General features: G+C 42.9%; 1 protein-coding gene across 1 annotated transcript; it reads right to left on the bottom strand.

Annotated features, from left to right (window-relative positions):
• Positions 1-80013: 80013 nt before the first annotated feature.
• On the bottom strand, positions 80014-141408 carry hao1 (hydroxyacid oxidase (glycolate oxidase) 1). The gene is made up of 8 exons (XM_072265529.1): positions 141272-141408; positions 136762-136913; positions 112512-112767; positions 105843-106015; positions 104801-104892; positions 93438-93596; positions 91746-91815; positions 80014-80319 (listed from the first exon to the last, which is right to left on the bottom strand). Exons 1-8 carry the CDS (start codon positions 141406-141408, stop codon positions 80249-80251), a joined length of 1110 nt encoding a protein of 369 aa, XP_072121630.1. The 3' UTR covers positions 80014-80248.
• Between the last annotated feature and the right edge of the window lie 2771 nt (positions 141409-144179).

The following is a 144179-nucleotide window of genomic DNA, read 5'->3' as shown; positions in this document are numbered from 1 at the left end:
GTACATCTTCAGTAGCTCCAATGACAACAATTACTGCAATATTTTGATTCTGCAAATGGTTCCATGGAATTATACACTTACAAAGTTAGCACAAGTAATATGACACCTCTGAATGTTCAAATACCTTTGCTATGACAAAGTAATTCACATGAGGACAGAGAACACAGCAAACATTGGTACTGTGAAGGCAGACTCTTCAATTACATAATTATCTTAATTATTGATTAGAGCAAATGTGCCTGTGACTACACTTGATGTGCAAAATGACAGTATCACTCCACTCTGAAAGCTCATTTGAACTCTATCACACTAGCGTGAAACAATTCCGCTGAAGGTGTCTGATGCTTGGTTTGATGTCAGTCAATTAACATACCACCATTGTCTTACATTTGGCTGATTTTATGTGAATGTTTCATTGCCACACCACTTTGCAAATGTTAATTGTTGGGCAGTCTCCTGTTCTGGACCAGTAACCTGTGCTCTGAGAGCACTGCTGGTTTACAAAGCTGCCCTTTTATTTTCAAACTGATTACTGCTTGATATTTACATTAGAATAGGTTTTCCTGAAGACTTGCTCTTGATTGAATTAAAGTCTGCCTTATCCATATAATTCTATAACTCCTGAATACCAAACAATATCTCTAATATGGCAAAATATCCATAGAACCTTTAACTTAGTGAAACAAAACTCCAAAGTATAGATTATTTAATAAGGGCAGATGATTCCCACTTTAATGCTCTCCTGACATGGCCTTTACTTCCACTATGTTTGTTATCCTAAGAAGATGTGCGCTGAGTATCACTCTTCAGGAAGTTCCTTCACCCCAACTCAATTCTGTAAGAACAGCCTTTATAGATAGCTGCCAAAATGGTACCTGCCCAAGGTCAAAATGGTAAAGAGGCGGAGGGAAAAGGGAAAAGTAACATTGTGTCAGCAATCAGATTGCAGTATTGTAATTTTTTTTTTGGTAATCAGATAGAAAAACAGAAGGTTATGTACAAGCAGCAGACATCAAAGTTGCTGGTGAATGCAGCAGGCCAGGCAGCATCTCTAGGAAGAGGTACAGTCGAAGTTTCAGGCCGAGACCCTTCGTCAGGACTAACTGAAGGAAGAGCTCTTCCTGAAACGTCGACTGTACCTCTTCCTAGAGATGCTGCCTGACCTGCTGCGTTCACCAGCAACTTTGATGTGTGTTGCTTGAATTTCCAGCATCTGCAGAATTCCTCGTGTTTGCGAGGTTATGTACAAGAGAAGGACTGATCATAGGGTAGATTAAAAGTCACCAAAACGTTGTGGGCTGAAGGGCCTGTACTATCTTCTGTGTTGAATATTCTCTTCCAATCCTTTGTCAGAGTTGATGAACAATCAGCTTTAATTTGATTACTGTTACATTCTGAATAGAGATCAGCCAGGAAAGACATTGGAGCTACAACTGTTGAAAATGCAACAGATGTGCTTCCTGACAGCTGTCATTATTTATAATGGTGTGGGCAATATTGACTGTGCAGGTCCTTGCCCAGGAACTACATGGGAAGAAACTCGAAATAAGATTGAACTCTACTGATAATTGTGTCCCAATGGCAAAGCCATCAATCACAATTAGGATAGACTGTTGAAGCAATTGGAAGAGTTGTGAAAGTTAGTAGAGGATAAGGGATCCTACAATTCACAAGAAGGGGTGTAGTTTACAAAGTTAAATTGCTAATTATGACACAACTTACTGTGTACATCCAGTTCTGATTACCACTTTAAGAGGGTGTAGAAAAGTTTATTAGAATTGATTCGGAATGAGAGATTTCAGCTACAAGAGGAACACTGAAAATTGAGAAGCTATCTGATAGCGGTATACAGGATCAAGTCTGGAAAAGGATCTCATGCTTTCCTGGCGTATGTAACAAATAAACTCTTCTCGGGCTTCCAGCCAGTACAGGTATTGATTATAACTGACATTTTGATGACAAACTCCATCACCTTCATCACCGTGTATAATGGTCAGACGGGACACATGATGAAAACCCGCATCAAGGAGCACAGGAAGTGTATCCATTTAGGTTACCCGGAGATATCGGCAGTAGCAGAACATTGAATTTGCAATGGCCATAGGATTGACTTCGACGGCACAAAACTGTGCCGTGCCAATGGGTTTTGGGACCACCTGGCGATGGAAATCATTGAAATAAAACTAAAGGAAAAGAACTTCAACAAAGTCGAAGGTCTTGCTCTTAGCAATAACTGGAATTTGAATGTAAACAACGTGTGAGAGGGGAAACCTGATTGGATGAGGATGAACCAATCAAGAAGGATGGACTACGGGGCGGTGGTGGGTATAGATACTACTGGACTAAGCATGCCCAGGCATCATCCCTGAAACATCGATTATAATCAATACCTGTGCCCAGCTGGAAGCCCGGGAAGAGTTTAAGATCCAGTCTGGTTTCCATTCTGCAGATGAGTCAAGAACCAGAAGACAAATGTTTAAAATTCAGAGCCAAGGTTACAAGAGATGTAAGGAGAGGCTTTGTTTTACTCAGTCTATGTGAAATTCACTGTCTGAAGGGTGGCAGGAATGAGATGAATTAGTGCCTTCCCAAGGGGTATTGGACTGATTTAAGCATGAATAATCTACAGGATTATGATGGAAGAGGAGAGAAATGGGACAAGACATTGTCCTACCGGGATCTCACATAATCTTGGTCTCCTTCCATGCCATAACATTTCAAAGCGCAATGAATCCTCGTCTACCCGGTGATTTGAAAGGCCTCACCACAATTGCTTGTGTGGCTGATGGCTAAATCATTGGGCACCTGGATTATTTACTGTACTGATTGTGTTGGAGAGTTCAACTTGATGGCATGGACCAGGATGAGGAAACGACAAACTTTACTGCTCACTCTGGACACATAACGCAACAAATAAAACTGCAATTCAACCGCTCAATCTTATATGATTGAGAAGTGTGAGTTACAAGTGCACTTCCTACACTGATCAGTTCTGAGAGAGTAAATCCACAGAAGCATTAATCACGGCACCTTCATCTAAAAAATCTTAAGGACGCTGGTTGATTGCCTTAACAGTTTTCTGGAGTTGAGAAGAAATCCTGAGCAGAAGTGCTGCTGATAAATCTTAAATACAGTCAAAACCACAAATCATAGTTTGGCTACTTAATGCAGAGAATCCTTTCCAAGGTAAAGAAATGTTACCTCCACTGGCACATTTACAGACATCCAGAGATGTTTGCAGAATGGTTTGTCCTTTAATGTAAATGATCGCCTGTCATCATTCTTTATATAGGGTGTGGCAGATGTGTGGTACGCATGGGTGGAGGATGAGGCAGATACATTAGGGATATTTAAGAAACTCTTAGATAGGCACATGGATGATAGAAAAGTGGAGGGCTATGTAGTAAGGAAGGGTTAGATTGATATTAGAGCAGGTTAAATGGTCAGCATGATATTATAGACTGAAGGGCCTTCTGTGTGCTGTACTGTCCTATGTCCTGAGTGCTATAATCAGATTGATACAGACCTACCACAGTTCTTGTCCAGAGCAAGAGATTGTGCTGCTACCCTTATTATGTTCTCTGAAGTAAAATGTGTTAATCTGTAAAGACCTGAAGAAATAATAGAAATTCCAGCGGTATTGAGAGGGCAATAGTAGTGAGCAGAAAGCCATATGTTGATCTTAAGCAGGCAAAATTCCCTGAGTTTTGAATAGAAAATGCTTTTTTCAGCAACCTTTATTGATATCCCAATTGCCTGATTAATGAAGCAAACATCCTGTGTGATTACAAACTATAGAGACTGAGTTTCCAGTAACAGATGAAATTTATTTCCATTATTCCTGACGAAGAAAAGAATGGATCGCAAAATATCTCACCAAATCCCCTGTTCCTCTCCCTTCCTCCAAAAGAGCATGGATTTGCATAATAATGATTTTAAATAACGTGTGTTTAAACAGCACCACACTTGGTGGCCACTTTATCAGGTACACCTGTACATCTGTTAGGTAATGCAAACATCTAATCAGCATAACATGAGGCAGCAACTCAGTGCATAAAAACACACAGACAGGGTCAAGAGGTTCAGTTGTTGTTCAGACCAAACATCAGAATGGGGATGACATGGATCTAAGTGGCTTTGACTGTGGAATGATTGCTGCTGCCAGACAGGGTGGTTTGATTATCTCAGAAACTGCTGATCTCCTGGGATTTCAAACACAACAGTCTCTAGAGTTTACAAAGAATGGTGCAAAAAAAACCAAAAAGACATTCAGACCAAACATCAGAATTGGGATGACATGGATCTAAGTGGCTTTGACTGGGGAATGATTGCTGGTGCCAGATGGGGTGGTTTGAGTATCTCAGAAACTGCTGATCTCTTGGCATTTCAAACACAACAGTCTCTAGAGTTTACAGAGAATGGTGCAGAAAAAAACAAAAAGACATTCAGAGAGCAATGGCCAGACTGGTTCAAGCTGACGGGAAGGTGACAATAACTCAAATAAACATGTGTTACAACAGTGGTGTGCAGATGAGGATTTCTCAATGCATAGCATTTTGAACTTTGAAGTGGGTGGACTGCAGCAGCAGAATACCATGAACAGACACTTAATCTCCACTTTATTAGGTACAGGAGGTACCTTTTTTAAAAAGTGTATTTATAATCGTTTGAGGTCAAAAATTAAGAATTGCATTTTCCAGGATTGCAGTTTCTAGATATACATTCCAACCTCAACAAGATTCAATGGATTTTGCATCAATCTTTTAAAGTTGTTTCACTCCTGTTACGAAAGCAAACAACAATCATTTTTAACACAACAATGAATGAAATAAATGGACTGTAAACACTTTTTGGCTGTTAGTTCTGGGAGAATATTGATTAAGACACTAGATTTTTTTGAGCCAGCTAAAACTTTCAAATGACATTGACTTGAAACAGAAAGTTTACTTTCCTCCATAGAAAGTGCTTGATTGTTGACTATCTGCGGCATTCTGTTTTTATTTCTGATTTCTAGCATCTGCACTGCTTTGCTGTTGGGTATAATGTTAACGTAGCACAGAGGCCATTCAAGGGGAATGTCAACAAGAATTTCTTAATGCAAAGTCTGGTGAAAACTTCACTCTTCCCTTGAGACTGGAGGTCAATTCAAATTTTTTGGAACTAAAATTGATAAATCTTCTTTTTGCTAAGGATACCAAGAGGTATTAACTCAAATCAGATAAATGGAATCATAAAAACAAGTCAACCATGACCTAATTGAGTGGGAAAATAAGCACTCGGGCAATATGACCTTTTCCTGAATCCATTATAAATTCCAAAATAATTACCGTGGACAAAATTAAAATAGCCACAAAATATAGTCAGTTCAGGAATTTCTCCAAAGTTGCTCGGATATTTTCCACTCTGATGAAGAAATGGCATTGAGTAGCTGTGGCACTGAAAAAGTTCCGTAACGCACACTGGGTCAGAGACTGCAGCAGGCTGACTTATGTTCAGCTATTCCAAGTAAATGCAAATAATGAGAACTTGTATTTAAATGGCCCCTTTCAATCGCACTGAAAAATCACATTTCACAAGGATATTAACTTATTTCAAGATAAATCCAAACTTCTGAACATTTAAGCTCTGGCACAAGTTAACTTCAAAATAGATCACACACTTTAAGAAATTTGCTTTCCGTTTTTTAACTGATTTAACATTTTCATGGAAGATACTTTATACTGTGTGTCTACTACCGACAATCCAAAACATTCAAAGACTTAAAATTTTTAATATTGATATAAGTAATTTTAGCAAAAATATAAAATGATTGTTAACTAAAAGTAATAATATGTAATTAAACAAATTAATGTTAATAAAAGGACTTTTAAAAATCTTTATCCTTTATCTTTTCACCTGGAGTCCACACTGAAAGCAATGGGATCCTATTCTGGGGCTGATCTCTGATTTGATTTGATAGGGAATTTCCACAACGTAATGCTAGGAAATCCGAATAAATACTGATGTTGGTGGGGCTCCAATTGTGAATTGAGTTGACAAGATTAGGCCCTCCAAATTTCTCACAATGTCCTGGAAATCAATGTTTGACAGCCCACGTGCAGAATTTCAGAAGTTACTGCCACAAAGGAGCTAAGCACCTACTGTTCCATTTGCACAGTGCTGTATGGTAGGTAGTCAGAGGTTCCATCTCGTAAAAGCTGAGAAAGAACAGGGACAGGTATTAGGATATTGTTAGAGAGGGGTTAAAATCAGTCAAAGAGCCTGGAGAGTCTATTTCCTTCAGTCTATCAGGTCTGCACCAGCAACCAAGAATCTATTTGAACTAATCCTACACTCCTATCATACTGTTCTCTCTCCCAGATTCTACTACACCAGCGTCAATTAACTTAACGTGTCTCTGGCATGTGTGAGTGAACCAGAGTCCCCAGGAAAACCACTGCAGACAGATGGAGAGCATATGAACTCCACACAAGTGGTATCTGAGATCTCATTTGAACGTGAGGAGCAGCAGCTCCACTAGTTGCGCCACTGTGTTGTCCCAACGTTGGATAGTTTTAATCAAGCTCAAAAGAGAAGGTTCCGCTCCTCCCCCCCCCCATTCCATAGTCCTCTCTTATCAAGACTCCTTCTTCCTCAGCCCTTTATCTCTTCCACTTATCACCTCACAGCTTCTCACATCATCCCCCTGTCCCACCCAGCTAGCCCACCCCCCCAACTCATGTGGTCTCACCTATCACCTACACACTAGAGATTCTGCAGATGCTGGAAATCTTGAGTAGCACACACAAAATGCTGACATTTCGGGCTGACACCCTTCACCAGATGCTGTCTGACTTGCTGAGTCCCTCCAGCATTTTGCTTGCATCACCCTTCACCTGCCAGTTTGTACTCCTCCCCCTCTCCCATCTTCTCATTCTGGTATCTGGTCCCTTCCTTTCCAGACCTGATGAAGGGTCTTGGCCAGAAACATTGTTTGTTTATTTTCCTCCATAGACACTGCCTGATTTGTTGAGTTTCTCCAGCATTCTGTGTGTTACTCAAAATTTCCCGCACCTGATGAAACTCTTGTGTCCAAAGAGGCCTATGCCCTCCTGGTGAAATCTGCACACCCAGTCTGAAATCTTCTGGCCTACATGAAAATCTGAAAAATGGAATTTAAACACCTGTAGGTCCCATTTGCACACTGAAGGGTGGACCCGACTTCCATCATATAGATCACCATCGCCTCTTCCAATGGGTGGTTAATATGGAAGGCTTGGCTCTAGGTAGACAAGTCATAGATGAAATGATTCGTGCTAATCCCCAGCAGCAACTTGAAACACACTGTATCTTAGCTGTATGGTAGTTAATAGAAATGAATTTTGGAGTAAGAATCCACAGATTGCATCCACTAATATTGCACTTAGCAACAATGAATTTTTAACTTCTTCCTCAGCCAGCCCAATTGACAGGTGAGGTTAGTTTAAAAAAAATCAAAGTGCTGAAATTTGCACTTGAATTTGGCCATTTGGAAAATATGCCAGCCAGCGGATGTGCTATCAATAGCAGGATGACAAGTTTCTGTCCTGACCACAAAGAAGGAAATATTTTCAGTGAAATTAGTGTGAAATCCTAGATCAGTTTATAAAAGACGCATTACACCAAGTTCAAAACGAAAATCTTCACCTTATATGCTAAAAATTACTATTTATTTTGAATGAGTTTTAATACCTCTGTTAAATTAGCAGACAGTTGAGTGACATAGGAATGTGTTGAATTCTTGTCCGCTAACATTGCCAGGGGCATTTTCTAGCTGTAGTCTTTTCATGCAAAGGAAATAGATATACGTGCATGAAAATACGCAGGAGTATAATAATGTATAAGGAAATAATTACAGTTCTAAGGAACTCAGGGGAGAAAACATTATTCCCAAGAAAGAAATTTCTTCTGATTTGGCTTCAACGGTTTAACTTTGCAATTAGACAGTCATTAAACAATAGTACAAATACTGCAACAGGTATCTAACTTTGGCTTAGTGGTTAATTGTCTAATTTACCAATGAGTCACGATAATCCCATGATGGTGTTTGCAGAACAAACACATTACTCAGATCTGTCAATAAAGCCAGAGGAGCAACTCCTGAAACAGGGAATTCTCAAGAGGCCGATGTGGCTGGCAGGATGCTGTGCAATGAATCAGTGGTTCATGGAGTGATTCTACAAATGAGAGCTTGTAATACAAAGCTTTGATTCATGCATTGGGGAAAAACTGCAATGCAATGTCATCTTCTTTATTACTTTTACAGCATCCATGTCCAAAACTCACTTCCAAACACACTTGCTGATTCATTGTCAAAGAGAGGTTTCCAGCTGATGCTATTTTGGATGCTGAATCAGTGCTGATGACTACAGCCATGACCCCATGCCCTTGGGTGACTGGACAACTGTGTTTAGTATCCCAGTGCTAACAATCAACATTGGATGATTTACTAATCAGTCAGCATGTGCACTATTTTTAGCTACAGATGTCAGACCAATTAAATAAGTTAATCATATTTGCCTTCTTAATCAGCCCAGACTCCACATCCTCTGGAATACTGCAAAACCTCAATTAATCAAAGTACATTTAAAAAAGGGCAAGGAAACTTCTATTTCGTGTTACCATCATTGGGAGAATCATCAACCTATTGATCACATGCAGCTGTAAATAGAATAATGGCTATTTGTGCTCAAAGCTGGACTGCCGATTCAAGCCCCGATGACCCAGTTACACAGTGTTTATTTGTGTTAATGTGGCGTCAAAACTGTTTAACTTGCCAAGCATCCATATTTTATGTGTGCAGTCACTACCCTTTTACTCAAGTCTATGGAAGAAGTTCACCATGTATTCAATATTTATTGGATTGGATAGGCTTGGTTAATTGTCGCAGAAGCCGAGATACAGTAAAAAAAAGCTTATTTGTGTATCCATACAGATCATTTCAAACATAAGTATATTTATACAAAATGAGTGCTGATGAAGCGTCTTGGGTCAAAACATCAACTGTTTATTCCCCTCCATAGATGCTGCCTCACTCCTTGAGTTCCTTCAGCATTTTGTGCGTGCTCCACAACTAGCAATAAGGAAGCAGAATGCAGGATAGGGTGTTGAAGTTGCAGACAAGGTGCAGGGAAACAACTAAACTGCAACGATCACGACAAGGTACATTGGGAGATCAAGAACTCTTCTTTAGTGCACAAGAGGTTCATTCAAGAGTCTGATAACAGTGGAACAGAGCCGGTCCTTGAGTACCGTAATATATGCTTTCAGGCTTTTCTACATTCTCCCCAATGGAAGAGGAAAGAAGAGAGAATGAACGGGATGGGCAACGTTGTTGATTACGTTGGCTGCTTTCCCAAGGAAGTTGGAAGTGAAGACGGAGTCAATGGAGAGGAGACTGGTTTGCATGATGCCTTGGAGAACTCTGAAATAGTTTCCTCACTGAGCGAGAACAATAAACCACTTTGGGGTTTACTTCAATCCAATGACTCCCAGGTAACATTATTGACGAAAGTTTTCCACACTTGGTAAATGCAAGAGCTTCTGCAGATGCTGGAAATCTTGAGCAACACACACTGGAGGAACTTAGCAAGTCAGATAGCAGCTATGGAGGACAATAAATAGTCAATGTTTCAGGCTGAGACCCTTCCACAGGACTGGAAAAGAATGGGAAGAAGCCAGAATAAGAAAGTGAGGTGGAGTGGAAAGAGTTCAAGCTGGCTGAAGACAGCTGAGCCAGGTGAGGAGGAATTTGGGTGGGTGGGAAAGGGGCGATGAAGCTGGGAAGTGATAGATGAAAGAAGGGCTGAAGAAGAAGGACTCTAATAGGAGAGGACTGTGGACCACGGCAGAAAGTGGAGGATGTAAGGAACCAGCAGGATGTGATGGGCAGGTGAAGAGAAGATAAGAGGTAAGAGGGTAACCAAAATGCGGAATAGAAAAAAGAAGTGAAAGGGGTTGGGGGACGAATTACTGGAAGTTAGAGAAATCGATGTTCACGGCATCAGTTTAGAAGCTACCTCAGGCAGAATGTGAAGTTGTGCTCTGCCAATTTGAGTTTGGCCAAATCATGGCCTCTTCCCACCATATCACATTTAAAAGTTCTACTCCCTTCTTTTAGTTCCTCCATTTCCGCCGCATCTGTTCTCAGGATGAGGTTTTTAGTTCCAGAATATCTGAGCTGTCTTCCTTTTCCAAAGAGCAAGGTTTTCCTTCCGCCACCATAATGCTGCCCTAACCAACATCTCCTCCATTTCTCGCACATTGGCTCTCACCTCATCCAATACCAACATTAACAAGGAAAGGGTTCTTCTTGTCCTTAATTACCACTCCACAAGTCTCCATATCCGGCACACCATTCTCTGTTACTTCCGCTATCTCCAATGGGCTCCTACTACATCTTCCCCTCCCAACCATCTCTCCGCTTTCCATAGGGATCACTCCCTACATGACTCCCTTGTCCACTCATCCCTCCCCACTGATCTCTCCAAACAATTCTTCCAGGTAACATGACACTTCACTTGGAAATCTGTTGGGTTCATCTAGTCTATCTGGTGCTTCCAATGCTCCTGGTGAGACCTCTTCTACATCGGTGAAACCTGACCCAGATTGGGGAACTGCTTCAAGAAACACCTTCACTAAGTCCACCACAAAAGGCAGGATCCCAAGATGGTCAGTCATTTCATTTCAACTTCCCATTCCCATTCTGACATGTCAGCCTATGGCCTCCTATACTGCCTCGATTAAGCCACTCAGGTTGAAGGAGCAACGCCTCATGTTCTGTCTGGATGGCTTCCAAACTGACGATATGAACATTGATTTCTCTAAATTCTGGTAATTACTCTCCCATCCTCCTCTCTTTTTCTATTCACCATTCAGCTTACCCTCATACCACTTCTTTTCTCCTCACCTCCCTCTGGTTCCCCTCCTCATTCCTTTTTTCCCATCCATTGTCCTCTCCAATGAGATCCCTTCTTCGGCCCTTTACCTCTTCTACCTATCACCTCTCAGCTTCTTACTTCATCCTCCCCCCGCTCACCAATTTTCTCCCTTACCTATCACCTGCTAGCTTGCGCTCTTTCTCCATCCCCCCACCCTCCTGTTCTAGTTTCTGCCTCCTTCCTTTCCAAACCTGATGAGGTGTTTAGGCCCGAAACATTGACTGTTCATTCTCTTCCATAGATGATGCCTAATTTGTTGAGTTTCTCCAGCATTTAATGTGTGTTCCACACTGGTAAATTTGTTTGTTATTGTCACATGTACCACGAAAAACTTTCTTTTGAATGCCATCCATACAGATTAATTCAAAACATCTTGTCATTCAGGTAGTATAAGGAAGAAGCAAATGTAGACTAAATTATTGCAGTTGCAGAAAAAGTGCAAAACAACCAGAAGATAAGGTGCAGACCATAACAATGTAGATTGTGAGGTCCAGAATCCAAGTTATCATTCAAGGAACACACATAAAAATTGCTGGTGAACGCAGCAGGCCAGGCAGCATCTATAGGAAGAGGTACAGTCGACGCACTGAGACGGCCCGAAACATCAACTGTACCTCTTCCTGTAGATGCTGCCTGGCCCTCTGCGTTCACCAGCAATTTTTATGTGTGTTTCTTGAAATTCCAGCATCTGCAGATTTCCTCGTGTTATCGTTCAAGGAGACTGTTTATAATCTTTTAACAGCGGGCTAGAAGCCATCCCTGAGCCGGCTGAAATGTGCTTTCACGCTTTTGTTTATTCATTATTAAATTTTAAATTTGTCATTGCCGTGTGGATCTTCAATTCACCTCACTAAATCATACTTCCAGAACTCTGGATTACTAGTCCGCATCCAGCCAAATTAAAGAGCCCATCTCATTTATAATAAGAGGCATGAAAGACGCAAAAACTATCAGATCCCGCCAAAATCCTGCAGGTATTTTAGAGTTCTGAAACAAATCCAAAATCTTAATACTGTATATTGAAACAATTAACACTGCCTATTGCCCAACTAAAAGATAAGTGCCCAGCAGTTCAGTTGTTTCCTGACATTATACATGCTGAAAATATTTCAGACCTATTATAATAGTTCCAAATTGTGAACATCATCCTAAACTACGTCAAGATGTTAGCAAAACACAGACTGAATGCTAATCAAGACATTTGTGGATCCAATCTTTAAATTAGCACAATGTTCCCTCCCTTTTGGTTCCACTGATTTGTACACAACTGAAGTAAATTGTGGGCAAGCCCAAAACTTGGAGTCAGTTGCAGAAGAGAGTGCCCAGGTAGTCTAATCGGGAGAAACAACTGTGCCCATAGAGTGATAGGAGTATGGAAAGCACCATCACAAGACATGAGGAAATATCCAGGAAGAGAAGCAAATAAGTATATGTTGGAGAAAGGAGACACAATAAACTGCAGATGCTAGAACCCAGAACAAAACCTGCTTGACTCACTGAGTTCCTACACCATTTTTTTTTCTGCAAAGGAAGGGTTTGCCAATAAGTTTGAGAGTTAAGGGCGCAAGGCTTGTGTGGACCATAAACCCCTGCATAAACCATTAGGACCCATCATGCTGCAATCTTGACATAACTGAACGCTAAATTACTTGGGCTTCTTGAGAAAAGCAGGCAATACCGTTAAACTTTTCCATTGAAATTCCTCTGATTGTGTTGATTCACCAGTAAGAACTTCCCAAACAAAACCAGCTCAAACCTTATATGTAAGGCCCCATGTGAAGCAGAACATAACAGTTATGATCCCAGGTAGACAATTAAGCCATGATTCAAAGTTCAAACATCTGTGCAAACTGTTCATAAAAGCAGTGAATGCTGGAAACATTCAGCAGTTCAGGCAATATCCATGAGAAGAGAAATAAATATTTCAACTCCCAATGCTTTCATTAAAACTTTGTTTCACTTTGAGTATGCCTACAAGAAAATGAACCTCAGGGTGACACATCTGTACTTTGATAATAAATTCACTTCAAACTTTTTCAGATGCTGCCTGACAGGCTGAATGTCTTTATTTTAGGTTTTCTGCATCAGCATATATTTTGATCATTGTGCGAATCTCTCTGACATTCTTAAAAATACAAAAAAAAGATTAAACCAGTTTACATTAAATTTGTTTTAAAATGATTAATACACTGAAAATAAAAATAAAACAAGCAGAAAATTCCATAAACAAATAAGAGTTCTCAATTAAATCAAAAAGCTACTATCATTCTGAAATCTATCTTTCTCCCACGCAGCCATTTCACTCCATTGGATCAAGTGGAATTACCAAATCTAACCAGTCACAGTTTCAGTGGACAGGTTTCGCAGTAATAGTGTTTCACCATTGAACTCCATTGACACCAGAAGAAAGCAAGGTCCTGTAAGGAGGTTGTGACTTCTGCCAGCAAGGACAGTTTAGCAGGAGTCTTAAACATCCTGATAGTTACACGGGGGAATGCCAAGGGCTGAATGAGGAATTGTTGGCAATTCTCAGGAAAATCTCAGCAATATCTTTTCTTATGTTTGTACAATCATATGGTTTGCATGTGTGCAGCGTGGTCACAGATCCTGTGTTTGAAAATGAAATTGCAGAAATGTAACTAATATCATCAACTTAAGCAACCCAAAGTTTCAAGTCTCACAACTGGATTTGCAGTTCTACTGGAACCAGAAGTCAGAGCGAAGAGTTATTTGCTCTTACCTCCATTGTTATAACTTTCAATATTCCAGGCTTTCAATACTCCTCTCTTCCTCTGAGAGGCTCTGCCTTTCTTCAGTTATTTTACTTATAAACTTAATGAGTTTTGCTACACAAGAAGAAAGATTTTAAAAAATCATGCTGCGACACTATAATAAGGTTACAATCACATAACCTGACAGGAGAGAAAAGTTTTAATTTTTTAAAATAACTTTTACACCAAGATTTAGCGCTTTTGCATATATCATGAGGAGAATAATGGATACCTGGGGAGTGATTATCAGGTCTGCAATTTGACTGGGGGAGTTCAGATGGTGTCAAAAGGCATTAAAATGAAATTTAAGTAACTGCTAACTGCCATTTGTACTCCCCAAATTGAGACTACAGATCTGAACCTATGCTTTTGACCTGTGATACATTGTGGGCTATTTATCAGCTGGTTTTCCATCGTTTTCCGTTCGGGCGTTATGCAAGTGAGAAAATGCTAGGCAGGGAATAATAATACACTCAAAAAATGAAAAAAAGCAACTGCAAATATTTTACAAGATCCTTCTTCATGAGACTTAAATCACTTCACAGATGTCAAAGGGAAATGACGTAAATCCTGATTAAGGGTCCTGACCTAAAACGTCGACACTTTATTCATTTCCATAGATGCTGTCTGACCTGTTGAGTTCCTCCAGCATTTTGTGTGTGTTACTTGGGATTTCCAGCATCTGCAGAATCTCTTGTACTTATAAGATAAATCTCAAAAGATCCAAATCCAACCTTTAAAGCCTCCATTTGTCCATTCTTCCTTCCAATAATTTTAAAATCAGTAACAGAAAAATCAGTGTTCTTTTAGGAGGAGAGTTTCATTTATTACTTTCTGTCTGGAAATTTTATTGCTATTACCATTCACAATGAGAAAATTAGGCTGTTCCTTCATCAAATTTACTATGACTTTAATGGGACTGGGAAACAATGAGTATGTGCAACTATATTGCATATTTGGAGGAAGATTGAGGATGAACTTCAGTTTTGCACTGATGTATTTACAAAACTTGGATGAATATGCTATCCAGCTTCTGACTAAGAGATGAGAATACTGTCCCAAGTTAAGGCTAAAGCCCCAGGATTAGAGTTGTACCATATAGTGCCTGTAAGATGTTATTTTAATTATAATTGATCAGAATCATGTATCTTGCACATAACCTTGAGAATATATCATAGGAATATTTAGATACATCCTGATTGCTCAGCAGATAAATGCTTCTCAAACTGCAATTCAATTGCACAACAGGTTGTTCGATTTTGCAACACTAACCAAGATTGGTAACCAGCCAGTGCTACTTTCTTCCTGATGTTCTTGGTGACCAATTTCACTGAAACCTGTCTCTTTATCTGAGGTTGCAAAGTACAGCTACAGAAGTACTTGGATGGGCATCATTGATTGAAGGCTAGGAAAGAGGAAAAGGTCCATCAGCCAAGGTTTGATGATAAGCCTCCAGTGAAGATTTCTGCAATAAAAACAAAGAATGCTGGAAATAATCAGATGGGTCTTTGGAGAGGGAGTCAAAGGCAATGCTTCAAGTAGAAGTCCTTACATTAGAACAGAGAAAAATTAGAAATTAAATATATTTCAAGTTGCAACAAAGGAAGAGAGGAGAAAGAACTCAGGAAGTTACTGAGACAGGTTGGAGACCAGGAGAAACCGAATGACACAGGAGCTGGTGGTGCTGCTGAGAGCAGATTTCCAGCATCTGCAGTATTTTGCTTCTCCAGTGTTCACTTCACCACCCTCTCCCCCAGCACCACCACTGTATGAATCATTGTGTTACTCTTGGTTTTTAACCTTTCATACACATTTCTATTGTTCTTTTAACCCCTCAGGAATTAAAACATGACGGATTCTGAGCGTTCTCAGGGTTGTTGAAAGATTATTGACCTAAAATGCTGACTTGGTTCCTCTCTCCAAACAGTTAACATCTTCTGCTTTTATTCTAGATTTTCAATATCTACATTATTTTTTCAACATGTTGGTAAAGTTTATTGTCATGGACAGAAGAGGACTTTTGTTCAATTGCACAATTAACTGATCCACTGCCACTTATTACCTGGACTAATAAAGAGATGAATACAAATATTATCTTTATCAAAGTAGTTATTTTTTCTATCACCTGTAATGGAGGTAATTTTTTCAAAATAATCTCAAACAATAGTTGACCCAGAATCAAATAATGAGGAGGACATTGGGGGAGGGAGGGTTCAGGGAACATCTAAAAGGAGAAATAAAGATAGGAAGGTGGTGAGATTTGGAGAGTGAATTGCAGAGTTCAGGCTTTGGGCCGCTGAGGATGACCAATAATTGAGATATTAAATTTAGGGAATGAGTTAGACAAAAGAAATCTCAGAAATTTACATAACTGCAGAGAATTACGTAAGTAGAAAGGGGCAACATATAGAAGGATTTGATGTCAAGAATGGAAATTTAAACATCACAGCACTATGGACATTGATTCACAGTGTAAAGAATCTGCACCTTATCCTGAACAGAATCAAAAACAAGGTTTAATATCACTGGCGTATTTTGTGAAATTTATTGTTTTGCCGCAGTGGTACTTTGCAATACATAATAAACAGCAACGATAAATTAAAACAGGAACTATTTTAAAAATTAAGTTAAATATATAGTGCAAAAAGAGGGCAAAAGAGAAAATCTGATTGTGGACAGGAAGAAGCTGTTCTTGAAATGTTGAGTGTGTGTCTTCAGGCTCCTGTACCTCCTCTTTCATGGTAGCAATGTCCTGGTTGATGGGGGCCCTTAATGATGGATGCCGTCTTTTTGAGGCATTGCCCATTGAAGGTATCAAATGGGTGTCTTTTTTAATCATATGTCTGAGGAAGTTCTCCTGTTTTTGCAGGCCGGGTCTTCTTAAAATCTACTACCATATTCCAGATGTCTCCTTCCCAGCTTCTTGGTTTAAAGAACAGTTCCTTCATCCACCTGCACAACCATTACTTTGTAATTGCTATTTACAAATCCCAGAAAAACACAGGCACCATGAACTCATGAACAGCTGCTGAATTCTGTTTCTGTTTAGACCTCTTTGGTGAAAGCTTTGCTCTTTGTTGGAGCGTGTGCTCAAACTTCTCACTGGACATTCTCAGGAAGTAACATTTCCATCATGTCAAATTTACACCACTTAAGAACATCTGGATTGTGGAATCAAAACCACTACTTATACCGCTGCTAATGTCCAAGCAAAAAAATAAAATAAAATAAAATAAAGGGGCATATTTTTTAACAAAGGGTGGTGCATATGTGGAAAGAGTTGCCAGAGGAATTTTAGAGGCAGATACATTTACAACATTGCCAAAACAAATACATAGGTAGGAAAGTTTTAGGGGGATGTAGGCAAATGAGACTAGGTCAGGTAGACAAAGTCCAAAAGTTCAAAGTAAATTTATTATCAATGTATATGACACCTATAAAACCCTATGATTCTTTATCTTGTGAGCATTCACAGTAAATACAAGAAATACAATAGCATCAGTGAAAGATTGTACCCAACAGGACAGACAAAGAACCAATATGCAAAAGACAAAAAACTCTGCAAATACAAAAAAAAGATTTAAAAAAAAGAATGAATAGGTAGGTAGGTAGGTAGGTAGATAGATAGATAGATAGATAAGCAAGCAATAAATACCAAGAACGTGACATGAAGAGTCATTGAAAGTGAGTTCATAGTTTGTGGGAACAGTTCAGTGATAGGGTGAGTGAAATTGGGTGAAGTTACCTCTCCTAGAGATTGTTGAAGAGTAATAACTGTTGCTGAGGCTCCTGTACTTCCTTTCTGATGGCAGCAGTGAGGGGACAACTTGGCCTGGATGGTGGATGCTGCTTTCCTACGATAGCGCTCCATGCAGATCAGCTCAGTGGTGGGGATGGCTTTACCTGTGATGGATTGGGCTGTATCAACTGCTTTTTGTAGGCTTTCCCATTCTCAGGCATCGGTGTTTCAATACCAGGCCATGATGCAAGCAGTCAGTTTACTCTGCACCATATATCTATAGAAGCTTGTCAAAGTTTTAGATGACAAGTCAAATCTTTGCAAACTTCTAAGAAAGTAGAGGCACTGCCATGTTCTCTTTGTAACAGCACTTGCTGTGCAAGTTGGACCCAGGACAGATCGGCAACGATTGATGATCAGTTGTAGACGAGTAAGTTCCCACAAAATCATTCAGCCTTCACCAACCAGAAGCGCTAGATGAACTATGAGATCCGTAATTTATTGAGGGCCAGAACACTGGTATTCAGTTCTGGCGACCAAGTAAGATACAAAGGCCATTATGTCACTGGCGAAGTGGCAGTTCTGGACTACACTTGAATCACTGAAGGATGCTTGACAGCAGTGATTAGCAACAACATCTTCTCCACAATCTCCATCAGCACAGGTTCATCATAAGACTATGTGCTTAGCCCCTTGCTTTAATTGGTTTATACTTGTGATGGTGTGGCTAAGTACAGCTCCAATGCCATAGTTAGGTTTACTAACTACAACACTGTTGTTGGCCGAATCAAAGGTTGTAACGAATCAGTATACAGGAGGGAGATTGAAAATCTGGCCAACTGATGCCACAACAACAACCTCTCACTCAATGTTAACAAGACCAGGGAGTGGATTATTAACTTCAGGAGGAGGAAACCGGAAATCCTTGAGCCAGTCCTCAGCAGGGGATCAGAGGAGAAGAGGGTCAGCAACTTTAACTCCCTTGGTAGCATCATTTTAGAGGATCTGTCCTCGGCACAGCGTGTAAGTGCAATTACAAAGGAAGCACAACAGTACTCCTACTTCCTTAGGTGTTTATGAAGCAACAGCGCCTCTTTCACTTCAGATGGTTGAGGAAGTTCCTAAGGACTTCCTCCAGATCCTAAGGACTTTCTACAGGGGCACAGTTGAGAGCATCCTGACTGGCTGCATCAGTACTTAGTATAGGAACTGCACTTCCCTCAATCGCAGGACTCTACAGAGAGTGGTGCGTCAGCCCAGCACATCTGTAGATGTGAACTTCCTACTATTCAGGACATTTACAAAGACAAATGTGTAAAGAATGCCCAAAGGATCATTGGGGACCTGAGCCACCCCAACCACAAACTGTTCTAGCTGCTACCATCCAGGAAGCGGTACTGCAGCATAAAAGCCAGAACCAACAGTCTCCGAGACAGCTTCTTCCACCAGGCCATCAGACTGATCAACTCATGCTGACGCAACTGTATTTCTATGTTATATTGTTGTACATACTATTTATTATAAATTATTGTAAATTGCACATTGCACATTTAGACAAAAATGTAACGTAAAGATTTTTACTCCTCAGGTATATGAAAGATGTAAGTAATAAAGTCAATTCAATTCAGATTCATCCAAGACTTTGACAAACTTCTGCAGGCGTGTGGTGGAGAGTATATTGACTGGCTACATCATAGTCTGTTATAGAAACACCAATGCCCTTGAACTGAAAATCCTACAAAATGTGGTGGATATGGCCAAGTCCTTCATGGGTAAAGCTCACCCCACCATAGAGCACATCTACATGAGTCCCCTACCGAGATGGATGCTGACTTCCTGCATCAGCACTTGTGTAAATGCGCTCAGTGGTGGGGAGAGCTTTACCAGTGATGGACTGGGCCAAATCTTGCTGCTGCCATCAGAAACAAGGTGCAGGATATCAGGACCCACACCTCCAGGTTCAGGAACAGTTATTATCCCGCAACCATCAGGCTCTTGAACCAGTGGGGATAACTTCACTCACCCCATCACTGAACTGATACCACAATCTATGGACTCACTTTCAAGTACTCTTCATCTCATGTTCTCGATATTTATTGCTTATTTATTATTATTATTATTATTCCCTTTGTATTTGCACTGTTACTCGTTTTTTGTCCATTGGTTGTTTGTCCACCTTGTTGGGTGCATTCTTTCATTGATTCTATTATGGTTCTTGGATTTAATGAGTATACCCACAAGCAAACAAATCTCAGGGCTTTATGTGATGACACTTATCTTCTTTGATAATAAATTTACTTCGAAATTATAACACCAAGGAATTTAAAGTTGCTGACCCCTTCCACCTTGGATCCCCCGAGGACTGGCTCATGGCCCTCCAATTTCCTCCTCCTGAAGTCAATAATCTGCTCCTTGGTCTTGCTGACATTAAGTGAGAGGTTGTTGTTGTGGCACCACTCAGTCAGATATTCAATCTCCCTCCTATATGCTGATTCGTCACCACTTCTGATTCGGCCAACAACAGTGGTGTCGCCAGCAAACTTAAATAAAGCATTGGAGCTGTGCTTAGCCTTGCAGTCATAACTATAAAGCAAGAAGAGCAGGCAGGGAGCTAAGCACAAGGCCTTGTTGTGCCCCTGTGCTGATGGTGGTTGTGAAGCAGATGTTGTTGCCAATCGAAACTGACTGGGGTTGTAAGTGATGAAGTTGAGGATCTAGTTGCACGAAGAGGTAGTGAGAGCTAGGTCTTGAAGCTTATTGATTAGTTTTGAAGGGATGTTAGTATCCAAAGTTCAAAGCTCAAAGTAAAATTTATTATCAGAGTACATACATGTCACCACATACAACCCTGAGATTCTTTTTCTACAGGCATACTTAGCAGGTCTATAGAACAGTAACTGTAAACAGGATCAATGGACAACAGGCTGTCTAACTGCAGATATAAGTAAATAGCAGTAAATAATGAGCATGAAATAACAAGATAAACAGTCCTTAAGTGAGACTTTCAGTTGTGGGAACACCAGAAATAGAATGAGTATAATTATCCCCTTTTGCTCAAAAGCCTGATGAGTGAGAGGTAGTAATTGTTTTTGAACATGGTGGTGCGAGTCCTGAGGTACCTATACCTTCTACCTGATGGCAGCAGCGAGAAAGAGCGTGGTCTGTGTGGTGAAGGTCTTTGACAATGGACATTGCTTTTCTACGGCAATGTTTCATGGTGATGTGCTCAGTGGTTGGAGGGCTTTGCCAAATCCACTACCTTTTGCAGGATTTTCCACAAAAGCATTAGTTTTCCCATACCAAGCCATAATGCAGCCAGTCTACAGATTTTCCACCACACAGCTAAGTTTGCCAAGGTTTTCAATGACATGCTGAATCTTCGCAGACTCCTGAGGAAGTAGAGGAGCTGTTATGCTTTCTTTGCAATTACATTTATATGATGGGTCCCGAACAGGTCCTCTGAGACAGTGACATCCAGGAATTTAAAGTTACTGACCCTCTCCACCGCTGATCCTCCAGTGATCACTGGCTCATGGACTTCTGGTTTCCCTCTCTTGAAGTCTACAATCAGTTCCTTGTTCTTATTGACATTGAGTGAGAGGTTGTTATAATTATATCACTCAGCCAAATTTTCACTATCTGTCCTGTAAGCTGATTCATCATCATCTGTATGACTGTTGGAGGCGGGAGGAGAAGATGGCCGTGCGACGTAGCACATGCGGCATCTCCGGTAATGATGTCTGTTATCTGTCAAGTAGGATGCCGTGCACAATTCTGATTTGATGGAGACAGACGGGAGAAGCACAGAGGAACATCTTGAGAAACTTCTGAAATGCCTGCTTCGCTGTTGCTGCTACTGTGCGATCAAGAATCTCCAGAGGGGAAGGCCCCAAATCCTCAGCTTTGCCTGTTGCTGGTGCTCGGTGCTCGGTGTCGGAAGGCTGGTCGGAGGATCAAAGTTTTCGGATGGACTCAGAGTCAGACTGTGGTCGGGTGCTTCCAGATGTTGCATCAAGTTTGCGGTGCTGGAAGCTCATGGCAGGAAGAGTTTTCTTCCTTCTACCGTCTGCGTGAGATGTTGGGGCTATCGGGACTTTGAGACTTTTTTTTACCATGCCCATGGTCTGTTCTTTATCAAATTACGGTATTGTTTGCACTGTTGTAACTATATGTTATAATTATGTGGTTTTTGTCAGTTTTTCAGTCTTGGTCTGTCCTGTGTTTCTGTGATATCACACCGGAGGAACATTGTATCATTTCTTAATGCATGCATTCCTAAATGACAATAAAAGAGGACTGCGTGTCCTCACAATCTAATCTAATCTAATCTTTGATACAGCCCACAAAAGTGGTGTCATCAGTAACCTTGTATATGATGTTGGAGCTGTACCTAACCACACAGTCATAGGTGTAAAGCGAGTAGAACAGGGGGCTAAGTACACATCCCTGCGGTGCTCCTGTGCTGATGGAGATTGTGGAGGAGATATTTTTGCCAATCCAAACTGACTGGAGTCTGCAAGTGAGGAAATCCAGGATCCAACTGCACAAGGGGGTGTTGAGGTCCAGGTCTTGGAGTTTACTGATTCATTTTGAGGGGATAATGGTATTGAATGCTGAGCTGCAATCACTAAAGAGCATCCTGATGTATGCATCTTCATTATCCAGATTTACCATGGTTGAGTGAAGATCCAGTGAAATGGGATCTGCTGTTGACGTGCTGTGACGGTGGGCAAATTGAAATTGGAGAGGATCCAAGTTGCTTCTCAGGCAGGAGTTGATATGTTTCATCACCAACCTCTCAAAACAATTCATCACTATGGATGTAAGTGCTACTGCATAATAATCATTGAGGGAGATTAACCTGTTCTTCTGAGGCAGTGGTTAAATTGAAGCCTGCTTGAAGCAGGTGGATACCTCAGACTACTAAAGTGAGAGGTTAAATATATCGATGAGCACTCCAACCAGTTGTTCAGCACAGGTATTTATTTACTACTTGGCCAGGCACACCGTCTGGACCAGAAGCTTTCCGTAGGTGCACCCCACTGAAGGATGCTCTCGTGTTGGCCACAGGGACAGAAATCACAGTGTCATTAGGGGCTTTGGGAGTTTGTGAATGTGCCTCCATGTTTTGATGGTCACAGCAAGTATAAAAGGCATTGAGCACATCTGCGAGTGAAACTTTGTCGTCACCCATGTCATTTGGTTTCACTTTGTAGGAGGTGATAGCATTTAAGCCCTCCTACAGCTGTCAAGGTTGGTCTAGATTGCCACTTCACTTGTGAGAAGGCTTTCCAGGGATCATACCTGAACCTCTTGTATTTTACTTGGTCACCCCAGACCCAAAGGCCGCTGATCTAGCCCTCAGGAGGTTACAAATATCATGGTTCTTCCAGGGCTTCTGGCTGAGGACATACTCATCTACAACTGTTTAAATAAAATCCAAGACAAATGCAGTGTATTCATTCAGATCCTCTGATGAGTTCTTGAATATGGCCCAGCAATCCCATAGCCGCTCCTCTGCCACCCATGACCACCTCTTCATTGTCCATCTTTCCAGAGCCTTGCTCTTTAGCCTTCGCCTGTATGCAAGTAGGAGAGGAACAGCCAAGTGATCAGATTTCCCAAAATGCGGTCTTGGGATTGAATGGTAGACATTCCTTATGGTAGTATAGCAGTGGGATCCCTGGTGCTACAGGTGATACGTTGATGATAATGGGGCACAGATTTCTTCAAACAAGCCTGATTGAAATCCCCCGACAATTATTTGAAAGACATTGGGGTAGGCTGTTTCTTGTTTGCTGAAGGTGGCACTCAGTACCTTGAGTGCTTGCTTAACATCAGCTTTTAGCAATATCTAAACTGTGGACAGGATCATGGAGGAGAACTCCCTTGGTAAATAGATCAGTCAGTACTTAATCATTGGATGTTCCGGGTTGGGGAAATAAGTGTGTGACAAAATTGCTGTGCCCAAGCAACACAAAGAAGCATAGACCCTCAGCTTTTGCCTTCTCCGAATCTGTAGTGCGGTCCATTCGCTATATCGAGAAGCCATGAAACACAGAACGCAGCAATCTTTCATTTCCCTCCGATACAGCAGTCTTGCCCTTGGTCCTCAGACTTGTTCTCCAGTGATTGTACATTCGCTAACAAGATACTGGGTAGAGGAAGTTTCATACCCCATCATTTTAGTCTGCCTTGGAGTCCTCCCTTCCTCTCTCTCTTTCAGCCACAGCAAAGTACCCTCCTTCACTCAAACGTGCTGTAACTGCATTCTGGAGAGTTAATACTATTGAGTCTTTCAGAAGGTCATGAAATCACTAGTTCATCCAGACTGTTCAAAAGTACGTTATTTACAGGTAAATTACAGGCTGCAGATTGCAGTGAGAGTAGTTCAGAAGAAATATACTCAACTTGAGGCAAAGACGACTATGTATTTCTGTACTGCATAATGTCATGACTCAAGGACTAATTCAGGAAAACACTGCAGGTACTGAGGTCGGAAGCAAGAGTAGAATTAATTTGATTTTGTAGATCATTTCTGTTACAATGCTTTATATACATCTCAAGTAATATCAAGCACTTCATATATGTCAAAATCCAGTCAAGGGAATTTGGCCTTCAAGAGCATCAATTCATGCTTCAAAGCTCCCAAACAGAACAAATGAACATTGAAATTGTGTGTGCAATTTTGCAATGTTAAATGATCAAAGATTTTTAGTAATCAAGTGTATTAGCGCAGGCACCTCAGATCAACAGTGGTTCAGTCTTCTCTAACTTCATAGGTTATGAGTTCAAATCCCACTCTGGAGAATTGAACAGAGAAATTCAGATGGAAAAAATTAAAAAATTACATATAACTTATGCTTAACTTGTTTTTTTTTCGTGTGAATGCTGCTTTTCTGATGCTATGCGCCTGTGATGCTGCTACAAGTAAATTTTTCATTGCACCTGCTTATTTTCACATACTTGTACACATGACAATAAACCCAAGAGTTGATACTCAACTACTGAAAGATTGCCAACACTTAAGTGTTATATTAAACTAAGGTAAAGTTTACTTCCTCAAGTGAATATAAGAGATTTTACAGTGCTATTGCTAGAAGAGCTATCTCTGGTGCCCTCCTAAATTAATCCCTTAATCAACATCATTAAAACATAGGCCTTATAGTCACTATTACACTGCCATTTGTGGAACTTTGCTGTGCCTAAAAATGTCAATATGTTTCTTTCATTACAAGTAATTATAGTTCAAAATGTATTTCATTGCTGCAAATTATCTTGAGAGTTTGAAGTTGTGAAGGACGTTATATAAAAGCAAGTCTTTCTTTAACTCTGGCATTGGTACCTGTTTGCATGCCATGGAAATATGATTTTCATGCAGCTTATTTTAATGTAAACCAGGCAACTAACCTTTGTTCTTTTGGGATTTTTACCATTTCTTTTGCAGATGTTTTATATGCAGTGTTACGTGATTGATGGGGAAGTACTACTAACAATTCAGCAGCTGAAATGTAGCCCCAGAAATGATCAGGGAGTCAGGAGCTGTGGAGTGTGCAGTTTTCAGCAGCAACAAATGCCCACAGTGCGACTTGCAAGGGGTGTTTGAGTAAATTCAGGGTCACTATGGGAAGCAACACTAACAATTAGCAACACTACTAGAATCCACAACCCTGGTATGAGTTAGTCTCAGAATGGCCAGAGTGTTTTGGCTCCTCCAAAGAAAAAGTTACCTTTTCTTAACACAACCAGCTCAGTTTAACCTATTCATTCATTTGTTATGTGCTGTGTCTTATGAGTTGGACAATCATGGTCTTTCCATGACCATGATTGTTCTTGGCTAATTTTTTGACAGAAGTGCTATTCTGTTGCCTTCTTCTGGGCAGTGTCTTTACGAGACAGGTGACCCAGTCATCCTCAGAGATTGTCTACCTTGAGTCAATGGTCACATGACTAGCTGCTCATATGATCATCCACCACCTGCTCCCATGCCTTCACGTGATCATGACTGGGTCGGGGGGGGGGGATAAGCAGGTGCTACACCTTGCCCAAGGGTGACATTCAGACTAGCGGAGGGAAGGAGCACCATACACCTCCTTTGGTAGAGGCATGTCTCCACCCGGCCACACCTTAACCCTATTAACATGACAGGAACTGGGAGCTTGATCTATTCTTTACTGGTACAGTACATTCACCTCAGAACACTTGGGTAAACATATTGATGAGTGACTTTTTTCCTGGGTTCACTTGAGTGAAGGTCATGGGCCCCCTGTCACTCATCAAAAAGAATGATTTGCATCCATACAAGTGCCTTTTATGACCTCAGGAGGTCCCAGAGAGCTTTACTGCCAATTAAATACTTTGGAACAGTAGATGCTGTTGTAAGGTAGGAGCCAAATGAAAGCTATGCATTGTAGTGCACAGCGCTTGAGTTTCACACAAAGCAGCATGGTTGGAATAACACCACCACTTCCAATGCCTTCATTCCTTATTCTACCTCAGAGCTGCCAAATGCCCAGGCTACCAAGCCAGTCTTTGACAGCTGCTCCTAATATCGGGCTGAGCGTCAACCACTACGATAAGTTCAGATCACCGAGGAGAAGTTCAACTAACTTTTAAGTGTGAAGGAGGACATGGTAATTGTGAAAATTGAGTTTGGGGATGGGGTGGTTGGTGGTGGTGGAGATGGAATGTTTTCACCTCGCTGTAGAGAGCACTGAAATACTTTTCCTTGCACCCTTAACTCCAGGTGGAGTCGTCAGGGCGCCATCATGTCAAGCTTTGTACCAGTCTGTTCCATCTGTCCTGGGTCACCACAAATTTTTCTTTAATGTTGTCCGTCCACCTTTTCCTCTATCTACCTCTCCTTCTTTTCCCCTCCACAGTTCCTTGTAGAACGGTCTTTGCAAGGCCACTAGATCTTGTTACGTGGCCATACCATCTCAGCTTTCTTTTGGTTTACATTGCCTACTGTACAGAGGAAAGCCACAAGGCAGATTGCCAAGCAGAGATCCGCTGAGGCCGCTGCAGTGTATTGGCCCATAATAGGCCATGCAAAGTCAAACACAGACAGTTTGACAGATGGTAGTGGGATGGGGTGGACCGTAGTGTAGGATTTTTCCACTACTGGACAGAGGGAGGCCAGGTTGAATAAAAAAATTCCTGAATTATTGTAGAGTATAGCACCCCAGTGGCTACACCGCTATTGGTACTAAGAAATGTAATTGAACACAACGTAATATATCTGGTCCATGAATGTAAGAACAAAAAGACATTGCACGCTTTATTCTTGCAAGTAATTTCTTTAAATTGTGATTAAAGTTTACGTTGGTTAAAAAAAGGTCAAACACAGACTTCTGGATTTTCCCTCAAACTTCCTGCACACATTATATCAAGCTTACCTCCCACCAGCACCTCAAGGATCAGTTTATATTGTATCTGTGAATCCAGAATAAAAGTTATCATAACAACACGATTCAGCATGAGTTCAACAACACACATAAGTAAGCACCTTGTAATGCCTCTGTTGTCATCCGATGGTAGTCATGGCAACTCTAAAAGTCTCTTAAATGCTCCTTAAATAAAGTCATAGAGTTATGCAGCATCGAAACAGCCCCTTCAGCCCAACTCAGCCATGCCAACCAAGATGCCCATCAAAGCTGGTTCCAGGTCCCTCTGAACTCAACAATCAATATCCAGGTATCATTCTATATAACCAGCGCAAACTGACCAACTACTCTACAGGCGGCCCAACTAGACCTTAATAAAAGTTAAACATAAAAGAGTCAACGACCCTAAATGTTCATTTGATTTCTCTCACCAGAGTTGCTGCTCGACCTAATGTGCTATTTCCTACATTTTGTGCTCTACATTCAATATCTCTTTTAAAGGAGCTCAAGATGCCAACTACTCTAATATGTCTTGCCAGGATCATTTATTAATTTATTTCGAGATACAGCATGGAACAGACCTTTCCGGTCCAATTGGCCATACGGCCCACCTATTTAACCCTAGCCTAATCACGGGACAAGCAACAATGACCAATTAACCTGCTAACCAGTACATGCTTGGAACGTGGGAGGGAGATAGAGCACCTGGAGGAAACCTATGAGTTCATGGGGAGGAATATAGAAACTCTTTACAGATGATGGAATTGAACCACCAGTTCTGATACCAAGAGCTGTAATATCATCACACTAAACACTCCCCATTCTTCCTGTAAAATTGCATCACGTCGCTGTGAAACGCCATCTGCTACCTGTTAGGTTGGGGAACCAATGAACCGATCAAAGGGAATCGACAATTCAACAGCCCATCGTGGCTCTGGCTGAGGGAGGAGTAATTGTTGAGAATTGGCTTGATTGTTGGTTATGGGATGAGGAGAAGTGGTGGTTACTTGTTGAGTCAAAGAGTTATCTCCACAAAAACAGACTCAATGGTCCAACATTTTTGTCCACACTTGGCTCACTTCCATCCAATGTCTTACTTATTCATGCCTTGCTAAATCCCTCTTAAGCAGTGTTTGTAACTGATTCCACCATGGTGTGTTTCAGTTATCAAGCACTTTATGTATAAAACTACTTTCTCCTCAAGTCCTATTTAAAATTCCTTCTTCTCACCTTAAACCTGTGCTTACTGTCTGTTGACCCCACAACCATGGCAAAAAGATTCTGGTTATCCACACTAACTTATAATTTTATATATCTCTGTCAGATCATCCCTCATCCTCCTTCATTCCAATCACAGCACAGACACAGCCTAACTAATCTCTCCCAGTAGCTCAAGTGCTCCAATCCGAGCAACCACACCCTTCCTATCATGTGGCATTCAATATGACAAGTGTGGGTGTTCACTCTCTGGGAACAGGGCTGTGGGTGAAGACTCATCGAATCAGAAATTGGTGGACTGGGGTCATGGCAAGAGAATGTATCAGGGATACTGGACTTCAGGGATTACAGTGGACATTACGGGTCAAGGCCATTCAACTTGACTGGATGTGTTCATCAGCTGGTGAGAGGTTCAAGTGACACTGCAGGTGATGCAATCTGAGCAACACACAGAGAGCTAGAGGAATAGCAGGTCATCTGTGGGTACAAATGGACAGTGGACATTCATCTGGACTGGATGATGTCAGAGGAGGAGGCTGTGAAACTGGGATGGAGGTAAGCATCATGCATTACGTTGTCAGGCCTACCCATGCAGGCTCCTCCCAGTCTCCACCCAGCTAACAGCAGTCACCTGCCACTCGTTTCCAGCTCATCACTTGCAGCCTATTTAAACCCACCTCTCTTCCACAATCCTTGCTCACTTATACAAACCAGCCAGCTTCAAGCAGTTGCTCCTAGTCTTCAGTTATGTTGTTGCCTTGTCATGTTAAGTATTGCTTTTCTCTTCTTTTTTGGCCCCTCATAGCTTCTTATTTTGAGGTTTGTTAGTGAAGTTATTGCTCACCACTATATTGTCTCCACTGCTCTGTATTTGGGTCATGCTTCCTCTACATTTCCTGACAGACAGGAGAATAGTTTAGTAAATAGATTATAGTGTACTGTTCTCAGTTGAATTTCACCACTGACCTTGAAGTGATTGGGCTAACAATGCCTAACGGCGAGTGTACTTGGAAGCACACGAACAGCCTTCACCTAGAAACAAGAGCTACAGAATGAATGGCGTCACTGAATGCACGTTCCAATGTGGAAAATGTGTCATCGATGCAAGTGTCCAATTCGCAATCTGAAGCATTCAGTCAGATTTCTGATGTGGCGCATTTTAACCTGGTAATGATTGTAATCATTTCCACTCTTGGAAACATTAATCAACTTTTAAATATGTGGTGCTGATTAAAAAATGGAGCTGCACGATTGAATGTCTTGGCTCCAAGGGACTTTAGGTTAAATGAGTTGATAGTTTCCATGATGTAGATTGCACAGGGGCTCTCGGACTGAACTGAATCATAGCTTGGTACTCTAATCTTCATTCTGGAAATCTCCCTTGGAAATTTCAGTACTTAATAGCTATAGTCAGCTTCCTTATCAGCCTTGTATTTATGACACTTTGATTCAATATATGGCATACAAATGCCCTAAAGCACGTTTTTCTCTTCCTCTACTAATGCTACCTTGCAGACGTTTATCCATGGTGTAAGCCAACTGGATTCATAAAAGTCTTATTTCTGGTTAGCATAAAGGGATTATAATAGAATGTGTATAATAATATCCAGAACAAAATGAGAAAAGAATAGAATCTATCAACAACTAATTTTAAAAAAGAAAGAAAAAAGATCACTGCAATATTCAAAGAGTTTAACCAAAACTGTTCTTGCTAAAGTAGCATTGGTTGAAATTTCATCAAATTCAGAAGTCGAGGCAATGTGGAGTTTGATCTCGCTCTCTCGCTCTCTCTCTTGCTATATTGTAGCTCCATCTGCTGGATGTAGGTGGCAGCTCAGTGCTCAGCTAGAAAGCAACTTGTGCCTATATGATTTTTAATGTAATAGGTGATTAATAGGGCTCTATCAATGGACTGCATTCATATTCACCCTTTTAAAGAAAGGTGTAGGAATGTCTGCAGTGCATAACCATCCCAGGTTTGCTCCTGGAAACTCATGCAAAGCAATTTGGTATGTAGTGGGACTGCAAGAATTTCCACTCAATGTATTATTTCCACAGTTTTTAAATCCTCCTTTCACAAGAGAACTAGAGAAAACAGGTCTGAGACTCTCAATGACTGCATTGCCATTAGGAGACACATTGGTTGATTACACTTTAATTAGTTTCTCTGTCCATTCGATATTTCAACAATTGGGTTTGATGGGACTTTAGACAGTCCAGTCAAAAATGCTGCCCAAGTTCTTGAGAACCCAAGGTCAAGTTAATTTACATGTAAGTTGCTTTTGTCCAAGATCACAACCCCAAGCTGCTTCATTGGCTGTGCTGCTTTTCTGTCCGAATTCTAGGCAAGGAATACCATCAATCAGTAAGTGGATAATATCGATGTGTATTCTAAAAGAAAAGCAGCCCAGCTCCTAAAGGAGACTGTTAATACAGGTTTCCATGGATCATTCCAAGCCTGTCAGCATAGGAGCTGAGCTCCAGGGACTTGGTTTCACTTGATTCCTGCCCCTGTTCTAAATGAGTCCATTCTCTGGTTGTGAGAAACAGCTGCATGTGGCAAAGGAAACAGTTGGTTCAGTTCCTACAATAACCAAACAGGTCTGAACATAATGCATCTCCCAACAATTGAATTTGAGGCACTGTAAAGTGTTTCTGGATATCCAAAGATCATGAACGGCAATAAAAATGCAAATCCATTTTCTTTTAACCTGTTGGTTTTTCCGTTATGAAAAGTTGACTGCTTTTTTTCCTAATTTCTCTTGAAAGAGAACAGCCCTTGAATTAATTTTGCCTCCAGCTTTCCCAGCATATTATTACCTTAACTTTGCCAAAATGGCCAATTCTCACCTCTATTGCTCTTAACTAAAATCGGTGAAATCTTCACATCCCCTGAACCTCCGTTTCACTGGCCATTTCAGAAGTTTTGTGCAGCACATTCACCTTGTTAGCATAGTTCAGAGATATTTCAGGGCAATGTGTCAGCCTGTGAGCAAAGGATTGCAGGAAAGGCAGAAGAAAAGCCATTAATAAGTATTTCCAATGAAAGAACCAAAGTAGCTTCAAACAATTCCCAGGCTACGTCCACACTACACCGGATAATTTTGAAAACGAAGCTTTTTCTCTTTGTTTTGACCTTCTGTCCACATTAAAACGGCATTTTCATCCTCCGAAAACGGAGATTTTCAGAAACGGTCTCCAGAGTGAATAAATCTGAAAACGCCTAATATCTGTTGTAGTGTATACGGGGTAAACGGAGAGATTTAAAAATGTTGTCATGCCAACACCACAACAACAATGTTTTTTCTGCTTCTGCTTGGTACTGCGCAAGCACTGCCGGACGGCTGTTATAATGCGCAGTCGGTGTGAACGGTGTGAGAGTTAAATCGTAAAGTGAGCTTTTTTGACTATTTTAAAAATGTTTTATACATTTAACAAGGTGCTTTATTAATGCGACAGAGTTAGTCAGTATTTCAAAGTTCATCATCAGCTGGGTCATATTGTCCGTGAACTCCCTGTCGGTTGCCTCCATACGCTCCAGTATTTGTTTTTTTTTAGTTTTAAGTCCTCCTGCGCGAGAGCCAAGAGCAATTCCTTTAAAGTTTTTCTAGACTGTAACTGGACAAACGCGCACCAAGTATACCGTTTCCTCTTCGCTTGTTTTCTGTGTGTCCTGCACATGCCCAGTAGGAGGAGATTCGCCCAAATATCTGCCTAATGTGGACAGAGATATTTTGAAAAACGCTTAGTGTGGACGCCTATCGTTTTTACTCAAAACCGACGTTTTCAAAATTATCCGGCGTAGTGTAGACGTAGCCCCAGTCTCCGTGACCAGACAAATTTCAGGGAATTCAAAAAACTAATAAGGTCAGACTGACCCACCTGAGACAGTACTACTGATTTCTAGCAGTCCTTAACTCCGGCACCATAGTACATACTAGATCGAGATTTCTAATTCTACACAGGGAAAATTAGAGAGAAGTATTTTCAGATCACAATGTTTTCCCTATTTTTAATGGATAATTATGTTACAAAATTGGAACTCCAACCTCCATTACCCATTGTAGCTGATTGATAATGGAATTCACTTAACTTACAATTCAGTTACGTAGTGAATCTGGTCTAAAAAGCTCATATCATTAATGGTAACCACTACTGGATTTTCTAATAATCCATTTGGTTGACCTTTATCCATCAGGGAATAAAATCTGGCATTCTTATTTAATCTGATTTTTAACTGATTCCAGACTCTCTGCAATGTGTCTGACTCAGGCACATAATTACTTTGGGAACTCCTTCATTGAATTATGGTGACTCTAGAAGGTTGCTTACCCTCTAGCAGTTTTCAAAGTCAATAAATTCCCGCTGTGCCAATGTCCACATCTATAAATGAATAAAAGAAATATTACCCTTGTCTATTTACCTAGAGAGGGAGGATTCCTACATTTGGCAGTTAACTGTTTAAAACACTTTACACTTCACTCCGTCTAGAAGTCTATTCTGTGTATGGCCTATCAGAATTTTCTGATAACTGAAAACATTGGTGAACCATGGTGACGTCCCGCAGGCTGTATGCAATACTTCTAAATATACCTCCTTTGAATTACTCTCATGGCAATCTACCACATGTAATTTCTCTTTAAGCAACATACTTTTAAATCGACTTAATGAACTATGGATTTCATGATCTTTTGAAGAAATTGTGGACTTAACTCTCAAGTATGCAGATGAAGGTACATCATAATGGCTAGAAACAAGGCAGGAGCGGGGATCTCCATGCCAGGCTGAAAAGCAGAGGAATGAGACCCCCTTTACCCAGTATCTTATTAGCAAATGTGCAGTCCAGAGAGCAATATTGGTGTATCGAAGGGAAATGAAAAATTGTTGTCTTCTGTGTTTTACTAAGACATGGCTTACTCAGAGTACATCAGATATGGCAATCAGACCTGAAGGCTTCTCAATACACAGGATGGACTGAACTGCTGTTTCGGAAAAGGTAAAAGGTGGAAGTGTGTGTTTCTGATAAACTCTGTGGTGCTTCAATATGGCAGTTTAGTGTACTCTTGTTTCCCGACCTTGAACACTGAATGATTAAATGCTGACCGAACAGTTTACGAAGAGAGTTCTCCTCCATAATCCTGACCACAGTTTACATACCACCAGTGGCCAACTATAATCAAACCCTTGAGATACCATCACCAAACAAGAAACAGTCCACCCAGGCACACTTCATATAGTTGGCGGTTTCAGTCAGGCTTGTTTGAAGAAATCTTTGCCAAACTTCCAGCAGTATATAACCTGTAACATCAGAGGTCCCAATACTCTAGATCATTTCTATACTAAGATAAAGGTTGCCTACCATTTCAGGCCCAAACTGCATTTCCAGAAATCTGATCACTTCACTGTCCTTCTCCTACCTGAACATAGGCAGAGTCTAAAAAGCAGGGTTCCAGAGATTAGGACAACAAAGATGTGATCATAGGAGGCAGAGCAATGGCTATGGGATTGCTTTGAGTGGGCCATGTTCAAGGACTCATCTGTGATCAGAAGGAATACACTATGGTTATCATGGGCTTTATGAAAACAGCCAAAGATGAGAGTGTCCCCACAGAATCATTCAGAGTCCTCCCCAGTCAGAAGATCTGGATGAACCATGAGATTCACAATCTGCTGAGGGCCAGATCAGAGGCATTCAAGTCTGGTGACCAAGAAAGTTACAAGAGGTCCAGGTACAATCTCTGGTAAGCCATCTCGTGGGTGAAGTGGCAATTCCGGACTGAACTTTGAATGAACAGCTGTGGCAAGTCTTGAATTCTATCACTTCTTCCAAAACAAGATCAAGCAACATAGGTGGTAACAGCGCTTCGCTTCCAGACGAGCTCAATGTCCTACATGCTCACTTTGAAAAATCACGAATTCCCACAGCCCCTGATGACCCTGTGATTTCAATCTTCGAGGCTGACGTGCAAGCAGCCTTCAGGAGGGTGAGTCCAGATGAGGTACCAGGGTGAGTACTAAAAACCTGAGCTGGAGTGTTCACTGAGATCTTTAACCTTTCTCTTTGGCAGTCTGAGGTAACCACCTGCTTCAAGCAGGGTTCAATTATAACTGATGCCAAAGAAGAACGTGGTGACCTGCCTCAATGACTATCGTCCAGTAGCGCTTACATCCACAGTGATGAAGTGTTTTGAGAGGTTGGTGATGAAACATATCAAATTCTGCCTGAGAAGTGAATTGGATCCACTCCAATTTGCCAAACTTCGTAACAGGTCCACAGCAGATGTCATCTCAATGGCTCTTCACTCAACCCTGGACAGCAAAGATGCATACATCAGGATGTCCTTTATCAACTACAGCTCAGCATTCAACACCATCATCCCCTCAAAACAAATCAATTGGATCCTCAATTTCCTCACTTGCAGGCAACATCTCCTCCGTGATCTCCATCAGCACAGGTGTTCAACTTGCTTTATACTTATGACTGTGTGGCTAAGCACAGCTCTAATGCCATATTTAAGTTTGCTAATGACACTACTGTTGTAGGCCAAATCAAAGGTGGTGATGAATCAGCACATAGGAGGAAGATTGAAAATCTGTTCGAGCGGTGCAGAACAACCTCTTACTCAATGTCATCAAGACCGAGGAGCTGAATATTGACTTCAGGAAGGGGAAACCAGAGGTCTATGAGCCAGTTCACCTTGGGGTATCAGAGTCGGAGAGGGTCAGCTACTTTAAATTGCTTGGTATTTTCATTTCACTGGACCTGTTCTGGACCCAGCACATAAATGCAATTATAAGAAAGCAAAGCAGCATCTCTACTTCCTTGGGTATTCGTGAAGATTTGGCATGACATCTAAAATTTTGACCTAACTTCTATAGATGTGTGGTGCAGAGTATATTAACTGACTGCATCACAGCCTGGTATGAAAACACTAATGCCCTATAACAGAAAATCCTACAAAAATTACTGGATATGACCCAGTCCATCACGGGTAAAGCCCTCCACACCACTGAGCACATCAATATAGAGCATTTCGCAGGAAAGCAACATCAATCATTAGGAAGCCCCACCACCCAGAACATGCTCTCTTCTCACTGCTGCCATCAGGAAGAAGGTACAGGAGCCTCAGGACTCTCACCAACAGGATCCAAAACTCTTATTACCCCTCAAGCATTAGGCTATGAACCAAAGAGGATAATCTCACTCAACTTTACTTGCACCATCACTGAAATATTTCTACAACCTATGGCCTCAACTGCAAGGACTTTTCATTTCATGTTCTCAATATTTATTACTTATTTTTTTTTCTTTCTTTCTTTTTGCATTTGCACACTAGTTGTCTGCCATGTTGGTGTGGACTTTCATTGATTCTGTTATGGTTTTTGCATTTATTGAGTATGCCTGCAAGAAATGATATTAAATCATTAGAAAGAGGTGATATAGGTTCGGAAGGTGCAGAATCTTTGTGGGTTGAGCTAAGAAACCGCAGGGGTAAAAGGACCCTGATGGCAGTTATTTATAGGCCTCCAAACAGCTGCAGTGATGTGGACTACAAATTACAACAGGAAATAGAAAAGGCTTGTCATTGTGGGGGATTTTAACGTGCGAGTGGATTGGGAAAATCAGGTCGGCACTGGATCTCAAGAGAGAGAATTTGTAGAATGTCTGCGAGATGTCTTTTTAGAACAGCTTGTTGTTGAGCCCTCTAGGGGATCGGCTGTACTGGATTGGGTATTGTGTAATGAACCGGAGGTGATTAGAGAGATTGAGGTGAAGGAACCCTTAGGAGGCAGTGATCATAACATGATTGAATTCACTGTGAAATTTGAAAAAGAGAAGCCAAAATCTGATGTGTCAGTATTTCAGTGGAGTAAAGGAAATTACAGTGGCATGACAGAGGAACTGGCCAAAGTTGACTGGAAAGAGACACTGGCGGGAAAGACGGCAGAGCAGCAGTGGCTGGAGTTTATGCAAGAAGTGAGGAAGGTGCAAGACAGGTATATTCCAAAAATGAAGAAATTTTTGAATGGAAAAAGGATGCATCCGTGGTTGATAAGAGAAGTCAAAGTCAAAGTTAAAGCAAAGGAGAGGGCATACAAGGAAGCAAAAATTAGTGGGAAGACAGAGGACTGGGAAGTTTTTTAAACCTTACAAAAGGAAACTAAGAAGGTCATTAAGAGGGAAAAGATTCACTATGAAAGGAAGCTGGCAAATAATATCAAAGAGGATACTAAAAACTTTTTCAAGTATATAAAGACTAAAAGACAGGTGATAGTAGACATAGGACCGATAGAAAATGATGCTGGAGAAATTGTAGTGGAAGATAAGAAGATGGCAGAGGAACTGAACGAGTATTTTGCATCAGTCTTCACTGAGAAAGACATCAGTAGTATACCGGACACTCAAGGGTGGCAGGGAAGAGAAGTGTGCGCAGTCACAATTACGACAGAGAAAGTACTCAGGAAACTGAATAGTCTAAAGGTAGATAAATCTTCCGGACCAGATGGAATGCACCCTCGTGCTCTGAAGGAAGTAGCTGTGGAGATTGCAGAGGCATTAGCAATGATCTTTCAAAAGTCGATAGATTCTGACATGGTTCCAGAGGACTGGAAGATTGCAAATATCACTCCGCTATTTAAGAAGGGGGCAAGGAAGCAAAAAGGAAATTATAGACCTGTTAACTTGACATCGGTGGTTGGAAAGTTGTTGGAGTCGATTGTCAAGAATGAGGTTACAGAGTACCTGGAGGCATATGACAAGATAGGCAGAACTCAGCATGGATTCCTTAAAGGAAAATCCTGCCTGACAAGCCTATTACAATTTTTTGAGGAAATTACCAGTAGGCTAGACAAGGGAGATGCTGTGGATGTCGTATATTTGGATTTTCAGAAGGCCTTTGACAAGGTGCCACACATACATGAGGCTACTTAACAAGATAAGAGCCCATGGAATTATGGGAAAGTTACATACGTGGATAGAGCGTTGGCTGATTGGCAGAAAACGGAGAGTGGGAATAAAGGGATCCTATTCTGGTTGGCTGCTGGTTCACAGTGGTGTTCCACAGGGGTCCGTGTTGGTGCCGCTTCTTTTTACATTGTACATCAACGATTTGGATTATGGAATAGATGGCTTTGTGGCTAAGTTTGCTGACGATACGAAGATAGGTGGAGGGGCCAGTAGTGCTGAGGAAACAGAGAGTCTGCAGAGAGACTTGGATAGATTGGAAGAATGGGCAAAGAAATGGCAAATGAAATACAATGTTGGAAAGTGTATGGTTATGCACTTTGGCAGAAGAAATAAACGGGCAGACTATTATTTAAATGGAGAAAGAATTCAAAGTTCTGAGATGCAACGGGGCTTGGGAGTCCTCATACAGGATTCCCTTAAAGTTAACCTCCAGGTTGAATCAGTAGTGAAGAAGGCGAATGCAATGTTGGCATTCATTTCTAGAGGAATAGAGTATAGGAGCAGGGATGTGATGTTGAGGCACTGGTGAGACCACACTTGGAGTACTGTGGGCAGTTTTGGTCTTATTTAAGAAAAGATGTGCTGACGTTGGAGAGGGTACAGAGAAGATTCACTAGAATGATTCCGGGAATGAGAGGGTTAACATATGAGGAACGTTTGTCTGCTCTTGGACTGTATTCCTTGGAGTTTAGAAGAATAAGGGAAGACCTCATCGAAACATTTCGAATGTTGAAAGGCATGGACAGAGTGGATGTGGCAAAATTGTTTCCCATGATGGGGGAGTGTAGTACGAGAGGGCATGACTTAAGGATTGAAGGGCGCCCATTCAGAACAGAAATGCAAAGAAATTTTTTTAGTCAGAGGGTGGTGAATCTATGGAATTTGTTGCCATGGGCAGCAGTGAAGGCCAAGTCATTGGGTGTATTTAAGGCAGAGATTGATAGGTAGCTGAGTAGCCAGGGCATCAAAGGTTATGGTGAGAAGGCGGGGAGTGGGACTAAAAGGGAGAATGGATCAGCTCATGATAAAATGATGGAGCAGACTCAATGGGCTGAATGACCGACTTCTGCTCCTTTGTCTTATGGTCTAAAATGAATCTCAGGGTTGTATATATGCACATATATATTGTGACATATATGGACTTTGATAATAAATTTACTTTGAATTATGAACTAATTCCAGCCCTGTCTAGTAAAGTTGTGAGGTGATGAAATACATGGATTAAAAGTTAAGGCAAATACTCTGCCAATAGTTTAAGGCTCGATTGTGAGTGATGGAGATAATTTGTGTTTGGATTCAGAACTGAGATACTAAATGAGCACTTTGTGTTGGTATTTACCACAGAGAAGGATTTGGTGGATAGTGAAGGCTTGTTAATATGCATGGACATTTTGAAGTTAATGAGGAGGTTTATATGAAAACCATTAAGGTGGGTAAGTGCTCAGGGCCTGAGGCATATAACCTTTTCCTCAGTGTCAGCAAAACAAGAGAACTGGTCATTGACTTCAGGAAGGGGGTGGTGTGCATGCTCCTGTCTATGTCAACAGTGTGGAGGTTGAGAGGGTTGAGAACTTCAAGTTCCTAAAAGTAAACATCACCAGAAGCCTGTCCACACCCAACCACATAGATGTCAAGGCCAAGAAAGTTCACCAACACCACTACTTTCTCAGGAGCTTAAAAAAAAATGGCATGGCCCTGCTGACTATTATCAATTTCTTTTTGATGCCCTATCTGGACGCTTAAAAACTTGGTATAACAACTGCTCTGCTCGTGACTGCAAGAAACAGGCTATTTCTGTGCTGAAGTTCTCTCTAAGTGCATTGAAGAGGTGAGAAAGGAGCTTGATGTGAGTAAGGCAGTGGACGTTACCTGCATGGACTTAAGGTTAAGCTGTTAAGGTTAGAGAAGGGGGTAGTTAAAGACCATATGAACGTCAAATTACTTAATTTTTACATAGAGCGTGGTAGGTGCCAGGAATATGCTACCAGGTGCAGTAATGCAAACAGGCAGTTTGGTGGCACTTCAGAAGCTTCTAGTTATTCATACAAATATAAAGAGAATAGAGGGATGTAAATGATACAAAGGAAGAGGATATTTAGTATATATTGGCATTAGGATAGACACAATATTGTGGGCCAAATGGCCTGTACAGTGCTGAACTACTCCATGTTCATCATTTCCCCAGCCCTACGATACTCTGAAATATCTGTTCTCCTTCAACATTAGTTTTTTTGTACTAATAAGATGGTAAAAACTCCACTACTTTCCCTGCCCAGGCTCTGGCATAATTTTCCAAAAGCTACCCAGCTCTCTGCTTGTCTCTGATTTTTCAACATAAGCCCTAAACCCATGTCTTTGTTCAAGCTTATTGCCACCTTTCCTCATACTTCCATGCAAATTTTCATGTAAAAGTTTGAATAACCATCAACAGCAGGTTGTGAATTGCAGCTGAAAGGACGATTCCTACCACCTGATGTACATTGGATCATTCACAACTGAGACGCTGCTTTTGAGAAGGATACCAGATTATTAAAAGCTGAGGTACCAGCTCACAGAAGCTATACAAGAATGCACGTTATAGCAGCATCAACAAATCATCTCTCGTGGTTTTTATTATTCCAAGAACACAGGAAAATGAGAAGATGAGTAGACATTTAACTTCTTAAACTCATCCTACCATTCATCAATATGGCTGCTAAATGGTGACCCAAATCCATTTCCCTAATGTTTTTGGTTAAAAAAAAATCTGCTAATCCTAGATTTAACACTAATGATTGAATTGGCATCAAATGTCATTTGCAGAAAAATTGCTGAAAAATGGTTTCTAACTTATAACCTTGGCATATAGAAACGTTTCTTAACTTCTCTCCTGCATGACCTAGCTCACGTTTTCAAACACTGTGCCCTCATCCTGAACACCCCTACTGACAGAAATGGTTCCACTCTACATACCTCTTCACTTCTTATTTATTTATTCAGTGGACACCACTGACAATGTCCGCAAATTTTTCTCTCTCTAACTGCCCAAGAAGTGAGAAGGCAGTGGTAAGTCTGGAGTCACCCATCAACAAAAGATTTTCATTACTGGAGACCATTACTAAACAAGATACATTTTTTTACATTAATTCTTTGTCTTAGGGATCTGAAAGGCCAACATTTGTTGCCTATCCCTGAGTGCCTTTGAGAAGGTAAATGTTGGTACTGTACTTCTGATGAAAATGCTTCCCTGTGTGTTTGGATCAGAAGTTCCAGGATTTAGACCCAGTGACAATGAAACAGCAACTCACCCCCAGCACGCTCGACATGGGACCTGAGGATTTCACCATTTACTGCACAGTCCAGCTGGTGGCATCAGCTAAGGGCAGAGGCACTTGCTTCATGATAACTCACTGCAGTGCACAGGCGTGGCAGTTCCATCTCAGTCCTTCTCCCCCAACCTAGACTATTTGGCAGTCAAACATCACCTGTTCTACCTGTCAAGGGAGTTCTCTGCCATAATCATGGTAGATGGCATGCATTTCACCCTGGTGGGGATCAGGTTGGCACTGGAGGAGCTGAGCACAGTGACCACGTCACAACACAGTGCACCCTGAAGTTTTCCCGATTGTTGCAGGGACTTCATCCAGGCTGGCTTGAAGAAGCCTCCGGCCTACATGTCACCTGCAGAACCCAAGGAGCTAGCACGCTCGATCAATGTTACACCATTCTCTTACCATGCCATCCTGCACCTGCACATTGGCAAGTTCGAACACCTGGCTGTACTTCTGCCTCTGGCGTACAGGTAGAGCCTAAGGACAGCAGCACCAGTGGTGAAGACCACAAAGGTATGGTCAAGGGAGGTGGAGCAGCATTTACAGAACTGCTTTGTATTGGTGGGCTGGACTACACTGTATACATGGATATATCGTCAGAACCAAATGAATATACCATGCTATCACCAGCTTCATTAAGAATAGTGTGGATGAGTATGTGCCATTGAGAACATACCTAATCTTCCCAAAACCAGGAGATTCACTGTCACTGTCTCCTGAGGACTAGATCTGAGGCGTTCATGACCAGCAGACCAGAATCCTACAAGTAGTCCAGGTACAACCTATGGATGGTCATCATGAGAGCAAAAAGGCAAGTGCATGTGAAGTTAGAGACACAATTGAATGCATGACAGCTATGGTGTGTTTGCTTCCTATAAGGCAAAACCTTGGTGGAAAAATGGTAAGAGGCATTGACTGAGCGGACATTCAGTGACTTGTTCCCAGGGCAGAAATGGCTAATGCAAGAGGGCATAACTTTAAGGTGATTAGAGGAATGTATTGGGGGGGGGGAGGGGCGGGGGGGTAGTTGTCAGGGGTATATTTTTTTACACACAGAGTAGAGTGGTGGGTGCATGGAATGCTCTGCTAGGGATGGTGACAGAGGCAGATACATTAGAGAATTTAAGAGACTTTTAGATAGGCATATGGATGAAAGTAAATTGGAGGACTCTGCAGGACGGAAGAATTAGATTGAGCTTGGAATAGATTAAAAAGTTAGCACAGCATTGTGGACCAAGGAGCTTGTATTCTGCTGTAATGTTCTATGTTTTAACAGTATAACTGGCAGTGATGCTTCATTCCTCAATGAGCTCAATATCTTTTATGCACGTGTTGAAAGGAAGAACAGCACCACACCTGTGTGAATCCACACAGTGTCGAAAGACCCTGTGATTTCTGTAACAGAGGCCAATGTCGGAACATCCTTCAAAAGGGTGAACCCTCACAAGGCAACAGCCTCTAGTGGTGTACTTGGGTGGGTAATGAGCTCGCAGCAGTTTGGACCTTTGACCAGTGGTCAATCGGCATTCGGGATTGATTGACAAGAACAAATTAAAGTAAGGCAGGGGCAAATGGCCATCATTGGAGTGGAGAATTTGAAGCTTTAACCCATCAAGGCTCTGGTGAGGAGAGGCTTGAATGAGAGAAAGCAAAAAAGCTGCAAGTAGAGTCTATTTCTCCCCCACAGTTTATTGTTCTTCCTTCTTTATATTTGCTCTGCTGGGAACAGTAGAGATGCCGGGCAGGATAGTAGAATGCTCCTCTTGTGGGATATAGGAAGGCAGGGAGACCTCTAGTGTCCCTAATGACTACTCCGGCAAGAAGTACATCTAGCTGCAGCTTCTAATACTACATGTTAAAGTGTTGGGGCTGAAACTTGGTGAACTCCCTATCATTAGGGATGATAGATAGGACACATAGACAGGTAGTACCCCCAAGGTTACACACAAGTACAGAAAACTAGGTGACAGTCAAAAAAGGGAAAGGGGTTAAACAGCCAGTGAGAGTACTTTTGTGGCAACTCCCCTCAACAACAGGTATACCACTTTGGATACTGTTGGGGGTGTATGACCTAACAGAGGAAAGCCATAGCAGTCAGGTCTCTGGCACTGAGTCTGGCTCTGTGACTCAAAAGGAAGGAGGGAGAAGAAGTGAGCTGTGGTGATAGCGGGTCATTAGTTAGGGGAACAGAAAGAGGGTTCTGTGGACAAGAGCGAAATTCCTGGATGGTACGTTGACTCCTGAGTGCTAGAGTCCAGGATATCCTGAATCAAGTCCTTTGTGTTCTTAAGTGGGAGGGTCAACAGCCAAACGTCATGGTCCACGTAGGTACCAATGACATGGGTAGGACAAGTGACAAAGTTCTGTAAAGTGAGTTGAAGGAGTTAGGTGCTAAGTTAAAGGGCAGGACCCCCGGGGTTGTGATCTCAGGATTGCTACTCGTACCATGTGCTAGTGAGGCCAGAACTAGGAAGATTATATGATTTAACATGCGGCTAAGGGTTTGCTGTTGGAGGGAGGGCATAAGATTTTTGGATCATTGGGCTTTCTTCCAGGGAAGGTGGGACGTGTACAGAGGAGAGAGTTTGCACCTGAAATGGAAGCAGGTTAATATCCTAGCAGGAAGGTTTGTTCATGCCGCATGGGTGGGGGGGGGGGGGGCGGTAGGGGGAGGCACATTAAACTAGAGTTCCAGGGAACCAGAGCGTCAGAACAAATAGTGGAGAGGTTGTGGAGACAGATGTTGTTAAGACCTCAGACAAAGTCAGGAATAAAAAAGGTTGAGCATGGTGCAACTAGTGTCCTGAGCTATATATAATTCAATGCAGGAAGTATCATATGTAGGAAAGGTAGATGAGCTCAGGGCGTGGATCAACACCTGGAATTGCGATATTGTAGCCATTAGTGAGACCTGGTTGCAGGAGGGGCAGGACTGGCAGCTCAGTATTCTGGGGTTCCGTTGTTTTAGACACGACAGAGCAGGAGGGATTAAAGGAGGGGTGGGGCGGCGTTACTAGTCAGGGAAATGTTACGGCCGTGCTCAGTTGGGACAGACTGGACAACTTGTCAGGTGAGGTGTTATGGGTGGAACTGAGTAATAAGAAAGGTATGACCACATTAATAGGATTATACTGTAGACCACTTAACAGTCTGCAGAATGATTTTAACTTTCCACATAATGACTCGGACAGCCATACTGTAAAAGGACTAGATGGGACAGAATTTGTCAAATGTGTTCAGGAAAGTTTTCTTAATCAGCACACAGAAGTCCCGATGAGAGATTGTGTGATATTTGATCTGCTGTGAGGGAATGCGACAGGACAGTTGACAGAAGTTTGTGTAGGTGAACACATTGAATCTAGTGATCACGATACCATTAGTTTCAAAGTAAATGTGGAAAAAGATAGGTCTGGTCCACGGATTGCGATCCTAAATTGGAGAAAGGCCAATTTTGATGGTATCGGAAAGGATCTGGTAAGTGTGGACTGGGACAGGCTGTTTTCTGGCAAAGGTGTACTTGCTAAGTGGGAGGCCTTCAAAAATGAAATTTTGAGAGTACAAAGCTTGTATGTGCCTGTCAGAATAAAAAGTGTTCCCTTGGATCCTGTGGGAGGCAAGTACAAGAATTGTTGGGGCCCTAGCAGAGATATTTAAATCATCCTTAGCAACAGGTATTGTGCCGTAGTATTGGAGGCTAGCCAATGTTGTTCCACTGTTTAAGAAAGGCTCTAAAAATAAATCAGAAAACTATAGCCTGAAGAGCCTGACATCAGTAGTGGGAAAGTTTTTGGAAGATACTTTAAAGGACCAGATTCATGAGAATTTGGATAGATACGGACTGATAAAGGATAGTCAGCATGACCTTGTGCATGATGGTAAGGACTAACCAATCTTATAGAGTTTATCAAGGAAGTTATCAGGAAAGCTGATGAAGCCAAGTCAGTGGATGTTGTCTACATGAATTTTAGCAAAGCACTTGACAAGGTCCTGCAGGAGTTTGGTCAGGAATGTTCAGTTGCTCAGCATCCAAGATGAGGTAGTAAATTGGATTAGACGTTACTTTTGTGGGAGGAGCCAGAGAGTAATAGTAGATGGTTGCCTCTCTGACTGGAGGCCTGTGGCTAGTGGAGTGCCTCGGGGATCAGCACTGGGTCCATTGTTGTTTGTCAAAGTAGACGGCAAATTTGCAGATGACACCAGGATCAGTGGTGTAATAGACAGTGAGGAAGACTATCATGGCTTGCAGTGAGGTCTTGATCAACTGGGAAAATGGGCTGAAAAATGGCAATGGAATTTAATGCAGACAAGTGTGAGGAGTTGCACTTCAGTAGAACCAACCGGGGTGGGTCTTGCACAGTAAATAGTCAGGCATTGAGGATTGCGGTAGAACAAAGGGATCTGGGAATACAGGTTTATATTTCATTGAAACTGGTGGCACATGTTGATAGGCTCATAAAGGCAACTTTTGGCTCATTGGCCTTCATAAATCAAAGTATTGAGTGCAGGAGATGGGATGTTAGGTGAGGCCTATTGGAGTATTATGTACAGTCTGGTCAGAGAAAAGATGTTAATAAGATAGAAAGAGTACAGAGAAAATTTACAAGGATATGCCAGGTCTGGAGGACCTGAGTTATATGGAAAGATTGAATATGTTACCTCATTCCTTGGAACACAGAAGGTTGATAGGATTTCTGATAGAGATGTATAAAATTATGAGGGGTATAGATAGATCAAATGTAAGCAGGCTTTGTCCACTGAGGTTGCAAAGGGCCTGTTTCCATGCTGTATTGCCCCAACTGAAAATACAACTAGAGATCATGGGTTAAGGGTGAAAGGTGAAAAGTTTAAGGGTAACATGAGGAGAAACTTCTTCACTTAGAGAGTGCCTTCATCAAATCTCCCATCATGTAGTCAATACTTTGATTTATGAAGGCCAATGTGCCAAAGGCTCTCTTTCCAACCCTCTCTACCTTTGATGCTACTTTCAAGGATTATGGATCTGTATTCCCAGATCCCACTGTTGTAACGTACTCCTCAGTGCCCAACAGTTCACCATCTACTACCACTCTTTGGCTTCTCCCATGAAGTCAATGTCTAATCCAATTTACTGCTTCAACCTGAATGCCAAATGACTCAACCTTCTTCAGCAACTTTCCATGGAAGACCTTGTCAAAGGCTTTGCTAAAATCCATGTAGACAACATCCACTACCAGATCTTCATCAACTTTCCTGATAACTTCATTGAAAAACTAAATAAGATTGGTTGGACATGATCTACTGTATGCAAAGCCATGTTGACTATCCCTAGTCAGTTCCTGTCTATCCAAATACTTATATATCCAGTCCCTTAAAATACCTTTCTATAATGTACGCACTATGTCAGACTTACTGGTTTTATGTTTTCAAACTCCAAAAAATTAAATGGATTGAAAAGAAAAGATAGGAGTCCAAAAAGTGAGTCTTACTTTATGTTACTTTAAGCATGGCATGCACGTAGCATGATAAATTGTCCCATTCATGCCTAAAGATTAAATCGCTGTGGAGGATTTCTTACACTTGTGGAAAACATTTTTCCTAACATGGGAGGTCACTCTGCTTCACAGATGGGACTTGTGGCAGTCAAAACAATCTCAGGTTCTGGGGCCTCTTCCATGGCAGCTGTAGGAGTTGACTCTGAGCCTGCAGGAAGTGGTTCTGACAGCTCTGGACACCTTTAGAAACATAGAAACATAGAAATCCTACAGCACCATACAGGCCCTTCTGCCCACAAAGTTGTGCCAAACATTCCCCTACCTTAGAAAATACTAGGCTTACCTAAAGCCCTCTATTGTTCTAAACTCCATGTACCTTTCTTCTCCCTTTTTCGGCTCTTCTCTCTGGGTCTATTTTGATTTTTACTTCTTTCTCTCTCATTCACAGATTTTTTCTTCTTTCTAGAATGTACATCTTGATCTTAGGAAGGTGTACTTAATTCAATGGAGTATTCCCTTATTAGTTCTTCCATTGCTCCCTTTACGATCTGATCTCTCCTCTTGGTTTCCTCAACCAGATTGTCTAACAAGCCCTCTGTATCGGTGTCTCCGTTGACTCCTTTATTTTTGGTCTTCCATTCATCCAGCTGGCTTTTGGTCTCTGCATCTACTTTTACAAACAGTTTTTCATCTCCCACTTGAAGATCATATGATAACATTAATGCACGCAGTGTAGATTCTGGTTCTTTATACTCACAAAAGCTGAATGCTTGCAACTTTCATGAAGCTCTGTGCCAGCTTGAAACCAAGCCACACTTTGCAAGTAACTGCCTTATTAACATATCAGAAGCTTTCTCAGGTATGTTGCCTACAAAAGCTCTTGTAGTTAGACCACTACTTTCACTGTCCCACTAGGCAGCATGGTCCTTTCTTGGTCCAATATGCCTTCCAACCAGAGGTACAGAGGTTGGCACCAACACAAGGTTGCCCTCTGGGCAACAGTTCATGGTGTACAGCATGGAGACCATTGTGGCATCATCCAGAATCTTTCTTAATTCACTTTTAGTCGACTCTATTATAGGAAAGTGGCATGCAACTGGTGGATGGATCTCCAATAAAGTTGTAGTTGTCTCAGCCAATCACACCCCGACAATGCTGGTCCTCCTGTTTTTTACCACACACAAGCCCAAAGTAGCTTGTTAGTTGTGGTATTTCACAGTTACAAATGTCATTCCCATAGGAGCTATCTTTTCTGCCGTATAAGTTCTTAGTTGGATATCTGCAGGATTCTATTTATTATCTCTAAAATGCCTTTCAAACTCATTTTATAGAATGACTGAAACAGCTGAGCCAGTGTCCAATTCCAGTTGAATAAATTTGCTGTTCAATTCTGGTGTAAGCCATATTGCTTGTCTATTGCTAGTTTTCACACTGTAAATCTAAATGACTAAGCAGTCCTGTGCCTTTCTCATTATCACATTTTTCATCAACATCATGCATATTAGTGCTCTTTTGGAAATTTCGACTTGACTTTTTACATCTATCCCTTCCCGCTGCAGTCCATATATTTTTGCACTAACCTCCCACAGAGTCCAAAGGAATACATAATAAGGTCTTGGGAATTTATCCACCCAAATGTAATCCTTGCCTTTTATTCTGACAGAAGCATACAAACTCTGTACTCTCAAAATTTTACTTTTGAAGGCCTCCCATTTACCAAGTACACCTTTGCCAGAAAACAACTTGTCAGCAAGACCAAGGAATTGACTGTGGACTTCGGGACGTGGAAGTCAGGAGAACACACACCTGAGCTCATTGAGAAGTCAACAGTGGAAAGGATGAGCAGCTTCGAGTTCCTAGAATTGAACATTTTAGAGATCTACACTGGGCCCAGCACTTTAATGCAATCTTGAAGAAGGCATGCCGGCTACTCTATTTGAATGAGTATGTTACCCGGTTTCTGTGCATTTATGGTGAAGAGCATTCTGGCCAGTTGTATCACAGCCTTGTATGCAGGCTCCAATGCACAGGATTGCAAGAGTCCGCAGAGGGTTGCTGACACTCATTAGGTTCCATCACAGCCTTCCCCATCTTTGAGGATACCTTCAAAAGGCAGTGCCCCAAGAATGCAGCAACCACCACTAAGAACCCTCACCCTTCAGAACATTCCCACTTCCTGTTATAACTGTTGGAGAGAAGGTACAGGAGCATGAAGATCTACACTCAACATTTTCAGAAATAGCTCTCCTCTTCTACCATCAGATTTCTGAACAATCCATGAACCCATGAATGCTATTTCTGTAATGTATATGTCTCTGCACTGTACTGCAGCCACAAACTACAAATTTCACATTATCTAAATCAATGATAACAAACCTGATTCTGATTAATAGTCCAAATTAACAAGTCTTTGGCTCAGAATCAAAATCATGTTTATTATTACTGACAACAAATTTCATGACACTCTGTACGTCAATGATAATAAACCTTATTCTGATTTCATTCTTCCAGTTTTCAAATATTAGTCCAGCTGGTTAACCACAAAGGCTTTGTTAATACCCAGAAAAAAAAATTCCCTTTATATCCTAATTATAATCAAACTGTTTTCTTTTTCAAACTTCTGAATTACAAGGAACATAAACTTAGTTTCCAGCTTAGTATAAGCTGGCAATTCTCAGAGAGAGAGAAACAGAGTTAACAATTCACATTGAAGACCCTTCATTAGAGTTGTAAACACAAAATACTCTGCAGATGCTGGGGTCAAAGCAACACTCACAACACACTGGAGGAATTAAGCAGGTCGGGCAGCATTTGTGGAAATGATCAGTCAACGTTTCGGGCCAGAGCCCTTCGTCAGGACTGTAGAGGGAAGGGGCAGAGGCCCTATAAAGAAGGTGGGGGGAGGGTGGGAAGGAGAAGGCTGGTAGGTTCCAGGTGAAAACCAATGAGGGGAAAGATAAAGGAGTGGGGGAGGGGAAGCAGGGAGGTGATAGGCAGGAAAGGTGAAGAAGGAATAGGGGAAAACACAATGGGTAGTAGAAGGAGGCGGAACCATGAGGGAGGTGATAGGCAGCTGGGGGAGGGGGCAGAGTGAAATAAGGATAGGGGAATGGAGGGGGGAGGGAATTATCAAAAGTTGGAGAATTCTATGTTCATGCCAAGGGGCTGGAGACTACCTAGATGGTATATGAGGTGTTGCTCCTCAAACCTGAGTTTAGCCTCATTATGGCAGTAGAGGAGGCCATGTATGGACATATCCAAATGGGAATATGAAGCAGAGTTGAAGTGCGTGGCAACCGGGAGATCCTGTCTGTTGTGGCGGACAGAGCGGAGGTGCTTGACCAAGCAGTCCCCCAATCTGCGTGGGGTTTCACCGATGTAGAGGAGGCACTGGGAGCACCGGATGCAATAGATGACCCCAACAGACTCACAAGTGAAGTGTTGCCTCAACTGGAAGGACAGTTTGGGGCCCTGAATGGTGGCAAGAGAGGAGGTGTAGGGACAGGTGTAGCACTTACGCTTACAGGGATAAGTGCCAGGTGGGAGATCCGTGGGGAGGGACGTGTGGACCAGGAAGTCGCGGAGGGACCAATCCCTGCGGAAGGCGGAAAGGGGTGGAGAGGGAAAGATGTGCTTAGTGGTGGGGTCCTGTTGAAAGTGGCGGAAGTTGCAGAGGATAATGTGCTGGATCCGGAGGCTGGTGGGATGGTAGGTGAGGATAAGGGAAACTCTGTCCCTGTTGTGGTGGCGGGAGGATGGGGTGAGGGCCGAAGTGCGGGATATGAAGGAGATGTGTAGGGACAGGTGTAGCACTTATGCTTACAGGGACAAGTGCCGGGTGGGAGATCCATGGGGAGAGACATGTGGATCAGGGAGTCACCGAGGGACCAATCCCTACGGAAAGCATTCTGGTACTGCTCCCCAACTTTTCCTTTGGTACATTGACGACTACATTGGTGCTGCTTCCTGCACCCATGCTGAGCTCATCAATTTCATCGATTTTACTTCAAACTTCCACCCAGCCCTCAAATTCACTTGGTCTATCTCAGACACTTCTCTCCCCTTTCTCGATCTCTCGGTCTCCATCTCTGGAGACAGACTGCCCACTGACATCTTCTACAAGCCCACTGACTCTCATAACTACCTCAACTATACCTCTTCCCACCCCTCCACATGCAAAAATGCCATTCCCTATTCCCAGTTCATCCGTCTCCACTGCATCTGCTCCAAGGATGAGGCTTTCCATTCCAGGACATCTCAAATGTCCTCTTTCTTTAAGGATCATGGTTTCCCTTCTGCTGTCATCAATGATGCCCTCACCTGCATCGACTCCATTTCCCGCACTTCGGCCCTCACCCCATCTTCCTGCCACCACAACAGGGACAGAGTTCCCATTGTCCTCACCTACCACCCCACCAGCCTCCAGATCCAGCACATTATCCTCCGCAACTTCCACCACCTTCAACAGGACCCCACCACTAAGCACATCTTTCCCTCTCCACCTCTCTCCACTTTCTGCAGGGATTGGTCCCTCCGCGACTCTCTGATCCACACGTCCCTCCCCACAGATCTCCCACCTGGCACTTATCCCTGTAAGCATAAGTGTTACAATTGTCCCTCCACCTCCTCTCTTGCCACCATTCAGGGCCCCAAACAGTCCTTCCAGATGAAGTAACACGTGAGTCTGTTGGGGTCATCTACTGCATCCGGAGTTCCCGGTGCGGCCTCCTCTACATCGGTGAAACCCGACGCAGATTGGGGGACCGTTTCATCAAGCACCTCCGCTTCATCCGCCACAACAGACAGGATCTCCCGGTTGCCACCCACTTCAATTCTGCTTCACACTCCCATTCGGATATGTCCATACATGGCCTCCTCTACTGCCAAGATGAGGCTAAACTCAGGTTGGAGGAGCAACACCTCATATACCGACTAGGTAGTCTCCAGCCCCTTGGTATGAACTTCCAGTAGCTCCCTCCCCCCTCCATTCCCCTATCCCTATTTCACTCTGCCCCCTCCTCCAGCTGCCTATCACCTCCCTCATGGTTCCACCTCCTTCTACTACCCATTGTGTTTTCCTCCATTGCTTCTTCACCTTCCCTGCCTATCACCTCCCTGCTTCCCCTCCCCCACCCCACCTCTTTATCTTTCCCCTTACTGGTTTTTCACCTGGCATCTACCAGCCTTCTCCTTCCCACCCTCCCTCCACCTTCTTTATAGGGCCTCTGCCCCTTCCCCCTACAGTCCTGATGAAGGGTTCCGGCCCGAAACGTTGACTGATTGTTTCCACAGATGCTGCCCGACCTGCTGAGTTCCTCCAGCGTGTTGTGAGTGTTCCTTCATTAGAGTTGACTTTTCTTCAATTTAATTCTTAAATCCCAGATGCATTTCTGATGGATCCAAACTGCATGTCCTTTGATTTGATTAGTATATCAATTCCTTCCGTTCCCTGTGGATAGAGGAGCCACGTAGTATCCCGCGTGTAATAGCATCGTGATATAGTAGCCGAGAGGAGACTGAGCTAAAAGGCACAAGCATCAGGAAATGTTGTTTCATGTGGCATGGCTCAGGAGAGGCAGACGCGACTCTGTCTGTTCGGGAGCCAGGATAGGATCAAGAAGTGCAGCAAAGCAACTCTTCAGCACAGCACTGAGCAGCCTCAAAATTCTGAGATGCTCCAAAAGATGTGCAGCCTCAGTAGTAGTGACTTGAAGGACAAAGTTAATTGTAAGAGTTCCCACATATCGGAACCAAGGAGAAGAACGTTGGAAGAAGCCATAGTCAAGCACACATGTGCAAAAGTGCAAGCAAGCTGGATGCCTGAGGGTCAGCAAGTAAAAATGAAATGCCACTGGTTACCGTTCCACCAATATTTTGCATAGACACCTCTGATGAGGGTGCTTTGCACGGAATTGACCTCTAACTGTAATGCAAGTTTTTGCAAATAAATTGGCAGAGGTGTTTTAAGTTTAAGGAAAACTGTAACACTCCTTTATTGTCCACCAAACACAAAACACAAAGTAAAAAAAAATTCACATCATTAAGAGACCAGCCTCTTGAAATGAATTCCAGCTCAATGTCAGTGTTTCTGAATTATGCATATATCTATATCCACCCATTACATTACCTTACACAGCTCCATCCACCCCACAAGAATTCACCAAAACCAGGTGAACCTGTCCAGAGCTTGGACAAACCATCCGGTTTGGGTTCTATGATCCACGGGTGGAGTGACAGCAGCTGCCTCTGGCTCATCCAGAGGTGTGTTGACACGCTCATGGTCATGTTGTGACTCCATCTTGGTGGACCAGTTTCAGGCGACCAACTGATTCAGGCTTACTCCTCCTATCTATGATAAGAGTCTTTTCTCTCCACTCCAAAACACGGAACAAGCATGCCATCACTCATCCACCAAGGAAGCCCTCAGCGCAGCCTTTAAGGAGTGAAATCGCTCGCATAGGCCATGGGACTGCAGGTGATACACTGTGGTGTGATGTAGCCTAACACCAAGGTTCTGGGCCATCGCAGCCCAGAGGTCTGATGTGAACTAGAGACCGCAGTCAGAGGAAATGTCAAGTGGGGTGCCAAGCTGAGCAACCTAGATGCCGATGAACGCCCGGGCTATGTCCGTGGCCATCGTCAATTTGAGAGGGACAACCTCTGGCCTCCTGACGGTGTGCTCCACCATGGTAATGAGGTGAGAGAAACTGCGTGGGGGGGAAGAGAAACTACCAGCTCCGCATTGACATAGTCAAGCTGTCGCTCAGGGATCTCAAAAGGTGCCAATGGTGCCCGAACTTGACAGCCAATTTTTGCCCACTAGCACTCAACATAGGTTGCACTCCAATCGCATCCCTTCTAAGGCCATGCCACACAAACTTCAGTGCAACCAGTTTCTGTGAGGCCTCCTAGCCTGGATACAACTGACCATGAATGGAGTTAAAAACAGTCTGCCCCCAGTTTGCTAAGGAGTGAGGACAACCGGTTGAGACACCACACAGGAGAGAAACTCCAGCTTCCCTGAACTTAATGTCAGCCCACCACAGGCCCGTGAATGCTATTCCTCTGGGTCAGTAGCTTCGTGGGCTGCCATGCCAGCATTGTCAACCCCTCTGTGTATGGGCTCAATGGCTGGCCATGAGAGGCAATCAGCCAAGGCATTATATGTGTTGATGTGCTGTATGTCAGTTGTGAACACTGATATGTAGGCCAGGCGCCTCAAGAAGGCAACATCTGTCATCAAAGATCCGCTCATCTGCACCATGTCATCTTCTCACAGCTACCATTGGGCAGGAGGTACAGAAGCATAAAATTCCAGACTACCACCATGTTCGAAAACAGTTACTTCCCTTCAACCACTTGGTTCTTGACCAACCTGCGTAATTCTAATCACAACCTCATTATAGTAACACTATGATCACTCTGTATTACAATGGACCTTGGTGTTTTTTCATGTTCTAAATGTGTTTTCTTGTAAAAATTGTGTATAGTTTATATTTATGTTTTTTGTTGACTGTTGCTTATCTGATGCTATGTGCCTGAGATGCTGCTGCAAGCAAGATTTTCAGTGCACCTGTGCATACATCTACTTGAGCGTATGACAATAAGCTAGACTTTATTTTACATATTGCCTGACTTACAACATCAAAGACACTTCAGCCATACACTTCTTGATCTAACTATTGTCTTCCTCTTCACCACATATATATCTATTGACCTTTCAGCATTTTAATTCTGGCTTTAGATCACTCTGCAGCTTTGTACCTCTGCTTATACTTCTCCCAAGTAAACTCTGTCTCACATAGTAACCAGTCCCTCAGTTTGGATTCCTGATTCAACAAACAACTTTACCTCTATTGAAATCATCCTTCAAGTCAATGAAACTGCAATAAAAACAGAAATTGCTGGAAATACTCAGCAAGTAAGGCAGCATCAAAAGGAAGGGGAATAGAGATAGTATTTGATGCCTGCAACCCTTTGTCAGATTAATATTTTAATAAAGGGTTTCCCAAATGAAAGTTAACTCAGTTTCTGTTTCCACAGATGTTGGCTGACCTACTGAGTAGGTATTTTCTGTTTTTTATTCCAGATTTCCTGCAAACGAAGTCTGTTTTTCAAATTTCAGTTGACCAAGGAGTTGCAATTGCCTGCAGCTAGTGTGTTTAAAAAAGCTGGTAATAGTTAGCTGTTACATTTTTATTCTTGCAATTCATCCAATACATTAGCCATGGTCTCATTTGAAGGCTCTCCCCTTGTGACTGTGAGATACAATACCATCCTTATTTCATTTGCTTTGGTTTAGTGAGGTCAGCATAGAGAGTGAACCCTTTCTTTCACCACCACCTTTCTTCAGAGAAGTTACCTTCCTGGAAGTAGCTTTATTTGTTCCATTGAATCACACAGTTTGACACCTCTGGGCTTATCTTCTTGTGATCTCAGCTGGAAGAAATCGCGTTCAACATCCACCCTTCTGATTCAGGGACAGGATCTAAATTTCACCAACCAGCACATCTGACACTATGCCTCAGTGTTCCCCTAAGATGCTGAAAAATATTTGTAATTCAATTGAAGAGCACTATTTAACTGAACAAAATGAAAGTTTCTGCTGAGGGAATGTATTCTTGTTATGGGTCCCTACACAGACAGGCAAACTCTCCAACCAGTTGTACACAAAGCACTGTTGCAACAACAGAGGAACCCTTTAGCCACGTGACCTATTTTCATAAAGTGGTGCCAATGACTAGCACACCATCATTTAGTGTAGCCCACCCTGCAAAGGTAGAAAGAGCTGAGAGTTTCACTAAATCTTCTCAGATTGGCTATGAATTATTGCAAAAATGTTATATTTTACAGCCAATAATTTAATACTGGCTAAAAATATAATTTTCAATTAAGACAGAGATATCAAATGTCCATGTTAATGTTTATTTCATTCAAAGAGCTGACAACAAGTGACATCTCAGTGATAACTAGCAATTGCATTGCTTGATATTACTGACAGAAGTCATGGAATATATATAAAAAATAAACAAGTCATGCAAAAAGGGAGCAAAAAATAGTGAAGAGTTCAGGGGCTCATTGTCCATTCAGAAATCTGGTGGTGGAGGGGAAGAAGCTGGTCCTGAAATGGTGAGTGTGTGTCTTCAAGCTCCTATACCTCTTCTCTGATGGTAGTAATGAGAAGAGGGCATGTTCTGGGCGGTGGGGGTTATTAATGATGGATTTTTGATGGTCCTTTTTCAGGCATAGGCTTTTGAAGATGTCTTTAGTGTTGGGGAGTCTACTGCACATGCTGATTATCCCATACTCCGGCAAAGCTAGAGTGCTAATAACTACTAGTATTGAAATCTACAGTTCTTTCAACTATCTTCAATATTATTTTTCCATTTCTAAGATTATGGAACTGAAACTTCTCAGACGGGTGATTCATAGAAATAATAAAAAGAAGTTAAGGATTGCCTGCCTTGCCTAGAGAGTGAAGCCTAGCCTTGGCTCACTTGGTAGCACTCTCACCTATAAAGAAGGAGGTTGTTTCTTTGAACACTACTCAATAAGGCTTCAGTACATAATCTTGGCTGGCACTTCAGTGGAGCTCTGGACTGTCAAAGGTGCAGTCTTCCTGATGAAGCCCCATCTGCCTTCACAAGTCGATGGAAAACATCCCACTGCGGAGTTCATAGAAGGAGAGGCAAATGTCCTGGCCAATCTATCCCTCAATCTGAAAAACAGATGCTCTAATCATTTATCTCATTGCTGTGTGTGGCACCTTGCTGTGCGCATTTCTTATATTACAACTGTGATTACTCTAAATTGGCTGTGGTCCACTAAGAGGTGTTCTGAGGTCACCCCACCTCCTTATTTTCTTTCTCTCATCTCCTCTGATTTTCACTCCAGTGAGCAAATTGCACAATAAGCAGATGTCCTGCACTGGTACACCATCCACCAGACAGTGAAGGAGCAAAAGATTCTCTCCTCCCCACTTCACCATTCTCCTACCATAGTTCTATGGCATTCTCCCACCATGGCTACCATGTAACACATGATGAAACATATGAAAATTAATTCAGTGCATAGAGAGTCGTCTGGCTGCAGAATCAATAAGCAAACCAGGCAACATTTGTATTCCATCAGAGGAGGCTGCATTTGCATCCATTATTACTCTGTGGAATTGAGGGCCTTTCGTCCTTCATGGAGAGTGTCAAATTGTGACTACTGGCCAAGTCACTACTCTCAACTATCATGCACCTTACAGCAGTGGCTACAATTAGAAGTGTTTGATTGGCTGTAAAACATTTTGACATGGTTTGAAAGGTGCAAAATGAGATCATGCCTTTATTGAATCTGTTGAATCATCATACAGGTCGATCTTTGCTAATCCGACTACCTGTAATCTGCTTCCTTCGATAATCCGGCACTGATTATGCTTAATGTGATCCTTCTGTAATTCGACATTTTCACTAATCCGGCACTTCTCAGGTCCCAATGGTGCCGGATTAGTGAAGGTCGACCAGTACTTGAACTCCGTGTATGGGTGGGGAAATGATATTTGAAGGATATCTGCATTCTGTACCAAATTGAATTGTTAGTCTAGCCAGGATGTTCCCTTTATGAGTAGTAAATATGGAATTCTGCACTCTAAGGCAGCTCAAAGTAACACTAAAGCTTTCAGCTCCAGCCATTTTACCATTCACTGCCAGCACTTAACTCTCAAGGGGCATCAGTAAAGCAGCTCTGGAAATGGTCATTACATGCTTGCAATGATAAGCAGCCCTAGGATTATTAGGCTGAGCCAAAGGATCACAGTAATTGGTATTCTTGGTACCAAGGTGACTCTGTGAAATGGGGGGGGGGGGGGCATGTAACACGGTTATTTCAAAGTGAATGCAGCTGCTGTGGGGGAAAAGCTCTCAACATAAGAGGAGCCATTCCCTCAGCTGTGGCATTGGTGCAGGAACCTGCAATATTGCCTCGAGTGGCTGGCTCCGGTGCCTTTCGAGGCGGGGAGCACGTTGTCCCTCCATTTAGAGCCAGTGAACTGGCAAGGATTCAAGAACAACGAGGCACTAATGACCAGCGACTGACAAAGTCTGTTTCCCTCTGCTGCCTCTCAGCACATAATGACTTCATTCAGCAGCCACCGCTCATGCATGGAAAGTGTTGGTAAAGAAATCCCACAGAGTTCAGACAACCTTTCCTACCTTTGAATCAGCACAGAGCGCTCTCTCTCTCTCTCTCTCTCTCTCACCCCCTCTCTCTCCCTCTCTCATTTCTCCCACCCCTAAGCATCTGCCTCACCCTCACCCAGCACCCCCTCTGCCACCCCTGTTTGCATTGCACATTATATCAGCGATGGTATAAATATTCATCAGCTGATATTTGCAGCTGCTATAAGCAGGCTCAATTACCTTACTGCATCCATCAGTTCCATCTGCGACATGACAGCTTCTGGTCTTTGCCTTAAGCCAGATGACGTTTTCCAAAACCCCCAAAGTACTCCCCAAGGCTTTTAAAGTCAGCCAGGCTTTAATGTGCTAAGCAGAAATACTGTCTGCCTTTTATTTGTCTTGGGATTACAGCAAAATATATATTACTTCTCAAGCCTTTAAACTTATTCCTGCCTTGACATAATAGGCAGAAGTGTTGGCAGGTTCTACTCTGTGCATCTCAGCACTCTTTCTCTCATGGCCTGTTGCAATATTTGCTCCTTATAAGTAAAACTAAACATTGACGGTAAGAAAAAAAAGTAACAACAGAAAAGGGGTTTGAACCTGCAGTCTCCAGTCCATTTAAACATCCATGCACTGAATTTAAAAAAATAAACTTTTCTAAGGATACATCAGAAGGGCTTATAAAAGCCAATTCAGTGTGTGCCATGGGCTATTATGCCATTGGGATATCCCATGCGCATAAAGGGTTCTATCAATAAATAAGTAAATGCAAATCTTTTCTATTGCCAACATATGACATAACAGCATCAGCAAAATACTGGGCATTTAAGAATTTTATCCACAAGCACTGAGAAAATTATGTTTTCCTCAGAAACATGCAATTTATTCTAATCTCTTTCTAAAGGTATTATTGCAATGATGTATTATTTGTCAGTGCATGTTCAACTCATTAAGTTGACAATGAAATTCACAGAAAATCCATGTCATGTGTTTGACTGCTTCAGTTCTGCTCTTAATAAATCTGCAACCTTAATTTAGCACTTAAGTGGCCATTGAGTGGCTGGTAGAGAGAATGCTTGCATTGTACTGACATTGTCCTGAGATAAATAGCTGGGGTGCTAACACCATACCTGATCTAGGTCCACATACTTGATACTGGTTTTCAAAGTCCTACAAGAAAAGGCTTTCCATCCCCTCACTAGAAACCCAGACTGCTGAGTAATAAATTTAAAGAAACAGTTCTTAAAACTGTGACATTGAGTATTAGACAAAAAGAGAACTGAATGTTAAACTGAATGCATTCTAAGCGATAGATTAATAAAAATTACTTTGTACCAATCATGCTAATTAGCCTAAATGCACTATATATCGACTCCTTGCAGTTTAATAAGAAACATATCTGACCTGCTGAGTACCAGAGGAACTCAATGGGGTAGATTGCACTTGTTGAGAGAAACAGTCAGTTAATGTTTTGGCTCGAAGCCCTTCACCTGGACTCAGTTCAAATGCTTGATTGGCCATTTGCCTTCGTAGATGCTGCTTGATCCATGGAGTTCCTCCATTAGTTTGTTAATTTGTTCCACCTTCTAGCATCTGCAGTCTCCTGTGTCTCTTCTTAACTGTATTTATATTAGTCAGTGTTCAAAGGCACAGTAAATATTAATGACTAAAACATTGTATATCATGAAACTTTCAGTGTAATTTTTCAATGCCTGTGTTAAGTAATACTCAATGAGCCAGGGACTCTGGGAAGAACCTAATAGTGCATTCTAGTTCAACCAATGAATGGAGCAAACCTGTCAACAAAGAGATACTGAAGTCTGGACTGTACTTGATATTTATCCTTGACATGGCCATTCGCTTACATTGTATTTCTTGAAATAGCATGGAAACAAACTTGTTGAAATCCTCACTGGAATCCTGACTATAGAAATGTGAACAAGTTTTCTATACATTAATTTTTAATGCTAAAAGTGCTAAGAGCTGCATATTTTTGTTAAAATGTGCATATTGATCAAAATATAATTAGAAAATTTGTTGCACGATTCAGGTCAATTTTATTCTATTCTCTCAGGATTCAGCCAAGCTCTTTTTGTGAACAAACCTCTCCCTTCTTCAAGGTACTCTACAAGTAGAATCTCAGGCTTTACACTATCTTGCTTCCTTAGACTGGCAAACAAAGAAACATGGAATCGTGTATTCCTGCAGATGACTGGGAAAGTTTACAGATAAAAATGTGACAATTAAATTGCAGGATATAGCTTATTGAGATCACGCTATTTATTTAATAGCATTGGTCAAGCATCTTCGCTCAGTTTAGATGGACTGTTCCTGCCTGCTCTAGGAATTAAAGTGTGCTTGGAAATGTCCTAATAATATAATGCTTTAAGTACAGTTTAGCAGAAAGTGGAGGTTTTTTCAGATTAAGATTTGTGAAGGTGTTAACAGCAAGACAGCTCAGACTCAAAACCTTGTTTCTTCAAATCCCACTCCAGTAGTACGGAATGAGAGAGACAAATGACTATTGTTACGTACCCCGTAACTGGGTTGCCAAACCAGCAGAAATGGAACACTCGTTGGAGTCTGAATTACTAGGAACTAATAAAGTTTTATTAAAGAACTAAGCAATACAGTACTCTAATCGTAAGGATATAAATGTGACAGGTTAGCAATGATAATACATATATATGCACAGAACTAGGGTAATAGGAATCAACCAAGCTCTATCACAGTCTAGGGGTAAAATAATCAGTCTTAAGTGATGCAGAGTTCAGTTCAGTTTAGCGCAGTTCGCAGTAATCGCTGTTGTACCGTTGGAGAGAGGGGAGGGGGATGCAATTTGGTTCAGGCAGACCTTTGATGTTTTCTATCCCGCTGTGGTCACCGACTGTGACCCCTCCGTTCCGGATACGATCGTTCTTCCGCAGTGAACCCGGCACCCAGGCAAGGGCGGACAGACACACCAGGTTCCCACCGATCGTACCTTTACACCCTGTGAGCCTATGGTCGGTTCCCACGAACTGGACCTCCAAACTCCCACCACTTGTGGGGGCACACTGCTCTTTCCAGTGTCTCGTTGTCTCGTGGTCTCGTGGTGTCCCGTGCCTTAGCGAACCTGCTCTTTTTATCCCCCTGCTGGGGTATCACCTGTCCATCAAACTTCAAATGGTTCAGGTTCAAAGCAACCAGTCTGTCAATATTCTGAATTGTGTTTCTTTTCCGTTAATCCCTCTCTCTTCTCTTATTAGCATTTTGAATGTTTCTCCATCGTCTCTCTTATCTCTCTCATTAGCATCAATCGTCTGATAGCTTGGTTTGGCGTCACACTATCAAAAAACAAAACTGCAGATGCTGGAAATACTCAGAAGTTCAGGCTGCATCTGTAGGAAGAGATAGAATCAATATTTCAGACAGAGACCTCTGTCCGAACTAGGAAGGTGACAGATGAAGCTTGTTAAGCTGCAGGGAGGGTGGAGGATTGGGAAATCTCTGAAAGGAAGAAGCTGGGATGACTGTGCAGTAAACTGTAAACAAGATTATTGAACCACATTGGATCACTTGTGAGCATGGACAAGTGCGCATGTGGACGATTGATCACGTAGTGAATACATTGGGCCTCCTATGAAGAAGGATAGAATAGAAGGCTCTCTCTTTCTGTGCAGGCTTTTGAGTGTGCTTGTTTTTGTCTCAATGAGCCCAGATCGTCGCTCTCAAACTGTAAATTGTCCAGCATGTACCATGGCTAACATGAATCAGTAAAAACACTTAATGCTGCTGTTCCATCGTTATTCTTGCTCAACACATATGAACAATTACCTGGTCAATGAGTGAATGGGCCAGTTAGAGAGTGACAACACAGACAAAAATAATGAAGGATTTGGAAAATGCATAGCAAGGAGAACTGGCCAGCAGAGCAGGCAATGCATGTTCCCACTCCCAGAGAGAAAAGGAAAGGATGAAAAAGAACAAATTGAGCTAATATCACAGATGGATGAGATATTAAGTTACCTAAAGTTGCAAAGTTCAGTATTAAGTCCAGAAGGCTGCAACACGCCCAGTCAGATGGTAAGGTGATGTTCCGCAACCTTACTTTTGGCTTCACTGTGAAAGTACAGGAGGGTCACAACTCAAGGGGTCAGAACGTGTGGGGGATGGAGAATTAAAGTGGCAGGCTACAGGAAATTTAGGATTGCCCCTGTGGACCAAAACCAAGTATTTCACAAACTGATTGCCCAATCTGAAGGAGATAACGATGCTTTCTTTCAGATGAGATGTTAAACTGAGTTTCTGTCAATACAAAAGATCCTGTGCCACTGCCAGAGATTTGGTTGGTAATTTCATTGTAATTTATGGAATGAGCTATGTGTAAATTGACTGCCATGTTACAACAGTGACCATATTTTACTGAAGTAACACAATCGTTGTAAAATTTCTGGAACGTTGTGAAAGATAATCTTCACATACAATGAGCCAGAATTTAATTTTTGTGGAATTTTATAAAGGTTGAGATCTTCAATTGCAGGGTTCACAGAATGGTGTTGCCATGTTTTCATATGTAACACTATACTGGAACTGACATAATTGGTTTCAATAGTGTTCCCAACAGATGTGTTAGAAATTCTTGCAGCAAAATGACATTTCAGCCCACAGGTGTACTACCTGCTGCCACCTCTTAAGGGATGGCACAGTTAGTGGAGCTGTTACCTCACAGGCCCAGAGAGCTGGATTTAAACCTGACATCAGATGTGTGGACAAAGTTAACAAATTTCACGACAAATGCCGGTATATTCAACCTGATTCTGATTTCTGATTCCAGTTCTGGAGCTTATACATTTTACCTGTGACCTTGTGGATTTTCTCTGGATGGTCCTGTCTCAGACCTCTTCTCCCCACCCCACCCCAACCTGTGCAGATTGATTTAATTGGTGACTGTGGGTGAGTGGTAGGACCTGACAGCCACAGAGATTCTGCAGATGCTGGAGATCTTGAGCAGCGCAAACAGAAAGCTGGAGGAAATCAGCAAGTCAGGCAGCAGCTATAGAGAGAAAGGAACAGTAGCGTCCTGGGCTGAGTCCTTAATTCCCTCCAGAGATGCTGCCTGACCTGTAGAGTTCTTCCAGCAATTTGTGTGCGCTGCTGATTGGCTGAGTCTGCAGGGAGTTGCTGAGAACAAAAATCAGGTTTAATGTAGGATTTGTGCAAATGCCGGTTCATTGTTAGCATGGACTCAGGAGGCCAAAAGGCATATTTCATGTTGTATGACTTGATGACCTTAGGAGCATACGGCCATCATAGAAGCCTTCATTCATCCATATGGAGATACATGAATGGATGGTGCAATGAGGACTGGGAATGGGAAGTCTCCTCACCCTCAGGATGGAAATTGAACTATCCACACACAGCTGTGAACAGTAACTGTAAGATGTGTCAAGGATTACTTCACACAAGTTTACTTGCCCCATCATTGATATATTCCCACAACCAATGGACTCACTTTCAAAGACTCTCCATGTGTTCTTGATACTTATTGCTTATTATTTATTATTATTTCTTCTTTTTCTATTTGTACAGTTTCGTTGCCTCCTTCACTCCAGTTGAACACCCTCGTGGGGTTGTGTTTCATTGATTCTGTTATGGATATTATTCTATAGATTTGAGTATGCACACAAGAAAATGGATCTCACGGTTGTATATGGTGAGATATATGTACTTTAATAATAAATTTACTTTGAACCTTGAACTTTGAGATTAGCGGCAGCAGCAGCGACCCGTCTATGTCAGACTATGAAGCTGAGAGTGATTGTGACTTTGAACTCCACTGGCAGGAGGTTAAAGAAGAGCATGATTCAGTTGAAGAGAGAGCTTTCTTTGGGGCTCTAGATTCAAAGAGACAACTAGTGTACCACGGTTCAGTTCCAAATTGCGGCAGTGACATTCAAAATGGACACTGGGGCAGATGTCACAGCCATCCCTAATATCTGTTCACAAAACTGAAGAAGGAAACAGACATGATGCTAAACCCAGCAAAGAAAGAGCTCGTGGAGCCAGGGAAACATAAGCTCAGTGTGAAAGGAATGTTTACTACTTGCATCTGTAAAAATGAGGAACAGTTAAAGGAGGATGTCTATGTTCAGAACAACTTCACACCACTACTGGGATAACTTGCCTTTGAGAAGCTGAACCTCATGGCAAGGTTAGATTCACTAAATAATGTTCAGTGACAGGAAAAGTACCTGGAGTTATTCACAGGCCTGGGGGTACTGAAAGAAGAGTACCCTATCCAACTGAGGCCAGGAGTGATGCCCTACTCTCTGTCCACAGGGAGGCGTATCCCTGTCCCATTGAAGAACAAAGTCAAAGCTGAACTTGAGAGAATGGAGGCACTTGACATCATAACTAGAGTGAATGCACCTATTGACTGGTGTACAGGCATTGTTCCTGTTCCCAAACTGCAAGGCACAGTGAAGATCTGTGTTGATCTAACAAACTTGAATAATGCAGTGGGGTGGGAGAAGTTTATTCTGCCCTCTGTTGAGCACACAGTGAGTATGCTGGGTGGAGCAAAGTTCTTCACCAAACTAGATGCAAATTCTGGCAGATCCATTTAGCACCTGAGTCACAGAAGCTCACAACCTTTATCACACTATATGGACGCTATATCTTAAAGTAGCTCCCTTTTGGCATCTCATCAACCCCTGAACTCTTTCAGATGAGGATGAACCAGATTTTGGTGGGACTGGTAGGAGTAGTCTGCTTCATGAATGATATATTCATCTCTGGAGGCTCAAGTGAGCAACATGACAAAAGAGTGGAACTGCCTTGGAGAAACTGAAAGAGGCTGAAATCACCCTCAGCAAAAAGAAATGCGAATTTGCCAAGTTGAAGGTGAAGTTCACAAGCCAGCAACTGTCCTCAGAGGGAGTGCATCCAGATTTAGACAAATTGGCGGGAGTTCGGAACAGGGAACAACCTATGAATGTATCGGAAATCCGCAGTTTCTCTGGCATGGTAAACCAGCTGGGAAAATTCACCCTAGATTTGGCAGAGAAACTAAAGCCACTACGTCACCTCCTGTCTCAGAGAAATGTTTGGATCAGAGACAACCATAGAAGGAGTCAATCACATAATTTAAAGTAGAGATTATCTCTCCCCAACATCAGCATTTTTTGATCTGTACAAAGCAAACAATGTCTCAGTATATACTTCTTCCTTTTGGCCTAGGGGGAGTGCTGATGCAAAACTGCAGTGGTGTATGGAAACCAGTGGCATATGCATCAAGAGCACTGAGTCCTATTGAACAGTGTTATGCCCAAATCGAAAAGGAGATGCCAACTCTCATGTGGGCTTTTGAACACTTCAGCTGCTACTTGATAGACATTAAGTTCCTACTTGAAACAGACCACAAGCCACTTGTCAGCCTTCTCTGGACACTTGGATGACTTACCTCCATATCTGCAAAGATTCAGAATGAGGCTTATGTGATACTGTTTTGACATTGAACATGTCCCCGGCAAATCTTTTACAACACCAAACATTCTGTTGAGGATGCCATGCAAAAGTGAGTGGATGTAAGCTGACTCTGCCTTGATGTGCCGAGTTGTAAAAGGACCATATCTGCAGCAAGGTCATGCAAGTTGAGCATGGATGGCCAGCTGTTCCAAAAAGAGCTCACAAACTCAGACCTTACTGGCTTGAAAGAGACACACTCGCCAATCCTGATGGTTTGCCACTAAAGGGCTCCAGACTCGTCATTCCTGCCGCTATGCACACCAAAATCATCAGTCAAATCTTCCAAGGTCATCAAGGAATCAAAAGATGTCACTTAAGATCAAGTCAATTCATGTGGTGGCCTGGTCTGAGCTCATAGCTGGAGATTATGTGAAGTAATGTAAAGCTTGCAGAAAACTGCACAAAAATCATGCTGAATCTCTCTGTCCCACAGAGTTTCCAGATTTTCCATGGCAAATTGCAGGCACAGACATCTGAGCTGAAAAGAGACAAATATCTTCTCACAAGATGTTGGAGGAACTCAGCAGGCCAGGCTGCATCTATAAAAAAAGAGTACAGTGGTGTACTCTTTTCCATAGATGCCACCTACCCTACTGAGTTCCTTCAGCATCTTGTGTGTGTTGTTTGGAGTTCCAGCATCTGCAGATTTTCTCTTGTTTGTGATGTTGGCAATTATTTTTAATGTTTATATAAGGAGCATGGATAAAGTGCACTGAATCACTGGATTTCAGTGACTATAACTTTAATACAATTTTATGAACAAGAAGTGCGTACTTTTTTTGGCAAACAACAGGAATTCTGCAGATGCTGGAAATTCAAGCAACACACATCAAAGTTGCTGGTGAACGCAGCAGGCCAAGCAGCATCTGTAGGAAGAGGTGCAGTCGACGTTTCAGGCCGAGGCCCTTCGTCAGGACCGGTGATTGGCAAAAGGGATATGAGAGGATCATGGGACAGGAGGCCCAGGGAGAAGGAAAAGGGGGAGGGGGGCTTCCTGGGCTCCCTGGGCCTCCTGTCCCATGATCCTCTCATATCCCTTTTGCCAATCACCTGTCCAGCTCTTGGCTCCATCCCTCCCCCTCCTGTCTTCTCCTATCATTTTGGATCTCCCCCTCCCCCTCCCACTTTCAAATCTCTTACTAGCTCTTCCTTCAGTTAGTCCTGACGAAGGGTCTCGGCCCGAAATGTCGACTGTACCTCTTCCTAGAGATGCTGCCTGGCCTGCTGCGTTCACCAGCAACTTTGATGTGTGTTGCTTGAATTTCCAGTATCTGCAGAATTCCTCGTGTTTGGAATAGAAGGTGTTGTTCCACTAACCTGAGTGTGACTTCTTCTTGACAGTAGAGGAGGCCGTGGACTTCAGAATGGGAATGGGACGTGGAATTAAAATGTGTGGCCACTGGGAGATCCTGTATTCTCTGGCGGACAGAGAGTAGGTGTTCAGCGAAACGGTCTCCCAGCCTGCGTTGGGTCTTGCCAATATATAGAAGGCCGCATCGGGAGCACTGGATGCAGTATATCACCCAGCTGACTCACAGGTGAAGTGGTCGCATCAGGAGAACCGGACACAGTATAGCACCCCAACTGACTCACCAGAGAAAGCAGGATCTCCCAGTGGCTACACATTTTAATTCCTCATCCCATTCCCATTCTGACATGTCTATCCACAGCCTCCTCTACTGTAAAGATGAAGCCACACTCAGGTTGGAGGAACACCACCTTATATTCCGCCTGGGTAGCCTCCAACCTGATGGCATGAACATTGACCTCTCTAACTTCCGTTAATGCCCCACATCCCCTTCGTACCCCATCCCTTATTTATTTCTCTCTCTCTCTCTCTCTCTCTCTCTCCCCCCCCCCTCTCTCTCTTTTTTCTCCCTCTGTCCCTCTCACTATAACTCCTTCCCCATCCTCTGGGGTCTCCTCCCACTTTCTTTCTCCCTAAGCCCATCCCATGATCCTCTCTCTTCTCCAGCCTCGTATCCCTTTTGCCAATCAACTTTCCAGCTCTTAGCTCCATCCCTCCCCCTCCTGTCTTCTCCTTTCATTTCGGATCTCCCCTTCCCTCTCCCACTTTCAAATCTCTTTCTATCTCTTCTTTCAGTTAGTCCTGACGAAGGGTCTCGGCCCAAAACATCGACTGTACCTCTTTCTATCTCTTCTTTCAGTTAGTCCTGACGAAGGGTCTCGGCCCAAAACATCGACTGTACCTCTTCCTATAGATCCTGCCTGGCCTGCTGTGTTCACCAGCATTTTTTATGAGTGTTGCTTGAATTTCCAGCATCTGCAGATTTCTTCGTGTTTGCATTGCTAAAATGACTGATAGTCTACACTCAGCCACGCAGCAGTGTATAATTCCTCCACCTTTCTCAACACCAATAAGCCCAGTCAACAAGGCCCAAATATAAGGATGCCCACGACTGCCAAACAAACGGCAGGCCGGAGCTTTTATCAGGCGCGCTTTGGTAGGAAGGCTAGGAAGTGCCAACCGCCTTGCAGCTTCGCCAGTACCAGTGCATCAGGACATCAGAGGTCTGTGAACACAGTGGGTTCCAGCTGCCAGGGTCATCTATGGACACCATTCAGGGTGATGTTTCCTGTATGACACAAGTACTCAAGGAAGTGTACTGCCAGCGTTGCCTATTGTTGAGAAGGCAAAGAGCGACGAAACCTCTTTGGCGGTCGCCAACGGCAGCAAGATCCAGACTTACAGGACATGATGGGTGACGTTCTCCTTCAGTGTGGGACTTCATCCTGGCTAGACCTCTGCTCGGTGCAGAGTTCCTGTGTGCCCAAGGACTGTTAGTCGATCTTAAGAATTGCTGGTTTCTGGATGTCAAAGACTTTGGTCGTTACCCTGCTCCCCAGTAAGTTCCCCACAATGACTCAATCAAGTGTATGCACCACCATGTGTGAGCTTACTCGACTGCTGGGTGAATTCCCAGACCCCACCAAACCCACATTCTCCACTACAGTCACAAAACATGGTGTCGATCACCACATTCCCACAACTGGCCTGCCAGTCCATGCCCGCGCAGGTAGACTGGTCCCAGATGAGCTGGCAACTGCAAAGGCTGAGTTTGCCAACATGGAAAGATGGTTGAATAGCCCCTCACCCCTCTATATGGTCCCCAAGTGCAATGGTGGTTGCTGCCCTTATGGTGATTACTAACGCCTTTACAAGGCCCCCATCCCTGATTGTTACCCAGTCCCACATATTCAAGACTTTTCAGCACATTTAGCCAGAAATTTAATTTTTTCCAATATCATTCTGGTTAGGGGCTACCATCAGGTGCCTTGTGCTTGGAGGACATTCCCAAACCAGCTATGATAATCCCATTTGGACTTTTTGAGTTTCTGCACATGCCATTTGGACTGAAAAAGGAAAGAGGAAAGAGAAACAGAATAAAGGGTGTAAAGGTAGTAAGGTAGAAGGGCTAAAGTGCGTGTACTTCAATGCAAGAAGCATCAGGAACAAAGGTGATGAACTGAGAGCTTGGATACATACATGGAATTATGATGTAGTGGCCATTACAGAGACTTGGCTGGCACCAGGGCAGGAATGGATTCTCAATATCCCTGGATTTCAGTGCTTTAAAAGGGATAGAGAGAGGGGGAAAGGGGAGGAGGGGTGACATTACTGGTCAGGGATACTATTACAGCTACAGAAAAGGTGGGTAATGTAGCAGGATCCTCTTTTGAGTCAGTATGGGTAGAAGTCAGGAACAGGAAGGGAGCAGTTACTCTATTGGGAGTATTCTATAGGCCCCCTGGTAGCAGCAGAGATACCGAGCAGCAGATTGGGAGGCAGATTTTGGAAAGATACAAAAATAACAGGGTTGTTATCATGGGTGACTTTAACTTCCCAAATATTGACTGGCACCTGATTAGTTCCGATAGTTTAGATGGGGCAGAGTTTGTTAACTGTGTCCAGGATGGATTCCTGTCACAGTATGTGGACAGGCCGACCGGGGGAATGCCAAACTAAATCTCGTATTAGGTAATGAATCTGGTCAGGTCACAGATCTCTCAGTGGGTGAGCATCTGGGGGACAGTGACCACCGCTCCCTGGCTTTTAACATTATCATGGAAAAGGATAGAATCAGAGGGGACAGGAAAATTTTTAATTGGGGAAAGGCAAATTATGAGTCTATAAGGCTAGAACTTGCTGGTGTGAATTAGGATGATGTTCTTGCAGGGAAATGTACTATGGACATGTGGTCGATGTTTAGGGATCTCTTGCAGAATGTTAGGGATAAATTTGCCCTGGTGGGGAAGATAAAGAATGGTAGGGTGAAGGAACTATGGGTGACAAGTGAGGTGGAGAATCTAGTCAGGTGGAAGAAGGCAGCATACATGAGGTTTCGGAAGCAAGGATCAGATGGGTCTATTGAGGAATATAAGATAGCAAGAAAGGAGCTGAAGAAGGGGCTGAGGAGAGCAAGAAGGGGGCATGAGAAGGCCTTGGCAAGTAGGGTAAAGGAAAACCCCAAGGCATTCTTCAATTATGTGAAGAACAAAAGGATGACAGGAGTGAAGGTAGGACCGATTAGAGATAAAGGTGGGAAGATGTGCCTGGAGGCTGTGGAAGTGAGCGAGGTCCTCAATGAATACTTCTCTTCGGTATTCACCAATAAGCTGGAACTTGATGATGGTGAGGACAATATGAGTGAGGTTGATGGTCTAGAGCATGTTGATATTAAGGGAGAGGAGGTGTTGGAGTTGTTAAAATACATTAGGACAGATAAGTCCCCGGGGCCTGACGGAATATTCCCCAGGCTGCTCCACGAGGCAAGGGAAGAGATTGCTGAACCTCTGGCTAGGATCTTTATGTCCTTATTGTCCATGGGAATGGTACCGGAGGGTTGGAGGGAGGTGAATGTTGTCCCCTTGTTCAAAAAAGCTGGTGGGGATAGTCCAGGTAATTATAGACCAGTGAGCCTTACATCTGTGATGGGAAAGCTGTTGGGAAAGATTCTTAGAGATAGGATCTATGGGCATTTAGAGAATCATGGTCTGATCAGGGACAGTCAGTATGGCTTTGTGAAGGGCAGATCGTGTCTAACAAGCCTGATAGAATTCCTTGAGAAGGTGACCAGGCATATAGATGAGGGTAGTGTAGTGGATGTGATCTACATGGATTTTAGTAAGGTATTTGACAAAGTTCCACGCGGTAGGCTTATTCAGAAAGTCAGAAGGCATGGGATCCAGGGAAGTTTGGCCAGGTGGATTCAGAATTGGCTTGCTTGCAGAAAGCAGAGGGTCGTGGTGGAGGGAGTACATTCGGATTGGAGGGTTGTGATTAGTGGTGTCCCACAAGAATCAGTTCTGGGACCTCTACTTTTCATGATTTTTATTAACGACCTGGATGTGGGGGTAGAAGGGTGTGTTGGCAAGTTGCCAGATGACACAAAGTGGGTGGTGTTGTGGATAGTGTAGAGGATTGTCAAAGATTGCAGAGAGACATTGATAGGATGCAGAAGTGGGCTGAGAAGTGGCAGATGGAGTTCAACCCAGAGAAGTGTGAGATGGTACACTTTGGAAGGACAAATTCTAAGGCAGGGTACAAAGTAAATAGCAGGATAATTGGAAGTTTGGAGGAGCAGAGAGATTTGGGGGTACATGTCCACAGATCCCTGAAAGCTGCCTCACAGGTAGATAGGGTAGTTAAGAAAGCTTATGGAGTGTTAACTTTCATAAGTCGAGGGATAGAGTTTAAGAGTCACGATGTAATGATGCAGCTCTATAAAACTCTGGTTAGGCCACACTTGGAGTACTGTGTCCAGTTCTGGTCACCTCACTATAGGAAGGATGTGGAAGCATTGGAAAGGGTACAGAGGAGATTTACCGGGATGCTGCCTAGTTTAGAGAGTATGGATTATGATCAGAGATTAAGGGAGCTAGGGCTTTACTCTCTGGAGAGAAGGAGGATGAGAGGAGACATGATAGAGGTATACAAGATATTAAGAGGAATAGATAGAGTGGACAGCCAGCGCCTCTTCCCCAGGGCACCACTGCTCAATACAAGAGGACATGGCTTTAAGGTAAGGGGTGGGAAGTTCAAGGGGGATATTAGAGGAAAGTTTTTTACTCAGAGAGTGGTTGGTGCATGGAATGCACTGCCCGAGTCATTGGTGGAGGCAGATACACCAGTGAAATTTGAGTGACTACTAGACAGGTATATGGAAGAATTTAAGGTGGGGGGGTTATATGGGAGGCAGGGTTTAAGGGTCGGCACAGCACTGTGGGCCGAAGGGCCTGTACCCTGCTGTACTGTTCTATGTTCTATGAACAGACTTTCCAACGGCTGATGGATTCTGTATTAAAAGACTTAGACTTTCTTTTTGTTTACCTGGATGATATGGTTATCACTAGTGCATCCAAATCCGAACACATATCTCATCTCTACACACATTTCCAGTGCTTAAGCCAGCATGGGTTGATTATAAACCCTGATAAATGCCAATTTGGGTTGTCAACCATTGACTTCCTTGGCCATCGCATCTCTGTAGAAGGTGTGAAACCCCTCCCATCAAAGATAGCCACTATTATTGATTTACAACGCCTTGTACTATTGAAAGCCCACGGGCTTTTTGGCATGGTGAATTTCTATCACCGCTTCATTCCCTGAACTGCTGAACTTATGCTCCCCCTGTATAGTGCACTAAATGCAATACCCCTAATCAAGTGCTTGACTGGGCAGCGAACATGACCAGGGCATTTGATGATACCAAATAAACTCTTTCTAACTTGACCCTACCGGCACACCTGCTCCCCAATGCATCCATAGCCACTTCTATCGACACTTCAGACTATGCCGTGGGTGCTGTGCACAAACAGTTAATTGAAGGCGTGTGGCAGCCGCTCGCCTTCTTCAGTCAGCTGTTCAGTCCTTCGAAAGGAAGTACGTTTGACTGTGATCTTCTGGGACTCTGTCTGGCTGTCCGCCATTTTCATTTCATTTAGAGGATCGCCATTTCATAGCTTATGTCGAACACAAAACCCTTGTGCACGGAATAGCCAAAATATCAGATCCTTGGTCTGCACGGCAGCAACATCACCTGGCCTATATATCCAAGTTGACAACGGATATACAATTTATCAAAGAGAAAAATAATGCCGTAGCTGATTGCCTCTCACAGCCAGCCGTTCAGGCCATGTACATAGGGATTGACTATACTGGCATGGCAGCCGACCAAGCTACAGACCTGGAGGTCCAGGCTTTCTGAACAGCTGACATGGGCCTGCAGTTGGCTGACATGAAGTTCAGGGAAGCTGGGGTTTCTCTCCTGTGCGATGTCTCAACCAGTCACCCTCACCCCATCGTCCCCGCAAACTGGAGATTGACTCCATACATAGCCTCAAACATCTGGGCCAGAATACCTCACAGAAACCGGTTGCACTAAATTTTGTTTGGTACAGCCTCAGAAAGAACGTGCGTGATTGGAATGCAGCTTGTGTGGAGTGTCAGTGGGCAAAAATTAAGCATCATTTTCAGGTGCAATTGGCACCTTCTGAGGTCTCTGAACAACAGTTTGACCATGTCTTCTTCCCCCTCCTCCCATGGTTTCACTCACCTTCATACCATGGTGGACCATACCACCAGGTGGTGAGAGGTCATCACTCTCGTATCGACAATGGCCGCAGACATGGCGAGGGCATTCATTAGCACCTGAGTTACTCATTTTGGCACCCCATCTGATATTTCCTCTGACTACGGTCCCCATTCATTCCAGACCTCTGGGCTGTGATGGCGCAGAACCTTGGCTTGGGATACATCACACCACAGTGTATCACCTGCAGTCCGATGGCCTGTGCAAGTGGTTTCACCACTCCTTAAAGGCTGCTCTGAAGGCTTCCCCGATGGATGAGTGTTGGAATGATCAGATCCCATGGGTACTGCTGGGGCTCAGAACTGCTCCAAAGGAGGACCTGCAGTCATCCGTAGCTGAGTTAGTATGTGGGCAGCCATTACAAGGGCTAAGTGTTTTCATTCCTGATGCCACAACCGCCTGGTCAGCCTCTCAACAGCATTCCACCCTCCTCAGTAAATTCAATTCCTTTTAACCTATTCCTATCTCCCATATAGCACTCCTGGGTTCCTGTGTGACCTACATTCCTCCTCATTTGTTTTCATCCGCCATGACGCACACCAACAACCCCTCAGGCCCCTTTAGGATGGTCTGTTCCACGTTTTGGAATGGGGAGAAAAGACTTTCATGATAGATAAGAGGGGTAAACCCGAACGTATTTTGGTAGATGGCCTTAAAGTGGTCCAACAAGATTTGGAGCATTCCGCTACCATGCCCCTGTCATAACAACATGACCATGAGCATGTCAATGAACCAGAGGCACCTGCAGTTCCTCCTCCGATGGAACACAGGACCCGAGCCAGGTAACTCATCCGAGCTCCAGACAGATTCACAATGCTGCTTTTAGTGAATTCTCGGGGGGTGGAGGTGGGAGGTGCTGTGTAGGGTAATGTAATTTGGGGAAATGCACATAATTCACAAGCACCGACATTAAACTAGGGTTTCTACTTAAGAGGTTGGTCTGACGTGATCACGTTATTACATAAAAGGAGTTGTAGCGCACTTTTGGAGTTCAATAAGATGCGTTATGATTTTGTTAAACATAAAATGCCTCACTTTGTTTTGTTTGCAGAAACCTACTCCATGTCACTCAGTTAGCCACTCCCACATGAGAGGAGTGTACAAGGAGTGTTATTAATAAAGTTCAGTTGGGTATCTTGCCTGCTGGCCTCCGGGTGTCTCTCTGCACTATTCCTCAGTATCGAACACAGAAGGTAGATGTCAGGGCCAGTGAAAACAGGCAGAAGCAAAGTAATGGGTACAATGGGACAGACAGATTAAAGTGTGTGTATTTTAATGCTGGGAGTATTGTGGGAAAAGGTGATGAACTTACAGTACATGGAACTATGATGTTGTCTTTACAGGAACTTGCTTGAGAGAGGAACAGGAGTGGTAGAACTCAAAAATAAGAATGGTGCAATCACTCTGATGGGATTATACTACGGACCTCTCCCCCAATATCCACTGGGACATTGAGGAACAGATATACCGGCAGATTAAGAAAAGATGTTAAAACAATACGGTCATTGTCACGGAGGGGGCTTCAATTTCCCTAATATAAACTGAAACCTTCAGAGTACAAGAGGTTTTGATGGGACAAAGTTTGATTGGTGCATCCAGGATTTCTCAATTCAATATGTTGATTGTCCAAAAAGATGAAAGTCTCTGCTGGACCTGGCGTCAGGTAATGAGCTTAGTGAGGTTATTGACCCTTCAATGTGTGAACAGTTAAGAGTAAGTATGGATCTTGTGGGAGTAGTTTAAATTGGAACAGGGTATATTATGAGAGCATTAGGCAGGAACTAGGGAGAGTTAATTAGGAACAACTGCTCTTGGGCAAGCCAACATCTGACATGTGGAGTGTGTTTAAAGACCAACTGCACAGAGCACAAGACAGAAAGAAGCCAGAAAAGAGCTCAAGAAAGGATTTGGAAAGCCAGGAGAGGCCATGAAAAGTCCTTGGCACATGGGATTAAAGAGAATCCCAAAGCATTCCAGACACACAACAAGAGCAAGAAGGTAACTAGGGAGAGGGTAGGGTAAACTCTCTTTCCTATATTTGCACGGTTTCTGGAAGGATCACTAGGATCTTGAAGATATACCAAATTAATACCATCCACAGACCTGTAACGAAGCTCAAGTCATAGCTAATGCGGGTGAAAGATGTCCTGGGACTCAGGTTGGCTGGTGTTTACGGGGTTCCCCATGAATGCGGAGTGGTATATATTGGCCAGACAGGACACACAGTGAAAACCCACATCAAGGAGCACAGGAGGTCTATCTGTATGGGTTACCTAGAGAAATCGGCAGTAACAGAACACTGCATTTGCAATGGCCATAGGATTGACTTCAATGGCACAAAACTACTGTGCCATGCCAATGGCTTTAGGGACCACCTGGTAATTGAAATAAAGCTAAACAAAAATAATTTAAATGAAGATGAAGGTCTCGCTCTAAGTAAGAACTGGAATTCATTGTAAACAAGGTGGGAGGGTTAGAATACAGGGGTATAAATACCACCGGACTGGACTTGCCCAGGTATCATCACTGAAGAAGATGGCAGAGTTTATCATCAAAACATCAGTTATAATTAATACCTGTACCCAGATGGAAGCCCAAGAAGAGTTTATTCATCATATAAGCTGGGAAAGCAGTAGAAACTTATTAGTTTCAAAGCAGTTGTGAGGTGCAAGTTCTTTTACACAGAGAGTGGTGGGTGCCTGGGATGGTGATGGAGGCAGATACATTAGAGACTTTTAAGAGACATTTAGACAGACAAATGAATGTGAGGAATATGGAAGGATATGGACATCATGTAGGCAGAAGAGTTTAGGGGGTAGAGGATGAGAGAAGAGATTAAATGAGCCATCCCTGCCTTATCCTCTGAAATTCCTTCCACTGCTACCAGACCCAGCTCTGGCCTCATGCTCTTCTCCTGATCTTTTTGTGCCTCCTTTGCTGGCCTTGTGCAGCTGTGTGCACACAAATCACAAGAATTCCTTCCTCTTTTTCCTTGACTCTCTCTTGATTTAAGACATATTAAACACTACCATCTGAAAGAAGCTTCTAACATCTCTTCTTCTAACATCTCCATCTTTGTGACAACAGATTTTGTCTGCAAAATGTTTTACCACATTAAAGGCATTGTCAAACGTAAGCTGCTGATCTGTTTTCCCTTTATATTTCAGGAGAACAAAAAGAATGATTTGGGTCTATTGTGGTAGTAGAGCTTTTCTTCTAAGATGAACACGGCACCTTCAATTATATTATGCACATTATTTCTGATGGTATTATCTTATTGTCCTTGCAATATGATGCTCTGTAAAATCTCCCATACCCTTTGATCTGAAAATTGGCCACATTTCCTTCTCTTCACCAGCAGCAGGTGAGATTTTTACTGGTACACATCTAATTCCTCAAAATTCTCTCCAGAAACGATCAGCCCTCTCCCTCTTCACTTTCAGAAGTCTTCCAGTGTCAATCACCACTCAATTGGTGGTGCACTTACCTGTGAGATAACAGGAGTAAATTCAGAGACCTAAAAATGGGTTAGTCTTACACTTTAATACAGTATTGAGAAGGTACTGCATTGTCAGACAACCCCTTTAATAGTAAGGCTCTAAGCTGTTTCTCAGACCCTATTTCAATGACAAACAAGACGTGTTGTGGCCAATAGTTATCCCTCATTCAATATTACTCGAATATATTATCTGTTCATTGACAAATTGAAGTTTGTGAAAGTTTATTGTGTATAAAATGGCTGCCAAAATTTCCTAAATTGCATCAGCAACTTCAGTAGTTGAATTAGCTGCAAAATGCCTTCATACAAGCTGATCATGAAGTGCACTGCTACACTGCATCACATCATTCCTTCTTCTTCCTTTATTTTAGTGAATCACATCATTCATTCCTTGTCCCTCACAGCTTTACATTCATTCTTTATTAGATACCACTGACATTACTAAAAATATAATTCAGAAATCTGACAGATAGCAAATAATCAGTCAAAAATGGATGACTTTAAGCAAGCCCTGTTAATCCAACAAATATGTAGAATTCCTCAGAAGCTAGAGAATATTGTAGACATTCTGTTTGAACGTTCACTGCTTTTTCTTTCTTTCCAAAGACAGATTGACAGATTCAATTACCTGGAGTGCAGATTTATTCATCCAGGTTTTTTTTTACATTATTGTTGCCATGATTAAACATGATTAAAGTTTTTGTTTTCATTTTTTTCTGGCCTTCTTTCCCAATGTATTTCATTCTTGCTTCAGCTGTTAGGTGCTCAAAGCAATGGGTTCCTTATCCAGCTCAGTATTACTGATAGGAAGTAGATTTACCAAGGCCGTAAGGGAAGTCTCCTTGAGATGGAACAGGGGCATCATGAAGTGTGAAATGCTTCAATTGTGGGATCACCAGAGGCCAGCAATAGAATAAAACTAACCTCACTGACCCACTGAAAGTACTTTCTCATTTTATTGCTGAGCCCACAAGGACACAAAAATTAGAAATAGGATTAAGCCACCCAACTTCTGAAGACTTCTCCACCATTCATGATAATGACTGATCTGTCCCAGTTCTCAACGTTTCTTCTGTACCAGTTCCCCATAACACTCAATTTCACCATCTTGCAACAATTTACTTCCCTCCTCTTGAACAGTTCTAGTAATCTAGTCTCCACACCCCTCTGGATACAGAATTCCAGGTCACCATCTTCTGCAGAAAGAATTCCCATGCACCTCACTTCTAAGAGACCTCCCCCTTTTCCTATAGCTATGGCCCCCATGTCACTACCTCCAGTTGAACTATCTTTTTGTGTGTTTTCCCCCTAGCTGTCAGTCTGTGGTTTTGTATTGCCATGTGCTCCTGTCCCCGCTCCTGCTCTACTCCAGCCCCTGTATTACTGAGTACTCCGTCTCTCATCTGTTTCTCATTATTACCTGTTTTGCTGCCACTTCTGTCTCATTGTGCTCCACCTATCATCTGCCTCTCTGTTTATTGCTCAGTGTATGTCAGTCCTGTGTTTTCACCTGTTTGTTGCCAGATTGTGCCAATGAATTTTCCTGAGCTTTTCCAGCATTCAAATCTATACTCTGTCTGTCTCAGTATTGACTCCACCTATTTCCCGATTCTGGTTTTTCGATTTCTCTGGATGTTTTGATCTCAGCCTGATCTTTGACGCTGACTTTGTTTGCACCTCAGGATTTGTTACTGAATTCATATCACTGCATGCACAGTACTGGGTCTGTGATTGGATCCCTGCTCCAACATCCTGACACCCCATGCTAATTGCAGAGTAAGCTCCAGGGATAGATCTCCCTGCTCTGCTTCGGTCTTGTATAGAATGGCTACAGCACTAACCCAGCAATTATCCATTCAGGATTCGTAGGTTCATAGAGAGATGCCGTGCAGAAACAGGCCCTTCAGCCCACTGACCACCATCCAGCAATTTACACTAATCGGACATTTATTCATTCTTTTATTCTCCCCACATTCCCAGCAACTTCCTCCTGATTCTACCACCAACCTTGACACTAAGGGCAATATACATTGTCCAATTAACCTCCCACCTGCGCATCTGTGGGATGGGGGAGGAAGCTAGAGGAACTCTCAGAAGCCACAGAGACAACATAGTAAACTCCACAAAGACAGCACCCAAAGTTAGAATTGTCACAGAGACAATTCCACCACTATGAAGAGAAATATAATAATGTGCTATTTCAATCCTAATCGCTGCTACTGTGCGATCAAGAATCTCAGGAGGGAAAGGCCCCAAATCCTCGGCTTTGCGTATTGCCTGTTGCTGGGGCCGGGGTCAAAGCGCTCGGCAGAGATGGTGCTCGGTGTCGGAGAGCTGGTCGGAGGCTCGAAGTTTTCAGACGGACTCGGAGTCAGACTGTGGTCGGGTGCTTCCAGGATGCTGCATCGGCAAGTTTGTGGTGCTGGAAGCTCATGGCAGGAAGAGTTTTCTTCCTTCAACCGTCTGCATGAGATGATGGGACTTTCGAGAGACCATGAGACTTTTTGTTTTACTGTGCCCGTGGTCTGTACTTCTATCAAATTACAGTATTGCTTGCACTGTTGTAACTAAATGTTATAATTATGTGGTTTTTGTCAGTTTTCTTAGTCTTGGTTTGTCTTATGTTTCTGTGATTATGATACAAATTGTATCATTTCTTAATGCATGCATTACTAAATGACAATAAAAGAGGACTGCGAGTCCTCTTTTGTCTTTGTCACATGGTGTGAGCAGAATTATCTGCAGCTTAATGTGAAAAAGACTAAGGAGCTGGTGGTAGACCTGAGGAGAGCTAAGGTACTGGTGACCCCTGTTTCCATCCAGGGGCTCAGTGTGGACATGGTGCAGGATTACAAATACCTGGGGATACGAATTGACAATAAACTGGACTGGTCAAAGAACACTGAGGCTGTCTACAAGAAGGGTCAGAGCCGTCTCTATTTCCTGAGGAGACTGAGGTCCTTTAACATCTGCCGGACGATGCTGAGGATGTTCTACAAGTCTGTGGTGGCCAGTGCTATCATGTTTGCTGTTGTGTGCTGGGGCAGCAGGCTGAGGGTAGCAGACACCAACAGAATCAACAAACTCATTCGTAAGGCCAGTGAGGTTGTGGGGATGGAACTGGACTCTCTCACGGTAGTGTCTGAAAAGAGGATGCTGTCTAAGTTGCATGCCATCTTGGACAATGTCTCCCATCCACTACATAATGTATTGGTTGGGCACAGGAGTACATTCAGCCAGAGACTCATTCCACCAAGATGCAACACAGAGCATCATAGGAAGTCATTCCTGACTGTGGCCTTCAAACTTTACAACTCCTCCCTTGGAAGGTCAGACACCCTGAGCCAATAGGCTGGTCCTGGACTTATTTCATAATTTACTGGCATAATTTACATATTACTATTTAACTATTTATGGTTTTATTACTATTTATTATTTATGGTGCAACTGTAACGAAAACCAATTTCCAAGGGGATCAATAAAGTATGACTATGACTAATCTAAAAATTTCTCTACTATCCCTCTTTGGCAAATTTAGAAGATACTTAAATCACTTGTGATTTTTATTTTAGATTCACTCCAGTTAGTTCCAAACTGGTTTCCTCATTCACCCGAAGACCGAATCTCACCAGACTTACAGTAAACAAACATTGCTGTTCTGCACCATCATCAGGTGAAAATATTGGCACTCCAGCCAGGAGAACCTTCTCCTTATGGATTGTAGCAGTTCAGAAAGATGGCTTAATGTTAACACCTCAAGGGCAAGTAGCAATGTGCAATACAAACTAATCTAACCAGTAAGTTCCAAACCCTGCAAAAATGAATAAATCAAAGTAATTTACAAATGCGGTAAATTTCATCACAATCATCATCATCATTATGTGCCATGTTGTATGACATGGGCGATCACGGTCTTTGACCATGATTGTTCTTGGTAAATTTTTCTACAGAAGTGGTTTGCCAATACCTTCTTCTGGGCAGTATCTTTACAAGGTGGGTGATCCCAGCCATTATCAATACTCTTCAGAGATTGTCTGCCTGGTGTCAGTGGTTGTATAACCAGGACTTGTGATATACACTATCTGCTCATACAACCATTCACACCTGTTCCCATGACTTCACATGACTCTGACTGGGGGATGGGGGGTGAGGAGAGACTAAACAAGTGCTACACAATGCCCAAGGGTGACCTGCAGGCTAGTAGAGGGAAGGAATACCTTACCCTTCCTTTGGTAGAGACATATCTCCACCACACAACACATTTATTATGATCAGGGAGGTTTTAATATCTGGTTTTTGACCTGAAAGTTTAACTCTGCTTCACAGATGCTGACTGACCTGCTGACTACTTCCAGTATTTTCATTGTTATTTATTATCATGCCTGACCATCTGGCACCTGATTTTATCTTACATGAAAAGCTAGAGAACAGTATGGAAAATATATCATATTGTGAATTTTCCAGTTGTAAATAATGCAGTAAATCAAGATATCACAAGGACTAGAAAACAATGTTTTCATGATTACAGTGGTTTCACCTAAAGATGATTTTCCACCTAGAAAACATTCTTCCCTTGGATGGATCCGACAGTCTGCAGCTACTTTTCCTTGTCCCTGTCGTTCCAGCAATGGCTGCCTTCAGATCCGTGGTGCTGCCCAGGGACTCCTCTTCACTAGAGACTGGTCAACTTCATTCACATTGTGACATCCTGCAACCATATTTGACATTCAGTTCATTACTGCAAAATAAGGGCAGTGGAATAAATCCCACAGAGAGGGTTGTGGAGGTTGGGAATTGATGGGGAGTGCTGGGGGGGCTTGTGAGCATTTGTTCTCGCCACCAAGAGATGGGCAGAGCCTGAGAAAGCAGGAACCTAGACATTTCATGTGAGGCCTGGTAAAGAAGGCTTCTTAACAATGCATTTCACTGTAGGTTTTGATGTCCTAATGTATGTGACAAATAAAGCTAATCTTTATTTAAACTTTCCATCTCCACTGTCTTCCCTCTCCACCCTGAGTCCAAATGCAGGGTCTCTATCGAAGACTTGATAATTCTTTTATCTCCTTCGATGCTGCTTCACCCACTGAGTACATCCAACCTTTTGCTTTGTACTTTTCCAACTTTCTCACCAGGAGAGCTTACCGAGCAAGTAGCCCATTTCATCATCGCATTGTCCTACTTACCCTTTTCATTATATCAGTATGGCTACTATTTGTAGGAATTTGCTCTGAGGAACATGTTTCCCTGGTTGCAAGAATGATTACACTTCAGAGGCACAAATAGCTGTAAAGTGCTCTGAGATCTCGAGCTATCACAAAGGACACAATACAAATGCAGGACTTTCCATTCCATTTTTCATCTTTTGCATTTTAACAAAAAGATCAGAGCAGAGCACTGACTGCACTCTACATATGTTCCATCAGACTTTCACCAGATCAAGGAAATGGGATGGATGAGGTGAAATTCATGAAATCTGTTATATTTAGCTTGATTAAATCCAAACTCCATATGATTGCTGCACTTTGTGGAGATTACTCAGGGAAAGCAACTTCATTTTCTTACTGGTATTGTCATACTGGCAGTATAGCTTGAAGTAAGATTGGAGGGAGGCGAATGTTGTCCCCTTGTTCAAAAAAGGTAGTAGGGATAGTCCGGGTAATTATAGACCAGTGAGCCTTACGTCTGTGGTAGGAAAGCTGTTGGAAAAGATACTTAGAGATAGGATCTATGGGCATTTAGAGAATCATTGTCTGATCAGGGACAGTCAGCATGGCTTTGTGAAGGGCAGATCATGTCTAACAAGCCTGATAGAGTTCTTTGAGGAGGTGACCAGGCATATAGATGAGTGTAGTGCAGTGGATGTGATATATATGGATTTTAGTAAGGCATTTGACAAGGTTCCACATGGTAGGCTTATTCAGAAAGGCAGAAGGCATGGGATCCAGGGAAGTTTGGCCAGGTGGATTCAGAATTGGCTTGCCTGCAGAAGGCAGAGGGTGGTGGTGGAGGGAGTACATTCAGATTGGAGGGTTGTGACTAGTGGTGTCCCACAAGGATCGGTTCCGGGACCCCTACTTTTCGTGATTTTTATTAATGACCTGGATGTGAGGGTAGGAGGGTGGGTTGGCAAGTTTGCAGGCGACACAAAGGTTGGCAGTGTTGTAGATAGTGTAGAGGATTGTCAAAGATTGCAGAGAGACATTGATAGTATGCAGAAGTGGGCTGAGAAGTGGCAGATGGAGTTCAACCCGGAGAAGTGTGAGGTGGTACACTTTGGAAGGACAAACTCCAAGGCAGAGTACAAAGTAAATGGCAGGATCCTTGGTAGTGTGGAGGAGCAGAGCGATCTCGGGGTACATGTCCACAGATCCCTGAAAGTTGCCTCACAGGTGGATAGGGTAGTTAAGAAAGCTTATGGGGTGTTAGCTTTCATAAGTCGAGGGATAGAGCTTAAGAGTCACGATGTAATGGTGCAGCTCTATAAAACTCTGGTTAGGCCACACTTGGAGTACTGTGTCCAGTTCTGGTTGCCTCACTATAGGAAGGATGTGCAAGCATTGGAAAGAGTATGGAGGAGATTTACCAGGATGCTGCCTAGTTTAGAGAGTATGCATTATGATCAGAGATTAAGGGCTTTACTCTTTGGAGAGGAGGAGGATGAGAGGAGACATGATAGAGGTGTACAAGATAATAAGAGGAATATATAGAGTGGATAGCCAGCGTCTCTTCCGCAGGCAACACTGCTCAATACAAGAGGACATGGCTTTAAGGTAAGGAGTAGGAAGTTCAAGGGGGGATATTAGAGGAATGTTTTTTACTCAGAGAGTGGTTGGTGCGTGAAATGCACTCCCAGAGCCAGTGGTGGAGGAAGATACATTAGTGAAGTTTAAGAGACTACTAGACAGGTATATGGAGGAATTTAAAGTGGGGGGTTATATGGGAGGCAGGGTTTGAAGGTCGGCACAACATGGTGGGCCGAAGGGCCTGTACTGTGCTGTACTATTCTATGTTCTATGTTCTATGTTCTAAGTAAATTCAGCATGTCCCTGTTTACTCTCACCAATTTTTACACCTGAACTGTAGAGAGCACCTTATTTGGAAATACCACAATTGTTTTTGTCCAAGATCTCAAGAAACTGCTCAGCACATCATGAAAACCAGCCTCACTTCTATTGACTCTATCTACATTTCTTGCTGCCTCAGGAAATCAGTTAACATAATTAAAGGCCCCTTCCAGCCCAGTCATTCTCTCTTCTGCCGCCTGCTATTGGGCAGAAGCTATAAGAGCTTCAAAGCATGCACCACCAAGCTCAGAGACAGCTTCTATCTAGTTGTATTAAACTCCTGAATGGATCTCTGAATCGTGAGCTTTGTATCTTATTTGTCTACCTGTACTGTCTGTTCTCCATAACTAACACTGCATTCTGAATATTACTGCCTTGCACTTTTAAGCAACCTGAATGTACTTATGTTTTGAAGTGATTTATAGGGATGACATACAAAACAAAAATATTCATTCTATCTTGGTTTTCATTCATTCATTATGTACTGTGTCCTATGATGTGGGCAATCACGATCTTGACCATGATTGTTCTTGACAAATTTTCCTACAGAAGTGGTTTGCCATTGCCTTCTTCTGGGCAGTGTCTTTACAAAGTGGGTGACCCGAGCCATTATCAATATTCTTCAGAGATTGTCTGCCTGGCGTCAGTGATCACATAACTAGGACTTGTGATAAGGACATCCACCACCTGCTCCCATGGCTTCATGTGACCTTATCTGGGGGGCTAAACAGGTGTTACACCTTGCCCAAGGGTGACCTATAGGCTAGCAGAGGGAAGGAGTGCCTTACACTTCCTTTGGTAGGTGTAACTCCGTTGTTATCTGTTTCTTGGTACAGATGATAACAATAAACTAATAATCAATAACTACTTTCTTTACAGTATACCCTATAGGCTTATTTTCATATTTCGTCCTGTGGAAGAAGATTATCCAAACTAATTCACAACTTGTTAACATTTTATTGATGTAGAAATGGAGAGGGTGATCCAGCCATGTTCTCTGTCTTCAGCTACAAAATTGCTTTCCCTAAGAAGGTTAAAATTCCATGTTCCCCATCCCCAGGCCCACCAAATTCCACCAGGACCTTGATCGAGTTTTCCCAAGTCAACAGCTAATGCATGGAAATAGATTTCCCTCCATTTTTGGGAGCCGAGAGGGGGTTAATTTTATGTTTTAACATTTGTATAATAGCATAAGGAAGGTCAGCAACAGTTTGGGAAGATGTATTCAAAGTAGCACAGCAACATGAATAACCAAACCCACAATTACAAAGCAGAGAAGCAAATATAAGACACATAAATATAAGAGAACATTAGTCACTGAAAGAAACTCAAGTGAACACATGCAGACATAATTATTGAAACAGATGTCCCTACTTAGACTGAAATAACGGAATGAATGCATTGGGATTAATGACAAGCTGAAACAGACAGTGATACTCACATAACTGGTATGAGCTGCGGCTGCATCTTTACAGTGAGTAACACACCCAAGTGAACAATGACAGCTTGTACACCCATTAACATGTTCAGACCACACTCAGGACCAATAATGACTTTCAATGCACCCTCAGAAGTGACAATTTCACTCTCAGATAACATCAAAGATACCCCGTGCACAATAGTGTTTGCAGTCACTGAGAAACTCCGATTTGTTAACAGTGCCTTTCTTTTGATCTTTTTTCTTTCAGGAACTCCAATTCTGTGTCCAAAATCAAAAGCAAGATATAATAGCAGTACAATTGTTGATATAGGCATCTTGAAGTCAATTTCTTTTGCCCTTTTTCCCCGAGATCTCACTCAGAGGTATAGGATCAGTGTGGTGAGGGCAAAGAAGAGGATTTCATCACTAGGTTGGGAAAACTAGTTTGTTTTCTCAGAAATGGTTGAGGCTGAGGGAAGACCTGAGAAGAAGTTCACAAAATTTTAAGGGGCATCATAAGGTAGACGGCCAATACTTTTTCTCAGTGTTGAAATATCTAATACTAAAAGGCATGTATTTAAGGTGAGAGCGAGACAGTTCAAAGGAGATATGCGGGCAAGTTTTTTTTTACACAGAGGGCGGTGGGTGTCTGGAATGCATTGCCAGGAGTGGTGTTGGAGGCAGAAATGATAGAGCCATTTGAGAGTTCTTAGGTAGGCACATGAAAATGGAAGTTTATGGACCATGTATAGGCAGAAGTCATTAGGTGCCATTAGATTAATTCATTCAGTACAACCTTGTGAGCCAAATGGCCTGTTCCTGTACTGTACTGTTCTGTGTTCTATTGAGTTGGATCTCAAATCCCTATACGACAGGGCTTCCCAGTCTGAGGCCCACTGGCCCCCTCGGCTAATGACAAGGGGAACATGACATAGAAAAGTTTGGGTACCCCTTCTGTAGGAGTGCTTTAATGGAATTTGCCCTCACCCACCAGCACACAGTGAACTTGCCAAATCCTCTGCTGGAGGATTGTACCAAGATGGAGCCATTGGAGGTAGGGTATAAAAGTGAAACAAGAGGAAGAGCAGAAGACTGAAGCTTTCAGCATTTGAAGATTAAGTCTAAGGCATGTCCACTTATATACAGGTAAGCACGTGATTAGTGTTACAGAGCACTGGTGGTGATAGACTCAATGGATCCACTCCACACTCCACTGGAAATCACCCTGCACTCCACTCCTTCCCAATACTTGTCCTTATTCCTTTGCAGCATCACATCACCAGCCTCATGCATCAGTTGCCCTATGAAGAGGAGGGGATTGTGCAGAGTGACAAGGCTACAGGCAGCAGAAACCAAGGCCCCATTCACAGGCCACTTTGTTGGCATCGATGTCCTTTCCCATTGTTTATAAATGTCTGATCATTCAGAAACAGCTGTAAAGTACCTCCTGTACCTAATAAAGTGGTCTCTGAATGTATATCCATGGCCTTCTGCTGCTATAGCCCATCCATATCAATGTTCAATGTGTTGTGTGTCAGAGATGCTACTCTGCACACCAACAGTGTAATGCATGGTTATTTGAGTTATTGTCGCCTTCCTGTCGGCTTGAGCCAGTTTGGCCATTTTTCTCTGACCTCTCTCATTAACAAGCTGCTTTTCCCCCACAGGACTGTTGCTTACTAGATGATATTTTGTTTTTTGTTGCACCATTCTCTGTAAACTCCAGAAACCATGCTGCCTGGCATCAACAATAATTCCACAGTCAAAGTCACTTAAATCATATTTCGTACCCATTCTGATGTTTGATTTGAACTACAATTGAACCTCTTGACCATGTCTGCATGTTTTTATGCATTGAGTTGCTGCCACATGATTAACTGATTGGATATTTGCATTAACGAGCAGGTGTACAATAAAGTGGCCACCGGGGGTATTTAAAGAATTAAAGCACAATGAAGCACTATTTTCCTTCACTATGAAGGTCGGTGACCTGATTCACTTGAACAGGGCAGCAGTAGATGTGTCAGCTATGATTAAAGTAAAGCTGATGTAACAGATGTGAGAGAGTCCAATTCCTTAGCTCAGTAACTTAAGGAAGGTCCGTGGACTCAGCAGTAAGTCCAAGGGCAGAATGAGAGGCAGTCTGACCATTCATTCAGTTCTTCACTCCTGCCTCACATCTCACATCTCACATCCAATACTTTCCAGGCTGCAGTGTGCAAATATGGAAGTCCAAATCACAGGTGACATACACTTTGCAGTTAGTCAGCATCTCAGTACTGAACCGTCAATTGTCCACCAATGCAATCTGGCCCAAGGTGTACTTCAACACTCATACTGCCAATGCTTTGTATTCCTTCTGGTTTTAAAGGAACCTGGATAAAATGGCCTCCCAACACTTGTCGTGGATTGACAGAACCAATACTTCAACATTGCTATCCATTCAGAAGCTCTGGATAGAAGTCTCTGAGGAAGACAAGTGGACTGAAAGGTAAATAGGTAACACATCTCAATTCTCAGTTCCTTTGCCACTGAAGTTGATGAAAACTACAGGTTGTATCCTGAACAATTTCCAAGTCAGAAATGCAACCAAGTTCTCACATGGTAGAAGCCTGCAGCCCCACGGTAGCCAGCGAATGCTGCTCTCCCTAATGCCCACTCCAATGCAGAGGCTGTACTTAATATCTCATCGGTAATCTGTAGAGGACCTGTACTGAAATAACAAAACAGCAGGATATAAACTATTTCTCCTCCCATCAATTTAAGGATGGAGCTTCCTAAAGAAAATGCACCAATGCTGTAATGATTGAGTTATGAGGTCAGATGCATTAGTTAGCTTTGTATTGTTTCAAGAATGGAAGATTAATGAATCATTGAACTGTGGTGTTTAAATGACTAAAGATTTGTGCAGTACCTGGGTTTTAAGTCTTTACTTTTGGCTAAAAAACTGAATAGACGCACAAAGAAAATGCTTGTTCCATGAGCCTGTCCAGACTGATAGAGCAGTCTTCTACAGACAATGGCTACAAACCAGGGAACCATCAATGAACAGCTTTGTCGTCAACAAAGTGGCGGCTTCACAGCCTTCAGTCACCACTTCTGAATGGATTACAGTCTGAAAATGATAGTCTGAGACCAGGTTAAGGAGGCACTACCTCAAAAGTTGAGTTTGGCCATTAAGGGACATCAGCCACACAGAGGATATTGACCTTTGTCTCAAAAAATTGGCTATTGAGCATAGCAAATGGAACACCCTTGAGCTGCCTGGATGGATTCCACTCCAATAACTTTCAGGAAGGTTAATACCTTCCAGGAGAAAGTAACTTACTTGTTTGATACCATCAACCACCCTAAATATTCGATCATCCATTCACTCCAGCCTCGCAGTGATGGCAACGTGAACACGATCTACAAAAGTTACTCATGCTGCTTACACCAACATCACCTCTCAAATTTTTGGATTTAACAAGCAAAATGGATAAGGGCTTCATGTGCATGTATATCTTTTCTTGTTTTAGTTCCACTTTCCTTTGCTCTGCAGATTCTTCAGTATAACCACTTTGACCACTTTGACCACCTCGCACTACAATGGATGTTCTTTTGCTCCAATTGTGTTCTTCCTTTCGTAAATTATGACTAATTTATGTTTTTATTGGAAATAGGTCACAGATGCTATGCACCTAGATGCTGCTACAAGTAAGCTTTTCATTGCAACTAAACACTCATATACTTCTGCATGTGACAATAAAATTGAATTTGACTTTATTTTACGTAATTGCCTGAACTGTAAGAAAGCCAATAGTCATTAACATCAATTACTCATCATGTGCCTATTTCCTGTTGCAGAATTCTTGAGACAATAAGTCAGTGCCTCTTGCCAATCAAGACAATACCTGAGGAGCACCTAAACCACTCTCCTCCATACCGGGGCATTTTCATGAGTTCAAGAGGGAGACAACAGCATGAGTCATCCCTAATACGTTTTATCCAGATTGAATACGTCAATGAAATTTGGTGGCCACCATGGGGCACACCCAATTCCTGAGAGAGGACATTGTCATTCTGACCCTACTGATCCAGGCATGGATCAATACACAGGTTACTCAGCCTATCTCAGACTACTTGCCAAATGGAGTGCATTGAATTCTGTCATCCAGCCAAACACATACTGTAGAACAATAACAACAAAAAAAGAGGGGCATTAAATTGAATCTAATTTACAACTGCTTGATATACAGCGCCCTGGGTGACAAAGACCCTTCATAGACAGATTAATGGAGAAGTGAGGGCAAGGGGATTAATGCTGAAATTCTAGACACCAGAAAGGAGGAATTTGAATGACAAATGGGCAAACTGTTCCGTAAACAACACACATCAAAGTTGCTGGTGAACGCAGCAGGTCAGGCAGCATCTCTAGGAAGAGGTACAGTCGACGTTTCAGGCCGAGACCCTTCGTCAGGACTAACTGAAGAAAGAGTTAGTAAGAGATTTGAAAGTGGGAGGGGGAGGGGGAGATCCAAAATGATAGGAGAAGACAGGAGGGGGAGGGATGGAGCCAAGAGCTGGACAGGTGATTGGCAAAAGGGGATATGAGAGGGTCATGGGACAGGAGGCCCGGGGAGAAAGACAAGCGAGGGGGGAACCCAGAGGATGGGCAAGGGGTATAGTCAGAGGGACAGAGGGAGAAGAAGGAGAGTGAGAGAAAGAATGTGTGCATAAAAATAAATAACGGATGGGGTACGAGGGGGAGGTGGGACATTAGCGGAAGTTAGAGAAGTCAGTGTTCATGCCATCAGGTTGGAGGCTACCCAGACGGAATATAAGGTGTTGTTCCTCCAACCTGAGTGTGGCTTCATCTTTACAGTAGAGGAGGTCGTGGATAGACATGTCAGAATGGGAATGGGATGTGGAATTAAAATGTGTGGCCACTGGGAGATCCTGCTTTCTCTGGCGGACAGAGCGTAGGTGTTCAGCAAAGCGGTCTCCCAGTCTGCGTCGGGTCTCGCCAATATATAGAAGGCCACATCGGGAGCACCGAACGCAGTATATCACCCCAGCCGACTCACAGGTGAAGTGTCGCCTCACCTGGAAGGACTGTCTGGGGCCCTGAATGGTGGTAAGGGAGGAAGTGTAAGGGCATGTGTAGCACTTGTTCCGCTTACAAGGATAAGTGCCAGGAGGGAGATCAGTGGGGAGGGATGGGGGGAACGAATGGACAAGGGAGTCGCGTAGGGAGCGATCCCTGCGGAAAGCAGAGAGTGGGGGGGGAGGGAAAGATGTGCTTAGTGGTGGGATCCCGTTGGAGGTGGCAGAAGTTACGGAGAATAATACGTTGGACCCGGAGGCTGGTGGGTTGGTAGGTGAGAACCAGGGGATCCCTATTCCTAGTGGGGTGGTGGGAGGATGGAGTGAGAGCAGATGTGCGTGAAATGGGGGAGATGCGTTTGAGAGCAGAGTTGATGGTGGAGAAAGGGAAGCCCCTTTCTTTAAAAAAGGAGGACATCTCCCTCGTCCTGGAATGAAAAGCCTCATCCTGAGAGCAGATGCGGCGGAGACGGAGGAATTGCGAGAAGGGGATGGCACTTTTTCAAGAGACAGGGTGAGAAGAGGAATAGTCCAGATAGCTGTGAGAGTCAGTAGGCTTATAGTAGACATCAGTGGATAAGCTGTCTCCAGAGACAGAGACAGAAAGATCTAGAAAGGGGAGGGAGGTGTCGGAAATGGACCAGGTAAACTTGAGGGCAGGGTGAAAGTTGGAGGCAAAGTTAATAAAGTCAACAAGCTCAGCGTGCATGCAGGAAGCAGCACCAATGCAGTCGTCGATGTAGCAAAGGAAAAGTGGGGGACAGATACCAGAATAGGTTTGGAACATAGATTGTTCCACAAACCCAACAAAAAGGCAGGCATAGCTAGGACCCATACGGGTGCCCATAGCTACACCTTTAGTTTGGAGGAAGTGGGAGGAGCCAAAGGAGGAATTATTAAGAGTAAGGACTAATTCCGTTGGACGGAGCAGAGTGGTGGTAGAGGGGAACTGATTAGGTCTGGAATCCAAAAAGAAGCGGAGAGCTTTGAGACCTTCCTGACGGGGGATGGAAGTATATAGGGACTGGACATCCATGGTGAAAATAAAGCGGTGGGGGCCAGGGAACTTAAAATCATCGAAAAGTTTAAGAGCGTGAGAAGTGTCAGGAACATAGGTCGGAAGGGATTGAACAAGGGGGGATAAAACCGTGTCGAGGTATGCAGAAACGAGTTCGGTGGGGCAGGGGCAAGCTGAGACAATAGGTCTGCCAGGACAGGCAGGTTTGTGGATCTTGGGTAGGAGGTAGAAACGGGATGTGCAAGGTGTGAGAACTATAAGGTCGGTAGCAATGGATGGGAGATCCTCTGAGCGGATAAAGTCGGTGATGGTGTGGGAGACAATGGCCTGGTGCTCCTTAGTGGGGTCACGATCGAGGGGTAAATAAGAGGAGGTATCCGCGAGTTGTCGCTGTGCCTCGGCAAGGTAGAGGTCAGTACGCCAGACTACAACAGCACCCCCCTTATCGACGGGTTTAATAATAAGGTTAGGATTAGTGTGGAGAGAGTGGAGAGCAGAGCGTTCCGAAGGAGTGAGGTTGGAGTGGGAACAAGGTGCGGTGAAGTCGAGACGGTTGATGTCTCGTCGGCAGTTAGAAGTAAAGAGATCCAGAGCAGGCAGAAGACCAGAGCAGGGTGTCCATGAAGAAGAGGAGGGTTGAAGACAGGAGAAGGCGTCATTGGTGGGGGTGGAAGAGTCCTTGCCGAAGAAGTAGGCTCGGAGACGGAGACGGCAGAAGAAGAGTTCCGCATCATGGCGAATACGGAACTCGCTGAGGTGTGGGCGAAGGGGGACAAAGGTGAGGCCCTTACTGAGGACAGAGCGTTCTGCCTCCGACAGTTGAAGGTCGGAGGGGAAGCTGTTCTATAACATGGTTCTCCTGTGCTATTTCCCCAAGGAACAAATATACCCCTTTAGATCTGCTGGGGGGTGCGTCTGAGAAGGTTCACAAGAATGATTCTGGGAATGAAGGGGTTAAAGAATGAGAACCATTTGATGGCTCTGGGCCTGTACTCACTGAAGTTCAGAAGAATGAGGTGGAAATCCCATTTAAACTGATCAAATATTGAAAGGCCGAGATAAAGTGGATTTGGAGAGGATGTTTCCTATGGTGGGTGAGTCTAGGACCAAAGGGCACAGCCTCAGAATAAGTGGGACATCCATTTATAACAAAGATAAGAGGGAATTTTTTTGGCTAGAGAGTGGTGAATCTGTGGAATTCATTGCCATGGATGGCTGTGGAGGCCAAGTCATTGAGTATGTTTAAAACAGAGGTTGATAGGTTCTTAATCAGTCAGGGTGTCAAAGGTTGCGGGAAGAAGGCAGGAGAATGGGTTTGAGAGGGATAATAAATCAGCCATGATAGAATGGTGGAGCAGATTCGATGGGCCAAATAGCCTAATTCTGCTCCTAATTCTTATGGTAACTGAAAGAGAGGAATGAAATGCCATCTGAACAAAGAAATACAGACAAGGAAATTGATGAGAGTTCTGGACTTAATATTCTAGCCATTTTCAACCTTCAACAGGATATGATTCACAGTGTTATTTGAAATAAGTGGTACTAACCTGCTAAAGCCAAGGCTAGCCTGAATTCTTCCTTTAGTATATCTAATACTTTATGAACACCTTCTTCTCCCTGTTGTTTAAGAAAAAGGATGTGATTAAAAAAATAAACTTTGACTAGCATCCTTATAAAAAGCGTAGGCCCTAAAATGTACCTGATTGTTCAGGGACAATTCTACTCATCAGAAACCTTGGATTGGAATGATGAAAAACTTGGGATGTAATAGGGTTCCACTAAGAGTGGAATCACAGAAAGTTCATTATGAATAAAGCCATTCTTCCCATTATGTCCGTCCTGTCTAATAAGAGCCACAAATATAATTCCATCATCGAGCACTAAATCCAGAATTCTGCAGGTCATAGCTCTTTAAGTATACATCCAGGCACTTTTTAAATAAAGTGAGAGTTTTGGGTAGTGAATTCCACATCCCCGCAACTCTCAGGGTTTAAAATGTTTCCTCATTCCCATTCTACTCCTTCCATCAATTACTTTAAATCTATGTTCCCTGTTTTTGGTCTCTCAGCTAAAGGAAATTGGTCCTTACTCTTTTTTTCTATATAAGCCCCACCCATAATTTTCAACACTTCAGTTAAGTTTCTTCTTAGCCTCTTCTTTTCCAAAGAGAAAGAAACCTACTTATTTCCAGCATCTAACATCTTATGCCATTTTTCCTCGTGGCTAATTTTCCCCAGTGCTGGCAATTTCCTTGTGAACCTTGTCTGCATCCTCCCAGTGCAATCACATTCTTCTTGCATAGTGGAAACAGTATTTCACATGGTATTCAACTGTGGCCTGACCTTCCCAACAACAATCTCTCTGCTGTTTTATTCTATGCATTGACTAATAAAAGATATGATTTATCCACCACTGATTGAAGTAACTGGCCTCTAATTACTGGGTTTACGAGTTCACCCCTTTTTAGTTATACCTCTTTTACATCAACATTGTAAAGTCAGTATCACTGTCAGCTCCAAAGGTCATATGTTCAAGTTCCACTCCAGAGATTTAAGCATTAAGAAATAATCTGATACCCAAATAACACTAAGGGAGGGCTGCACCGCTAGAGATATTATCTTTTGTGTGAGATATTAAATCAATATACTCTCTGTTCTTTCCAATGGACATAAAAGGCCCCAGGCAGTATCTTGAGGAAGAATAGTGAGAAAAGCCCAATGTTCTAGCCATTAATTTATTCCTCAATGTCGCTATAGCTGATCTAGTCAACTTCATCAGTTTGCTAGTCTTGCTGTTCACATGTTTCTTACAACAATGGTAAACTCCAGGTGGATTTGATTGGTTACAAAGAATGTTCCGGAGATCTGAGGCTGTAAAAAGAACAGCATGGATACCTCCCATATTTCTCTTGAGATAACCTGAAATTCTAGGAAGCAGAGAAATCTACCAGTAACCTGTGTCTGCTCTAAAACTTTGTTCTCCAGCCTGTTTAATACCTACTTAACTGGAGTGATTAGGCTTACAGCAGGGCGAGGAGCATAGGAGTCACTAACGATAACCGCCTTATGGCAATGCCCCCATTCACATTAGGTGAAATATCCTCCCTTTCCCAACCCTAGAATAAAGATGTAAGAATGAGATGCATGGCATGGTGATGGGGTTAAAGCAATAAAGATCCATCCTCCCCCCACCACACTCCCCAGCCACATTAATTCATAATTGACTAATTTCCTCTTTACCTTATAAGCCAAACCCCACAGAACCGGCCTCCCCACAAATACAGCCTTGGCACCCAAGGCAAGAGCTTTCAGCACATCGGTGCCTTTCCGCACGCCACCATCCAAGAAGACTTCAACCTTCCCTTCTACAGCTTCAATGATCTCAGCAAGGACATCAATCTGAAAGAAGACCAGACCAGCCACAAACAGAGACTTCTTTTATTTCTCAGACTGCAACTTTTGTGCCTCTTAAGATAAGCATGTCAGTTATGGCTCAGTTAGTGATATTCTTGCCTCTAAGTCTATCTTGGGTTCTAGTCCCGCTTTAGAGACTAGAATAGAAATTCAGATTGTCATAGTCCTGTAATAATCTATTTTAATACGTGTGTGTTTTATGTTATCTGCTCACGATCTTTATCAATACTTTAGTAATGTTTCTATTAGAATGAATAAAGAGCTGTTGTTTTAAATGATATTCATGCACACAGGTCACAGGAAATAACTATCCCGAAGGAAAAAACGAAGAACACTGAAAATTCGACAGCAGTCTTGATAAAGGGTCTTGACCCAAAATGTTGACTCTTTATTCCACACCATAGATGCTGCCTGACCTGCTGTGTTCCTCTAGTATTTTGATTGTGTGAAGTTCTACAGCATCCTTGAATCCCACACCATCAACATTCTGAGGCTGACCACTGATGAGAAACATAACTGGGTAACGACATAAACACGGTGTCTACCAGAATAGGTCTGATAAAGTATACTCTGCAAATGAGTAACTCTCTTCTTAACTCCTCAAGGCTTTACCATTATCTATGAATGTGATGATAAACCTTTTACTTTCCTGGATGAGAGCAACTCCAACAACACTGAAGGACTGACTGGACACTACCCAGGACAAAGCAGCTCACTTAAATATCAGCATATCCATTTACTTCCAGAGCAGGAGAATAGGATTAATTGGAAAGATCTTTCAAATAAACAGCATCAGCATATCTGGGTAATTGCCTCTGGGTAATATTTTCTGCACCTGCTGCATAAGAACTCCATTACTGCAGAACTCTATGAAATCACCTTTTAGGTACCATTAAGATGTTCAGGCATTAACTAGACTTTTGTCAACTAGAAAATTACAAATTTTCCAGAACTTCAAAAGTTGAAGCACCAGGTAATTTAACCATAGAAATACTGTGCTTTAAATCCATGTTGTGCATCCAACTCTAGTCTTCTTAGTGCAGCAAACTTTATTTTAACATGTTCAACCACAATGGCTGACACACTGAACTTGTTTGCAGTTCTTTTTTACTATACATTTCAGCCATTTCCGTTACCTGATGAATTTATAACTCTCAATAACATCTCAGATTTCCGACATAATTGAAGATTTTCTGTGAGGAGCTACCAGCAGCAGCAGGGTGACTATCCAATTGGCAATTTCTGGGCTACTGTGTGTCCTTTGTGACTACCATAGCATGGTCCAGGCACATTCATACCTCATGGCACTGAGTCTGACCCTGTGGTGCAGAAGGGTGGGACGGAGAAGAGGAGAGCTGTCGTCATTGGAGACTCTATAGTCAGGGGAGCAGACAGGAAATTTTGTGGACGTGAAAAGGACACCCGTATGGTTTGTTGCCTCCCGGGTGCCAGGGTCCAGGATGTCTCTGACTGGGTGCACGACATCCTGGTATGAGAGGGAAAGCAACCAGAAGTCGTGATACATGTTGGGACCAACGACATAGGCAGGAAGAGGGATGAGGTCCTGAAGTGTGAGTTTCGGGAACTAGGCAGAAGGCTGAAGAACAGGACCTCAAGGGTGGCGTTTTCAGGATTGCTGCCAGTGCAACGTGACAGTGATGGTAAGAATTGGAGGAGATGGCAGTTGAATGCGTGGCTGAGGAGTTGGTGCAGGGAGCAGGGTTTTAGATTTTTAGATCATTGGGATCTCTTCTGGGGAAGGTAGGACCTGTACAGATTGGATGGGTTGCACCTGAACTCGATGGGGAGCAATATCCTTGCAGATAGGTTTGCTAGCATGGTTCGGGAGGGTTTAAACTAATTTGCGAGGGGGTTGTGACCCAGAGCGATAGAGCAGTGAAAGAAGTGCATGGAGTAAAGGCAGATCTAACATACAGAGAGGCTTTGAGGAAAGAGAAGCAGAATAAATGGTGTAAAGACAGTAAGGTAGAAGGGCTGAAATGTGTGTACCTCAATGCAAGAAGCATCAGGAACAAAGATGATGAACTGAGAGCTTGGATACATACATGGAATTATGATGTAGTGGCCATTACAGAGACTTGGCTGGCACCAGGGCAGGAATGGATTCTCAATATTCCTGGATTTCAGTGCTTTAAAAGGGATAGACAGGGCAGAAAAAGGGGAGGAGGGGCGGCATTACTGGTTAGGGATACTATTACAGATACAGAAAGGGTGGGTAATGTAGCAGGATCCTCTTTTGAGTCAATATGGGTGGAGGAAGTCAGGAACAGGAAGGGAGCAGTTACTCTATTGGGGGTATTCTATAGTCCCCCTGGTCGCAGCAGAGATACAGAGGAGCAGATTGGGAAGCAGATTTTGGAAAGGTGTAAAAATAACAGGGTTGTTATCATGGGTGACTTTAACTTCCCTAATATTGATTGGCACCTGATTAGTTCCAAGGGTTTAGATGGGGCAGAGTTTGTTAAGTGTGTCCAGGACGGATTCCTGTCACAGTATGTGGACAGGCCGACCAGGGAGAATGCCATACTAGATCTAGTACTAGGTAATGAACCGGGTCAGGTCACAGATCTCTCAGTGGGTGAGCATCTCGGGGACAGTGACCACCGCTCCCTGGCCTTTAGCATTATCATGGAAAAGGATAGAATCAGAGAGGACAGGAAAATTTTTAATTGGGGAAAGGCAAATTATGAGGCTGTAAGGCTAGAACTTGCGGGTGTGAATTGGGATGATGTTTTTGCAGGGAAATGTACTATGGATATGTGGTTGATGTTTAGAGATCTCTTGCGGGATGTTAGGGATAAATTTGTCCCAGTGGGGAAGATAAAGAATGGTAGGGTGAAGGAACCATGGGTGACAAGTGAGGTGGAAAATCTAGTCAGGTGGAAGAAGGCAGCATACATGAGGTTTAGGAGGCAAGGATCAGATGGGTCTATTGAGGAATATAGGGAAGCAAGAAAGGAGCTTAAGAAGGGGCTGAGGAGAGCAAGAAAGGGGCATGAGAAGGCCTTGGTGAGTAGGGTAAAGGAAAACACCAAGACATTCTTCAATTATGTGAAGAAGAAAAAAAGGATGACAGGAGTGAAAGTAGGACCGATTAGAGATAAAGGTGGGAAGATGTGCCTGGAGGCTGTGGAAGTGAGCGAGGTCCTCAATGAATACTTCTCTTCGGTACTCACCGATGAGTGGGAACTTGATGATGGTGAGGACAATATGTGTGGGGTTGATGTTCCGGAGCATGTTGATATTAAGGGAGAGGAGGTGTTGGAGTTGTTAAAATACATTAGGACAGATAAGTCCCCGGGGCCTGATGGAATATTCCCCAGGCTGCTCCACGAGGCGAGAGAAGAGATTGCTGAGCCTCTGGCTAGGATCTTTATGTCCTCGTTGTCCATGGGAATGGTACCGGAGGATTGGAGGGAGGTGAATGTTGTCCCCTTGTTCAAAGAAGGTAGTAGGGATAGTCCGGGTAATTATAAACCAGTGAGCCTTACATCTGTGGTGGGAAAGCTGTTGGAAAAGATTCTTAGAGGTAGGATCTATAGGCATTTAGAAAATCATGGTCTGATCAGGGACAGTCAGCATGGCTTTGTGAAGGGTAGATCGTGTCTAACAAGCCTGATAGAGTTCTTTGAGGAGGTGACCAGGCATATAGATGAGGGTAGTGCAGTGGATGTGATATATATGGATTTTAGTAAGGCATTTGACAAGGTTCCACATGGTAGGCTTATTTAGAAAGTTAGAAGGCATGGGATCCAGGGAAGTTTGGCCAGGTGGATTCAGAATTGGCTTGCCTGCAGAAGGCAGAGGGTGGTGGTGGAGGAAGTACATTCAGATTGGAGGATTGTGACTAGTGGTGTCCCACAAGAATCTGTTCTGGGACCTCTACTTTTCGTGATTTTTATTAACGAACTGGATGTGGGGGTAGAAGGGTGTGTTGGCAAGTTTGCAGACGACACAAAGGTTGGTGGTGTTGTAGATAGTGTAGAGGATTGTCAAAGATTGCAGAGAGACATTGATAAGATGCAGAAGCGGGCTGAGAAGTGGCAGATGGAGTTCAACCCGGAGAAGTGTGAGGTGGTATACTTTGGAAGGACAAACTCCAAGGCAGAGTACAAAGTAAATGGCAGGATACTTGGTAGTGTGAAGGAGCAGAGGGATCTCGGGGTACATGTCCACAGATCCCTGAAAGTTGTCTCACAGGTGGATAGGGTAGTTAAGAAAGCTTATGGGGTGTTAGCTTTCATAAGTCGAGGGACAGAGTTTAAGAGTTGCGATATAATGATGCAGCTCTATAAAACTCTGGTTAGGCCACACTTGGAGTACTGTGTCCAGTTCTGGTCGACTCACTATAGGAAGGATGTGGAAGCATTGGAAAGGGTACAGAGGAGATTTACCAGAATGCTGCCTGGTTTAGAAAGTATGCATTATGATCAGAGATTAAGGGAGCTAGGGCTTTACTCTTTGGAGAGAAGGAGGATGAGAGGAGACATGATAGAGGTGTACAAGATAATAAGAGGAATAGATAGAGTGGATAGCCAGCGCCTCTTCCCCAGGGCACCACTGCTCAATACAAGAGGACATGGCTTTAAGGTAAGGGGTGGGAAGTTCAAGGGGGAGATTAGAGGAAGGTTTTTTACTCAGAGAGTGGTTGGTGCGTGGGATGCTCTGCCTGAGTCAGTGGTGGAGGCAGATACACTAGTGAAGTTTAAGAGACTACTAGACAGGTATATGGAGGAATTTAAAGTGAGGGCTTACATGGGAGGCAAGGTTTGAGGGTTGGCACAACATTGTGGGCCGAAGGGCCTGTACTGTGCTGTACTATTCTATGTTCTATGTTCTATGTATCATTGAACTAAAAGGGCCAGAAAGAGGTCAAGCAACCTGTCGTGCCTGGGCCAGATCTTTGATAGTTCTGTCCAATTAATTTCACTGACCTACTTCTCATAGCTAAAAAAATTTCTCTTTCATTTTAAGTTCAGTACTTGTTTAATCCTCTCCTGAATCTTCCAATACACCTGCTTTCACCTTCCCTTCATGCAGTGCTGTCCAGATCACAACTTTCTCAATCAGAAATCTTTCTTTGTTTTGACCAGCTCTACGAAACCTTTTTAATCTTAATTGTTCTAAGGAAACAGTATTATTCCTCATTTTGTTCCACATAGCTTCCTAAGACTATAATCCATGGAAGCATTCTGATGTCAAAACGTGATTAAAGGGATAAGGTAAGGGACAACGTGGGAGTTGAGGCAGAAAGTGTGGGAATACTGAAGATATTGTGTTGGAGCGTCAGTGGAATGCAGACGCGCAGAGAATTTTTCCCAGGCCTGGGGATTCAAGAACTAGGAGACCTAGGTTTAGAAAATGAGGAGATAAATTTAATATGAATCTGAAGGGCAACTTTTTCACTCAGAAGTTGGTCCATAAATATAAGGAGTAAATTCTATGTCTTCTACAGACCGAGCCAAGAGAACCTTCGTTGAGAGCCTTTTGTTGACTGGGTAAGCTCTGACCTGGGCTGCTGCTAACTGGGACAAATAAAACACTATTTACAATAAATATGAGGAATTTGACACTGAGATATACAGAGTTCTTCAACATCCAGGAAGTGGAATGGAGGCAGCAGATCAGATAGTTCGCGTGTGTCAAGATTTACACCCGATGCTGGATTACCAAGTGGAATTCAGGACCTTTGCAGCAAAGTGCAACTGTAAAGTGAAAGCGCTTTTGACACATTACTATCACGGCTTCTTGGAGTGCATGAAAGACGAGCTGTCTACCTGGGGGTTGCCCACCAACCTTGAAAGCCTCATCACTCTGACCCTCCATATTGAGAGCATCTTATGAAACGATTCCCTAGATCATCAGCCAGGTCCCCAGTTGCATTCAGAGGCTTTTTCCCAGGGCTGAAATGGTTGCCACAAGAGGACACAGGTTTAAGGTGCTGGGGAGTAGGTACAGAGGAGATGTCAGGGGTAAGTTTTTTAACGCAGAGAGTGGTGAGTGCGTGGAATGGGCTGCTGGCAACGGTGGTGGAGGCAGATATGATAGGGTCTTTTAAGAGACTTTTGGATAGGTACATGGAGCTTAGAAAAATAGAGGGCTATGGGTAAGCCTAGTAATTTCTAAGGTAGGACATGTTCAGCCCAACTTTGTGGGCTGAAGGGCCTGTATTGTGCTGTAGGTTTTCTATGTTTCTCTATTCCCAGAACCATCTCAGGTTGCAGGCCCCTCATCATCAGTTCCTTCAGAACCCATGCAGTTAAGTAGAGCTCCTGTAATCCCCCATGAGTGGGAGCATCGGTGGAGAAACAACTTGTGCGTTTACTGTGGACCAACCAATCAACCACACAACAAATGCCCACTATGTCTGGGAAATGACACCACCAGGTAGGGACATGAGGCCTTCTATCTGGCAAGCTCCCGCCAGCCTCTCATTCAGTACCACAGACTGACTTACTGGCTCTGTCCTCCTCCACACCACGACAGTTCAATGCACACAGGAGGCTCTTGTGGATTCCAGCGCAGCAGGCAACTTTCTGGATCTGACTCTCTGTGTGTAGCTTGGACTTCCCCCTGAGCCCATCTCTCACCCCTTCTGCATCATGGCCATTGATGGATGTCCCTTGTCGGACATCCCTTGGGGACTGGGATGAGCAGCTTGCCCATGCCCGTGCACATGAGCATCAGCGAGCCCCTCAAGTCCGTCTTGTTCCTTCTTATCGACTCACCAAACACTCCTCTCATCTTGGGTTACCTCTGGCTCTCCACTCACAATCCCCAGTTCACCTGGTTACTCGGTTCACTCCTGAGTTAGAGACCCACTTACTGGACCACTGCCTGCAGCCTCAGTCGATGTTACCCAGTAAATCCGTGGAGACTGAGGGAAACCGCGACTTCACCGAACTCCCACAGAAACACCATGACTCAGCCACTGCCCTCAGTAAAATGGAAGCCAGCACCTTGCTACCTCATGGGCTACATGATCGATCTCCACCCGGGCACCATCCCTCTCTGAGGTCAGCTGTTCTCCCTGTCCCGTCCTGTGCCCCAAGCTGTGTATGACCACATTGCCGAAGCACTACAGGATGACTTCATTCAACCATCCCAGTGCAAGATTCTTCTTTGTCAAAAAGAAATTTGGGGTCTCTGTCTCTGTATTGACCACTGTGAGCTCAACAAAATCACTATTCTTTCTCTCTTTGATGGATAGGGTATTTGAAATACTCCGTGGGACCCAGGTCTTCACTGAACTGGATCTACAGAGTGTGTACAACCTAATCCATGTCCGCCAGGGGGATGAGTGAAAGATGATGTTCAGAACACATATTGGTCACTATGAATACTTGATGATGCTTTTTGGACCTTCCAACAGTCCAGCCATTTTCCTAGCCTTCATTAACAAGATCCTTCAAGACGTGTTTCACAGGTATGTGTTTGTCTATGTCGATGGCATCCTCATCTTCTCCACAGACTCCCAAGACCACGTCTGTCACGACCATTCAGTCCTTCAGCAGCTCCTCAAAAATACGTCTGTACTGCAGGTTAGAGAAATTGCAGTTCTACACCCCAGTCATCTCCTTCCTTCGGTTACGTTCATTCATCCCAAGGCACAACCATGGATCCAGTGAAAGTGTGCATTGTCATTGATGGCTCCAGCTGCACTCCTTCTAATAGCTGCTTCACTTCTTGGGCTTCTCCGACTTCTACCGCCGTCCTGTCAGAAACTACAGCCAAATTTCCACTCTTCTCACCGCCCTTACCAGATCACGTACCTCACACATAACCTGGTCTGCTGCTGTGGACCATGCTCTCGAGGAGCTCAAGAGATGCTTCACCACCATTCTCTGCCATCCAAACCACTCCATTCCTTTTGTGGTAGAGGTGGATGCATCTGACATGGGCACTGGGTCCATCCTCTTCCAGTGAGGACTGGATGGGAAGACACATCCTTGTGCCTTCTTCTCTCACAAATTCAACTCTACACAGTGCTGTTATGGAGTAGGAGACAGGGAGCTACTCTCCATTAAATTACTTGTCTACTTGCAGGAATGGACACACTGGCTGCTGGGAAACACCGAGCCCTTCCTGATCTGGACTGACCACAGGAACCTCATATCCATTTTACAGACCCGCCAACTCAACCCATATCAAGCTTGCTAGGACCTCTTCTTCAAGCAATTCAATTTTACCATCCCCTACCAACCCAGCTCCACTAAGACAGATGCCCTGTCAGGACAGTTTGACCTAGCAACAATATAAACTCTCAGCCCCATCATTCCGTCCTGCCTTATCTTCGCCCTGATCGTCTGGGATCTTGAAACCAGAATCTGCTAGGCCCGACTGCATGGCCCTGCTCTGGCTGACACACCTGACAAGCTGCATGTACAAACGTACGTGCTGGCGGTTGTGCTGCCTGAGGCACTCCAGTGGGGCCGGTCCTCACCCCTCTCTGGCTCGTCAGGTACACGGCGGTCTTGGAATTTTCTGCGCCGCCAATTCTAGAGGCCCACCACGTTCAGTTTGTCGCTGCCTGCCCTCAATGTGCCCAAACCAATTCCTCCAACCAGCAGCTCTTTGGCTTCCTGCAGCCCCTGCTGGTCCCTCGGTAACCATGGTCCTACATTGCCATTAATTTCATCATGGGTTTACAACCTTCCAATGGAGCCGTGGTGATCATGACAGTGGTAGACTGAATCTCCAAGGTGGCCCACTTTAGTGCCCTCCACTGAGGTGGATCTCCAACAAGTAGTTTTCCCTCAGAACGTTGTGTTGGACTGGGTCCCGCAATTCACCTCCTGCTTCTGGAGAGCCTTCTACTCCCTCCTCTGTACCTCAGTGAGCTTCTCCTCTGGCCATTGTCTGCAAACCAACAATTAGTCAGAAAGAGTCAATCAGCTTTGCCACCTCTAACCCTTCCACATGGAAGAAGTATCTGCTCTGTACCTGTCCCACAATCTATACGCCTCCTCTGCCATGGGTCTGTCACCTTTTGAAGTGCTTCATGGCTACCAACACCCATTGTTCCCTGTGGAGGAGCCAACAGTGGAAATCCTGACTGAAATGTTAGAGAAGGGCATGGAGGGTCACGCTAGTTGCCAACCGTGCCTATTGCTGCCAGATGCCCAACCAAACTACTTCGGCCTGGGGACAGTGTCTGGCTGCCCACCTAGGATCTGTCCACAGGCACCGACCCCTGCCCCAGCTCATTGGTCCCTTTAAGATTAGCCATAGCATCAACCCAATCACTTACCATCTCCAGCTGCTATCATTGCTCAGGATCACACCCATCGTGTTGCATCTTCTAAGTTTCCTGCCTCAAAGCCCATTGTCCATGGACTATTCAACCCAGCCAGCCTGCATGTCTGGACCTTGGGCAGTGAAATGCGGTCCAGTGTACACAGTTGGCCAATTGATGGATTCACTCACTGTAGATTGGAGCGTGCATTATCTGATCAACCAGAAAGGGTACGGCCCAGAGGAATGGTCTTTGGTGCCATGCAGTTTCACCTTGGATCCATTGCTCACCAAGGCATTCCACCGGACACATTCGGAACATCCTGGGCTGTCAGGTGCCAGCCGCGGGAGTGGAGGAGAGTCCTGTCAGGCCTGCACAGGCAGGCACTTCCCAGTTTCCACCCAGCTAACAGGAGTCGCCTGCCACATGTCTCCAGCTCATCATCCGAAGCCTATTTAAACCCAGCCAGTTGCTCCTAACTTTCAGTTATCCCATTGCCTGCTGCGTTTAGCATGCGTTCTCTCCTGTTTAGTGGCCCCCTCGAAGCTTGTTATTTTGCAGTTTATTAATAAAGTATAATTTACTGCTAAATTACCACTGCTGCTGTGCTCTTGGGTCAAGCCTTCCCTACATTTCCTGACCACCAACTGGGCTGAAGGGCCTGTTTCAAACCTGAATGACTCTGTGACTCCAAATCAGAAACTAATTTCATACCTGTCTGATTACTTATTAGAAATAATGATTACAGGAGGAATGGAGACAGGCTAATCCCTATTAACGTCAAGGGATCTGGGGTTGAAAGGGTAAATAGCTTTAAGTTCCTCGGCATACACATCACCAAGGATCTCATGTGGTCTGCATATACCAGCTATGTGGTGAGAAAGCACAACAGCGCCTCTTCCACCTCAGACATTTGAAGAAGTTTGGCATGAGTCCCCAAATCCTAAGGATTTTCTACTGGGGCACAACTGAGAGCATCCTGACTGGCTGCATCACTGCCTGGTATGTGAAATGTACTTCCGTCAATCGCAGGACTCTGCAGAGAGTGGTGCGGACAGCCCAGCGCATCTGTAGGTGTGAACTTCCCACTACTCAGGACATTTACAAAGACAGGTGCATAAAAAGGGCTCGAAGGATCATTGGGGACCCGAGTCACCCCAACCACAAACTATTCCAGCTGCTACTATCCGGGAATTGGTACTGTAGCATAAAAGCCAGGACCAACAGGCTCCGGGACAGCTTCTTCCACCAACTCTTCAGACTGATTAATTCACGCTGATACAATTGTAAGAAATAAAGTCAATTCAATTCCATACAAAACTACTATATTTTCTCTAGTACAATACCCATCCTTCAGGAAAAGAGCCGGCCTGGATTATTTATTTATTTTAAAGATACTGTGTGAAACAGACACTTTTGGCCCTATGAGCTGCACCACCCAGAAACCCACCGATTTAACTCTAGCCTAATCACAGGACAATTTATGATGACTAATTAACCTATTAACAGATATGTCTATGTACTGTGGGAGGACACTGGAGCACCCAGAGCAAACTTACATGGTTCACACGGAGAAAGTAAAAACTCCTTACAGATGGTGTCAAAATTGATCTCTGAACTTCAGAACACCCTGATTTGTAATAGCATTTTGCTAACTGCTATGCTACTGTGGCACCCAAGATATGCAACGGTATTGAGGGATAATATTTAGCAGAGGGCTGGAGCATTTCAACAATTGTCTTGAGATGCATTATAGTTCTCAGCCCTGTGCACCTAATAAACCATTTTTCCCTCCCAAAGCATTACTATGTCCATTATATTCATGCTAATATCACCAGTACATCTTAATATTATGCTACAGTGAAACCAAAAAGCCATTCATTGCATCTGATATCATACATAGTAGATTGGTAGCAAATGGGAGTTAGCTTACAGTTGCTGGTACACAATCCATTTGCCTTGCTCCATGATTTGATACAAGTATTCCAACAATTCCATGCTTAACCGCTTCTCTGGCATCATCGGCTAAAATTACAAAGCCCTGGCAGTTAGTAACAGGATCTAAAATAGTTTCTAGTCAAAATAAAATAACAGCATCTGTACAAACATTCAGGAATGACTAAATAAACTGTGAAAGTGCAAGTTTCCCCAAACTTGTCAGGTCCAGCAAGTCAGACTTCTGTCTTTACACTTTCACGGTCCTTGGCTTTTGTTATCCTTCTTCTCCACGTTGTGGGTAAGGTCCCGCCTGTGGTATAGTTTTGCATCCAGCGTGTCAGTCGGGTTACTTCGTATTATTCCGTGCCATTTATCTCAATTAAGAAACCCTTTCCACCAGATGTTTTTGTATAGATTTAAGTTATTAATATGATTATAGTAATAATCACTGTTTAATTTAACTGTTTCACCAGGTTATACCAACATGATTGATTGCTGAATTTGTTAAAGAATAATAAAATGCCGTAGGAAAATGAAGTACATCTGTCTCCTCTTGTATCATCTATATCATACTTCGATTTCTAAAGTAGCTTTCTCTTCAAATATAAATTATTCTTTCTACTCCATTTATCACAAAACTCAGGGAAAAAAAAGCTACAGACAAAATATTTCTCTTCTGTTGAATGTTACTCACCTACAAAGGATATATTGTATTACGGATAAAGCTTTCATTAAACAGCATCTGGTTAGCTACGAAGGACCATGTTCACTCTTGTGCAATCATCGCGCAGGCTTATGATTATTTATTGATGACAATTAAGCACCATGAAAGTGAAATATGGCTTGGAGAATATCGTAAATCACTCAACTGTCACTTCACATCTTCGCACTTTTAAGGCTTCATTAGAAAATCATGCACCAAAAATCATGGGAAGGAAGAGTGTGTTTATTACACAGCAGGAGGAAGAGCTAAGTGCTTAACTCTAACATGGTACCTTGCACCTGTGGTTAGGAATACCTTTGGTCAAGTTGCTTACCTCTCAAGATGCCCTTGAGAACAATAGGTAGTTTGGTCAGTTGATTCAGCCAGTCAATATCCTGCCATTTTACAGTGGGGTCAATTGCATTGGCTGTGTAAACAGCCAGTCCACTGTCCTCTCCATAGTCCTTTTTGGAAAATGCCAAATCAAGGCTCTGGAAGTTTGCCATCCTGAAAACAAACAGATCATAATAAGAAGCTTGGTCTCATCTATTGACAGTCATGCAAATAAACTGATAGGAAGGCCTCAGCTCAGGGCATATTTGGTTCAAGGACTCTGCCTTATCATGCTGTTGTTCACTTTACTCTATTTTGTGAATCTCAGTTCCCTACTGGTTTTCTCTGACGCTAGGCATCATTCTAAAATTTGTAGGAATTTTAAAACCAGTTTAATTTGAATCCTAAATTCATACGCTTCTAGGCTGAGGTGCATATACAGATTAGGATATTCCTGCCATTTCTCAGATAGTTTCAATGCTATGCCAGAAGACTTGCCTTGCATCAGATTTGTCCTGAGTTCAGCCACCAATCCACTTTCCAATGAAGAAAATAAACAATATTACAACCATCCTCCATGGATTGACCTACACCATATTTGAATATTAACTTAGCAAAGTTTTAAGTATGAACGTCACTTCTTCTGGCATTTCTTAAACAAGATGGAAATCTGCAATTAATGCAATCTTACTGGAAATAAGGCAACATCTGACAGAGTCAAAGTCGAGTTTATTGTCATTTGCCCAAGTGAAACAAAAAACTACTTGAAACAGCATCACAGTCATGTAGTATCATATAAGCAGCATTCACAAAAAAGAAACACAAAAACTAAACATGAATTATACACTTTTTTACAAGAAAACAATTAGAACAAAATAAAATCCATTTTAGTGTAAACTGATCAAAAATTACTCAGGGTAACACACAGGAAAGGTTGGAGAAACTCAGCAGGTCAAGAGGCACCTCTGGAAAAGAGTAAACTCTTTCAGGCCAAGACTCTTCATCAGGGCTGGGAAAGAAAAGATGAGAAGAAGGTGCAGGGAGGGGAGGAAGAAGTACAAGGTGATAAGTAATAGGTGAAACCTGGAGAGGGGGAGAGGGCAAAGTAAAGAGCTGGGAGATTGATTGGTGAAAGAGATAAAGGGCTGGAGAAGGGGGAATGTGGTAAGAAAGGACAGAAGGCCATGGAAGGAAGGGAAGGAGGAGGAGCATCACAGGGAAGTGACGCGCAGGTAAGGAGATAAGGTGAGAGAGGGAAATGGGAATGGGGAATGTCGAAGGTGGGGGACATTTACGGAAGTTGGAGAAACTGATGTTCATGCCACCAGGTTGGAGGCTATACAGATGGATTATAAAGTGTTGCTCCTCCAACCTGAGTGTGGCCTCATCGCGGCAGTAGAGGAGGCCATGGACAGACATGATGGAATGGGAACGGGAAGTAGAATTAAAATAGGTGGCCACTAGGAGATCCCACCTTTTTCTGTCAGACGGCATGTAGGCTCTCGGCAAAATGGACTCCCAATCTACAAATGAGGCCACACCGGGAGTACTGCATACAGTAGATGTCCCCAAAGTCTCACAGGTGATGTGTCACCTCACCTGGAAGGACTGTTTGGGGCCCTGAATGGTAGTGAGGGAGGAGGTGTAGGGGCAGGTTCACTTGCAAGAAAAAGCGCCAGGAGGGAGATCTGTGGGGAGGGACGGATGGACAAAGGAGTCACGTAGGAAGCAATCCGTGCAGAAAGCAGTTCAGAGTGTTGTTGAACTGAAAGTCACTTGGGTTTTACTGTGGACAGAAGCAGAGTTCTGACGATTGGTATTGTCCTGAAACATTTACTTCTTTCCTCTCTCTGCAAACTAACCCGCTCCATTCTCTGTCAGATGCTCTGCAGCATTCAGTATTTCAATCATTTCTTCTTTGTATTACAAATGAAATCTGCAATCTTAGTTGCTCCACACAATTGGAATGGGAATTTGAACTAACTGAACTTCTTTGCAAAAGGTAGTTAGCAGTTGATAGTTTAAATTGCCTACTTCTCTGTCATAATAATTTTACAATTCTATTCAAATGATTCAAATCTTCTATAATATTATGTGAAAGCACACATGCTCTGTGGAACAACAGAAGGGAGCAACAAAAGAAGGGATTTCAAGGTGACCACCCATAATAATTCTACTTCACATTCTCATTCCAACTTGTTGGTCCATGGACTCCCTACGATGAGGCCACTCTCAGGTTGGAGAAGCAACAACTCATATTCTGTCTGGGAAGCCTCCCTCCTGTTGGCATGAACATTGACTTCTCTAACCATCTGGTAATTTCTTCCCCCTCCCCCTTTCTTCTTCTTCAATTCCACATTCTGGCTCCACTCGCACCTCCCTCTTGTGCCCCTCCTGCTTTCCTTTCTCCCATGATCCGCTCTCCTCTCCTATTAGATTCCGTCTTCATCAGCCATTTCTTTTCCACCTATCACCTTCTTACTTCATCACCACCCCCCACACTTTCCCCCTCACCTAGCTTCAGCTATCACCTGCCAGCTTGTTCTCCTTCCCCTTTCAAAACACCCCCCCCAACCCCCAATTTTCTTATTGTGGCTCCTTCCCCATTTGCTTCTAGTCTTGATGAAGGGCCTTGGCCTAAAACTTCCACTGTATATTCCTCTCCATAGATGTTTTTTGATGCTGAATTCATCCAGCATCAAACAGCATCTGTGTATGGGGTGTATGTGGTGTCAGGGAGGGGTAGCACCTCTGTTGGGGGAACATGTCGCATCCTTTGCAAGGCGGTTAGTCCACCTTTGGCCACACCTGGCACTCAGCTCTCACCTGTGGCTCCCCGTAGCTGTTTGCATGTGACCGCGGCCACACCCTGGGCAATGGCTTCGACAAGCCGGCTAAACCAGGTGAGGGTAGCCGATGGGTCTCAAACCCTTGGGGAGATAGGGAGTTGTCTATCCCAGCATGGGAAGACAGACTCCGGCGGATTGAGCAGACGAGACCAATGGAAGATCCAACGGTCAAGAAGGTGGTCTCTGCAAGCGTCGTGGAACGTGTAGAGCAGGACAAGACACAGAAGACGTCCTGGTCATCCACTGCGATTAGTCCCATCTCCAGCCGTCTCGACTCTGTCTTGCCACTGGATCCAGATGGGAATTGGTAAAAGAGAGCAAGGCTGACGCTGCACAACTCTCCCTCACTTAAATCCGAATCACGCGCTAGACTCGACACCATCATAATGGTGTCAAGGTCCTCATCGACGTCGATGATGGATGAACACACATCCAGCATCCAGTTGCTCTGGAGTTCCAGCATCTGCAGAACCTCTTGTATTTAACATTTGCTTTCATTTAACAATGTTGTGAATGTAAACCGTAAATTGAACATGAAAATAGGTAGTTTGCCTACTTGATGCAGCAATACCACTACCTAGAACAGGGGTCCAACTTGGGTTCCATGGACGCCTCAGTTAAGGTAGGGATCCATGATATAAAAAAGGTTGGGAAACCCTGATCTGGAAGAAACGGAGCTATCAAGCTCGCTTCTATCAAGGAAATATGAGGAATGTGCTCTATTGTCACAGTTTGTACGGTTTGTTCTTTCTTCCGTGCAGAAAGCTTTCTTTAAGATTTTGGAAAGAAGACTTCACTTCCGTCCTATCTTGCTTGCATTAATTAAAATACATTTGAATAAAACAAGCTACTTTTATGTGAGAAACAATGAATAGGAATTGAACACACTTAGTGTAGTTGTTAAAGGGAAAACATTTCGGAAACAACGGTGTATTTTTATCAGGAGCAAGTAGAGCAGAAACCTACATTTCACTCATTTCTGATCACATTTCAGGAAGAAAACAAAAAAAAACACAAAATATTGGGACAACTCAGCAAATCAGACAGCATCTGTGGAGAGGGAAACAGTCAATATTTTGGGTCTATGATTTTCACTCAGGAGGAACCTGGATTTCCACAGAACCTCACCATTCCATCAAAACCCCACAAGATGCTTTGTGGCCAAGTAATTCCTCTTTGACAAATAATAACTGATCTTAAATAGACAAATTACTTCAAAATGTGAGTGTCACAATTTTTTTAAATTTATACTTCAATATTGTTTATTGTCATTTGTCAACACACAAGTGTAAAGAAGAACAAAATGATTGTTACTCCGGACTCAATGCAACGTAAGCACACAATATGCATAAAGAACACAATAAAAACAATAAATAAATATATATAAGATCAGTTTATATACAAATTCTGATTTTACGTACATAAAGTAACTCTAGCTACAGGAGTATCAGAGCATAAGGTGATAAGAGCAGTGTTGGTGAGGAGTGTGGTGGAATGGTTTAATGGGTGAAGATGTTGCTTAGCCTGATTGCTTGGGGGAAGTAACTGCTTCGAAGTCTGGTGTTCCTTGCATGGATGCTATGTAGCCTCTTCCCTGATAGCAGTGGGGCAAACTGGCCATGAGTAGGCTGGATGTGATATTTATTTTGCAATGTGTTCACTGAGGTCATGCACAATCAACCTTTGATACAAGCAGAGATGTCCTGCACTATTTAAACCAGATCTGCCTTGCTAGCAGGAACCTTTGTTAAGTACTTGGTACCAGCTCTGCTACACTTCAAACTAGCGAGAAGTCCTTGTTTGTCCATTTTCCCTGAAACTCAAAGTGAGTATGATTCTATAGGCCCTCAACAACCTTTTTACATTCCAGGCACCTGAAAGATGAGTTGTTAATCCAAAGCCAACTTTTCTCTCTGGGGCAGATTTTTATGTGCAGCTGCCTGCTGTATTTGTCCACATTACAACAGTGACATCCAAAGCACTCTTTTGGCTGTGGTCTGTAATGGGATGTTCAGAGATTATTGGAAATTTGACTTATCATAGCCATGTAAAGCATGACAAGGCCTTTGGGTTATAACACCCCATCTCAGATTCCACTCACACATAGTTTTCCTTGCAGAACCAAAATTATTACTTGGATATGAATGCAAGATATCCCAGTCAGCATATAAATGCGGCACAGATAAGAACTGTTCTGGTACAAGAATATCTTAGAGATAATTTAAAATTTATGTTATTTTCCTCTCAGGTAAATGAATATTCATACTATGGCAGTATTTCAGAATAAATATTGATCCTAATGACCTGGATCAATATTTACCATTCAATCAACGTTACCAAAATAATTTTCTGGTCCTAATCCCATGCTATCTTGTGGGCCATGTAGATCTGTGTGTCATATTCTCCACTCTATAATAGTGCCTCCAGTTAAGCTGCAAAGTGCTTTAGAATGCCTAGATTTTGTAAAATTCACCACACTGGTGGAAGGCTCCCTTATCAGTCAGTTATTCAAGACAATAAGGCAAAGAACATCTAAAGAGAGCGTTACCTGCAGTTACCATTTTGTTGTGGAAAGCCCTCAGGAGCAACTAATAAGTATTGCTGATTTTCCTCTAGTCAATGTTTCTGTTTAGAATAGGTGAGAGGGAGTATGTGAAGTAGGGTTGCCTTGGAGCTCTGTGATGCATGGTAAATGCAAGGGGGATCAAGAGTCAAAGTTTCTCTTTTGGGTGGGAGGCAGAATTAGGAAATCAAGATAATAGTTGGAGGAGGGGAGACAAGTTGAATATTTGCATTGAAAGGGGGAACGGGGGTTGAGGAATGAACAGTAAGTAACAAACCTAACTGGCATGAATCCCAGGCCAGTAATGATCGAGGATGACCAGCTTTACCCAGTGTGCCCTTGATTTCACTCACAGAACAACGTGGTCCAAATTCCTTTGCAATGTCCCAAGATGGGACTTGTACAGGGAAGGTTGTCATGTGCATCCCTTATGTAGAAGTTTCATTATAGGCTGCAAGGACCTCTAGGGGCATGAAATCCTAGTCAAGTTTCCTGAATGCTGCTTAACCACCAAAAAATTTATGCTCCCAGTTTCAGTTTGGGGGGAAAACAATTTTCAGTCAAAAAATAACAAGATTGTGGGACTGAACTTCTATGCATCTGAGAGGTCTTTGAGAAACAACAAACACAGAACAGATTCATAAGCATAACCACACTGGGTTAAAAGTTTCCCTCCGTGTGTTATTCATTGTAAACCTGGAACCGCATTTTCAATACCACTGCAAATTCCACACAGATGATATCTTATTCCTGCGTTAATAAGTGCAGATTGTTTTTTTTTATCCCCTGGAAAATACAGCAGTCAATGTTCTTGAAGCTGAACCTTGCTTTTGTGTAAAATCTGCCACTTTACATTGAACTTAATGGTGGTAAGATTGAACCCAAATCGGTTAAAGTAACAAAAATGGAAATGAAAATAAAACAAATGCAGATGCTAGAAATCTGAAGTAAAAACAGAAAGCGCAGAAAAACACAGTTAGCCAGGCAGCTTCTATGGTGAGAGAAACAAAGGTAGCACTTCAGATCAATGATGTTACATCAGAACTAACAAAGAGACACCTGATACAGTAGGTCTGTTTCTCTTTCAACAGATGCTGAATAACCTGTTGAGTGTTTCCAACATTTTGTGTTTTTGCTGCAAAGAATGTAAATAATTTCCATCTTATCTGCCTTCAGGCTGGTGTTACCTGAATGGTATTCTATACCTGCGGAAGAACAAAGACATTAGAGAGCATTTGTTATCATTCCCCAATATTACCTGAGGTGTGGGGGCAGCTTAAACTTGTTTCGCACATCCACTAAGCGTTTCCCCAGGTACGGTGTGTCTACGGTTAGAAAGATTCCTTGGTAGCCTGCCTTCTCAGCTCTTCTTACAAGAGATTTGGTCAGCATCCGGTCCTTGTAGATGTATAACTGCAGCCAACGGACGGCGCTGGGTGCAGCTGCCGCCACCTGCTCGATGCTGGACGTAGCCCAGGTGCTGAGCATCATGCCCGTGCCCTGTGAGCTGCAGGCTGCAAGCCCCGTCAGAGGTGAGAAAGAGAAAATGTCAGATGCAGACCTAATTGTCGAGCAAGTATGAGAAGCACAACCTTCACATCGAAAACCAGAGTGCACTCAGTAATAGAGCATTTATATATTTTATATTCAAAGTTCAAAATTCTAAGTTAATTTATTATCAAAGTATGCATAAGGCACTATGTGCTACTTTGCAATTCATTTTCTTGCAGGTATTCATGGTAGATCAAAGAAATAAAATAGAATCAATGAAAAACGACACACATGCTATCACTTGATGGCAATTCTTTGGGTTTTATTACTGTTTGGTATCTAGATATTATATTTGCCTCAGAAAGAGACAATGTAGGACAACCATGCATTGGGAATGTAAATTAAACGCGGCCAAAGCACATGTCCACAATGGAATTGTACCCATGCCCCATCATTTTGAGCAATTGGCTTTTTCTTTCAGGACCTCTGAGTGAATAGTTGCAGAGATTGTAGTTGAGTGGATCCATTCTGTCAATCAAACTACGGAGGTGCCTCAGTGGATGGCAGTTCATTTGGAACAGCAAACATAACCAGCTAAACCCTAGTCACTGATCTCTGAAGGAAGATCAGAGATGAAGACTGTAGTGTTGCACTAACCAAGTATATTGATGACAACCTGCAGTTATTAGGTTAGGCCTAATTTGCAGAACTGTGTGCAGTCACCTAGCTACAGGAAAGATAGTAATAAGATTGAAAGAGTACGGAGAAAATTTACAAGGATGTTGCCAAGTTTTGAGGGCCTGACTTACAAGGAAAGGTCGAATAGGTTTGGACTTTATCCCTAGCACATATGAGAATGAGGGGAGATATGATAGAGGTACACAAAATTATGAACGAGATAGATAGGACAAATGCAAGCAGAGTTTTTCCAATGAGGTTGGGTGAGTCTCGAGCTGAAGGTCATGGGTTAAAGGTGAAAGGTGAAGTGTTTAAGGGAACATGAGGGGAAACTTCTTCAGTCAAGAGGGTGGTGAGAGTGTGGAACGAGCTGCCAGCGCAAGTGGTGAATGCAATTTGTATTTCAACATTTAAGAGAAGTTTGAATAAGTAGAGAGACGGAAGGGCTATGAAGAGCAATGGCCCAGGTGCAGGTCAATGGGACTAAGCAGAATAGTATTTGCAATGGACTAGATGGGCTGAAGGGCCAGTTTCTGCGCTGTACAGCTCTGTGACTGTGGTATTAATTCCAGAACTGTAAATACACCGCTAGTAGTTGTATTGTACACTGGCAGAATGATGAAAATCTATCCCCAACAGTGCAGCATGGAGTCAGATAAATCGTGGCAGAGGCTGGCATTCTGAAATAAAAACAGAAAGTCAACAGGTCAGGTAGCATCAGGGAAGAGAGAACTGAGTTGATGTCTCAGGCTTCAATGGAAGTCATTTAAATAACAGCGTCTGTTGACTGCTATGTGTTAGAGTTGGATGAAGGTCATGGTGGTGCCGAGAGGTAGAACGTATCCCCGGGCTCATCGCCATTGTACATTGTGAGTTACAGCCCACAATTTACTCTGAAAACATGAAGAGACAAATTGTGGAATTATAACAATTTCACATAAACTAAGAGGACAATGCTTCCATGCTTCCACATTAATTACCTGTTTCAGTTCATTCTATACTGCTTACTGCAAAGTGGTCCCATGGCTAACTGTGAAGTTACTCAGGCATTGCCACTCTATTCTGGAATAGCTTTTCACAATGTGCAGCCTCTAAATAATTCAGCCTGACAGCCTGTGCCCTGAAGAATTTTTAAAGGCTCCCAGCCCACGCTACCAATGGAAGCTCAAGTCTAAACCATTGTTCCAACCTTAAAATACTGCTGATCAAAGATAAGCATGGGAAAATTATTCAATTAGCCTAAATTTTAGAAAAATTAACAGTATTTCATGGCCTGACTATAGAGGAGTAGAGGACTAGTTCATCTGTGGCTAGGTAAGTAGTGGGCCAGAGCTTTCATTGCTCTCTGACCTCGGCAGCTATGGGAACCCGACATTACTCCTGTTCAAAACAAGTCCAAACCAGTGCCAAGTTCACCACACGAACCACAGCCACACATGCTAGGACTGTTGCTGTCACATGCTGGCACAAGAGGCCCAGTCAATGAACCAGCTGAAAAACACTTTGACAGCTAACAAAGTCAGCCATTGGGCTTTGCCAGCTGTCAAAGCTGTCAGAATTATTGACTTTTGCTGAATGTTCCTGACATTCCAAATCCCTTGCAATCCAATCAAACAATCTGACACTAAGGGAATAATTAAGTACTAAAAACAATACCTAAAACCAAGAAGTACTGTGTAATTGCAAAATTAAAACAAAACTCTATTAATTTATGAATACACAAATTGACTTACAGACTATCAGCAAATAACAGATGGGTTCCAATTTTACAAATGTCCATAAGACCTTTTTTCCATAATTTGGAAAACACAAAAATCACTCGATATGCTAACCATAAACACAAGAGATTCTCTACATGCTGGAAATCTTGAGCAACACGCAAAGTGCTGGAGAAACTCAGCAAGTTAGGCAGCAGATATAGTAACCATACCTCCACAGTATTGTATTAAATACTATTGTAATGAATATATTAAAAGCACATAAGGCTGATTAGAAAGAACAGTTACTAAACACAAAGGGGGAGAGGAAACTAGTATTGACATTCCTTAAGTACGAACTTAAGTATGTACGTCAGACTTTTGAATTTAATAATGTTATGGGAGCTCATTCATATGTGGAGTGTACATTGTTTATAACCTGGGGATGACCTGTGTAACCATTCATGCAGCTAATCCTCTTCACAAACAAGAGAAAATCTTCAGATGCTGGATAGCTTGTGCAACTCACACAAAATGCTGGAGGAACTCAGCAGGCCAGGCAGCATCTATGGAACATCGACTGTACTTTTTTCCATAGATGCTGCCTGTCCTGCTGAGTTCCTCTAGTATTTTGTGTGAGTTAATCCCCTTCATTCAGTTGAAGAGACTGACTAATCCTGTATGAAATCACACAGCTGCAGCTTCATAGCCCACTACTGATCAAACATCAGAGCACAAATGGGGAAGTACTGACAAAGTCTGACCAGCAAGTTCTGCACTTTAATGATTCCCGGGAGATCCTGAGATTACACAGAAAAGTTCCTGAAGTTCTATGTTCCAGTCAGCTCTGGCCCGTTGCAATGAGAGTGGGTGGAAAATATAGGACACTGGTCTCCTGAAATTGTTTGTAAAGCAGAGATCCAAGAAGCCATTCTAGACTGAGAATTGACTACAATTATTGCCAAATCCTCCAGGCTAAATTACTACCTTGGTAAATAACAAATATTAAATGATTTGAGATTTAATTGGCAATTTTGTAAAACATTCATTTAGTAACTCGTTAACAGCAAACACAGCCCAGGGGAGTGGATTTCCAAGTATTTCTCATAATACATGGCAGATATTTTAATCTGAAGAAATACAGTACAAAAAACTAGTAACAGTTCTGGGGAATATTTGTCATTCCTGAAAGGTGTTTAATATCCAATTCCGGCTCTGCACTTTTCTATCACATGTAATTAGAGATGGCAATAAAGAAAACAACACTCAGCTACTGTAAATCTTACCACCTTATAAGATAGGACAAATAGGTGGAAATGTTCATGCCCTGTTTCACCTTTCAAATTATAGCTGCAGTGCAGTCAGATGTGGCTTTTCTTCCCACTCTTGCTCCATTGCCTCCAGCATTCCCAGAAGATCACTTTGAAAGAGGAATAAAACTACAGCTATGAGGATCCCTGCAGCATCTGACGACCCTGTGATCTCTGTCTCGGAGGTTGATGTCAGGCTGTCTCTCAAGAGGGTAAACCTTCACAAGGCGGCAGGTCCCAGTGGAGTAACTGGTAAGGCTCTGAAAACCTGTGCCAACCAACAGACGGGCGTGTTGAAAGACACTTTCAATCTCTCACTGCTACAGTCGGAAGTCCCCACCTGCTTCAAAGGGGCAACGATTACATCAGTGCCCAAGAAGGGCAGCGTGAGCTGCCACCATAGCTATCATCCAGTCGTGCTCACATCTACGGTGATGAAATGCTTTGGTCGTGGAAATGGTTGGTTGTGGCTAGAATGAACATTTGTCTCAGGAAGGACCTGGACCCACTGTAATTTGCCTGTCACCGCAATAGGTCTACAACAGACGGAATCTCAATGGCTCTCCACGCACAAGGTTGGATCACCTGGACAATACAACTACCTATGTCAGGATGCTGTTTATTGACTATAGCTCAGCATTTAACATCATCATTCCTCCAGCCCTGATTGAAAAGCTACAGAACCTGGGCCTCTGTACCTCCCCCTACAACTGGATCCTTGGCTTCCTAACTGGAAGACCACAATCTGTGAGGACTGGAAATAACATCTCTACCTTGCTGACAATTAACACTGGTCCTCCACAGAGATGGGTGCTTAGCCCCTGCTCTACTCTCTCTATATCGATGTCTGTGTGGCTAAACAGCATCTAACCATTGTCAACAGAATTTCAGATGGTGGTAAAAGGGCAGACCAGTTAGCCAAGTGGTGTCGCAGCAACAACCTTGTACGTAATATTAGCAAGACTAAAGAACTGATTGTGAACTTCAGGAAGGGTAGGACGACAGAACACAAACCAATCCTCATAGAGGGATCAGAAGTGGAGAGAGTGAGCAGCTTCAAGTTCCTGGGTGTCAATATCTCTGAGGACCTATCCTGGACACATCATATTGATGCAGCTATAAATAAGGCAAGACAGTGGCTATATTCCTTTAGGAGTTTGAGGAGATTTGGTTTGTCAACTAAAACACTCAAAAACTTCTTCAAATATACCGTCGAGAGCATTCTGATTGGCTGCATCACTGGCTGTATGGGTGGGGTAGGCTACTGCAAAAGATTGAAAGAAGTTTCAGAATCTTGTAAAATTAGTCAGCTCCATCATGGGTACCAGCCTCCATAGTATCCAAGACATCTTCAAGGACCAGTGCCTTTGGAAGGTATAATCCATTATTAAGGACCCCCATCACCCAGGACATGCCCTCTTCTCATTGTTACCATTGGGAAGGAGGTACAGAAGCCTGAAAGGACCCACTCAGAGATTCAGGAGCCGCTTCTTCCCCTCTGCCCTCTGCCATCTGACTTCTGAATGGACATTGAACCCATGAACATTACCTCACTACTTGTTTTATTTCTGTTATTTTGCACTACTTGATTTAATTTAACTATTTAATAAACATATATACTTAATGTAACTCAGGTGTTTTCCTCTATATTTATTTATCATGTATTTCATAAAGTTAGCAAATTTCATGACATAAGCCAGTGACATTAAATCTGATTCTGATTCTATCCATGTCCCTCTTCTTCTTTTCATCTCTGCTCCCCCCCGCCCACCACCTCCCTTGGGCTTCACATGCTTGCTCACACCCAACCTCCCTTACCAATTGTTTCAACCTCTGATGATTTCTACTTTGATAACTTATTTGTAATTGATTAATCTCTAGCTATACTTCTTGGAAGTTTTTAGTTAGCCCTCACCACCTCTATCTATTACCTCAGTCAGTGCACTGCACTGTAAACAAAACCATTTATTATAATGCTGTTTACATTGTAAATACATGCTGGTGTTCATGTATTTATGTACATTTTATTCCATACCTGTACTTCTAACTTTATTTTTATATAATTTTTTTTGTGTAACTGTTCGCATCATCTCCCTGCTGTGTGTCGAGGCGAAGATCTTCTTCAGTGCCGTTTCTAACCGGTTGTGCACCTACCTAGCAAAGAACACCTATAGTGATACATCAGTCCAGAAGGGTGGCATTTCAGGGATGCCGGGCTGTCTGGAGCACATCGGTGTGGTGACACAGCTCATCAGGGAGGACAGAGAGAACGAGGGCAACCTGTCAGTGTTGTGGCTCGACCTGGCAAATGCCTATGGCTCCATTCCGCACAAGCTGGTGCAGCTCACACTGACCAAATATCACGTCCCCAGCAGAATCCGAGACCTTATCGCTGATTATTACAGCAACTTCAGGATGAGGGTCTCTTCAGGAGCAATTACATCAACCTGGCACAAGGTGGAGATCGGCATCATCACAGCGTGCACTATCTCAGTGACACTGTTCTCCCTAGCCATGAACATGCTCACTAAGTCTGCTGAACCAGAGTGCAGAGGACCCAGAATGAATTCCACTGGACAGCAACCACCTATCGGGGCATTCATGGATGACCTCACAGTCACCACAGAATCAGTCCCAGGCTGCCGGTGGATTCTGCAAGGGCTCGAAAAGCTGGTGGAGTGGTCGCGGATGCGTTTCAAACCTGCCAAATCAAGGTCGATGGTGTTGAGGAAAGGGAAGGTGGAGAACAAGTTCCGGTTCAGCATCGCAGGCACAGCCATCCCAACCATCACAGAAAAGCCAGTCAAGAGCATAGGCAAAGTTTTTGACAGCTCTTTAAGGGACACGACACCCATTCAGGCAACCTGCACCGAGTTGGATGGCTGGCTGAAATCTGTGGACAAATCTGACCTACCTGGGAAGTTTAAAGCCTGGGTGTATCAGCATGGCATTCTTCTCAGAATCTTGTGGCCCCTCCTCATCTATGCAGTTCCGATCTCAACAGTCGAAACCTTAGAGAGGAGGGTTAGCAACCGCCTCAGGAGATGGCTGGGGCTGCCAAAGAGCCTGAGCAGCATCGCACTCTATGGACACCACAACAAACTGCAACTGCCCTTCAAATCCTTGGAGGAAAAATTCAAGGTAACAGGAGCCAGAGAAGTGCTGCAGTATAGGAACTCAAGTGATCCGAAGGTGGCTAGAGCAGGGATCCAAGTAAGTACTGGCAGGAAGTGGAGGGCAGAGGAAGCTGTTCAGGAAGCAGAGGCAAGGTTGTGTCACAGGAGGCTGGTGGGAGTGGTCACACGAGGCCTAGTTGGGCGAGGATCCTTTCCAACTCCCCAAATGGACACCAGAGGGAAGGAAAGGCGTCGTCTAGTTCAGGAGGAGGTGAGAGCAGTAGTAGAGGAGACGAGAGCCTGCAAGGCAGTGGGAATGAAGCGACAGGGTGCTTGGACAAGATGGGAGAATGTGGTTGAGAGGAAAGTGGCCTGGGCTGATCTTTGGAAAGCCGAACCACACCGCATCCAATTTCTCATCCAGGCAGTGTACGATGTGCTTCCAAGCCCATCAAACCTGCACACGTAGGGCAAGGCAGAGTCACTGTGCTCCAAGCGAGGAACCCTGGAGCACATCCTCAGCGACTGCACAAGGGCACTTGGTGAGGGACGGTACAGGTGGAGGCATGATCAGGTCCTGAAGACCATCGCTGAAGCCGTCAGTGCAGGAGTTGAGTGGGCAAAACAGTCCCAACCCTCCAAGCAGACCATTGCCTTTGTCAGAGCTGGGGAGCAGCCAATACCTGTCGAAAGAATATCTGCAGGCATTCTGACCTCTGCAAGGGACTGGCAGCTGTTGGTGGACCTCGAACGGCAGCTGAAGTTCCCCAACCATATCGCCGCCACCACCCTGTGACCAGACATTGTCCTTGTGTCTGAGTCTGCTAAGCAAGTGGTGCTGCTGGAGCTGACAGTCCCATGGGAAGATAGCTTGGAAGAGGCCTTTGAAAGGAAGCTCTCCAAGTACGCAGGACTGGTCAACAACTGTCAGCAGGCTGGATGGAGAGCGAGTGTCTCCCAATGGAGGTTGGTTGTAGGGGACTCATAGCCCATTCCTTAGTTAGAGCTTGCAGCATTTTGGGCATCGAGGGAGAGAGGAAGGGGAGAGCCATCCGCAGTACCACTGATGCGGCAGAGAGGACCTCAAGATGGCTGTGGCTCAAAAGAGGGGAGCCATGGAGTCATAAGTAGCTAGCCATCTGGACACAAGCTGGGGTCTGATCAGCCCCGGCTGGGTCACCTGGAGGAGGTTGTATGATGTTGAAAGACCTGAAACACCCGATGATTCCAGGAACACCACTGAAGATGTGTCCAGAAGCATCAGTAGATGTATGTACACAGCAGAACATTATCGTTCCTTTGTGCATGTCACATCAACACCCTGCGGCAATTTCCTGATACATGCAAATATAAATGGCGAATCAAGTTGATCCTGGATCCTAGATACCTAGAGGGTGCTATATAAATTCAAGTGGTTATGTTGTACTCAGAGTGACTCACTATACATTTACACACCAACCTTGAACCTAAAAACAAATATTTTAAGTACAGCATTCTTCAGTCTTGATAAATTTGGACCAACAAGTGGGTTTACAGTGGTTTTCTTTTTTCTTTAAATTCTGAAGTCAGAAGACCTAACTACCGTGCTACTATTGTATCCTAAAGCAGACAGTTGCAGAATATGGATTGTGAGCGGTGCAATTTTTCTTCCACAACTGACATAGTTATTCAAAAATTGTTTATGTGATCTGCATGTCTTAAAATAGCTTTCAGCTTTTCTTTTGTGCCCTCCATGATTAAATTGTGTCCTTGTAATAGCTGTGGCTGAAATAATAAAGTTAATAAATCACTTTATGCTAAATGCAAAGCTTATCTAAATAAAGGATGTTATGTGGCACAAAAACTTCAGCTGGTTACACATTTCTCTCGAGCTGACCCAAGTCCATGCAAGCAGAATTTCTCTTTGCTTTCATCCCTTTCTTAATGGGCCCAGCTTCCTGGAGGTGATGTGCAATTAGTGTCATAGTAAAAGACCAATAATTGGACTATCGATAGTATAAATTTAAATAGTCCTTTATGGTCAATTTATGTGTAAATTTAAGGCCATTGTAAATTGGATGAGGTAAATTGTTAAAATGAATGCAGTCCAGGTGTCTGATACCAGATTTCCATTTTAGTCCGGGATTTTTCACTGTAGTTTCTGAACCAATGTTAAGATCTGGGACATATTCAACAAAACTTAGTTCACTCAAAGCTAAGATATAAACAGCAAATGCCGGCACGTCAGGCAGCATCTGTGGAAAGAGAAATAATTAACATTTTAGCTCTGAAACCTGAATATTTTTGAGTTTAATTCCCTCAAAAGTAAGTTGTGTGTGTGTGTGTGTGTGTGTGTGTGTGTGTGTGTGTGTGTGTGTGTGTGTGCTTTTTTTTTAATACACTGGTCTAAGTGGTCCCAGCTCCTGATCCTCTTTCCAAGGTTCCACTAATACTAGAAAGAAACCCTTCAAATATACAGGCCCTGTTAGGTATGTTTTTCATATCAATAAATATATAGTTTAGGAAACTGAAGTTTTCATCAATGCAAGTGGAAAGTGGGCGAGTGCAGTTTTTTTTAAGTCATTCTGAAGACTGGGAGCTTTCAGTGAATTTTTTTGTTTGTTTGATAAGCTTATTTTCAGCCACATTAATACACTTGTGTCAGGTCATCACTGTTAAAAACATCAAGGAATACTTTATAAAGGGAATAAAAAAGGGAAATGACAACTTGCATGTTATTCCTCTGCCCAATTGTCTGCTGGCTCATGGAATACTTCACAATTAGAGTCAGTGAGTTATACAGTATGGAAACAGGCCCTTAGATTCAACTCGTCCATGTTATCCAAGATAGCGCATTTGCCCTTATCCCTCTAAGCCTTTTTACATGTCTAAATGCCTTTTAAATACTCCAGTTGTAGCCGTCTCTATAGTTTCCAGTGGAAGCTCATTCCCTATACTCACCACCCTCTTTGTGAAAACGTCTCCACTCAGGTTCCTTTTAAATCTTTTCCCCCTCAACTTAAACCCATGTCTTTTAGCTGCAGACTCTCCTTCCCTGGGGAAGAAAAGACTGCGGCCATTCACCTTATCCATGGTCCTCATGATGCCATCCACCTCTGTAAGTTACCCCATCCCCTTTGTAAATATTCAAAGCGTAACCACAGCAAGGCTATTTCAAGCATGTTTTGAATCCGATTTCATAATCCCATCCAATCGTAAATCTTGCCGTCAGCTCTATTTTATCAAATATCCCTTGGTATTTCACCCTCTCTGTTAGATTGGTGTTTAGCCCAACAATGATTCCATACTGTGTGCATCTTTTAAAACCTAAAGGCTGATCTCACCGGGCCCTTTGCTCGGAATTACTGTTGCATGAATCTGGTTTTGAGGACCAATTATTTGGTCGAGATGTGGACGGTACAGTGTTTAATGACTAGAACAACAATTATTTTTGTGAAATCAAATCGAATCATTTGAACCATAACTATCTGAGTAAACTAGTCTCGAGACAAAAGAGTAGGAGCCCAGGGCAAATGTCTACAAATACCCCATCAGACTATTCTCAAATCACTGATCAGCAGTAAGTTGTATTTCTATTGTAACTCTAAAACAGCTAATATTAAAATTTAGCTACAGCATATTTATCAGTGACTCCAACAACCCATAAGCAAGTAAACAGGGACAAGCCTTTCAAAAGTATACTAATTTATTGAGAATGTGGACTGTACTGCCTGGACAGACAAAGGTAACATAGTGAATAATAGTCACTAACAAGGATATACTTGAAGAAATCAGGTGCACAGAAAATCAGTCTGTACAGGCACAAACAGTATCCTCTGCTGAAAGATTATTTGAGCAGGTAGATTCAATTGTACACATGAGATTCTGGGAATCTTGAGCGACACACACAAAATGTTGGAGGAACTCAGCAGCCAATGTTTCAGGCTGCCTTGTCTATTTATGTATTCTGTTCCATAGACGCTGCCTGACTTGCTAAAATTCAATTGTACACAGTGCTTCACTGCCCCCTTGTGGTTAACTATCCCACACTTTCCAAATTGCACTGCAAGGAAGATTATTACAGGTACTTTGGAGAACTGCCCGTAATTAATTATGAATTAAACTTAATAGATCGTATTTAACCACTAAATTACTAAAGGATATTTATTTTTGTGATTGAAAAGTGGCCAGGCACAGTCAACCTCACAGGGTTACACACTTATAGCCAAGATATCTGTATATTTTTCTAGGCAAAACTAAAATGAACATTGCATAACGACATACAGTGCTAATATTTTCTGATATAAATCTAGACAAACACTGCTGGTGCAGTCACAAGGTATGCTGCACTTTAGACCTGCTGGCCTTGGAATAAAACATTTAACCACAGGCCATCTTGTTATCTCAGGAGGATGGAAGACTCTACTGAGTTATCTCCAATATTATGGTTAATATTTACCTGGGATCAATACATTGTTTTTCATGGGACCTTGCTGAGCCCAAAGTAGCTGCTAATTTCCTGTAATACAACTGTGATCACACTTGAGAAGTGCTTCATTGCCTGTCAAAATATTTTAGCCGTTCCAGAGTGAAGGACACCACAGCAATGTGAATTCTCCCTCTCTATGGCTCAGAAAGACTTAGAGTCATAGGGTCTTAGGAAAGTACAGAAACAGGCCCTTTGGCCCATCTAGTCTGTGCTGAACCATACCCGGACCATAGCCCTCCATTCCCCTACCATCCATGTACCTATCCAAACTTCTCTTAAACGTTGAAATTGAGCTCACATGCACCACTTGCACTGGCAGCTCGTTCCACACTCTCACAACCCTCTGAGTGAAGGAATTTCCCTTCATGTTCCTCTTAAACTTTTCACCTTTCACCCTTAACCACATGAACTGTAATCCCACCCAACCTCAGTGGAAAAAGCCTGCGTACATTTACCCTATCTATACTCCTCAAAATTTTGTATACCTCTATCAAATCTCCTCTCAATTTTCTATGATCCAAGAAATGAAGTCTTAACCTATTCAATCTTTCCTTATAACTCAGGTCCTCCAGTCCTAGCAACACCCTTGTAAATTTTCCCTGTTGCCATAAAGGTTTAATACCCTGCTGTCACAGTTAAATATGCCATTTGTCTCATTTACTCTGATTGAATGCACGGTTCCCAAATAGTGCAGGACTCCATTTCACAGCAGTCCTTACTCAGAGTGTGCAGACCAGTTACTGTGTTAATTAAAAGGCCTACTTTAGATGGGTCACTGGAGAACCCAATAGACAAGTTCTGCTGCAGCCCACCAAAATGTTCCAAGCATGATCTATCTTGAAGGTAGGAACCTCTTATTTACCCTTTGGGAGCGATGACCACTCTGATACCTGCCTCAGGCAACTATCACTGATGGTCAATGCCACATGGACGTTGGGCACATGAATTACCCACCCCAGATTCCCACCCACCATCATTTGCATGTAATCTGCACACCAGAAAAAATGGTTTCATGACAACAGATGGAGATCTTAAAGACAAACTCGTTTAACAATTTTAGTCTGCTGAACGCTTTCCTTCAATTGCGATATTAAACCTCTTGCAATTTCAATGCAATGTGCAATCCACAGAGAGGAAAATCACTCCATTGTATCCACTTCCAAATCTGATCACGGCCCTTGTGCATTTGTAATTCAAGTGACTGTAACATCATAACAGTAAGCTGTTTGTTTTTGGTGGTCTCTCCTCTCACTGTGGAAGGGGGCTACACTTCTCTGTGACTTGTTAGTGAGAGAGAGAGCGAGAGGTTCTGTGGCATGTCGAATTGTTGGGTGAACAATAGTTTTTGTTGAACTGCAGTTCATAATATCTCTTTGGGGGCTTTACTATTGCTTGCTTGGTGGGTGGTAGGCACTGATGCTTCCTGCTGAAATAAGTGGGGGAGTAGAAGGGGCAGGGTTGATGCTTTTCTGCCGTTTATGCATTGGAGGGGGAAGAGGGAGCTTTGGGATTCTAATGTTTTTTTTGTCATTCACTCTTTGAGATTTTCTTCTGTTTCATGAATGTTTACGAAGAGTAAGGATTTCAGGTTCTGTACTGAATATATTCTCTGATAGAAAATGAAACCATTGAACCATTGAAGTGTTGAGGGATTCAAGAGTCATTTTGGTTTTAAATCAGAGGAGGCACTGTTGCACTAAGCCAGATGAGAATGTTAAATAAGCAAACCAAAGTAACAGCAAGTGTAAAAATGCATCACCTTCAGAGCTTCAAAACCTGGGCCTCTGTGCCTCTCTCTGCAACTGGATTCTAAACTTTCTCACTGGGAGACCACCGTCAGTGCAGTCAGAAATAAGATCTCCTCCTCACTGGCAATCAACACCGGCACACACAAGGATGCCTGCTTAGCCCATTGCTCTACTCTCCCTCTCTCCATTCACAACTGTGTGGCTAGGCACAGCTCAAACAGTGTCTATAAATTCACAGATGACAGCACTGTTGTTGGCAGAAACTCAGATGGTGGCAAGGAGGTGTAATGTGGTGAGACAGATCAGCTGGCTGAGTGGTGTCTCGGCAACAACCTTACACTCAGCATCAGTAAGACCAAGGAATTGACTGTAGACTTCAGGAAGGGGAAATCAGAATACACAGCAGCTCTTATTGAGGGGTCAGTAGTTGAAAGGTGAACAGCTTCAAGCTTCTGGGTGTAAACATCTCTGAACTTCTATACTGGGCCCATCATATGATCTCCTCAGGCTCCTAATGAAATATAGCCGACCAGTATGTCATGAAAGACTCCGGCAAGTTAATACGGTTGTAGTGTGGTAAGCATTCTAACTGGTTGTATTACTGTCTGTTATGGAGGGACACTGCACGGGATCAGGGAAAAACAGCTGTGGAGTGTTGTAAACCAAGCAGTCTCCATGATGGGCAATAGCCTTCCCACTACCACGGACATCTTCAAAAGGTGATGCCTCAGGAAGGCAACGTCCATTATGAAGAACCATACCATCCAGGATGTGCCCTCTTCCCTTTACTATCAAATGGGCAACCCAACTAATCTCCTCTGCCTAGATAATACCTATATCCTTCCATTTCCCTCATATCATCTGTCTATCTAAATATCTCTTAAAGCTCTCTCATGTATCTGCCTCTTCCACATTCCAGGCACTCGCCTTTCTCTCTGTAAGAAACTTGTCCTCATGTCTTCTTTGAAATTACTCCCTCTCAGCTTAAATGTATGCTCTCTGGCATTAGACATTTCAACCCTCAGAGAAAAAGATACCGTCTGTCTAATCTATCTATGCCTCCCATAATAGAAGGGTGTCCTTTTGGAATGGAGATGAGGAGGAATTTCTTTAAAGTGGTGAATCAGTGGAATTCCTTGCCACAGGCAGCTGTCGAGGCCAAGACTTTATGTATAATTAAGGCAGAGGTTAATAGATCCTTGATTGGTCAGGGCATGAAGGAATATGGGGGGAAAGCAGGAGACTGGGGCTGAGAGGAAAATTGGATCAGCCATACTGAAATGGTGGAGCAGACTCGATAGGCCAAATGGCCTAATCCTACTCCTATATCTTATGCCTTATAATCTTATAAACCTCTATAAGATCTCCCCTCAACCTCCGATGCTCCAGAGAAAATAACCCAAGTTTGTCCAACCTCATGTTACAGCACATGCCCTCTAATCCAGGTAACATCCCGGTAAACCTCTTCTGCACCCGCTCCAAAGTATCGCTATCCTTCCTATAACAGGGTGACCAGAACAGTATGCAATACTCCAGATGCAGTCTAATGAGAGTTTTATAAAGCTGCAAAATAACATCCTGACTTTTGAACTCAGTGCATCAACTAATAAGGGTAAGCGTGCCATATGCCTTCTTAAACACTGAATCAATCTGTGCATCCACTTTCAGGGAGATATGAACTTGGACCCAAGATCCCTCTGCTCACCAATACTGTTAAGAGTCTTTGCCAGTTTTCTATGTAATCCACAACACATTAATCTTCGTATCATCTACAAATTTACTAACCCAACCACTTATTAATCTGCCTATCCATCTGCATTTTCATCCAGGTCATTGATATACACCACAAACAGAAGAGGACTCAGTATAGATCGCTGCAGAACACCACTAATCACAGTCCTCCAACTAAAATAAGTCCCTTTGACCCCTACCCTCTGCCTTCTATGGGCAAGCCAGTTCTGAACCCAAATGGCCAAGTCACCATAGATTTCATGTATCTTCGTCTTCTGGATGAAGCTCCCATGAAGGACCTTCTCAAATGCCTTACTAAAATCCATGTAAACAATATGCACATCTCTGCCTTCATCAATCACCCTCGTGACTTCATCAAAAATCTAAATCAAGTTAGCAAGACACAACCTGCCCCACACAAAGCCATGCTGGCACTTACTAGTTAGGCCAAGGTTCTCAAAAATGCTCATAAATCCTATCCCTAATAACTCTCTCCAGTAACTTCCCTACCAGTAATGTGAAACTCGCCAGTCTATAGTTTCCAGGATTAATCCTGGTTCTCTCCTGAATAATGGAAAAACATTAGCTGCTCACCAGTCCTCCAGGACATTGTCTGTGGCTAGAGAGATATTGGTCAAGGACCTGAAATATCTTCTCTTACCTCTCTCAATAACCCGAGGTATACCCCAACAGGCCCTTGGGACTCATCCAATTTTATGCTCTTCAAGTGACCCAACACAACAAACTCCTCCTTTACTTTAAAATGCCCTAGCATATCAATAATACTCAGCACTGATCTTCCTATCCTCCACATTCTTCTCTTTGGTAAATACTGATGTAAAGTACTCACTAAGAAGCTCACCCCATCTTCCACGTCTTCTACATCCAAGCAAATGTTTCCCCCTTATGCTTGAGTGGACCTACCCTCTCCCTGGCAATCCTTTCTGCTCTTGATGTAGGTATAGAATACTTTGGGATTCTCTTTAATTCTACATGCCAAGGACTTTTCATGGCCTCTCCTGGCTTTTCTAATTCCGTTCTTAAGTTCTTTTCTGGCTTCTTTATAATCCTCAAGGGCTTTGTTTGATTCTACCTTCCTAAGCTTTACATACTTTGCCATTTTCTTCTTGACTAAATTCATCACCTCTCTCAACATCTAAGGTTCTCTTACCTTGCCATTCTTGTCCTTTGGAGCATACCTGACCTGTACTCTGTGCAGTAGGTTTTTAAGCACCCTCCTCATATATGGATAATTGTGAAATGATGCACTTTGGAAAGTCAAACCAGTATAGATTTATGCTATGAATGGCAATGCACGAGGGCATGTTATGGAACATTGTGGAACAGGAGCACAAGTGCATAGTTCATTGCAAGTGGTCTCACCAGTTGATAGGATGGTGTAAAAGTTATTTTGCCTGCTGGCCTTCATCAGTCCTAGCAATGAGTATAGGAGTTGGGAAATTCTGTGTAGTTATATAAGTGGCTGGCACTCGGAATACCGTGTACACTTTTGATCACCCTGTTATAGAAAAGACAAGGTTAAACAGGAAAGAATGCAGAAAAGATTTACAATGACCAGAAGGCCTGAGTTATAGGGAGAGGTTGGCCAGGCTAGGACTTTATTCCTTGGAACGTAGGAAAATGAAAGGAATGAGAGAATAGAAATGTTCAAAATTATGAGAGACAGAGATAAGGTGGACGATAACAGTCTTTTCACCCTGGTAGGGGAGTCCAAATCTAGGGGGCATAGACTTAAGGTGAGACAGGAAAGAGTTAAAAGGGACTTGAGGGGAAAATTATGGAACGAGCTGCCAAACAAACTTGTTGAGACAGCTAGAAAGCTTTCATTTAAGAAGTTCGTGGATAGGTGCACCATAGCTAGAATGGATTCCTGAGCCGAATAGAACGAATCTGTGCTACATTGCTCTAAGACTCTATGACTCTATTAATGCTTGGCATTGGCTTGTAATTTGCAGGGTCAGTATTGCTGCCCTTTTCATGTGCTCATTCTGTGATGCACCAGCCTCCATATGTTTTTCGTGGATTTTCTGCAAATTTTCTCTTTAGGACCATTGGATCGCAGACATAATATCCTTCAAATCAAACCCACTGAGCTCAAAATCAATTGCCCTGCTGGATATACTACAAAAGAGTAAGTCAAATCAGTATTATTGTTGCATAAAAACACTTCTGAACAATATTCCTTTGGGATTTTAATTATTTTACCTTTAATTTTGCAGCCAATTTAAGATTTTCAAGGTTTTACTCCCTGGTGCACTATTTTGCTGTCACAATACTGTATGAATGTTTTATTATCATGCTTAGTATTTTGTGGGTGTTCATCCCTCAGGCCCTCTTTGTACTTCCAACACTTTAATCTGTTTTACCAATTTCCTCCCTAGGGTTCTCTCTATTCCCCTGCAGAGATAATGTGATTTGTTTTTCATTTTTTATATTTCCCATTTCAAATGACCAACGAACGTACTGCAGAGAGAGCCTGCACTGGGACAGAATTCACTGTCGAAATAATGATGAGGCTAATAATGTTCATCCGTATTCAACCACCAAGCCGACAACATTTTAAGGAAATACAGATGTAACATTTCAGAAATAGTCTGAGGTTAGGTGCTTCTTGATAAAATAGGCTAAGGTGGTTCCTTGCAGGAGGTGGCAAATTCCTGAAAGGCTAGATCATTGACAAGAAAGTAGTTAAACTTTTGAAAGATCACTGAATGGAGGGCAATGGCAAACCGGCGCAGAAGCAGAGCTGAGGCCTAAGGTAGATCAGCTATGATCATAATGAATGGTAGGACTGGCTTGAGGGGTCGCATTGTCTACTCTTGCCCCCTGTTTTGTATTGTTCGTAAGTTCACGTACTGCCATTCATATCAGTTCACAGAGGAAACCCATCATCCCACTGAAAATGAGGAAACCAAAAAAGTAGATGAGGGCAGGGCAGTGGTGGTGGTCTATTTGAACTTTAGCAAGGCCTTTGAGAAAGTCCCACATGGTAGGCTGGTCTGGAAGGTTAGGTCCCATGGAACCCAGGGAGAACTAATTGGAAGTATTCAAAATTGGTTTGAAGATAGGATGAAGAAGGTAGTAGTTGAAGATTGTTTCTCAGAATGGAGGCTGATAACTACTGGTGTACCTCAGTTGCCAGTGTTGGGACCTTCTTAGTTGTCATTGATATAAAATGCACGAAGCTTGATCAGTAAGTTTGAGGATGACAAAATTAGGAGGTGTTGTTGATAGTGAAGAAGATTATTGCAGTTTACTGGGTTTCTTGATGAGTTAGGGAAGTGGACCATGGAGTGGCAAATGGATTTCAATACAGATAAATGTGAGGTGATGCATTTTGTAAAGTCAAACCAGTGAAGTACTTGCACAATCACCTGTAGGGCAACAGGGAGTGTAATAGAACAGGGTGTCTAGGAGTACATGAGCATAATTTATTGAAATCAATATCACAGGTAGACAAAATGGTGAAAAAGGCATTTGGTATGCTGGGCTTCATCTGTCAGAGTTGGGAATTGGGACATTATGTTGCAGTTGCAACACAAGTCACTGGGGAGGCCACACTTGGAATACAATGTACAGAAAGGAAGTTGTTAAACTGGAAAGAGTGCGGAAAAGATTCACAACTATGTTGCCAGGACTACAAGGCCTGAGTTATATAGAGAGGTTGGTTAGGCTAAGTCTTCATTCCATGGAGCAGAGGAGAATGAGGGGCAACCATATTGAAATATATAACATTTTGAGAGGTATGAATATGGTGAATGGTAATAGTCTTTTCACCAGGATAGGGGAGTCTAAAACCAGGAGTCATTGGTTTAGGGTGTCACCACGGTTTGGATATGGCCCAAGTGTGGAGTGAGAGACACTGAAGCAGGTCGATAGTTCACAGACTTTAATGCGAACAGTGTTAAAGGGAAAATAAAACAATAAATGCTAGGGCCAAACAGGGCCATTAACTAAAACCCTCAAAGGAAAATGAAGCCTACACTGTGGCTGAAAAGAATATCTAAACATTAAACGAATACCGCTAGTCTTCAGAGTCAGTTGATTTGAAAGTCTAATATCTCAAGGAAGGCCAAATACCAACAGCAGCGAAGCGTTGCTATGCTCTGTCCAAGTCTTGACAAGCACTACCACAACAAGAATGGAGTTAAATACTATCACAAATAATAATTACCTGACACGTGAAAATTTGCAAGCGCAATTGCCCGTATCTACTGCGCTGCTGAATCCGTGGTTGTGACATAGGGTGAGTCAGGAAAGATTTAAAAGCGACCTGAGGGGCAAGATTTTCATGCAGAGGGTGATGACTAAGTGGAACAAGATGCCACAGGAAGTAGTTGAGGCAGGTACAATAGTGCCATTTAAGAAGCACTTAAATAGCATATGGAGTTAAAGGGCTTAATAAGATCATAAGATATAGGAGTAGAATTAGGCCACGTGGCCCATTGGGTCTGCTCTGCCATTTCATCATGGCTGATCCATTTTTCCTCTCAGCCCCAATCTCCTGCTTTCTCCCCATATCCCTTCATGCCCTGACCAATCAAGAACCTATCAACCTCTGTCTTAAATATTCATAAGGGCTTAGCTTCCACAGATGCCTGTGGCAATGAATTCCACAGATTCACCACTCTCTAGCTAAAGAAATTCCTCCTCATCTCCATTCCAAAAGGATGCCCCTCTATTCTGAGGCTGTGTCCTCAGGTCTTAGACTCTCCCACCATAAGAAACATCCTTTCCATATCCACTCTGTCAAGGCCTTTCACCATTTGATAGGTTTCCATGAGGTTACATCTCATTCTTCTGAATTCCAGTGAATACAGGCCCAGAGCCAACAAACACTCTTCATCTGACAAACTGTGCAAACCTGGAACCATTTTCGTGAACCTCCTTTGAACTCTCTCCATTATTCAGTGCATCCTTACTAGGAGGCACAAAACTGTTCACAATACTCTAAGTGAGGTCTCACCAGTGTTTTATAAATTCTCAACATTACATCCTTGCTGTTATATTCTAGTCCTGTTGAAATAAATGCGAACATCGCATTTGTCTTCCTCATCACAGACTCAACCTGCAAATTAACCTTTAGGAAATCCTGTGCAAGAGCTCCCAAGGTCCTTTGCACCTCAGTTTTTTTGTGTTTTCTCTCCACTTAGAAAATAGTCGACTTTTTATAACTTCTACCAAATTGCATGACCACGCACTTCCCAACAATATATGTCATCTGCCACTTACTTGCCGATTCTCCTAATCTGTCTAGATCCATCTGTAGTCTCTCTCCTTTCTCAAAACTACCTGCCCCCCCAGCTATCTTCATATCATCTGCAAACCTTGCAACAAAGCCATCAATTCCATCATCTAAATCCTTGCCATATAACATAAAAAGAATTGGTTCCAACATAAACCCCTGTGGAATACTGCTAGTCACTGGCAGCCAACCAGAAAAGACTCCCTTTATTCCCATTCTTTGCCTCCTGCCAGTCAGCCACTGCTCTATCGATGCTAGGGTCTTCCCTGTAATACCATGGGCTCATAGCTTGTTAAAGGCCTTCTGAAAATCCAAATATACAACATCAACCAATTCTCCTGTGTCTATACTGCTTGTTATTTCTTCAAAGAATTCCAACAAATTTGTCAGGGAAGATTTTCCCTTGAGGAAACCATGCTGACTATGGCCTATTTTATCATGTGCTTCCAAGTACCCCAAAACCACATCCTTAACAATCGACTCCAACACCTTCCCAACCACTAAGGTCAGGCTAACATGCCTATAATTTCCTTTCTTCTGCCCCCTCCCTTCTTGAAGACTGGAGTGACATTTGCAATTTTCCAGTCTTCTGGAGCCATTCCAGACTCTCGTGATTCTTGAAAGATCATTACTAATGCCTCCACAATCTCTTCAGCCACCTCTTCCAGAACCCTGCGATGTGCACCATCTGGTCCATGTGACCTATGTCCCTTCAGACCTTTCAGTTTTCCAAGAACCTTCTGTCCAGTTAAGGTAACTTCACACATTTCATGACCCCTGAAACCCGAAAATTCCACCATACAGCTGGTGTCTTCCACAGTGAAGACTAATGCAAAATACTTAATCAGTTCATCCACTATTTCCTTGTCTCCCATTACTACCTCTCCAGCATCATTTTCCAACGGTTCAATATCCATTCTCACATCTTTTTTATTCTTTGAACCTGAAGAAACTTATGGTATCCTCTTTAATATTATTGGCTCGCTTACTTTTGTATTCTATCTTTTCCTTCTAAATGACTTTTTAGTTGCCTTATGTTCGTTTTTATAAGTTTTCCAGTCCTCTAACTTACCACTAATTTTTGCTGTATTATATGCCCTCTTTGGCTTTTATATTGGCGTTGACTTCTCTTGTTAGCCACAGTTGTGTCATCTTGCCTTTAGAATACTTCTTCCTCTTTGGGATGTATATATCCTGTGCCTTCTGAATTGCTTCCAGAAATTCCAGCCATTGCTGCTCTGCCGTCATTTCTGCCAGTGTTCTTTTCCAATCAAATCTGGCTAATTCTTCTCTCACACCTCTGTAATTCCCTTACTCCACTGTAGTATTGATATATCTGACTTCAGCTTCCCCTTCTCAAAATTCAGGGTGAATTTGATCATATTATGATCACTTGGCCCTATGGGTTCTTTCACTTTTTGCTCTCAAATCAATTCCAGATCATTGTACAAAACCCGATCCAGAATAGCTGATCCCCTAGTTGGCTCAACCAAGAGTTGCTCTAAAAAGCCACCTCATAGGCATTCTAGAAAATCCCCCTCCTGTTATCTAGCACCAACCTGATTTTCCCAATCTACCTGCATAATGAAATCTCCCATGACTATTGTAACATTGCCCTTTAGGCATATATTTTCTATCTCTCATTCTAATTTGTAGACCACGTCCTTACTACTGTCTGGAGGTATGTATGTAACTCCCATCAGGGTCTTTTTACTCTTGCAGCCCTTTAGATCTATTCACAATGATTCAATACCTTCCAACCCCATGTCACCTCTTTCTAATGATTTGATTTGACTTTTTACCAACAGAGCCACGCCACCCCCTCTGCCTTCCTGCTAGTCCTTTCAATACAATGTGTATCCTTGGACAATAAGCACCCAGCTACAACCTTCTTTCATCCATGATTCAATGATGGCTACAGCATCATAGCTGCCAATCTGTAACTGTGCTACAAGTTCATCTACCATATTCAGTATACTGCATGCATTCAAATATAACACTTCCAGTACTGTATTCACCCTTCTCGATTTTGTCCACCTTTTAAGTTGCAACTCATCCTGTTGACTGCAATTTCGCCCTCTCATCAACCCCTCCTTGCTAGGAGTCTCACTATGCATTGCCTCTGTTTGTAAACCAACTACCTCTTTTTCAGCACTATCACTCCAGTTCCCATCCCTCAGCCAAGTTAGCTTAAACCCACCTGAACAACTCCAGCCAACCTGCCCTTAAGAATATTGGACCCCCTCAGGTTGAAGTGTAACCCATCCTTTTTCTACAGGTCATACCTTCCCCAGAAGAGATCCCAATGATCCCAGGCTTTGGGGACCTGGGCCAAAGGCAGGAAGTTGGAGATATCTGGGTGGAAACCATAGTCAGCATGGACTTAATGGAGCAAAGGTCCTGCATCTGTGCTATACTGTATTGCTGTCTGACTCTACAATTCTAAAATGCATTTTTGTACAGATAATACAGAGAAATGGACATAGCTCACCACTGTAGAACAGATCCATGGTGAGAAGGAAAATTACAAATGTTATACTTGATCTGATCCCAGTTTGTGACAGTTGTTGATTCGTGGAAGTCTTACAGTGACTCACGGACATCATCATCTTTAACGGAGAGATGCAAATGCAGATACATGGACTCAACCCAAAATGCCAACAATTCCTTTTCCCTCCACAGACGCTGCTTGTCATGCAGAGTACATCCAGCCGTTTCTGTTCTATTGCAGTCTGCTGTCAGCAAAATACCCAGGGATCATCTCAATTTCTGCAGGGGTTCCCAACCTGGGGTTCACGGACCACTTTGCTAATGGTAAGGCTCCATAGCATAAAAAAAATGTTGGGAACCTCTGCTCTACAGTATCGCTGAAATCTGTGTGAACACGATGAATATCTTCTCATTGAATGATTCTTAGCTGAGTAATATCTGAATCAGAAAGTGCCAGGAAAAAGCTTGAAGTCAAGCCAAGTATAGAAAACAAACTAAGAGTGCTGGGAGCTGAATTTATAAGAGAAATCTGAAGGAAAGAAAAAAAGTTAAATGATTGACATATATTTTAGTTCTCCAATATTTCTTTTGACCATATGGAATAAGAAATCACGCTAATAGGAGTTAATTTTCATTGTCAATGAGATATTAATGGTAATGAAGTCTTACTGAAGTGTTTATAGTCAAGACCAGAACCATCTCTAGTCTATTTTCTGCTGTTACATAATTCTTTCCTCATCCTTACTACTCTCCCCTTCCACATCTGGTTTTCTGTTGATTTTTGACTCCAAGGCAGAATTGCAAGTCTCTGCTTCATATACAGCATTACTTTGGTGGAAGTTAATGCCACCAGATTTTACCTATAGGTTTCATGGAAGGTAGAATCCCTAGAATTTTAACTCATGAAATCTGACACGGGAGGCTATAGCCTCCAATTATGACTGACACACAAGCACTTCCTTAAGGATAACACAAAGTACTATAGACATGAAGTGTTAACACAAACCTTGTACTGTGAGGTAGGTGTCTACTGTGGGCACCATGTGTTGGAAATTGTGCTCATTTTAAGGAATAACTTTTTCTCAAGGTCCTGCTCAGTCATCTGAATATTATCAAAGAAATATCATTTGCCTTGAGTCAAGAAAGTTGAGCAATGTTTATGAATTTTTAAACACTGTTGGAAAAGAAAATGGATAAATTCTTAAAGGACTGCTCCAAGGCCCACAACTAGACGTGTTTGGTGTAAACTCACCAAGGAATTTTAATTTATGTGCTTGAAGTTGATGGATCTTCCAAGCTAGTTTGCTCACTTCCAAGTGAATTGCACTTCACTGCAACTTTGAAGAAACTCCAAGTAACCAACTTCAAATATTTCAATCGGATAATTGAAAATGAAAGAGAGATTTGTTTAATGTGGAAAGTAGTAATGAAAATGAAAATTAATGTATTGGCAGCAACATCAATTACCTTTCACTATTTTGAATATTAATGTATTGGCAACAATATCAGTTACCTTTCACTGTTGCCACTTCTCCTTCTGGATGTGCCATCCGTTGCATAGCTGTAGCAGAAACACAAATTGGCATGCTAATTCTCTGCCCCAAGATAGTTGCAGATAAGTCCACGCTTGACACATCCCTAAGAACACGTGGGCAGATTTGCCATCTGAAAAATGCAGACAGGTGAGTTAGAAATAGTCTCTGCTCTCCAGTGTCCTTCCCAGCAGCACCAAGGGTTGGGAAGAAGCCACCTAAATCCAATTGCACAGGATAAAGTTGTCAATGAGTAATAGTCTCAACATTGAGGGAGTGTCTTGAGGGAACAGATAGAATGTAAAAACTAGAAGATGATGAAAGTTGTCTCTGCTAATATAGAGTGTAATAACCTTTTTAAGCCTTGACCTTTAATCTAATTTTGGTTTGATTCAAGCCTGCCTTATCAGGCTTTTGCACACAGTTGGGTCTGTGTTTTAGCTCTTCTTTTGTGACAGTGTGGAAATGTACCAGTAAGGATGATTGCTGTAGAGCATGTGTGTAACTGTTATAGGGACATAGACAGACGAAGCTATCGAGTCAAACTTAGAAGCTCGGTTTGGAAATTTTACTGAGACCTTTTTCTTCTCTGTCCCTTTCTTGACAAATGGGCAGCTCCTCCTGAACTTCTTCCAGGTGTGGACCTCTGGGTGGTGAAGTTCTCCAACATTCATGACACTGCCACAACACAAGAGTCTGTAGACTATATCAATATCACCAATCTAACCTGTCTGAAATCATGCAAGAAGTAGAAAAATGTGTTTGCTGAACATTCTGGTGATCCAAGGATCAGGCTGAGACGCAGTTATGCAGAGATGATTTAATTCTAACCTTTTTGATATAAATAGTTATAGGGTAATACTAATATGTAATGATTAATACTTCTAATTACTAGTCAAATATAGGTGTAATAATTAATAATAATGATGATAAATAGTGTAAAATAATGGCTGCTTGCTGTGTGATGAAGACAGGGAAACAACTGGTTTGCAACCATATGATTTTCTAAGGATCACTGACCAGCGGACTAATTTACTTCCTGTTAACAAATGCTCTGCTTCTGGTGTCTTAATGTTTACGTGTTTGCATTCAATGACCCCTTGTACACAACGGAAGTCAACCACCTCAGTGAACCCCTAATTGCTTTCTCTCTGTTAATGATGCTGCTTCTGGCCCAACTGGTAATGTTGATGCTGGAAAAAGGAGTTACTAACTTCTGCCAACAGTGGAGTGATGTGAGCAAGCACTTAAAAAGATCTGTTAAGTTAAACACATCTAAACTGCAGCAAACATCTGGTAAAATCTATAAACCAATATAAGGACGAGATGTGTATCTGCAGACACATTAACGTAACAGAATACAAATTGGTTCCTGAGCACTGACAAGCTTACGGACTTCGGTTGATCAATTCCACGAGCCGTTAAGAGAGAGTAAACAGTCACAGGCAGGCAGAGTAATGAACCCTGCTCTCCACTGCAGTTCCTGAATTGGAAGGTAATCGCAAACTCTCTCAGCAGCGTTGGTCCATAAGACCATAAGATATAAGAGCAAAATTAGGCCATTTGTCCATTGAGTCTGCTCTGCCATTCCATCAAGCCTTGCAATCCTGTCTGTGGCAATGTATTCCACAGACTCTCTACCCTCTAGCTAAAGAAATTCCTCCTCATCTCCATTCTAAATGGATGTCCCTGTATTCTGAGACATTGCCCTCTGGTGCTAGACTCCCCCACTATAGGGAACATCCTCTCCACATTCACTCTGTTTAGGCCTTTCTATATTCGGTAGGTTTCAATGAGATCCCCCCTCATTCTTCTAAACTCCAGAGAGTACAGGCCTAGAGTTATCAAACACTCCTCGTATGTTAACCCTTTCGTTCCTGGGACCATTCTTGTCGACCTCCTCTTTTTCCTGGAACAAGGGAGTTAGAGTCACAGAGTTCTATAACACTTCGGCCCAACTCATCCGTGCTGACCATAGCGTCTTTCTTTGCCAGTATCATGTGCCTGCAGTTGACCTGCATACTGTACCTCTAAACCTTTCCTGTTCATCAATCCGTTCAAACGACTTTTAAGTGTTGTAATTGCACCTGCCTCATTCAGATTCTCAGGCAGCTTATTCCACTTAGTCACCTCCTTCTTTATTAATAACTTGCACCTCAGGCCCACTTTAAATCATTCCCCTCTATCTTCTATTTAGGCTTTAATTATTTCTATTGTTATAATTTTAATTGTGCTTTTTCATCCAAGATTAGAAAAGTGAGCCAGTATGAATTGGTTTAAAGGAAGCAATAATAAGTAATCAGGGGTATTAGTAGGGCAGTAGTCAGCAATAAGGAAAAAGGGATAGAAATATGTCTTTGGTCACTAACACTAAATGGGCTATCCTTGTGCTCTCCTTTTCCCCATCAATATTGGAGGTGGTGAATGAAACAGTTCTCTGGCGCTTGATGATAGCAATCAAACTTATTTCCGACTACATAAGTTCTGCCAGAGTGACAGCGTTCAGGATTCACTGGATCATAGCAAGTCCATGCCAAGCAAGGAAACAAGATACCCACCCAGGGCAAAGCAACATGAGAGGTGAGGTTGGGCCGTCAGGACTGGCAGCAGTACGACCAATGGCAGAACAGCCATTGTGAAATTCAGAATCTGAGATGTGAAGCAGATTGAAACAATGGGAAGTGAAAAGAATATTGAGAGGGGAATAATCGTGATTCCAGAGCGAATTATGCTAGGTTATATAAACCGCTCAGTTGATTGTCATGAACAGTTATTTATTTCCCTTTAAATACTCAAGGTCCCAAGCAGCAGGAGCTGCACAGTTAAGACCATTTCTTCATGAAGTTAAGTCCACAGGCTGAGAGGGAAGAGACGACCGAGGCTAAAGAAGTTTGGGATAAGGAATGAGGAGAGGGTGAGGCACTGGAAGTCAGACCAGGGAACAGTAAGGTGTGTTCGTCAGGAGATAGGATGTGGTGTGGGTGGGCTTGGTTGGGGAATTAAGAGAAAGCTTAATAGTTATGGAAGGTGTGGACTGTGTGATATGCTTGGTTATCTGGAAAAAGTGTAGGATCACTTGTTGGGGGTGAAGGTGATGGTCACAGTGTGTTATTGATCAGGGAGAGGTCAATCAGTTTTGTAAAGGTATAATGGTGAGGCAGGTCAATCAAGTCCTGTTTGGAAGCATCATAGGTAGATGCTCTTTGGTGTGGCAGATGGCATTGGGATCCCAAAAGAAAGACAATTAAGTACTTAGATTAAGATGGAACTACTCACAGTGGATTCTCAGTACTAACTTGGATCTATTCAGCTAGGAGACTTTTAAATCCCACATAAACAGACTTCATATGTGTGAGCCACAGAAGTTTGAAAAAGTGGAGGTATCTGCCAGACGCACTATATTCATCATCGGGCTCCCACTGCTCAAATCCGGATTCCTTCCTGCGATGAACCATCAAAGACTCATATCCAAAGTAAAAATCAGAGAGCTTGTGCATTCGATGAAGTACTTGGCTATTTTCATTGGAATGGGTTTATTGCTCACAAGTACTGAGATCGAGTGAAAAGCAACTGTTTATTCAGATCAGATCATTACGCACTGTACTGAGGTAGTAAAAGGACAAAGAGTAGCAATGAGCAATATAGCTGCAGAGAAAGTGCAGGTAAATGATAACTTGCAAGATCATAATGACATCAATAGTGAGGTTAAGAGTCTGACTTATCGCACCAGGAAACTATTTAGTGGCCTTATAACAGCAGGATAAAAGCTTCTCGAGCCTGGTGGTACATGCTTTCAGACTTTTGTATCTGCTTTACTGAGGCGGTGGGAGGTATAGACACAGTCCAAAGAGAGGAGGCTGCTTTCTGGGATGTCCTGAGCTGTTTCCACAACTCTGTGCAGTTTCTTGTGGTCGCAGTTACTATAACAAGCCACTATGCACCCAGATAGGAAATTTCCATAGTGCATCGATAAAAATTTGTGAGGATCAATGGGGAAATTGGAAATGAATCATGCAGCAGAAAAAAACTGAGCATTATACAGCAACCCAATGTCTGGGCCCAGATTTCCGTTCTGCTCTCTCCTTGCAAGTTCAAACTACGCAAATCAAAATTGCATTCTAAGATCAGAGCTGTAAACTGGTGCAAATAACCCAGGGTATGAATCTTCCCTCTCATCACCTTCACATAAAGTTTCTCTATAGCCAATATGGTATAGCATTAAGCTAGCTACAATAATAGCCTAAGCTCATGTTAAGAAAGCAGACTGAGTAATATTATTCATAAATAGCACTTCAACAAAAGCAGTAATGTTCATCCAAATGAGCTTCTAAAAAATGATTTGCAGATTTACTGTTAGAATACAAAACACAAATGGTTCCTGATGTTTGCAGATTTAGAAAATTGTTATAGATTAACAAGCAACATTTTTCCAAATAGAGTGAAAAACTATCCTTTATGAATATGTTGTATGTACTCCTACTTCAAAATTACCTGGAGAAAGCAGCAGTATTATCCCTTAAGGTCTGTTGGTCATCTGCTCCTGAAGAGTAATAATCATAGACTGCTTTGGGTAGGACATCTTTCGCATGTTTTTCAAAATCATGAATGCACACTGGATTGCTGGACATTATTTCTACTTCTGACTTGAGCAGAAGTCAAATGCAGTCAGTCAGTAATTGCATGGCATTGCACTTTGTTTATCCGTGCAGTTAACATTTAACTCGCAGGACAACAGTGGGATTCCTGTGGTAATCAATGCACAAATGGGATTTATACATGGGGAATTATAAAACCAGCAAAAATCTTGCATTCTGCCACACAGTGGACACTACAAAATAACACGGTATTTCATCGCATGCTGGTGGACTTTACGCTCAGCAGCACTCTACAAATACACAGGATAATGGAGAAAGTAGACTTAAGGGATGGTTTTTGCTTAAGAATGGGCATTGGTTTGTTTTAGTGTTAAACAATAAAAATGGAAGAATAAATAAACCCAATCATATGTTTGGGAATATCTGAATTTTTCTTTTTAACCAGAAACCAGCTGTCCTGATTATTTTTTGATGATGTAAGTTGCCTTTTGATCAGAATGCTTGGGGAATTCCCATGTCCCTCTTTGAAGAGAGGCAGTGGACCTCACACGTCCATGAGCATCTTGTCCAGAAGGTTGTCAGTACCTGGCCTTGGGAAAGGAGATCATCATTCAATATCTGCTCACACCCCATTCTAGGCTGCTATTTACATCGATGATATCTTAAATACCTGTGCTGATCTTGGTTGCCCAAATTTTGCTATCTTAACTGAAGCTTGTAGGGGAAGGGAAGCCAGGAGAGGCTGTGGGGAGAGAAAAGATGAATATGTCAGTGACAACAGAGAGCAAGGCAGCTCCTGCATAAGCGCTAAATTGATTTTGCTACCTTATTCATCAGCACCAGCTTGATCCGAAAGCAAACATGCACCATGCTGGAGACTGCTGCACAAAGAAAACCGAAAGAGAAGCTAAGCTAATTTGCTTCTGGTTGGTGTCATTGGAGTGGAACTTTCTTTGACTAAAAATCCCACAGGTCATATGACTTTGAATTACTTGGTTCTTCTGTACTCATCCATGGGAGCCTGGTTATCAAGCAATCAGCGAGATATGGTTCCACATGGAATGACGTTGGCAGCCAGTGATGGCCTGCACCCTGGATCACCTGCTACCTCTCAAATTGAATGCTGGTAATAGTTCTAAATTTAAATATCTTCAGAGATTATTAGAAAATATTGCAATTATTGAAAATGTATCTAAAAATATTTACATACTTAAAACAGTCACACTTGAATTCTGTTCTGTGAGAAGCTATTTTTCTCTCTCAACTTGGATGGTATTGTAGTACTTACACCTGGTCTAACCTGACACAGTCCAAGTAAGCAGGTTTCCCAGCTCGGGAGCTGAAAAACCCGTGGAGGTTTGCACCAGCCCATCGGACTTTGCCGGGGAGAGTTAACTGTAATAGGAAATGTAATCATGATATAATTTTTTTAGACCTACAATTTGTTATATTCTTGCCAAAATGCAAGTGATTCAATAAGGAATACGTGTTTGCCTGGAGGGTGTCAATCACGATGGGGAACAGCTCTGGAATCATTAGATGACAGTACTAAATAACTAATTTTCCAGTTTTAAGGCATGGACGTTTGGAAGGTCACTGAAGCCTCCTGCAAATTTCTTCAGGTGTGTGGCGGTGGGCATTCTGACTGGTTGCATCGAAGCCTCGTATGGAGGCTCCAACGCCCAGGATCTCAAAAGGCTGCAAAGGGTTGAAGACTCAGGACAGCTCCATCATAAACACACCCCCCCCCCCACATCGAGGACATCCTCAAAAGGTGCTGCCTTAAGAATGCGGCATCTATCATTAAGGACACTCACTAACTGGGGGACATGCCACCATCATGGTGGAGCTACAGAAGCCTGAAGACACACAATCAACATTTTAGGAACAGCTTGTTCTCCTCCACCAGCAGATTTCTGAATGGTCCATGAACCCTACCTCACTTGCATTATTTAAATATTTTATTTTTTATTGTAACTTATAGTAATTTCTTTCTGTGTCCTGCACAGTACTGCTACCACAGAACATCAAATGTCATAACACATCAGTGATAAGAAACTGGATTCTGATTCTGAAGTTGAAGCTATCAGTTAAATTGACTGCTTGTGAGTAGTTCTGATATTCTATGTACTCAGGCATTGTTATAAACATTGCAATTAGTTTAAGTGTCTTTAAAATATGTAAACATTTAAAACAGTCACGCAGACTTCAAATATTGAAATAACTGTGTTACTGTTCTGTTAAGAGTCATCTCTCACCATTGATTTGATGGGACTGTAGTTACAACAGGTCTAACCCGACAGTCTAACTGGGCATGGTTTGCAGCCTGGAAACACCCGTGGAAATCTGTACTGACCCATTAGACTTCATGTGGTCTCCTGGGGCTAACTGGGGTGGGAGATTGTCAGCAAGATTTATTTTTAAACTTACAGTATGTTATGTTCTTGTCAAGATGTAAGAGTGATTCAACAAGGGTTGCATGTGTGTCTGGAGGGTGGAGATTGCTCAATGAGGGCCAGCTCTGAGATCAATGGGATGCCAGTTCGAAATCACAGATTTCCCAGTTTTAAGGCACGGCCCAAGTAGTGGGCAACTAATCTGCATACAGAATGTAGGTTGGTTGAGTGATGCTGCAGCAACAACCCCACTCTCAACCTCAGTATGACCCTCATTGAAGGCAATGGTGAGCAGCAAGAAGCTTCCAGGTGTCAACATCTCAGAGAATCTATTCTGGGCCCAAGACATGAATACGATCACAAACAAGGCAATTCAGTGGCTCCACTTGGTCAGGAGTTTGGTGATGT

Source organism: Mobula birostris, chromosome 8, assembly GCF_030028105.1.
Source record: "Mobula birostris isolate sMobBir1 chromosome 8, sMobBir1.hap1, whole genome shotgun sequence".
Classification (NCBI taxonomy): domain Eukaryota; kingdom Metazoa; phylum Chordata; class Chondrichthyes; order Myliobatiformes; family Myliobatidae; genus Mobula; species Mobula birostris.
The sequence above is the reverse complement of the archived record's forward strand: the minus strand, read 5'-3'. Positions and strand labels throughout refer to the sequence as shown.

What these genes read in the sequence shown, in the direction of transcription:
- hao1 (XM_072265529.1), bottom strand. Translation starts at nt 141,408, where the DNA reads ATGTCCAGCAATCCAGTGTGCATTCATGATTTTGAAAAACATGCGAAA. An exon ending in AAGCTGCCCCCACACCTCAG is followed by an intron (nt 106,016 to 112,511) that starts GTAATATTGGGG and finishes GTTTGTTTTCAG; the next exon opens with GATGGCAAACTTCCAGAGCC. An exon ending in TGTGGGGTTTGGCTTATAAG is followed by an intron (nt 91,816 to 93,437) that starts GTAAAGAGGAAA and finishes CTTAAACAACAG; the next exon opens with GGAGAAGAAGGTGTTCATAA.